Raw genomic sequence first — 144179 nt, 5'->3', positions numbered from 1 at the left:
AAATTTTTTTATTTATTCTTTCTGCAGCCACTTTAATCTCAAAATTGCTCTCATTTTCAATATCTTCACTTTGTACACCAACTCGTGTCTTCACCCTTTCCAAATCAACCTAGCCCCTCCTTCCTCAGCACTCCCACCCTAACATCCCTCTCACCTTTAACCTTTATCTCTCTTTTTTATGTGTATAATATATATATATATATATATATGTGTGTGTAAGTATATACTTACGCTATGTTTGGTTGAGAGATTTGTGAAGGGATTTGAAAAAAGAAAGAGAAAAAATGTGTGAAACTATGTGAAATTAAGGTATATTTTATTAACATTTCACTTACCTTTTCCTTTTTTGTTCCCAAATCATTTTCCAAATCCCACAGCGTTAGAGTTTTAAAGTAGACCATCATAGTGCAAAGAGGGCTGAGGGTGGAGAGGAAAGAAGGACAAGTAGTGGTTGATGATATTTTAATGTTAATATAGTTTTTTTAGGATGCACATCTCGACTAATCTCGGGGCCCTAAGCCGATTGTCAATATTAATATAGTTTTTGATAGGAAATAATTTTAAATTTGATTTATGAATATAATGCATTAACCACTTAGTATTTAAAGAAATTTTATGTAATATGTTACACATCTTAACATTGGGTATATCTATTAAAATTTTGTTAATATGTGTTCTTAGAACGTATATTAAAATATTTAAAATAATTGTATATATATTACAATTTTTATCTTTCTATTACCCATCTTTAAATATTTTTTTTTTTTTTGGATCAGTACTCATCTTTAATCTTTGAGCACTATTATAAACCATGAAAATATTTTCCTTAACTCTTCCTTCTCCTACAATTTCTCATGTGACAAAATAAGTCTCATTATTTTTAAACATAGTAGATTATATACATATACATAAATTTAATTGAATAAACACACTTAAAAGATGACAAAAAAAAAGGGGTGAAATAAGTTCAGTGACAAGTAACATTTATCTTAAACTTTTTAACTATTTCATCAATTTTAATTTTTAAGAGCTTCTCCAACCTTTACTCAGATTTTTCATCAAATTTAAATTTGATGAAACAGACTCATTTTTTCTTATGCAACGTTGGCATCGAACCCATATCAAATGAGGGAAAAACTAAAAATTTCGTCTAATGAATGGAGCCTTTTATCTTTCATTAAATTTAAATTGTTACCATTGGGCTGGACATTCTCTCGGATGTCCACTCAAGAGCACCTTTGATAGTTTTTTTTTTTCATGTCTGGAGGACATCCACCCAGACATCCTCTCGGACAACTGGGGATGTGAAAAAATCTGATGAAAATTCTAATTTAACGTTGGAGTGAACAGTATCAAATCAAACTTTTCATCAAATTTTTACTCAAATTTAAGGAAAATTTTGATTCAACGTTGGAGATGTTCGAATAAACTATCATATATTTTTCATTAATATCTTTATTCCCACTCTGTCCAACCGTAAGGAAAAATTTATTGTAACGGTAATACCACGTCATGATTGATACATGGTACTACCATCCAATCATAATCTACCTTATAAGTGTGTATTTTCATTCACTATGTATATGTGTCAGTTAGTAAGATAAAATGGATATCGAAGTTGAATTTAGCTAGGATAAATTACACTTTGCACCCTTACATTGTACCAAATCTCACTTTGGCCCCTATACATAAAATCATGATAGTTAACCTCTTGCACTTCTGGTCAAATCTCACTTTGGTCTCTACAGATGAAATTGTGACAGTCAACCCCCTGCACTTCGACTCAAATCCCACTTTGGTCCCAATACAAGTGTCAATGTCCCTCTCTTGTTACTTCATTTTTAAATCATTAACAAAATCTAGTCATGTGATAAAAATGTGACTATGAAATGAGGGTAAAATACAAAAATCATCCATATTTTTCATCAATACACATTATCCTACGTGATAAGCATATGAGAGTTATATAATACAATATATATATATATATATATATATATATATGTTCGTATAGTAAAAATTAAGATGAAAATGTAAGAAAATAGAGCTTTTGAAATAATTAAAAAAAATACGACAAAAAAATAAAAGAGAAAGAAAGATGAATGGACAAAAGATTGTGTTACTGTAAAAAATAGAGTTTCATGATTTCAATTTATGCAAAACCCTAATTCATTTTCTTAATTTCTCACAATCTACGTTTTGTTTTAACCTAATACAGTCATATTTTGATGTAAATTTTAGGATACAGTGTGCATTGGTGAAAAATGTATATGATTTTTTTTTTTTACTCCCATGTTGTAGTTACATTTTTATCACATGATTAGATTATATTAAAGATTTAAACAATTGAGTAACAAAGATGGGACACTGACACTTGTATAAGGATCAAAGTGAGATTTGATCAAAAGTAGAAAGGAATTGATTGTCACAATTTCATGTAGAGGGACCAAAGTCGGATTTGACTAGAAGTGTAAGGAGTTGACTGTAATGGTTTCATATGTAAGGGCCAAAGTGAGATTTAGTGCAAAATACAGGAGTGTAAAGTGTAATTTACCCATTTAGATAATACGATTCACTTTCTTATATGATGTAATCCATGTATCAATAACAATATGATATTACCGTTACATTAAAATTTTACTCTGTTATTATCGCTCCAATAAAATTTTGTAAAGTGTAATTGACCCATTAAAATTTTGTATGCCCTAGTGTGTTGAGAGTGGCCCATTTCATTCTCCTTTAATAAGAGACATTTTGTATATATTGTTTTTTTTTCTTCTCCAATCATTCTAGCATAGTGATTCCTTTCATATTTTCGATATTGAGAATTTTTTCAGTGGTAAATACTTTTAACAAAGTATTAAGTTTGTATAATGTCATAAGAATACTCATTTTCTTATAAACAAGTTGCTACTCATAGAAAAAATCATAGCCTTCTTCTTTACCCATTTTTTAAACTCTGGTTCAAACAGATTTTTTAATCGGTTGATTTCAAGTGTGACCTGCATAAAAAAAAAAAGTCCACAACAAAAATTAAGAAGATGTTAACAAAATATAGAAAGGTTCTTTGTAAAGGTGAAACCCTGAGAATATTAATACGACTTTCAATACTTTATTCTGGTTTGACAAAGTATAGGATCATGCATAAAGAAATTATGCTGAGCAAAGCTGTTTTTTGTTTTTATTTTTTTTTTTCAAAGGTATTGATAAGAGCAAGTTAGCAATGTTAACCAAAAAGAAAAAAGAAACGAAAAAGGAAGTTTGGAAAAAGTTCCAAAAATATTTGTAACCAATGAAAATGTACCATCAAATTTATTCAAAAAAGTGAAGTGTGGTATAGATTTAACTTAGTATTGAGGTTCTGAGAGGTCTCTTCTAATGTATTATAGATAAAAAATGATTCATTAAGTTTCAGTTCCTTTCATCATTGATTAAATTAATGAGAATGTTCTCATTTGTTAAAATTCATTAAGTTCCTATCTCTTTTATCATTGATTAAATGTATTGAGAATGTTCAGGCGTGGGGATATATAATCGAGAATGGTATTTTAGACCCATTGCTCGCAATACATTTTGTTTACTTTGTAGTTTTAACAAATTAACTAAAGGAGCAATTAAGAAATTCTATCTTTGTTTAAGAAATTGTCCTGTTTAATACAATTATAGTAAATCATATAATCCATGGTTGTGGTGCAGTTTTCAATGAGTTGAATATTAATAATCCGAAAATAAAAGAGTTAAAAAGCATCATTAACCAGCCATTATGTTGTGATGTTAACATATCTCGTGGTTGCTACTATTATTCAAACTACTGAACAAACACAAGACTCTTTTTATAGCACCAAGTCGAACTAGTTTCGTTTGTCTGACCATCTTTCGCAAACTAAAATCTCTGAAATATCTCATTATTTGTATCACTCAAGTTATATATCACTGGAAAGAAACATATGTGAATTTTTGATTGGAACAGACACTTTCACAAACATAAAAAAGTAATGGTTAATTGTTAAAGAATTAAGTGAATCTAAGTAATAAAAGGATGAATAGCCTAAAATAAAAAGATGAAATCTTACCTAACAGCTGTTCCAGAAGTGATGACATTTGTTTTCGTTTCTTTTTTTTTTTTTGTGTAGACTACAAATGCGACCCCAAATTTAGATGGCGAGGCAACGTCGGTGTTGCTTGGAACTTGCAAGTAGAGTCGTTTACTTGGTTTGGGGAAGAGATGACAATGAGCAATGTTTTCTTTTCTTCTTGGTTGCTTTCTGCAGCAATGTTTTCTTTTCTTTGTGATTGCTTCCCATTTGTAGTTGCAAGAGAGAAGCACTTACAAATGGATGTCATTTAGGGTAAACTAACACTAGATCCTAATCATTGTATTTCTCATTAAATTTTATTAAAAGTAAGTTTTAATAAATCGTCGTTAAAAATATTTTTTATGACAATTTTTTACATGTCACTAAAAATTGACAATTAGTGACTTTTTTTCGTTACTATTTTTATAAATTGTAACTAAAACTTATAATTAGTGACGTTTTTCTGTGATAATTTTTTTAAATTGTCTTTAAAAATTAAAAATTAGTGACTTTTTTGTGACGATTTTTTTAAACTGTCGCTAAAACTTATAATTAGTGACATTTTTTTGTGACAATTTTCAAATTATCACTGAAAATTAACAATTAGTGACCTTTTTTTAATATTGTTTAATAAAAACGCCATTAACTCTTACATAACCTATTGAACAATAAGTTCACCTATTAGGATCTACACATAAGTCCCCCATGCATTTATTCGGATGTGTCGTTCCCCGTGCTATGCCATTTTTTTTAAAAAAATTTTGCCAATATAGTAGAATGTTAGTTAATTGTTAGTAAAGTTTTTAAATTACAATTTAAGAGGTCATCGTTGTTCCATAAGCTCAAACTTCAAACCTTCCCCTCACCCTACCCTAAGATGTGGCTATAAGACTACAGAGCCAAAGCCCAAGTTCGTGCTATGCCATTTTGTTGGTGCATTTTGTTGAATGTCGGCTAATGAATTTTATTTATTTTTTATTTATAAAAGAAATAAACAATTGGTAAGGGTATTTTGGGGGAAAAAATTAGACAACTAAGTTGGCTTACGGGTAGCTCTAAATGCACCCCAAAAATTAAGTTGGGCATCCTTGTAGACACCCCATTTTTGACCGACCTTAAGACTTTGACATCATCGTTTGTGCAGGCGATGATTGTACATATTTGTGCTTGTTTCGAGCGCTCGAAGTTCTCAGCTGAGTGCCTTGTCTTTGAGCCTCTTAACACTTTGTGTTTTGGCCTTATTTTTGGGCCAAACCTTGTGCCTCTTGCCTGGAGAAGAGAAGGGCCTTGACAGCCACTTTTGGCTATTGTCAGCCACTTTTCTTTCTTGCTAGCCACTTGAAGTGGTCGGTCGGCTAGGGGAAGTGGCCGGCTGGCCACCTAAGGTGGCCGACGACCAATTTTCTCCTTTTTCAGATATTTTCAGATCTTTTGAGTCAGTTGTTGAGCACTGAGGCTCATCCTCCATACACGTGTATAGAGGGATGAAGCAAGCTTTTTGCTTGCTTGTTCTATATAAGGGAGGTCCCTTCCCCTATTTGGGGTTCTGAAATTTTAGAAGCAAAAATTTCACTCTTTCTAGAACTCTCTCTCTCTCTCTCTATATATATATATATATATTGCTTGAAAGTGAGTTTCCTTTGTATTTTTGCACATAATCCCCTTAGCCAAACACCACTACCTTGTTGCTGAGGTGCTTAAAGGTCTTGTTTGGGCTTTTGAAAGTTGGTTCTGGCTCAAAGGTTGCTTCCTTGCTGCTGTGCCTCAAGGGTAAGGCACTTACTCCTTTTAAGCTTATTTTTGTATACTAGTTTGGGCCACCGTTACATGTTGTTTTGGCCTAGTTGTTAACTACAAAAACCTTTATTTTTAAGTGTTAAAAATGGTTGCTTGAGGTCCTTTTGGAGTTAGGGGTGGTCCACCCTCTTTTGTGCTTTATTTGCTAAGCTTGGTGCCATTCTTTAAGGCTTTTAAAACATCCTTTGTTTGGCCTTTCTACCATTGAAACTCAGAGGCTTTTTCAGTGGTAGAAAGTTGGTTTTGAGGGCCAAAATAGGGGGGGTGGTCCCCCCTCCTCACATCTTGTTTGCATGTGTTAATAGCCTAGTAGTTGAGCAAGTTTTTGTTCTCAGCATGTTTTTAGCCTTATTTTAACATGTTACAACTCTATTTTGGGCTGGTTGGAGCACCTCTTGCTTGCTTCTTACACTTGTAGTATAATCATGCTTGCTAGCCTAGCTTACTTGATGTTATAACTTATCATTTTAGCATGTGTTGGCTCCACTCCAGTACATTTTTGCTCATATTTTAACATGTTTAAACTCTGTTTTGAGTGGTCTTGATACCTTGAGCATTGCTTTGTATAGCTATAGTGTAAATAGCCTTGACTAGCTTTAAGCTTCAAGGTCTTTAACATGCTTTGCTTGAGTTATTTGCATGCCATAACATCATTTCACACATGATTTCAGTGCATGTAACCTTATCACACCTCACATACTTCACTTCTTCATTGCTTTTGAGGGTTGTGTATTGTGCCTCGCTTATGAGCTAACATGTGTGCATGTTCTCCTAGTCTTTTGAGCTTCCATTACAACATGTTTAGGCCACTATTTTGGCATGTTTTAGATCTGTCCGTGGCTGGTTTGGTTATTTGAGCATTGTATTGCATGCCTCTAGTGTTGTGTCCTTCACTAGTTTCAATGTTTTTGGCTTTGAACATGTTGTGCATATGTAGATTGCATGATTTAGTGTCTTTAGCATGCCATATCAGCACTGAATTTCTACAATATTCCTCCATGCTTCACTTTTGAATTTGATTTTAAAGTGATCTTAAGCCCCTTTGTTGGCTTAAGCATGGAATCGAGGCTCTCATGCCTAATGGTTTTAGCCTTCTCTTGAGGGTTTCTACTAACTAAAAGCATGAGGCTTCTTTCATGCTTAAGGTGCTCATGGCTTAGGCCATCTTTCCCATTAGAGGACTTTCACATTGGACTTAATCGGTTAAAGGATTAATCGACAATTCAAAATGTGTAAACAAAATGAATCAAGTAAAACATGCAAGATAAGCATTTGTATTGCATTGCATGTGTTTGGATCAGACGTTAATCTAAACACAAGAAATGCGGGACGTTTCATACTCATAGTGATGAAACGTCTTGTATTTCTTGGTCGCCAACTCCCTTGATCATGAATGATAGGACGGAGGCACTTTGAGTCTTATGTACGCATTCACTAAGCTTGTGCAAGCTTGGTTTTCAGGCCATCATGCATTGAGATGCTTGGTTGGTGGCTTGAGAGCTGAGTACCACACTCCTTTGAGCTTGAGACATGATAAGGAGTGTGGTAGTGCATACATATTCTTGCAAATACATTGTTGTGCCTCTATTGTTCTCTGTTGCAGCAAAACCAGAAGTCTGGAGAAGCAGGTGGCCGACCGGCCATTTGAGGTAGCCGACCGACCACTTTTACTAGCCCGCCGGCCAGTTGAGGTGACCGGCAGCCATTTTTTGTGGCCGACCGGCCACCAGTCCATTTTGTGCAGAAAATGATTCTGTTTTGGAACAAAAACAGTATAGAGTTTGGTTCAATGTTCAAAAACCAATGTGAGTGCAAACAAAGGCAATTGATGGCAAAGCAATGGATTTTCGAGCGGACGACAACCAAGCATGCATGCCTCCTTCGCCTGCGGGGCCACTTTATCACTTTAATTAGTTAGTATAGCTAATTATTTGAGTGTTGTAATATTTTAATTAGTTTGTATAATTAGTTATTTCAATTGTGCTGTAATAATTAAATAGCTTAGCATAGTTAATTAGTTGGTTTGTAATAATTAGCTTAGCTTAGTGTAGCTAACTTATTTATTCGGACCCTCCTTCGAGAGGAGGCAATGTTGTAATAAGGGTTTGTGCGTGTGTGCATGTCTTCCAACCTCACTTTTTTCTCCCTTTTATTTAACCGCTTTTGATGGTTAGATTAGGGATCATTTTCGATCAGCATACCTTATGCTTGCATGTTTGCATCATTCATTTGTCTTGCATGCACCGGGCTCGATGCATCATTCAAACTGTATTGAAATTTCAAAACACTTACTTGAATACGTGTTTCAAAGCATGTTATCAAGTGTTGCATTCATATGCCATTTTAGATAGCCGAGCCTATTTTGGTTGCATTTTTTGCATGTGTTGCATTAGGCATCTTAACATAGTTAGGATCATGCATTGATTTCTAACTAGCTTCTGTTTTGGCTCGGAGTACACTGTAAGTGTTTATGCTTTAGCATACTTACATGAGTGTGAGTGTTGCCATGATAGCATGCTTGCCATGAGGCTATTTGCTTAATTACTAAACTGCATGAATGCCTGTGGATGAAGGCTTCATTGCTTGAATTGGAACAATTCATCGAATGTAGTTTTAAGCCCACTTTGCGAAGTGGCAAATCATCATGTTTTAAGCCCACTCGAAGTTGGAAAATCCACTCTTTAGCCCACTTGAGGGTGGCACTTTCAAACTATTTTTGAAAACAAACATGAATTGTTTTGTTCCAATTCTTGTAATTTAGCCTATACTTGTATGTTGTGCGCATCACATAGTAAGTTAGCTAATAACCGGAATAAAAATACATGTGTTTATGAAACAACATATCATGTTTAGTAGAGGCCGATCCTTTGATCGGGCGAGCGGGGGTGCTCATTTCAAGACCTTCCCCTCTCGTACCCAACTTCTCGAGCCCAGGCAACTTTGGTGATGACGGACACGTGGCCTTTGGCACGAGTCAGGGTTTCCTAAATTTCCCAAAAATAAAATATTTAGGTGCCGACTCTGTAATCTGGCAAAACAGTCTACGTTTGGCGCTTTTTTATTCAAAATTGATTTTTCAAAACCAATTGCCATATTTGGACTCTTTGGTGATTTATCAATCTTACATTGCACTTTGTGAGATTAGATTCAGAGCCATGACAAGAGTTTGAACTATAGGATGACCAATTCGCGCCTTCTTCGAAAGGGGGGGCGCGTAGAGAAAGTCGAGTGCTACAATCCCATTACATCGAAGACTCTAATTGAAAATTTAAATATTTATTTATTTATTTGGACACCTCAAATAATACCTATTATAACCTTAAAAATAAAAAAAAACCTTGGAAATTCTACTTTCTACACCACAAATCTAATAGCTTTTTCATCTAGACCTTATGTGCCAAACAAATTATATATATTTGAAAATTTAATTTTGAACGTATGAAGTTTCTTCGGATACTCAGTGAGAAACAAATTAAATATATTCAGATATTTAGTTTCGAACAATAGAAAATTGGTTATAGCATTTTCATTTGGATACTCAGTGCCAGACAAATTATATATGTCTGGATACTTAATTCTGAACCCATGAAATTTTTTCAAATACTCAGTTCCGAACAATAGAAAATTAGTTGTAGCATTTTCATTTGGATATTGTAACAATCCTGCACTGTGATTGGTCACTAAATCATGATTAAGAATGCCTAATAAGTAATTAAGAAAAAATTCTGAGTTAATTGCATGTGTATTGCGTTATTTGTGTTTATATCTATTTGACGTAGAAACATCTGTCTGTATTTCTTTTTCGGCATGCGAATTGAAAGCCTTATTGGCATCCGATCACGAAATCGCCTAGGTTAATGTGTAATTTGAAATTTTTGGAATGTTATGGTAAATTTAATTAGAATTCGATTCGGAACCAAATAATTAGAATAGAAGAAGGATAATTGATTAAGTTAAGCTAGGATTAATTTAACCCACTAATGAAGCCTATATAAGGCTAATTCTAGAGCTTGAGAATGTTTTACACATTCATTTCTCATCTTTGAGAGGTCAACGTAGGGAGAGAGGGAAAGAAGGAAGAAATTGAACTCAACAAGGGAATTGCTAGAAATTTAAAGGAAATTGAAGAGAATTTGGAAGATTAAGCTTCTACACTTGAGAGTTCAAGATTTAAGGTAGGAATTGTAACGCCCTCAAAATTAACCCATTATATATATCATTGACATGCATTATTTAAAGAAGACAATTTATTAATTCATTCATCAGAGTATTACTAAATAAAGCATTACATGTAACATCGCATAAAATGCCCTACAGGCTTATATCTTTCCAAGCTAGCACTTGGATTCAAAAATATGAGTTCTAATCTCAATACAAGAAAAGCCCTAGGCTTGAATGTTTACATGCAAAACTATTAACTAAAGGTAGTCTTCTTCAATCCAGAAGCCAAACCCTCCCAAGCTAAGTCCTTGGAGGTAGTTTATCACCTGAACCTGAAAATGATGTTCCCATAAAGGGTGAGCCACAGCCCAATAGAAATATACTAAACCACATATAAGAAATGAATAAAGCAATAGCATTCAACAGATGGTTAACCAAAATAATCAATTACTTCATTTTACAGTCTCATGACACTATTGCCAAAGATACGTTTTACTTTCCAATTTTATCAACATGGCTCAGAACCTGGCCAAACTTACAACAGTGAATCACATATATCATATTCACATCCTTCCAATATCAACAAACAAATGAGACTCAAGCTCAAATCAAACACTTCATACTTCCAAATTGATACACATTTTAGTGCTGTATCAATAAAACACTTCTATATAAATAAGCACACACAAAAGTGATGCTAATGGAGTCCATCCCCTATCTCCTCCCAAACAAAATCCGGTTTAGAGGTCCATCCCCTATCTTCCCCTAAACCGTGGAGTACATCCCCTATCTCCTCCCACACAAAACAATATATGCAAATGCCATGCTCAATCAATACACGTATTTTCTGTATTAATGCAATAGTCAAAATTAATGACTTAACCAATGTGATTAGTTTCAGTTATTCCTAATCCACATGCAATATCTACAACAATCACGACTATCCTCCACCGATAGCCCAAAACAGTTATTTCTAGACTGAAAATAAATATAACAACAATTCAATAGGTGAATGGTTTAAATTATCCAACTACACAATTTAATCAATGAATTCCTCAATTTCATGCATTTCACCAATTTCCCCAATTTCCTTAAATTAATTATACAAATTAATTTATTAATACAACTAGGATTTTTCCCAAAATTACCAAAGTACTCCCAACATATCAAAATACCAAAACTTAGAACAAAACTTATAGAATGGAGTAGGAAATCCCTACCTTGAAGTGAAGAACTCGAATGGATAAGATGAAGATGAAGACCCAAATTCCAAAGTGCTCCAAACCACCAAACGTTCAGATTAAATGGAAGCCCTCGACTCACTCTATCTTTTTAACAAAGGACTTAGGGTAGAAATACACTCTAAGTAGATCAAACCTAAGAGAGAAGGTGTGTAGGGAGAGGGAGAAGACGGTTCTAGGGTTTTAAAATCAAAAGGGAGATGAAAAAAATGATCCTGAAAGTCGGATCTCGGATTTTTATACCAGTCGCCCCGCTCGAGCGTGGAAACCCCCGCTCGAGCGCCACTCACAGACTCCCGCTCGAGCGGCCAAACTCCCGCTCGAGCGGCGAATGCACTCTCCCAGAAGTTTTTGCAGACAGGTCCACGCTCGAGCGCCCAACTCCCCGCTCGAGCGTCACTCACGACTTCCCGCTCGAGCGTCCAATCCCCCGCTCGAGCGGCCAACACTACACAGGACATACTGGATGGGTGTATTCCCCGCTCGAGCGGACAAGCCAAAATCTGGGCAACTATACTTGGTTCCTAAGCTCAACCAACCAGCGCCAAAACTTCCCAACACAGCCCAAGACTCAAAATAAGAAAATAATGAATGACAACAACAATTATACAATGACGGAATCTACGGAACCTAAGTCCGGATACAATAATCAAATGGGAAAAGACCGGGGTCGCTATAACCTCCCCCCCTTAAAAGAATTTCGTCCCCGAAATTAAGCATAAGTTTGTAAATAAAAACAAATTTTTCTCAATTCTCAAAGATATTGTATAACAACAATAAACATCTTGACCCAATACTGGTCACTTCATCTCTTTATCAAAGAGTATCTCACAATATATATAAAACAACATATATTTCAACATGTATCATTATTATGGATTATTCCTTTTAATGTTAACAATTCCCATATCATATTCAATCGCATGATATAAACAACACATTCAACGATGTACTCAATAGATGCAATGTTACACTAAACTTCTACAATGAAGCAAGTTTCAAGATACACCCATTTATCAAAACATACTCAATGTTTTACAACTTAAGACACATGTAAAGCTCTTAAGTTTAACAATATTACAAAATCTAAATACTAGATTACAAATCGACAAACATGTCCGGGTATTTTTCGCGGACTTCCAACTCACATTCCCAAGTGGCTTCCTCCACTCCGTGATGTTTCCACAAAACTTTGACCAAAGGGATGGTTTTGCCTCGCAAAACTTGATCCCGCCTATCCAAGACCCGAACCGGTCTCTCCTCATACGAAACATCCTCATCAACCACTAAATCGGTCCAATCCAACACATGTGATGGATCCGGCTCATACTTCCGAAGCATACTCACATGAAACACGTCATGTACTCCGGACAACTGCGGTGGCAAAGCTAGACGATAGGCAGCCTCGCCAATCCTCTCAAGGATCTCAAAAGGACCAATGAACCGAGGGGACAATTTCTCGCTCCTCCCAAATCTCATCAAACCCCGTCTAGGTGATATCTTCAGAAAGACATGATCACCCACCTCAAACACCAAAGGTCTTCTCTTACGGTCGGCATAAGATTTCTGACGACTCTGTGCTGTAACAAGTCTCTTACGGATAAGCTCAACTTTCTCCGTCGTTTCCCTCACCAACTCCGGACCCAACAGAGGTGCATCACCCACCTCGGCCCAACAAACAGGAGATCTACACAGTCGGCCGTACAAGGCCTCAAACGGTGCCATTCCGATACTAGACTGGAAGCTGTTGTTGTAGGCAAACTCCACTAATGGCAAGTGCCTCTCCCATGACCCGCTAAAGTCAAGAACACAACCCCGAAGCATATCTTCAAGGATCTGAATAGTACGCTCGGACTGCCCATCAGTCTGAGGATGATAAGCTGTGCTAAAGGTCAACTTAGTACCTAAGGCACTCTGCAAGCTCTGCCATAATCTGGCAGTAAAACGAGGGTCCCTATCGGAGACGATCGTCACTGGAACCCCGTGCAACCTCACTATGTCCCGAATATACAAGTCGGCAAGATGATCTACTGAATCTCTAACGCGCATAGGAATGAAGTGCGCCGACTTAGTCAGCCGGTCTACAACCACCCAAATAGCATCACTGCCCCGCTGAGTCCTCGGAAGACCTACAACGAAGTCCATAGTGACATGCTCCCACTTCCACTCGGCAATAGGCAAGGGTTGCAACAAACCCGCTGGCCTTTGATGTTCGGCCTTCACTTGCTGACAAGTAAGGCACTTAGATACGAAAGCTGCCACATCTCTCTTCATACCCCGCCACCAGAACTGGCGACCCAAATCCCGATACATCTTAGTGCCCCCCGGATGCACCGCAAGACGTGAATGATGAAACTCTCGGAGTACCTCCTCTCGGCAAGACTCTGGCACAAACAGACGGTCTCGGTATCTCACACTCAGGTCGGAATAAACCGTCAAACCCTTCTCAACCTTCCCACCGGAAATCTTCTCACGAAGAGATTCTACCTCAAGGTCACCTCTCTGAGCCTCTAACACTCGAGTCACAAGTGTAGGCCGTGCAATAACAAAAAACAAGGCCGCAGCCTCAACGGATTCGCCCAGAAGTAAATCAAACTCCCCAAGTGCACCCAACATCTCCCATTCTCGAATGGCTATACTAGCTATGACACCAACAGGTTTTCTGCTAAGGGCATCGGCCACCACATTGGCCTTTCCCGGATGATAATGCAACTCAAAGTCATAATCCTCTATGAACTCCATCCACCTCCTCTGCCTCAAGTTCAAATCTTTCTGTGTAAACAAATATTTCAGACTCTTATGATCCGAGAATACCTCAAATTTCTCACCATAAAGATAATGCCTCCAAATCTTCAAGGCAAATATCACAGCTGCTAACTCTAGATCATGCGTAGGGTAATTCTGCTCGTGAATTTTCAACTGACGTGAGCCATAAGCAACTACTTTCCCCTCTTGCATTAACACACAACCCAGACCCTCTTGTGAGGCGTCACAATAGACTGTATAACCCAACCCTCTCTCTGGAATAATCAATACTGGAGCGGTGGTCAGTCTAACTTTCAACTCCTGAAACGACTTTTCACAAGTCTCACTCCATACAAATTTGACTCCCTTCCGAGTCAATCTAGTCAAAGGCGAAGCTAATCTGGAGAAATCTTTCACAAACCGACGGTAATACCCAGCTAATCCCAGAAAACTGCGGATCTCAAATACACTCTTAGGCTGTGCCCAATCCTGCACTGCCTCCACCTTAGATGTATCAACAGACACTCCTTCCCCGGATACCACGTGGCCTAAGAATTTGACTTCCCTCAGCCAGAACTCACACTTCCCAAACTTGGCATACAGCCTATGGGCTCTAAGTAACTCAAGCACCACCCTCAAGTGTGACTCATGCTCCTCCTCAGAAGGCGAATAGATAAGGATGTCGTCCACAAAAACGACTACAAAACGATCTAAAAATTCCCGGAATATCCGGTTCATCAAATCCATAAATACTGCCGGTGCATTGGTGAGCCCAAATGGCATCACCAAAAACTCATAGTGGCCATACCTCGTACGGAATGCCGTCTTTGGAATATCCTCCTCCCTGACTCTCAACTGATGATAACCTGATCTCAAGTCTATCTTCGAGAAACAACGGGAACCTTTCAACTGATCGAACAGATCATCTATACGGGGCATAGGGTACTTATTCTTAACCGTAGCCCGATTCAATTTCCGGTAATCTATACAAAGTCTCAAAGCACCACCTTTCTTTTTAACAAAGAGGGCCGGTGCTCCCCAAGGCGAAACACTAGGACGTATAAAGCCTTTATCTAACAACTCCTGGAGTTGGACCTTCAACTCAACTAACTCAGCTGGGGCAAAACGATAAGGTGCCATAGAAATCGGCGCCGAGCCGGGCACTAGGTCAATAGAGAACTCAATCTCTCGATGCGGTGGCAAACCAACAAGATCCTCGGGAAAGACGTCCGAGTACTCACAAACCACCCTTGGCTACACAATCTGAGTCTCAACATCCTTACTAATCGAAAGGTTAGCAAGTAGACCACTAAGCTCACTCCGTCCTCGCGGAACATACCCCGGTGGCAACACATCACCAACCCGGTCCCCTAGAAAATGAAAATACTCTCCGCTCACGGTACAACAAGTGACCCTCTGGCGGTAGCAATCAATAACTGCCCGGTATGACGATAACCAGTCCATACCCAAAATAACATCGAAACCCCTCATAGGCATAACTACAAAGGAAAATGGGATTCTATGGTAATCAACCTCTATATCACAACCCCTAACACCGTGTTTCAAAATCAATTCACCCCCAAGAGGCGACACTACACAAATAGGAGATGCTAACTGTGCTAACTCCAACTCCAAAACAGATGCAAATGCAGCAGACACAAAGGAATGAGATGCACCCGTATCAATCAAAACATTAGCAACCGAGTTGCAAAACAAGAAAGTACCTCTCACAACTGATGGTGCCGGCACAAGATCCTGCGCGGTAACAGCATACACGCGCCCAGACGACCTCTGATCAACTTGCTCAACCCTAGGAGCATAAGATTGCTGCACCGACTGAGACGATGAAGCCCCTTCCTGATTGGCCTTCGAGGCCTGACCCGACTGAGCTGGCTGCTGACCCTGAATCGGCCTCAAACCAGATGCACCAGATGTGCCACCCAACTGCGGGCAATACCTCTTCATATGCCCTGGCTGACCACACTGATAACACGAGAGTGGCTGACCTCTACCCTGACTCTGGCTCTAAGATCGAGCTGAAGATGATGCTGCTCTCTGCACTCCTCCCCTCTGAGGACAAACTGGAGACTTGTGGCCCAGCTGGCCACACTTGAAACAGGTAATGTCTCCCTGACTGCCTTTTCCCGAACTAGCACTCGGCACAGGAAAAGTCGATCTAGAAAAGCTACCCTGAGACTGCTGAGGATTGAAACCCTTCTGTCTCCTACCATCACTCTGACCATCCTGACTCCTCTTGGAGCCCTTCTGTCCTTCCTCCTCCTCCTGCATCATAATTTCCATGTGGGCTGCAGCATCAACCATACGCCCATAATCCCAAATCATAGTTCCCCCAACTCTCAGCTTGAGGCCACGCCTCAACTTCCTCTCAAACTCAATACAACGGCGTTCCTCAGACGCCACCAATTCAGGTGCAAACCTGGACAAACTAGTAAATGCAGCCTCAAACTCGGCCACTGAAGAACTCGACTGCTTAAGCTGGCAAAACTGGTCTCTCAGCTTCTCCCTAACTGCTGGAGATAAGAACTTCTCCTGGAAAGCATTCACAAAAGCCTCCCATGTACCTCCTATACGCCCCTTAGTGAACTTCCACCACTGACCCGCATCCCCCTTCAACTGGAATGATGCCAAGGTCACCTTCAACCCCTCGTCTTCGATGCCAAGCATCTCAAACGTCTTCGTTGTCTGTTCGAGCCATTCATCTGCCTTAAGCGGCTCTTTAGGATCACCCACAAATTCATCCGGATTAGACCGGAAGAACTCCCTCTTCAGAAAGGAAGGTCCTGCATCCGCAATAACAGCCTGAGCTTGATTCTCAGCCCTAAGAATGCCTACTGACTCCCTGAATGCCCCTGCTATCTCTCGGGCTAAAGCGCCCATAGCCTGCTGGCCTACTGGCTCGGCCACATTGGCCTGGCCAATTCCCTCATGAACTGCCGGAATCTCCTCTGGCACCGGTACCTCCTGCCTACCCGGCCTACCACGCCTACCGCGTCCTCGTCCTCGTCCTGACATCCTAATAAAGGAAACAAATAAAGACGTTAGCACATTAATAAATGTGCCGAAACTAAACACTCGCGTCCTAATGCATTGGACAAAAAATAATTCATTTCACGTAAGCACATAATCACATAAGCACCTACGAATTTCATTCCCGGATAATGATAGTCCCAATGCGTTACTATAGTTCCGGTTGGAAGCAGCAGTGATCAAGTGCCTTTCCAACAAGACTACTAGAAACTCAAGGGTCCAATCAACATCCCAGAAACTACATTCCATACCCACATAATCACATAAACATGTTATCACATAAGCATATAACATTACACTAAGTCTCTATCAAACGAGACGAACCCATTGTGATGCTAATCACGTCCCACGTACCCAAAGTATTCAAACCCGGTACGCTCTGATACCAAGTTGTAACGCCCTCAAAATTAACCCATTATATATATCATTGACATGCATTATTTAAAGAAGACAATTTATTAATTCATTCATCAGAGTATTACTAAATAAAGCATTACATGTAACATCGCATAAAATGCCCTACAGGCTTACATCTTTCCAAGCCAGCACTTGGATTCAAAAATATGAGTTCTAATCTCAATACAAGAAAAGCCCTAGGCTTGAATGTTTACATGCAAAACTATTAACTAAAGGTAGTCTTCTTCAATCCAGAAGCCAAACCCTCCCAAGCTAAGTCCTTGGAGGTAGTTTATCACCTGAACCTGAAAATGATGTTCCCATAAAGGGTGAGCCACAGCCCAATAGAAATATACTAAACCACATATAAGCAATGAATAAAGCAATAGCATTCAACAGATGGTTAACCAAAATAATCAATTACTTCATTTTACAGTCTCATGACACTATTGCCAAAGATACGTTTTACTTTCCAATTTTATCAACATGGCTCAGAACCTGGCCAAACTTACAACAGTGAATCACATATATCATATTCACATCCTTCCAATATCAACAAACAAATGAGACTCAAGCTCAAATCAAACACTTCATACTTCCAAATTGATACACATTTTAGTGCTGTATCAATAAAACACTTCTATATAAATAAGCACACACAAAAGTGATGCTAATGGAGTCCATCCCCTATCTCCTCCCAAACAAAATCCGGTTTAGAGGTCCATCCCCTATCTTCCCCTAAACCGTGGAGTACATCCCCTATCTCCTCCCACACAAAACAATATATGCAAATGCCATGCTCAATCAATACACGTATTTTCTGTATTAATGCAATAGTCAAAATTAATGACTTAACCAATGTGATTAGTTTCAGTTATTCCTAATCCACATGCAATATCTACAACAATCACGACTATCCTCCACCGATAGCCCAAAACAGTTATTTCTAGACTGAAAATAAATATAACAACAATTCAATAGGTGAATGGTTTAAATTATCCAACTACACAATTTAATCAATGAATTCCTCAATTTCATGCATTTCACCAATTTCCCCAATTTCCTTAAATTAATTATACAAATTAATTTATTAATACAACTAGGATTTTTCCCAAAATTACCAAAGTACTCCCAACATATCAAAATACCAAAACTTAGAACAAAACTTATAGAATGGAGTAGGAAATCCCTACCTTGAAGTGAAGAACTCGAATGGATAAGATGAAGATGAAGACCCAAATTCCAAAGTGCTCCAAACCACCAAACGTTCAGATTAAATGGAAGCCCTCGACTCACTCTATCTTTTTAACAAAGGACTTAGGGTAGAAATACACTCTAAGTAGATCAAACCTAAGAGAGAAGGTGTGTAGGGAGAGGGAGAAGACGGTTCTAGGGTTTTAAAATCAAAAGGGAGATGAAAAAAATGATCCTGAAAGTCGGATCTCGGATTTTTATACCAGTCGCCCCGCTCGAGCGTGGAAACCCCCGCTCGAGCGCCACTCACAGACTCCCGCTCGAGCGGCCAAACTCCCGCTCGAGCGGCGAATGCACTCTCCCAGAAGTTTTTGCAGACAGGTCCACGCTCGAGCGCCCAACTCCCCGCTCGAGAGTCACTCACGACTTCCCGCTCGAGCATCCAATCCCCCGCTCGAGCGGCCAACACTACACAGGACATACTGGATGGGTGTATTCCCCGCTCGAGCGTCCAAATCCCCGCTCGAGCGGACAAGCCAAAATCTGGGCAACTATACTTGGTTCCTAAGCTCAACCAACCAGCTCCAAAACTTCCCAACACAACCCAAGACTCAAAATAAGAAAATAATGAATGACAACAACAATTATACAATGACGGAATCTACGGAACCTAAGTCCGGATACAATAATCAAATGGGAAAAGACCGGGGTCGCTATAGGAATTCACCCTTTTCATTGTGAAATAGAGTTGTTTAATGCATGAATTCAATGAAATTAGAGATTAAAGACATGAATTAAGCTAACGAGTAGACTTGAGAATCAATTCATACATACATGTGCATTTCATTGCATTTTGAGCATGTTTTCTAAGAAATTCTCTCATGCATGTAACAATTCTAACATAATTATGGGAATTCATCATGTTTTCTATCATTTTATTTAATCATGATTTGGAGGGTTTACATTCAAAGGATTACATGCATGTTCTATATGTGTACATCTCAAGTTTGACTTTAAACAATTCGCTTGCTTTTGGACCTTAATTTTGTGAAACGGCTTTCAGTTCATGATGTTATACAAGTTTAGACATGTTTTATCAAGTTTTGGGCCCAAAGGATGTGTTTTGATGCATTAGAATTGTGTTTTGAAGCTTGGAGAGCAATCTAAAAATTCTAGAATTTGCACTTTTCGCTCGAGCGGTGGAATCTGCACTCGAGTGAAGAATAGAGCTCCCAGTACTTTTGCAGAGTTGGGGGTTGGCTCGAGCGACAGAACTTGCACTCGAGCGACCACTCTTATTTTTTAGCCTTGGCTCACGCAACCGGAAGTTGAGCTCGAACGTAAAATGAGAGGTCCCAGAAGTTTTGTAGACCAATGGTTCCGCTCGAGTGACCAAAGTTGCGCTCGAGCGAATTGCCTTGTTTTTTAAAATTCAACTAAGTGTTTCAAAGTACATTTTGACATCGTCATTGCATCTTAGGCATTCCTAACCCTTAATTAAGATATAATAATGAGGGTAAGAATTAGAAACACACCAAGATTAAAAAAAAATGAGTTAAGTGTTTTTCTGAATGTGTGTTTTAATATATATCCGCTATATGTTTGTATAGGTCACGTGTCATAGATCGTCTGATCCATCTGTTCTGACTGTTCTACCACTGGAGCTATCTGTGAGTAATAACTCTATAAAGCTATATTTGACTTTAATTATTTTCTGATGATATGAAATGATCTGTTTTCTGAAATGTTATTTTCTGTATGAGTGAATGATTGTCTAGATTTCTGAAATGTATTCGTGGCATCCTTAGCATCATGTGATATCTATTACCCACTCTGTATACGTCTCATAATCATGAGTCAACTGTACATCCTATGTGATCATGGGTCAATTGGTATGGATTCTTATGAACGTCTCTGTGCACATGAGTCTACTATTTACGTCCCATATAAATTGGCCAACTATTCTGTTAGCGCTAATGGATGTACCACGTATGATTCCCTGTGAACTCTGAATATGAATCTGTTTCTGACTTTGAACTTTGATCTTTGAACTCTGATCTTTGAATCTATTACGGACATCATTTATTAAACCCTTTACTCTGTTATTATTCACTAGGCTCCAGCTCACTGTATTATTAATATATATAGGTGATCAGTCGCATGATCAGGCTCAATGATGATTGCCTGGAGATCAGTTTTGCGCCTCCTGGGGAGGTTCCCGAGTTAAAGTGTGGTCATTCAAACAAGTTTTAAGTTTTTGTTTTCTTCTAGTTGTCTGAATAGTTCTTGTAGACTCTGTATTCAAGGCTAAGTTCCTTTGACTGTATCTATGATGGTAATGTAAGACTAACGTAAATATGACGTCACATATATGTATATAAGTTTTAAATTTTTTGTTCCATGTATGTCTGCATAGCTCTATAAACTTTGTATATTTGCTTCCGTCAGCCCCTTCAATTTTGTTTAATCTGTTCAGAGGCTTTCGGTAATCTCAAGATTACTGGCCAATTATGATGCTAAACCTATAGGGACGTGTTTGGGTCGTGACAGATACTCAGTACCCAACAATTTATATATGTTTGGATACTTAATTCTGAGCCTATAAAGTTTCTTTGGATGCTCAACGCCGAACAAATGAAATATGTTTGGATACTCACTGTTGAACATATATTTTGTTTGGAAATAAGTTTCCGGATAAACATAATTTGTTCGGTATTGAATTTCCAAATCAATTTCATAAATCAAACAATGAAAAACAATAAACATCAAATGAAAATTTACTTTATCTATAGAAAACTGTTTGGAACTATCTTATATATTGTCCATTGGAGATTTCAATATGAAATAGAATGCAAGAATGATGGATTTAAGCAAATAGGGATACGTATGAAGATGCAAAGTGAAGCGAGTAAGAAGAGAAGAGAGATATAAGAAATATTGGGGCTGATGATGAATGGGGTGTCCAAAACATTTTGATTTACACTTTTTCCAATGTCAAATATTTTTGGTCATTTTAAATAGGGCGAATTACACTAACAGTCCCTATAGTTTAGGGATTGTGTCACTTTGGTCCCTGACTTTTCAATTGTGACCTATTTAACCCTGAATTTTAAATCTCGTTCCAAATAAGGACAATTGAAGATATCATTGCTCAATTTCAAGGGCAAAGTCATCAATTTGATAAAATATAAATTAATTTAACAAACATAAATGTCAAAAAAATATTTTTGAATTTTTAAAAATTACTTCTACCCACCAAAGATAAAATTATGTAAAATTGATAAATTTTTTACATATTTTTTTTAAACCAAATTAATTTTATTATATGTTTGGATGATGATCATGTAATGGGTGGTTGCTAGGCTTTTAATGTGTAATCGATATATTTAATATATGAAATGTTTTTAGTTTTAAATTTTTTGATTTAATAGATTGGTTTAATAATGATATCAAAGTTGTCGCCATATTTAACTTTTGAAAAAATAGAAACTAATTTAATGAAAATAAAAACAATCACCCATTACATAATCATTATCCAAATATATAATACGAATTAATTTGGTAGAAAAATAAATAAATAGATGTATAAAAGATTTATCAATTTTACATAATTTTATAAATAGTGGGTAGAAATAATTTTTAAAAATTTAAAAATATTTTTTGACATTTATTTTTGTCAAATTAGTTTATATTTTATCAAGTTGACGATTTTGCCCTTGAAATTGAGTAATGGTATATTCAATTGTCCTTATTTGAAACAAAAATCAAAATTCAGGGTCAAATGTGTCACAAATGAAAAGTCATTGACCAAAGTGATACAAACCCTAAACTATAGGGACCTTTAGTGTAATTCACCCTTTTAAATAAAGACTTAGTTGTAATAAAAAAGTTTCATTAAATTGGAGTGCTTAACCAAATATTTGGGGTGTAAGTAGACCCACTCTTAACTTCCACATCACCAAACTAACTCCTTGCATCCTCAAAATTTTAATTTTTTAATACAATTTTTATGATTATATTATATATTATTACTTTCATCCCTACCATCCACTCTTCTTCTTACACTAAAAACCTAAAAAAGCCTAACTTCTTCCACCATTACCTCCGACTACCGTCCTATTACCAATTATTGCCTCTTCGCCACCACCCTTCTCCATCACCCAGCCCCTCTTCACCTTACCCTTATTTTTCGCTACCGTCGTTTCCTTCTACCCAACCTCTCTTACCAACAGCCGCTACCCAATCTCTCACCATCAACTACAAATTTTATGAACTATTAGGGCTTAGTTCACCAAAAACATAACCTTTGTTCGGCTGTGGCTGCCAAACATACGAGGTGTTCCCTGTTGTGGGATCCTGAATATGATAGGTTTGTATGTTTGGCAATGGATGTAAGTGTGTTTTAATTTTGTTTGGTTTTTGTTGTCTATGCGCCTTGTATTTGTTCAGTAGTAGATTGTTTAGTTTCGTTTGGTTCTGGTGCACTGAGAAAAAATTAAAATTCATCTCTGACCATTGTGAGCCCTTTCCTCCATTGCGATGGCGGTGGGTGTAATAGGGAATGAAAATGGAGTGGTTACAGTGGTGGTGATGGTCAAGACGGTAGAACGATAGAGGAAGTAGTGGTTGTGGTGATGAGAGGCTGAGAAGGTGGTGGTCATGATGGTGGTGATGGTCGTGGTGGTGAGACAACAAAAAAGGAGTGGTGTCTGAGGCAGAATGGTGGTCGAAGGTGATGGTGGAAGAAGTTGAGGGTTTTTAGGTTTTGGGTGTAAGTAGAAGAGTGGAAGGTAGGGATGAGAGTAAGAATGCAATTATAGAAATTATAAAATAAAAAAATTAATTAAAATTTTAAGTATATAAGGAGTTAGTTTTGTGGTATAAATAGAATTATCCGTTTTTTTTTTATAAATACAAAGATATTCACTTGAATTCAATTTTTTTAATGTATACATGGCATTCAATGTGTTATCTCCAATAAAGAATTTAGAGGCATTTTTACATCGACTACAATATTATTCTACAAAGACGGTAGAGTATGTCCGGCAAAGAAAGGCGTCTCCTGGTCCTTCATGACACCAGAGTCAGATTACAGTTTGAAGTTTAGGAATTCTTGTTGGCCTAGGATAGAAGCACAAGTCCAACGGTGATGGGTTGTGTGTGCTCTATGCAGCATGTCAAATTGTCAAACACCATTAGAAAATGTTATTTGGCAGTTTTAAACAATTATCATGTGATGTCCCAATTCACATTTGGTTGGTTAGTAAGTAGAACTGATTATCATTTGAAAAATCTAGAAATCCCCTAGATATTGATTTGTGATTATGTATCAATTTTAAGTAGTAAATATCAATCTCAATCAAACAATCAAGACAAATCGACACAACGATTTTAACGTGAAAAAATCACAATTGGAGCGTCTCCAATTGTGATGAAAAACCACGAGCCAAAGCCACAAACAATCCACTAAGAAGACAAAAGGAATTACACAAGTGCACTCTCAATTACCTAACGAATCCACGCCCGAATTGAATCGACCCCTCTATATCTCTTCCACTATGGTCTTCACCTCGGAACTATCTTGCCCAATGTTGAATCCACAACGCTGATGTCGAATCACGACGATAAGCCACTTCGGAATCCACTAAAGCTTCAAGCCCGAATTCTCCAGAATCCACCGAAGAAGAACACTCTCTTTTGTATAGAACAAATAAACAATCCTTTGATGTATACTTCTTAAACTATGAGTTGAATACTCAATCAAACATCAAAGAAAACTAGCAAAATAGTCCCAAATATAAACCCTAATATCCAAGAAGAAGATCTGGAAGTTGTAATCCTAAAAACTGATGAAACCACATATTTATAGAAAATTGATCCGCGATCTCCGCTCGAGCGCAAGAATGGCCGCTCGAGCGGACCTCGCTCGAGCGTAGGAAAGATCGCTCGAGCGTAAAATCCCAACTTCCATTACTTTTGCTAACAGGTCAAACTTCTGGAACCGAACATTTTCCATTTGAGTGCACAAAGGGCCGCTCGAGCGGACAAGCAATTTCGAATGTATTTTTACATTTTGCTTCAGGGATGCTGCCCCTCGACGCCGTCTGGGAGCTGCCTCAAACCTGCCAAGGGGCGCTGCCTCCTGAACTCTCGCGAGCTGACCAGGCAGTTCGATCCGCGACATAGTCAGCGAAGTGGCAAACAAGAAAGAATAAACATCACAAACTTCTCTGCATAGGCACAATTCGGGTTGGATTCGCATCTAAAACTCATAGTCTCACTGAAATAAAAGACCGAATAAAATTACACTAAAAGGAGTTTTGTCAAACGTGATTGCCAAAAATAAAAACTAACATCATTGTTTTGATATTTTAAGAGATAATGTAACATTAAAACTAACAAATGATAATTGGTGTGAACTAATATACGGCATTTAATAATTTTTTGCAATTGAGAAGGAATGATACCCAAAGTTCAAACAATAAATAAATAAAATATATGTGGGAATTATAGATGTGACCATCAAACTCATATATCATTATGAGAAAAGTCTACAGACTAGAATTATAGGTTATGAATTGAATAAAAAAAAAAAATAGTGTGATTGAGATATATATTTTTTATAGTGTTGTTCATATATGAAATTAATTTCAATCATTGAATGTGTTTTTTAGGGATTTGTTTTTTCTAAGATTGTAGGACTGCTATATCATTCATTATAACACTAGAATAGTGAGTTTGGAATCAATCTAAAAAACTCAATTTTTTTTTTCTTATTTTGTTGTCTTTAGTAATTTTAAAAAAAGTTGTGTCAAAATTTTTACTTTCAGTATAGAACAATCCAAACATGAAATATTCGAAAAAAACTCTGAAGACAAAAAAAGGCAGAAAAGTCAAATTATTTTTTAATTCATATTTTTTTTAGTGGATTTTATTTTTAAATTATATAAAAAAAAATTACAAACAAAGACATGCATAAGTTAACCCATAACCAACATGTGGGACCAAGTTTCATCCTTTTTTTTAAAATCAATTGGTGATAAAGAAGAGTTTTACCTCATTCAAAAAAGATAAGAAGAGGTTCACTTGTGTCTTTTGTGACATATGACATCACGTTTTACTAACCTGTTTTAAAACAGTCGCAAGAAGCGACATTTTGTTAAAAAAAAAATATTATAATCTAAAAAATCAAGTATGAAAATTAACTAAAAATGAACTCATCGGATTATACAAATAAAAGAATTTTCCTTATTCATTTACACTTGTATGTGCACATAATATAATCAGACACAATTTTTTGTGCACACATATATTTAATAACAAAACAAATACAAAAACAAACAAATGGTATACTTGTTGTGGCATGGCAAGGCATGGCCTTAAAAAAACATGGTATATGATTTATTAGTGGCCTGGACCACTGGGGCTATCACCCGAAGGTAAGCGTTCGAGCCAAGTAGTCATGGCGAGCTTGGCTTTCTCGTAGTACATTGATGGGTATGTCGCAAGGTGGCTTTCACTTGCACCGCTCACAGACTCCGATGATGACGATGATGATGATGATGGTGGCGACTTCAACTCCCTCGTTGCTCCAACATGGGTGTTGGCGTGGCACAAAATGGTGACAAAGATCACAATCATGATGATCAAGAGTGTGTTTTGTCGCTGGAAATACATCTTCAATTGCCGGGAAATTGAAAAATCTTTGAGAGGGAGGTGTTTTTTTGGATGAGAGATTTGGGTAGTTGGAGATGTGTTTGATAAGAGGGGAATGGGTGGTTTGAAGTATTTATGGTAAGAAGTAGCATATGGATGTGTTGTTGGGGTCTACTACTTGGAAAAGGTGAAACACTTTGAATGAGAAAACTTGGAATAGTATTAGAGAAGAGCTTACGTGTTGACCAAAGCTCATTTTGATTCCTTGGGTGGTTGTTTGTTATCTCATACACGGGAAAAAAAGATACTGATAGATACCGAGAGTTTGAAAATTGTTTTTAATTATTTTTTTGCTTTTTTTTAGAATTAATTTTTGTGTGTGTGCGTGTGTGTGTGTTTAGTAATTGTTAAGAAATTCTTTATTAATGAAAAATTTGACTTTTTATGCAATTTTAAAAGAAAGTCCTTCCTGGTGTGTTTTGATTAGTGGGCGTTTGGGTGTTTTTTTTTTTTTTAAGTGATTTTGTTTTAAATGGACAAATTGCAATGATAGTCCCTGTATTATGGTTTTTATGTCATTTTTGCCTTTATAATTTTAATTAGTTTGATTTTGACCATAAATTTATGATTTTATTTCAATTTAGTTCAATTGCTTACAATTGTTAGTATTTTTTTAATGAAAAATATGCATACAAGTGACATATATATATTATTTTTTAGGGACAAAATTATAAATTTACTCAACTCAATGAGTTAACCTCAAGCCATTCAATGATCATTTTTCATCAAAAACATTAATAGTGTTATCAATTGGACCAAATTGACACAAAATCTAAAATTAAAAGTCAAAATAAAGTCAATTGAAAGTGTAGGGACTAAAATGATATAAGAAGCAAAATGTAAAGACCACTAATGTAATTCCTCCCAAAAAAATTGAAAAAATTTTAAGCTTTTTGGTTCCGTTCGATTAGACCGACTAGAAAAGTAATTTTTTTTAAAGTGGACCAAAAAAAATCCAAAAATATATATATATTTTTTTTTGTAAATTTTTTTTGACATAAGTTTAAAAAAAAAATCACTAAAAATAACTTTTAACCTGCTAAAAAAATAACTTTTACGCCCATGCCAAACAAGATTATTGTGAATGAGAGAGTAATTTAGTGCGTTAGGAGTATTAATTATATCATATTAAAACATCAAGTTAGTTATATGCTCCTCCAATGACATTGGTTATATGCCCGTATAATCCAATTTTTTCTCAAAATACTATTGATTAGGTACATAATTACGTTTGTTCAACCCTACGATGTGTTTCCTTACAAAAGTGCATCTACGTACTATAACAAGTAGCAATTTTTTCACCAAAATGAGTCGTTACATTTTTCATTATAAATAATTTATAACAATTACATCACATCATTCATAATATAACCACAATAAACTTTCACTAACACATAAATTTTTCCGTAAATTAAGAGGTTTTGTGGCAGGCTAATGAATATGGTTTATTAAGTTTGAATGTGTTAACAGTTAAGAATTTCAAATAACTGAATTCCAAGAATGCCCCTCTTGTTCATATGAAATTTTTTTAGATGAAAGGATAATTTTGGTATTTTGATATAAAAATATAGGAGAAAATTATGGGCGTTAGTTACTATATGTTTTGTGAGTCAAGGTTTGAAATTTTGAATTGACTCATTGCTCTCTGCTTTTCGGAAAAAAGTTCAGCTCACTGTTTTTGAATTTTTTTTTTTATTATAAATAAAACAGTGATATTACGATGTCATATAAAACTTAACTATTTTAATTGATTTTTTAATTATTTTATGAGATAGAAAAAAATTGTATTTGAAATGATTTGTGAACTTTTTGTAGTTAAATAGATGGTTGTGAAAGAAAAAATGATTAATAGATGGGTGAGATGTGACATTTTATTTTATTGATTATTTTAAGTCTTTTTTTTTTTTTTTTTTTTTTTGTCTTTATTGACTATTTTAAATATAAAAAAAATTATTCCCAAACATGGCCTCGTATATATGTGGCCAGATAGTTATATATAAAAAGTGGTAGTTGTTAATTGATTACCACGTCATCCATATTACTGTTACACTAAAATTTTCCTCATGCTTTTGAAGGGACCATGCAATAAAAATTGAAACTGATTCAAGCAAATGGGAGGTTTTACACTGGAATTTTGATTTTAAAATGCCATTCACAGCCATGTTTTATTGAATGAGGAAAGAATACTCAGAAAATTGAGCTTGGGTCATGCCCCCCAAAGTTTACCAGTCAGTCCCATATGTGTTTACTAACCAAATGTTAATTAAATTATATTTCTTAATATATATGCATTATGTAATAGTTAAAATTTCAAACTGTTTTACTGAAGAAAAAGAAAAACTGTTTTATTGAAATATGGTATATATACTAAAAATTAGTAATACATAATCAATGTTTAATCGGTACATTTTGAAATGTGACCGATATATTTGACATGCTTTCAAGTTTCTAATAATCTTTATAGATTGAGATCTTATTTGGGAATTTGAATTTTTGTTTAAAAAGTTTAAAGGTGATTAAAAAAAAAAAAAAAAAACCGAGTAACAACTAAAAAAATTAAATCATATACACAATGGCATGGTTTGGAAAATGGGTTGACTTTTTGACTTTTTAGTTTTTTTGGTTATTTAGCCTATGTTAAAAATCTTGGTTTAGGAAGAACTTTTAACTTTTTTGTGAGAAAAATAATGCAATAATTATGAGTTAGATGTGATATTTTGTTTTATTGAGCTAAAAAGCCTATTTGTTTTTTATGACTATTTTAGCCAAAAAAACCTCTAACCCAACTTTCCAAACCATGCCCATAGTTTGTTTTTAGAGTATAAACACAATAGTTATTCACATTTTTTTTTTAATACAATTTTGAAAGTTATTTATAAATACATTAACTTTTTTCTTTTACTAAAAAAAATAAAACCCCAAACAAGACCTAATACCTGTTAAAAAATATCATCTCTTTAAAAAAGAAAAAAAAAAAAAACTCTCTAACTTTATTTAACTATTTGGTTGGTTTGACAAGGGCTCATTGGGCTTTTTTGGCTCAATGAGCCATAAAAAACAGAATAGGCTCATGAGTCACAACAGACAAAACATCTCATCCAACCCCATAACTATTACACTCTTCTCTCACAAAAAAATCAAAAAAGTCAAAAAGTCAAAAGCCTTTTCCAAACTAAGCTTTTGAGCCCAGGCTCATATAATCAAAAAAGGCCAAAAAATCAAAAAACTAACCCACTTTCCAAACGGAGGCTAAAAAAATCTCAACGACTCATTTATTTCTCCCAAAAAATTTCCAGCATCATCATGAATCACTTTTTAAAATTAAAAGTCCTTAGTTAATTTATAATTTCGCTTCAGAGAGATCATCCATTCTATAACAATTGATAAATTTGAAAATTATCTTTTAAAATAACAAATTAATTATATTTGCACAAGTATTATGTATGCACTCATCATTACTGTATATATATAAGCATACACTTCGTATCTCTACATCGAATAAAAATTTGTTATTGTTGATGCAAGAAATTGCTCAATTTGATTTCCAATCAACTATTAACATTAGTTCTTGGTCCACACTAATAAAAGCTATCCAAGGGACACCAATGCGATGTTGGTCCACCCCTCCAAGGTAGGGGTGTATTTTAGATGGTTTCAATTTGAGGAACTCGAGTTTGCGTCTAATTTTTTTTATAGTTTGGATAAAATATTTTTGAATTTGATACAGAATTTAGACAAAAATTTATAAACTCAAAATAAATTTGGACGGTTTAGATAAAGATATCAAACAACCCAAAATCCAAATTATATATGGATATATAAAAATATTAAATATACATAAATCACTAGTCATTACATGTTATTAAAGTAATTTAGATCATTAAATCATATTGAATATAAATTATATAAACTAGTAACATAATATAGAATCTTACATTTTTTTTTATTTTCACTCATAAATTGTAAATACTACAAATTATTTGTTTTGATATTATTAATGATTTCCTAACAAAATGCAAATAAAGTTTAATTTTGACAAATTAATAATTTAGCTACACACACACCAAAAAAAAAAAAAAAAACTAAATTTATTTGCAATTCAGACAATTCAAATAATTCAGATTTAACTCGAGTCGGATTTCGACAAACACCTTGAGTTACAATGCAAGCTTAAATATGTCCCAATATAACTTAAGCAGAGTTTTAATAACTTTTCAACCCATCCAAATCCAATTCTACTTTCTTATTTTTGTATTTTTTTGTTTGTAATGAATTTTTTTAATATTTTTTTTAATTTTTAGATATACCTAACATAAATATAACTAAAAAGTAAAACACTTATGAAAAAAACCTTTTAAAAATTCACTAAATACTAAAAAAACAAAAAAAAAATATGAGAATTCAGTACATTTTTTAATATTTTTATGTATTTATTAATTTTTTAAAATACTTTTTTATAAATTTTTTACTTTTTAGATACATCTAAGTAAGGTGCATCTGAAAAACTAAAAAAAATGTTTAAAATTTTAAAAATATTCACTAAAAACAAAAAAAACATGAAAAACAAAAAATTCAATTTTCAAAAAATTTCATCCAGAAAACTCAAACCAATTTTTTACTAATCTAGAAAACTCAAAAAAGAGTACTAATTTTTTTTTTTTTTTTGGAACTATTTACTTACCAAAAAATTTAGCTAAATTTCACTTTGTATCCCTATGTTTGACATTGAATTTAATTTTAATTTTTTATTTTTCGATTATAATGGTTAACTATTATACTTTTTGTCAAGTTATAACTTTATTTCAGTTTGGTGTTAATAAAAATTGATCGGATTTATCCTATGAGCAGTACGTGATATTTTTCTCATCTCATTAACATCCTACACTTATACCAAAGTTTCATTTTGGCCCTTCAATTTTTAATTAATGATAGATAGATAAAAAGACGATATTGCAATTTGAATTAAAATATGAAGAACTGATTGGCATAGGATTTGTTTGGAAAGTGAGTTAACTTTTTGACTTTTTAAATTTTAACTTGGATTTAAAAAGTTTCGTTTAGAAAAAGTTTTTTTTTTTTACTTTTTTGACTTTTTATAAGAAAAAAAATATAATTATTATAGATTAAATGTGAAATTTTGTCTTATTAGATTAAAAAACCTATTTTACCTTTTTATGATTAAAATAGCCTCATACCCAATCCAACATTTCTTTCCAAATAGAGGCACAATTTAAAATAAAAGAACCAAAATAAACTTTTTGTGTAAGTACAAGAATGCTAAGAGTAATTAATTAAAAATAATTAGAGAAAAAATTTAATTTTTTTTATAACTAGTGTCCAGGCTAGCCCTGCTTCGGGGTGTCGCACCTCAACTAATTTTGGAATCCTGAGCTAATCAATGTGAAAATTTCATTTTAACTTCCAAACTTTCCCTCGATGATCAATTACACACCCAAACTTTAAATAATTTCAATTTTACTCCTAAAATTTTTAAAGCCATATCAATTTACTCTTTATCATCATATTAAAAAAAATTAAAAAAAAAAAAGAGATTATATTTTGATTCCAAATTTCAAATCATAGATTCAAACTCACTATTTTCTATTCAAACTCATCCTCTCTCCTCTACACCTCTACAACTTTGCCTGTCCCTACTGTCGGCGGCTAGGCTTCCTCTTCTGTCCGCCACTGCAAAAACAAGTGTACCTTAACAACAAAAACCACTTCTCTTCCCCATTTTTTTTTTGCCATACACACTGTAGAGCAAAAAAATAAAAAAATAAAAAAAAATTGGCAGACACTGTATGAGGAGGGTTCAAGAACGTCGTTGCAAAATTCGAAGATCCTTGAAGAACAATTTCGAATTCTCTAGAAGATGATGAGAGGCTTAGATTCTTCAATAGTCTCAACTCAAGAACACATGAGTAAAGGAGATGATGGAGATAAAAGATTGGGTGAAGAAGAAGGCAAAATGGCTAGAGAGAGAATAATGACAAGGCTCTCCCATGGATCTCCCACTTTCACTCTCAAGGTTGATAATGGAGAAGGGAAATTAGTTCTTTCCCAAGAGTTAATTCTCTAAAATCCATCCCCTTGTAAAGCTATGGGTGGGTGCTATTTACAGGCACCTCATGATGTAGGATGGAGCCCATGTGCAAGGCACATGGGGAATATTCTCTCTAACCACCTTATCCAATGAGGTGACCTCTCCGAGGATGAAGAAAACCCCGAAGAGGAGATCAACCCCTTGGCAAACCCTTCTTCTTAGCCACACCTAACCAATGATCCCCAATCATCCTAAAGGGTCAGGGGTAGTCCCAGAGGACGTCCTGCCGCATAAGGGTTAGGGGTAGTTCAAGAGAACGCCCTGCCGCAAACATTGTCGAGTCTCAGGGACCCCCTAGATCGTGCCACCTCGACTCGGGTATAGGCTAGTTTAACCGAAGAGTGAATTTATCTCCACTCACCGTCCTCGGGATTGGGTCCTTTGTTCGGACTCCATTACGCCCATGGTTCTGGTCCGCAGATCCCGGAAAGCTTCGAACCCGCAAGTGTTCTGAGACTCATTAACGGAGCGACTTCTAGATTGGGTCTGAATCCGTTCGAAGCCAAGTGCTTCGGATCTCTAGGTTCGTGGATCCGAACCCTTTCGAGTCCGAGTGCCTCGGATCTCTAGGCTTGTTCAATACCCTTTCGAGTCCGGGCCCGAGTAAGTCTCTAAGTCTCTAAGTTCATGGATCCGAACCCCTTCGAGGTTTAGAGGGATTCAGCCCATTTGATGGCGATAAATCGGGACCCACCAATCTTGGACTATTGGACCTAATTAATTTAATGGGCTCAAATTAGCTCCTCTTACATTTGCCCCTTGTGTGTATGAGAAATTGTAGTTTTCTCAGACATGCATAATTTTACCTTATCAGCCATGCTTCACATTACGTCTTCAGGAATATTTGGTCTTGACAGAGTCTAAGGATAAAGCTGAGGATTCACCGTAATTTACAGATAAAATCGACAAATAATATTAAAAATAAATAAATAAATAAATAAATTTTTCTTTTCTTTTTTTTAAGTCAACTTTAATTAATTATTAATTTTTTTTTTTCAACAGCATGCATGACTCCAAATCTTTTTATTTCTTTAGAACATCAAAAGGTCACTTTTTTCATTCCAAGTCAAAGAACAATAAAGCACCCATTTTTTATTCTTAAATAAAAAAGATCCAAACACTATTTTTTTTGGGGAAATTGCTTTGGAGCTCTAAAAATGTAGCTCTAAATAGACATTAAATTATCTTTTTTTTATTTTATTTTTATTTTTAAAGGGGTTGCCAACTTAGTAGAGCTGCTAGTGTAGCTCTAAACTGGCATTAAATTATCTTTTCCTTCTCTTTTTTTTTTTTTTTTTTTTTTTGTCTTTTAAGAGGTTGCCAGCTTAGTAGAGCTGCTATTAGAGCAGCTCTACTAGAGATCTCAATCACTGCCCCTTTTTTTGCTTAGAAAACGGCAGGCACATTATATATATATATATATATGAACTATTTGAAGGAATATTCCAGGGATTATGCTACTCTTTTTGCTTATTTAAATAAAAGGACAACAACCCTAACAAATACATTCCCTTTCTTTTTGCCCACAGCCGCCGAGACCACTTGACCTTTTTTGAAAAAAAAAAACCTGATTCTCAGCCGTCTCTCTCTTTAAAACAGAGACCAACCCAGGCTTTTTCTTTTCAGAAGGCTTTGTTTGTTCAACACCAGAAGCCACTGTCGTGCTCTCCTTCAATAAACTAGAGGCTGCTGCAATTTACACTGACCTCCATCGCGACTTCAAGCAACGCCGCCAATTTGCCCCAACGTCGCGACGCAACCACTGTTCTGTTTCAGCGTCATGACTGCCGCAGACGTGCGATCCAAGCTGTTACTCACCATCGTTGCTTCACTTCAGCCTAGTGAGATCAGACATTCGGGCATGCCGGATCTTGGTTTCGCTCCTACAGCCGCTAAAGTCCCCCTCTGCTTACGTATCGATTGTCGTCTCAACCCTCCGACTGCTGCTTTCAGCTTACGTGAGAACCAATCCTGGCGTTATCTTGCACGCGACCACCTCAACTCGCGTGGCTTGTGCGTCTCATGCCCAGCTCTTGCACCGTTGCTTCATTCGTCGACCGTTGTTGATCAGTGATGACCACGCCGCCCACTCAACGCGACGTCAGTCTGTTGATATTCTTTCTCGCCCACTGCCCGTGCTGTTACTGATTTGTTCTGGCTGTCCCTGGCACTGGTTGTACCAATTTATGACCCGTCTTCTCCTTCATGCTTCGACTCTAGCGTAGACATGCTCTACCCATGCTGGTCTTGGCTCCTTCTGGTATTTGTCTTGGGCTCATTTCTTGCTTCAACAGTGTTGTCTCTATTCATTTTATCAACCCTTCTTACATTCTTCTATACTGCTTCTATAAGTTTATGGGTAAGCACTTTAAATCTTTTCTTGATTCAGAGATCTATTGGTGAACTTGACTTGAATATGGCTTGTTGGCATTTATCATTGAAAAAAAAGGCACGATGGGACTATGTTGAATATTGAGCTTTATTTTTTTTAGGCACTTGTGTTGACCATTCTGATATTAATAGAATACTTGATGCTTGCATGAGTTATTGATGTTGAGAAAGAACATGTAATCCATGTGAGTGTTGTTCTAGTTTTACTTGAATGGGACGAATAAAATAAATGTTGTTATTGTTGATGAAACCCGAGGGAATGAGGCCCTCATATTGTGTATATATCTAATTGTTGAATGATTGATTGTCGTGGCTCTGAGAATTGTGAGACCCGATATTGAGCTTTATATACTTGATGAATGAATTCTCGGTCTCCAAATTCGGTGAATGTATCGCTTGGAAGAATAAACTGATGTAACAAAGAATAAGACCATATATCGTTGTGTGTTGATCTTGTGGACACCCGAGAAAATAAATAGTTGTAGCATAAGTTGCTCATTACTATTGTTGATGTTGAATCTATTTCGATAATGTTTGAACCATAATCTGAAATTGATATTGCTAGTCTTGTTTGTCAGCTTTGCTATTTCAGGCAAATGAATTCATGTAAGAACTTCACGGCCTCGGGGCCCTTAGAACCCGCACTAATAAGAGCAAGGGCTATTCCTCGGAAGTCCGAACGGAAGCAAGACTGTCCCACGAGAGTCCGAAAGTAGCATACACCCTACTTTGGCAAGAAAGATTCCTTTAGAAGGTAACCAAGTCTACCAAGCTTGCACCAACGGAAGTAAAGATTGTCTTTCGGAAGTCTGAGCAGAAGCAAGGCTGTTGCTCAGAAGTTCGAGGCTGTCCCTCAGGAGTCTGAATAGTGACACACACCCTACTTCGGCAAGAAAGATCCCTCTAAGGCAACCGAGTCTAACAAGTTTGCACCAACAGAAGTAAAGATTGTCTCTCAGAAGTCCAAGCAGAAGCAAGGCTGTCCTTCAGAAGTTCGAGCGGAAACAAAGCTCTCCCTTAGAAGTTCGAGCAGAAATAAGGCTGTCCCTCGGAAGTCCGAGTGGATGTGTACTTCTACTTTGGCAGCTAATGGAAGCAAAGGCTATCTGTAGACACCCCCATTTTTGACCGTCCTCAAGACTTGGACGTCATCGTTTGAACACTCGGTGGTCATCCATGTTCGTGTTCATTTTGAGATCCCAAAGGACTCAGCTACGCGCCTTGCATTAGAATCTTTTGACTTGACTGTTTTATGCTTGGTTGTGGACCAAGGACTTGTGGTTTTTGCACTTGAGGGTAGGAAGTGGCTTGTTAGCCATCCCTTAAACCCACCGGCCGTGGCATGAAGCCACCAGCCTTGCTTTCTGTCTACCGACCAATTATTTGGTCGGTCGGCACAGATATTTGGTCGGTTGGCCATTTATTTGTCCAGTTGTCTCTTTTTCTTGCCGGTGCCTCCTTTTTGCCTCTTTTAGGCATTGTGCATTCCAGCTGTGGCAGCTGGAGTGCACAAACTTGTCCTCTGTACACGTGTATGGAGGATTTGCACCCTTTTGCTCTGCGCTTCTTGAAGAAGCTTAGACCCTTTGTCTTAGTTTCCTCCACAAGGTTGAACATTTTGTCTTAGCTTCCCCAAGAAGCTTGGACCTTTGGTCTAGCTTCTTAAGGAAGTTTGACCCATTTGCCTTAGCTTCTCTAGGAAGCTTTGCTCCTTATTTTGTTCTATAAAATGAGGCCTCTCCTTCCATTAGAGAGGTTCAGCAAATCAGAGATATATATGATATATATATTACTCTCTCTCTCTATATATCTCCCTCTCTCTCTGCATTTGTGTGGGTTAGAGTGTCCAAAAGGGTGTTTTGTTCTTAGTTTTGCACTAAAACACCTAGTGTTACACCATATTTCGGTTTTGGAGGTGTTGAGAGTTTGTTCTTGGAGTTTTGAGTGGGTTTTGATCAGAAGGAAGGGGTTGGAGTTACTGTTCTTGAAGTGTTCTTTAAGAGTGAGCAACATTGCTTTATATTCCCATTCTTGCACTAACTTTTAACATATCTTGCATGTTGTTATAGGATTAGTGTATAACTAATAAAAGTTCTGATTTTTCATGTTTAAGAAGTTTCATTAAGGTCATTTTTGTGTTTGGTGTCGACCTCCCCCTCTTAGGCCTTGTTTGGCCCTTTTGTGCCTTTTTTGTTTGAGCTTTGAGAACTTTTGTGTATTGGCCTTCTCACCACTGAAATCCAGAGAATTTTCAATGGTGGTGAAGGGGTTTTGAGGTCTTGCATAGGGGAGGGACACCCCTCTCCTCTTTTGTCTCATTTGCTTGTGTTTTTTGCTCATAAAGGTAGCATGCATGCCTAGCTTTGTTTGGCTTTATTTCAGAGGTTATTTGGTGTTTATCTAGCTTGTTTTACCTCTGTTCCATATTGATTCGTCGACCCCTTGCATGCACCATACACTTGCCTTGCATTCCTTTATTTTGCCTAGAGATGCATCTTGCATTTGGATCACCATGCTTGCATGTTTTGGCTTAGCTTTGTGAAGTTTTTAGTCATGTTTTATCATGTTCAAGCTCTGTTGGGTGTTGATTTGGTCATGCTTTCCATACTTTGTATAGCCTCTTTGCATTTTAGCTTGTTGGCTTCGGGTGTGTGAGTCTTTAGCATGCATTACTTAGGCTATTTCAGCGATTTTGGAATCACTTATCATGCCATTTCAGTTCATGTTTTATGCTTACATGCTTGCATTTGATTACCCTTTCAATGCCTTGAAGAGTTGTGGTCCTATGCTCCATGTTTGAGTCCTTGGTGTATGCCTTTTGTTTAAATCCTTGGGCCGCCATATCAGTGGGTTTTGGGGTGTATTTTGACACATTGAAACTCTGTTTTTGGTTGCATAATCCATGCCATGTGTGGTCATGATAGTTGTAGTGGAATGCTCCCTTTTATGCCTTAGTTTTAGGCCCATTGGTGTACATGTTTGCATGAGCATTTGTCCATCATTTCCATCACTTTTGGCCATTGTTTATGGCAAGGCTGAGGTCTGCTCTTTGCGGTTTAAGTCCACCATTGTATGTTCGTCACATGTTGGTTGCATATTTGGCTCATTTTGTGTTGTCACATGCTAGTTCCATTGCATATTTTTTCATGTTTGCCACATTGCATTTTGCATGCTTGGCATATTGCACATTTGCATGTTTAGTTTGCATTACATTTGGCATGCTTTGCTAACTTAGGCTCATGTTGCATACTTGAGCCATGTTATATATTTGAGCCATATCGCATGCTTACATTGCATTGTGTTTGGATTGGAGTGTCAAGCCAAACATGAGGGATGAGATGCGTTCGTACTTAAAGTGACGAAACATGTCTCACTCCTCGGTCGCCGATGCCCTTGATCTCAACATGATAGGGCGTGAAGCATCCATTTGTTTTGTTGCATGTATTTACATTGATTTGCAAACTCGGTACCTTTGGCCATCATACATCGAAATGCGTAGTTGGTGGCCCGAAGATTGAGGGCCACACTCCCTTAAAATCATAGCATGATAGGGAGGGTGGCTATGCACACACTGTCTTGAAAATTCCATGTCATACACTGTCTGTCCTCTGTTGGAGCAAAACCAGTATTCTGCAGGAAGAAACGGCCAGTTGGCCACTCTTGCTGCCGACCGACCATCAAAGTCTAGCCGGTGGTCCTACTTTTGGTCGATGATAATTTTTCCATGGTCGGTGGACCTACATCCAGGCCGGTGACATCCCACCACACTCAGGGAGTGATTCAGAAGGGTTCTGGAAACTTTCAAAACTTTCAGAGAAACAAGGCAGTGTAAACAGAGGCAACAGTGGCATGGCAACGGGTTTGCGGGCGAGGCGAATCGGGCATGCATCATCCCATCATTCCGAGGCAGGGCTGCGGCCACCTCCCTTCTGATTTTAATTTGTTAATTAATTAGAATGTTTTGTAATATTTAATTAGCTAAGGCAGGTAATTATTTATTCGGGTTTGTATTATTTATTCGGACCCTCCGAGCGAGGGCAATTGTGTAATAAGTGTGCGTGAGTGTATGTACGTCTTCCAACCCCACGTCTTTCTCCCTTTTATTTAATCGCTTCCAATGGTTAGTTTTAGGGCATGTTTCAATTAGCATACTTATGATAGCACGTTTGCATTCATTCATCTGTCTTGCATGCACCGAGCTCGGCGCATCATACTAACTGCATTGGATTTCAATTCCGAGTTGAATACTTGTTAGTTGTAGCATTTCACATGCCATCTTTAGAATAGTCGAGCTTATTGTAGTTGCATTCCTGCAGGTGTTGCATTAGTCATTCCAGCATAGTTAGGATCATGCATGGATTTCTGACATAGCTTCTGTTTTGGCTCGGAGTACTCGGTGAGTGTTTATGCTTTAGCATCCTTGCATGTGTGTGAGTGACTGCCATGATAGCATGCTTACCATGAGGTTATTTGCTTATGTGATATAACTGCTTGAATGCTTATAGGTGAAGGTTGGGTTATTTGAATTGGAACAATTCACCGATTACGAGTTTTAAAGCCCACTTGAGAGTGGCAAAATCATATTTTCTAAGCTCACCCGAGGGTGAAAAATCCACGTCTTAGCCTACTTACGGATAGCACCATCAAACCATTTTCAAATAAACAAACATAAAATGTTTTGTTCCAATTCAGGCGATTCAATCTATACTTGTATGCTGTGTACATCACGTTGTAAATCTAGGCTAATAACTAGAATAAGAGCACATAATATTTTCAAAACTCGATATCATGCTTAGTAGTGGCCGATCTTTGATCAGGCGAGTGGGGGTGCTCACGAAGTGACCTTCCCCAATCGTACCCAAGTTCTCGAACCGAGGCAACTTTGATAATGATGGACACGTGGCCTTAGGCAAACGAGTCAGGGTTTCCTAAATTCTCCAAAATAAAATATTTAGGTGGCGACTCTGTACCTGGCAAAGCAGTCCATGTTTGACACTTCTTTCTAAAAATCAGTTTTTCAAAACAATTTGTCGGATTTGGACTCTTTGATGATTCATCGGTCTTGCATTACAATCTGCGAGATTAGATACAGGACCGTAACTATTTGAGTCCGAGCTGTAGCATGAGGCCCACGAGCGCGTCTATACTATCCTTCGGGAGTTCGAGTAGGAGTCCACTCTACTTCAACAAGAAAGATCCTCGAAGCTCGCACTGATGGAAACGAGGTCTGTTCTTCAAAAGTCTGAGTGGGAGCATACACTCTACTTCAACAAGAAAGATCCTTGAAGCTCACACTGATGGAAACAAGGTCTGTTCTTCGAAAGTCTGAGTGGGAGCATACACTCTACTTCAGCAAGAAAGATCCTTGAGGCTCACACTGATGGAAGCAAGGTCTATTCTTCGAAAGTCTGAGTGGGAGCACACACTCTACTTCAACAAGAAAGTTCATCAAAGCTCGCACTGATAGAAACGAGATTTGCTCTTCGAAAGTCTGAGTGGGAGCACACACTCTACTTTAACGAGAGAGATCCTCGCAGCGCGCACTGATAGAAACGAGATTTGATCTTCGAAAGTCTGAGGTGGAGCACACACTCTACTTCAACAAGAGAAATCCTCGAAGCTCGCACTGATGGAAGTGAGGTCCGTTCCTTGGAAGTCCAAATGGAAGCAAGGGCTATCCCTCAGAAATCCGGGTGGAAGCACACTCTTTTCTTTGGCAAAAAGATCCCTTGAAGCTCATACTGATGGAAGCAGGAGATATTATTCGGAAGTCCGAGTGGGAACACACACTCTGCTTCAACAAGAAAGACCCTTGAAGCCTACATTGATGGAAGTAAGGGCTATTCTTCGGAAGTCCGAGTGGGAGCACACACTCTACTTCCGCAAGAAAGACCCGCAAAGCTTGCATTGATGGAAGCAATGACTATTCTTCGGAGATCCGAGTGGGTGCAACACTCTACTTTAGCAAGAAAGACCCTCGAAGCTTGCATTGAAGGAAACAATGACTATTCTTCGTAGGCCCGAGTGGGTGTAACACTCTACTTTAGTAAGAAAGACCCTCGACTGCTCTTTGGAGGTCTGAATGGGAGCACACACTATTTTGGCAACTAATTGAAGCAAAGGTTGTCCCTCTCTGAGTGGGAGTACACTTCTACTGTGTCAAGAAAAGTCCCTTTAGGTTGGTAACTGAGTCTACTATTCCTCTTTCTTCTTCGAGGGGCAATAAAGATTGAAAACTGTTTCAAGCAACATAACACAATGAAGATATTCAATGTAGAGAAAATAACTTCTAATGGAGATACATAATATAGAGGAAATAACTTTCTTTATAACATAAGAAAGAAAGATAGAAAATTCTTAAACAATGTAGTAAATACAAATTGTAAATGTCATACATAGTCTTCTTTTACGGAATGTCGAAATTTGCCCCTAGAGTTGCAAGATCATTTGGAAAGCTTTCACCAGCTGCTCGGGTTGTGGCCATCATGCACCATCATAGCCATGTCTTCTAAGATATCCCGGGGCTCCTGTTCTCTGAACTCTATCTCATGTGCTTCGACTTTCTTTCTAAAGATCTTCTTAAGCACCTGGCACTTTTCTGTAGGATGCCCTAGTGATCGGTGGAAAACACAATAATTAGGACCCTCGCGGTCCTTCTTCGACAAAAGCTCTTCGACATGAGGCAACTTCAGTTCTCCGTCTGCCACACATTCTTTAACTAAGGCCTTCACCTCCTCAACACTACATGGAAAATGAGTGTCATCTTCGCAGTTTTTCCTCTTCTGACCTTTGAATTCGTCCCCCTGTGACTTTCGGGTAGAAGACACAGAAACCGCAGTGATAGAAGGTCTTCGAGATAACTTGAAGCTGGTTTTATAACTAGTCTCGAACCCGATCTCCCGAGATTGAGGTATGTTGATGTTTCGAGATGCTTCAATTAGTGCCGAGAAGGTGGGTAACTTGTGATTAACAAGAAGCATCTTGTACCCATTCAATGCCCCTTCAACACAGATTTGGACCAAGTAGCTTTCCTCCACAGCCTCATGACAATCCACGGCTTTGTCTTGGAATCTCTTCACATATTCAGGAATGTCTTCACCTTCCCGCTGCTTTTCCTTACGCAGGGTAAGTATGGTCACTTTCTCGACCACCTGAAAGAATTTGGTATGGAATTTGTTGACCATCTCTTCCCAACTTCGAACAGAGTTTAGGGCCAAATTAATGTACCAACTATATGCTCGGTCGGTGAGGGACTTGGAGAATTCTCTCAGTCGGAGAACATGATGTGAACCATGAATTCCCAAAGTCACAATGAACCGAACAACATGTTCTCGAGCATTTCCTTGCTTACCATTGAATTTGATGAATTTCGGCACCGTGTACCCCTCTGGGTATGGATAACTCAACATCTTGATAGAGTATGGTGGCTTGACATCCGAATCAGGCAAAGAGGGTAAAGTCCTCTTGCCCCGTTCGAGATCAAACATGGCTTGCACATCGGCGAGAGTAAGAAATTGTTGAGGGAGAGAACTTGGCTATGATGGTGTATGATGGCCACAACCCGAGCAGGTGGTGAAAGCTTTCCAAATGACCTTGCGGCTCTAAGGGCAAATGTCAACATTCCGTAGAAGAAGTCTATCCATGACATTTACAATTTGTATTTACTGCATTGTCTAAGAATTTTTTATCTTTCTTTCTTATGTTATAAAGAAAGTTATTTCCTCCATATTATGTATCTCCATTAGAAGGTATTTTCTCTACATTGTATATCTTCATTGTGCTGTGTTGCTTGAAACAGTTTGCAATTTTTATTACCCCTCGAAGAAGAAAGAGGAATAGTAGACTCAGTTACCATCCTGAAGGGATTTTTCTTGACGTAGTAGAAGTATACTCCCACTTAGAGAGGGACAACTTTTGCTTTCATTAGTTGCCAAAATAGTGTGTGCTCCCACTCGGGCCTCCAAAGAGCAGCCATTGCTTCCTTCAATGCAAGTTTCGAGGGTCTTTCTTTCTAAAGTAAAGTGTTACACCCACTCGGACCTCCGAAGAACAGTCATTGCTTCCATCAATGCAAGCTTTGAGGGTTTTTCTTGCTGAAGTAGAGTGTCTGCTCCCACTCGGACTTCCGAAGAATAGCCCTTACTTCCATCAATGCAAGCTTCGAGGGTCTTTCTTGTTGAAGCAGAGTGTGTGTTCCCATTCGGACTTCCGAAGAATAGCCCTTGGTTCCATCAGCCATTGCTTCCTTCAATGCAAGCTTCGAGGGTCTTTCTTGCTATAGTAGAGTGTTGCACCCACTTGGACCTCCGAAAAACAGTCATTGCTTCTATCAATGCAAGCTTTGAGGGTTTTCCTTGCTGAAGTAGAGTGTGTGCTCCTACTCGGATTTCTGAAGAATAGCCCTTACTTCCATCAATGTAAGCTTCGAGGGTCTTTCTTGTTGAAGCAGAGTGTGTGTTCCCACTCGGACTTCCGAAGAATAGCCCTTGCTTCCATCAATGCGAGCTTCAAGGAATAGCATTTGCTTCCATTGATTGCCGAAGAAATAAGTGTACATCCACTTGGATTTTCGAGGAACAACTTTTTCTCTGCTCGGATTTCTAGGGAACAATCTTTACTTCCGTTAGTACAAGCTTGATAAATTCGGTTGCCAGCCAGGAGGGATCTTTTTTGCAGTTACCAGTTAGAAGGGATCTTTTTTTGCCAAAGAAAAAAATGTGCTTCCACCCGAACTTTCGAGGGACAGCCCTTACTTCCATTTGGACTTCCAAGGAACAAACCTCGTTTCCATCAGTGCGAGCTTCGAGGATCTCTCTTGTTGAAGTAGAGTGTGTTCTCCCACTCAGACTTTCGAAGAACAACCCTCGAGACTCGGTGGCCTTCCAGAGGGATCTTTCTTGCCGAAGTAGGGTGTATGCTACTCGAACTCCCGAGAGATAGCCTTTGCTTCCATTAGCTGCCGAAGTAGAAGTGCGCATCCACTCGGACTTCCGAGGGACAGCCTCATTTCTGCTTGAACTTCTGAGGGAGAGCCTTGTTTCCGCCCGAACTTTTGGAGGACAGCCTTGCTTCTGCTTAGACTTCCGAGAGACAATCTTTACTTCTGTTGGTGCAAGCTTGCTAGACTCGGTTGCCTTCCAGAGGGATCTTTCTTGCCGAAGTAGGGTGTATGCTACTTTCGGGCTCCTGAAGGACAGTTTTGCTCTTGTTCAGACTTCCGAAGGACAGCCCTTGCTCTCATTAGTACAGGTTCTGAGGACCCCGGGGTCGTAGATTTCACACAAAAATTTATTTTCCTGAAATAGTAAAGCCGGCAAACGAGATAAACAATAGCGAGTTTAGATTATGATTCAGGTATTATCGGAATGGGGCAACATCAACAAATAATAATGATCTACTTAAGCTACAACAATTCTATTTCCCCGAGCAAGTTCATGAAAATGTAACAATTAAGTTTTTGTCTTTCTAGACTGGTTCCTCTCAAGTCGACGTAAAGCTACAACAGTCACACAAAATTTTGGTATCAACTATATATTTCCCAAGCATCCACAAGATCAACAAAACGATAATCAATCATTCAACAACAAGATTTATATACAATATGAGAGCCTCATTTCCTTGAGTTTCATCGATAACAACAACATTTATTTTATTCATCCCATTCAAGCAAAGCTAGCGACAATACCAACACGACTCAAAGGATTCAACTTATCTCTTTCCACACTAATGAATCTTTGCAACTTTAATACTCCATTTGCGTCAGATTTATCAACACAAGGTTAAGCTTCAAAACATGAATTTCAAGATTACATTTCTCATGAAAATCAAGATTCAATAGAAGCTTCAGCTATCTCAAGTTCAAAATTGGTATACAACAATGCCCACAAATCTCAAAGGCCCAAATCAAATTTCTAGTAAGGCTAAGAAATTCAGATTTCGTCAAAATAAGAGGATCGAGAGTGGGTTTCGATAAAATACTTACAGATCTGAAGGCCACGCCCATGAGAGAGAGTGGCCAAGAGCAGTACAAATCGAGATCGTGAGGAAGTGGCGCCGAAGTGAGCAAATATTGAAGTTGAATGGGAGACGGCTAGGGTCGCGGTGTTGGCGTGTCCGGAGCAAATATAACCAGTGAACAACAACGCAGCAAAGTACAGTAGCACAGGTTACGGCGGCTGCTGCGACACCTAAGGTTGCTGCAACAAGCAACACACAAATAGTTGTGGTCTTCGGTGGAGCAAGACTAAGCTCTGGTGTGTTCAGAGTTTTGATAAGTCGCGTTGCTGGGCCGAAATGAAGCATCGACGATGAGGTAGAACTGGCGTTGGTGTGAGTTAGCAGCAACTCGGGTCATGGCGTCTACAGTAGTCGAAGCTGTGGCGACAAGAGCAGCGCTGAAGGGCAAAGACGCAATAGCTACGACGACGTTGAGTGATGATAGTGCCGGGCGCTATGCCGTGAACAAGCGACAAAGTAGCTGGGCAGACCGACGCCACGTTGAAAAGGCGGCGTGGTCGGCGTTGGCCAGATCACGGCTGAAGGCAGTGGTGAAGCTGCGATGGAGGTCAGTGAGCCAGTAGTGGCCTCTGGTATTCTAGAAACAGAGCTTTCTTGAAGAATAAGCTTGGTCTCTCAGTTTAGTGAGAGAAAGTGTACTGCCGAAAGGGAGTTCAGATCCTCTCCTTGCAAGACTTACGAGCATGCGTCCTTGCAACGGCTGAGATCAGCCATTGCACATCCAACGGCTGAGATTAAAAAAAAAAAAAATTCCAATTTCTATTCGTTCCCGCCCAAAACAAAACATAGAGTTGGTCTGCACTCTTCGTGGGAAAACACACACTCATTCAACACAGTCAGTGGTTCTTGTCCGAACGGCAACTGAACGGTGACCCAATACCGGCGGCGACCCAGTGTACCCAGTCTCCACGCCGTTGCAAGGACCGACGACGCCACAGGTCAGTTCCCCTTTGCCTCTGTAAATCAGAAATTAATGTATATGAAGCTTAATACTGTACTACTCTCCAGACTTACTCTCTCCAGACTGCTGCGTTTTTTCCTTATGAAGCTTAATCTTATCTGTATTTGAAGATTTTAATCTTATCTATATTTGAAGCTTGCAATCAGTTTCTGTATGTGAAGATATATATATATACAGACTGAATATTGATCAAGAAGAACCTTATAAATACAGATTTTATCTGTATTTGAAGATTTTAATCTTATGTGTATTTGAAGCTTTCAATCAGTTTCTGTATTTTAAGATTTTAATCAGTTTCAAAATCTATTTAATTAGTTTCAGTATTTGAAGATTACTTTTAATGGACAAATGTGTTAATTTATTTTGTGTTAAACCACAGATTTTGAAATCACAGATTTTACTTTTAATTCAAAATCTGTGTTAATGAAATCAATAGGGTATGTTACCACGTGGTTATGTAATCAACATTTAAAATTTGTGAGTATGCTAGTAGCAGATCCTCATCAAAATTCCTTATTTTTAATTCAACATTCAAAAATTGTGAGTATGCTAGCAGCAAATCCTCACTCATTCATTGTTATGTAATCAATAGGGTTTTTAAATATGTCCAAAATTAATTCAACATCTGCACTATCTGCACTCTATTTTATTTCTAACACAGATTTTGAAATATAATTGATCTGCACTCTATAAAGTAAATATGTTGAATTGATTTCATTGGTCTAACACAGATTTTGAAGATTACTCTATTTAATCAGTTTCACTCTATTTAATCAGTTTTAGTATTTAATCAGAGGTTTGCCAAATGATTTTGTAACATTAGTTATTTAATCAGTCATGTGAACAGATAAGGTGTTTACTGGAATGTGATGAATTTTTTATTTATGTAGCTAAGATTTTATTTATATGGGTTTTCAGTTGCATTTTCATATGGATATGGAACCTGAGAATGATTGTGCTTGGAAGCCAAAACAGGGAATGACATTCGATTCTGAACAATGTGTGTATGATTTTTATAATACATATGGAGGAAGAATGGGGTTTAGCATAAGAAGGGATTTCTGTAGGAAGAACAAGATCAATAACCAACTTATTTGTAGACTTTTGGTTTGCAACAAGGAGGGATTTCGAAAGGGTGACAAACGAGACCCATTGTCAAAAAACCCAAGAGCTGAAACTAGGACCGGTTGTGAGGCTCGACTTTATGTCAAATTAGATGAGGGTACTGGGAAATATGTTGTCACTGATTTCAAAGAAAAACACAACCATGATCTTGTATCACCCGAGTGTGCCCACATGTTGCCGTCACAAAGAAAGATATTGACTACCCAAGCAATTGAGTTAGATTTGGCGGCACAATCTGGTCTTCGTTTAGGCCAGTCTTTTGAACTCATGGGTAGGGAAGCTGGTGGAAGGTAATGTCTTGGGTTTACAAAATTAGATCAGAAAAATTATTTGAGAACCAAAAGACAACAAAGTTTAGCATATGGGGAAGTAGGCAATGTATTGCAATACTTTAAAGAAAAATCTTTGCAGAATCCTTCCTTCTTTTATGCTTTCCAGTTAGATAATGAAGAGCAAATAACGAATATGTTTTGGGCTGATGCACAAATGATCATGGATTATGCCCAATTTGGTGATGTTGTCACTTTTGATACTACTTACAAGTTAAACAAAGAACATAGACCCTTCGCGTCTTTTGTGGGATTCAACCATCATAGGGAAACAGTTATATTTGGTGCAGCCTTGTTGTATGATGAGACCGGCGAATCGTTTGTATGGTTGTTTCAAAATTTTCTAGAGACTATGTCAGGAAAGGCACCAAAAACGTTGTTCACTGATCAAGATGCTGCAATGGCTAAAGCCATACCCATCGTTATGTCGGGCACAAGTCACCGTTTGTGTACTTGGCATTTGATGCAAAATGCATTCAAACATGTTAATTGTTTGTTCCAAGATAAGGGGGTAAAGGGTGTACTAAATAAGTTCTTCTTTGACATTGAAGATGCAAATCAATGGAAGTTAGAGTGGGCGGAAATGCTTGATAAATATGATGCGCATGAAAACCATTGGTTAAAATTGACATTTGCGGTGAAAGAAAAATGGGGTTGGCCATATGTTAGATCAACATGGGCTGCGGGAATGAGTACCACACAACTTAGTGAATCTTTTAATGCTTTTTTGAAGGATTACATTCGTTCTGATTTTAACTTAAATGAATTCTTCATGCATTTCGAAAGGGTACTTTACGAGAAGCGATACAAGGAGTTAGAAGCAGGATATGCTTTGTGCCAAAGGTTGCCAAAGGTGAAAGCAACAATAAGAATGTTAATTCAAATGGGTAATGTTTACACAAAAAACATATTTGAAGAATTTCAAAATGAGTACTTTCGATCCATTGAATCGGACATAGAAGCAATTGAATATGGCGAGGCTAGTACCATTTACACAGTTGTTGATGTTGGTAACAAACATGCACGGAAAGTGAAGATGGAGAGGGATGGGTCATTGGGTTGTAATTATACAAAGTTTGAAAGGGAAGGAATCTTGTGCTATCACTCATTGAAGGTTATTAGAGACATATTGAAGATGAAAGAGGTTCCTCCACAATACATTCTAAAGAGGTGGACGAAACAAGCAAGATCCGAAACTGTGAAGGACATTAAGGGGAATGACATTCAAGTGGATGTGAAATTCCAACAAGCCTCGCGGTATAAGACATTGATGACCGCATTTAGAGCACTAGCAAGTAGAGCTGCTGAAACTGAAGAAACTTATGATTTTTGTGTTGCACACCTTGCTACATTAGGTGCAAATATTGAAGGCAAGTTAGGTGCTCTTTTTGGTGCTGGAAATGAAGTAAGTAATGATCATGACACCCAAAGCTTTGAAGTCGATTGCGAAGATGTGAATCATGTTGTGCAACCAAAAGGATTTAAGAAAAAACTGGCAACTAGTAAGGGCAAAAGGAGGGTAAAAGGTGGATTCGAAGTGGCGTTGATAGCGAACTCCAAAAAAAAATCCCGTGCTAACAGCTTCGTTTCGTCACAATCTATTGCAAGTCCAACAGTTGCACCTTCTACATTACCTGTTGGAGGAGAGATCTATGTTCGTCAAGATGTTCCTCCTCTTCAACCTCTTCCTCCCCGTCGTCATTTTCCTCCATCTTTGCCCATGGGTGGTAATTCTATTCCTCCGTCATTGATGAATCCCACATATCATGTAAGTGTTAGTACCATATATGTATTTTTTTTTATGGATATAATATGTGACTCAACCCGTAATTGCGAAGCGTAATATATGACATTGTTCTTTGCCAATTTGCAGGACATGTACGTAGTGCATAATTCAGTGCCAAATTTAATGCCGCAACGGTATCCTGCTGAACCAACATTCCAGTCACTACTTCAAGGTTCATATGGATATGACATTGGGTTTCGATATTCTCAAGAATCAAACAGTCTAATGTGGAGTCAGGTTTGTCGTTGATGTCTTTTGAATTTGTAGTTGCCTAAAAATCTGGATTTTGTGTTGCTGAAATTTGTATTTGAAGTAGCTTTTTTTTGAAATTTTTTTTTTCCAATTAAATTTTGTGTTTCTCCATTTCAGGCCATGGACAAGCACAAAGACAAGCAAACTGAAGATGAAAATGGCATGCAAAGTGAAGTGATACCATCTCAAATTGTGAAGCAAACTCATGCTGAATTGGTGCACAAATTTTGATGTTGCTCAGAAGTGATGTTGAAATTGCTGTTCAAACTCCACTCCAATGTCTGTTGAAATTGTGTTAAACATGTGTGTTCAAACTACTGTTGTATGTGTGTTGAAATTCTGATTTAGTTTAATGAGAATGCTTGTGTTAAAATTCTGATGGTATGTTCATGGCTTGTTGACTGCTGGGAATGGTATGCTAATGATAGAACCAAAATGTGCCATAACATGTGTTGCATCTCAAATTGTGAAGCAAACTATTGTGTTTTCAAATAGTAACAGATAGGTTCATTGATAACATTAATTGATAACAGATAATAACAGATAAGAGAGGTTCTGCTATGTTCTAGTCTGGTCTGGTCTGGTTTCGTCTGGTCTGGTCTGGTCTGATCTGCTTCTGTTCTGAATCTGCACTCAACAATGCTGTATTGGTTTGTGATTGTGTTTTGAAATAGTAACAGATAGGTTCATTGATAACCTTAATTGATAACAGATAATAACAGATAAGAGAGGTTCTGGTATGTTCTAGTCTGGTCTGGTCTGGTTTGGTCTGGCCTGGTTCTGGTCTAGTCTGGTCTGCATCTGCTAGTCTGGTCTGCTTCTGGTCTGCATGTGCTAGTCTGGACTGGTCTGGTCTGTTGTGGTCTGCATCTGCTGGTCTGGTCTGCATCTTCTACTCTGGTCTGGTTCTGGTCTGGTCTGGTCTGCATGTGCTAGTCTGGTCTGGTCTGGTCTGCATTTGCTACTCTGGACTGGTCTGGTCTGAATCTGCTATAGTTCAACACAACCCTTGATAGAATTCAAAATAGTATTACATAGCATAAATAATGGTTTTGTTACATAACAAAATAGTATCAGATAGCAACAATACTGTTTTGGCACTAAATAATATCAGATAGCATAAATAATGGTCTGCTTTGGTCTGCTGGGAATGGACTGCTCTGGTCTGAATCTGCACTCAACAATGCTGTATTGGTTTGTGATTGTGGTCTGTTCTGGTCTGCATCTGTTTTGGTCTGCATTTGCTACTCTGCATCTGTTCTGGTCTGCATCTGTTCTGGTCTGCATTTGCTACTCTGCATCTGTTGTGGTCTGCATCTGTTGTGGTCTGCATTTGCTACTCTACATCTATTCTGGTCTGCATCTGCTGGTCTGGTCTGCATCACTGTTCTGGTTCTGGTCTGCTTCTGGTCTGGTCTGGTCTGCATCATCTACAGATAATAACAGATAAGAGAGGTTCATGGTTTTGGTACAAGTTCATTGATAACATTCATTGATAACAGATAACAGTAATGGTTCAAATGCCATACATGGTTGGTAACAGAGCTGTCTTGGTTCCATCATTCATTGATAACAGATAACAGTAATGGTTCAAATGCCATACATGGTTGGTAACAGAGCTGTTTTGGTTCCATCATTCATTGATAACAGATAACAGTAATGGTTCAAAATGCCATACATGGTTGGTAACAGAGCTGTCTTGGTTCCATCATTCATTGATAACAGATAACATTCCATCATTCATAACAGATAATATGGTACATTCATTGATAACAGATAACATTCCATCATTGGTTCCATCATTCATAACAGATAATATGGTACATTCATTGATAACAGATAACATTCCATCATTGGTTCCATCATTCATTAATAACAGATAACATTCCATCATTCATTCATTCCAAAATATGCCATACTTCATTCAGCAGCTAATAGATAATTCATTCATTCATTCGAAAATGTACCATACTTCATTCCAAAATTCATTCCATTCATTCATTCAAAAGTTGAGGCCACAAGTTGAGGAAAATAGATAATAGATAACAAGCTAACAACTTCATGTACATACAAGCCAAAATGCTACAAACTTCCAAGTTACATCATAAAGTAGAAAATGGTAGCAAATACAATGAAGTACACCATCGCTTTGATATTCCTTTCCATCATTTGAAGCCTTCGACCATAGTTCGTTTCCATGTAATGAAGCCTCGTCCTAACATCGTTAAAGTCTTGTACTGTTATACCATCACAAGCTGTATAGGTCGTACGGATTCTGGACGTAACGTCTTCATCATCTTCATCCACGAACTTGAAGTAATTGCAATGGGGAGTGGGAGTCTTACTCTGCAATGCATGAGAATAAGTTAGTCGAAGAAGACAAATATTAATTTGACTACTAAACGAAGAAAACAGCTAGAATTACAAACTTACATATCTTGATGGGCAAACAAAGAACAAACGTCCTTCATTTCCATTCTCATTGGTTTTTACAATACGTATGGCAGCGGTTCTTCCACAATTGCACACCCTCAGTTGTAGTCTTATGTTGCTAATGTTAGAGAAAGATGCCATTTTTCAAAATCTGCATACATGACAAATATTTGAACCATGGTAGTTCCATAGAGAGAAAAGGGACATTTCAGCTTTGAAATGGTAGTTCAAAAAAAGCCATACTCCGACTTTTGAAATGGTAGTTCAAAAAAAACCATAGTTTAGGTAACCCTTTTAAAATTTGGCAATCTATATAAGACTAATCCAAAATATCTATATTTGTGATTCATTTTCAATTACTCTCTCAACACTTCCTGATTTATGCTCCTATCTTTGTGATTCACTATTTGCAAAATATCTATATTTCTATGAATAAATGAGTATTTACTTGTGATTACTTGAACACGAGAGTCTAGTGGTGGGATGCAACAAGTTGAACTTCCTATCTACTTGCATAGCACTTCAAACCAAGAGGAATTCTTTATCTTTCTTTCTTTTTATTTTATTTTATTTTTAATGTTTTTTGGGTATGCTGGTGAAGCTCCTTATCCTCTTCAATGTTGAAAAATTACATATAATTCTTTTATTTTCTTAATGTACTCTAGTTCAGTTCTCATTCTTCCTCTAAACCTATGTGTTTAGCTTTCACACAACTTTTTCTTCAAATGCATAAAAACATTAGTAATACCCATCCATCTAATGCAAAAACAGCCATAAAGCCATTATATAACTGTCCCTCTCAAACTAACCCAAGTTTGGTTGAGCATACAAAGGAGATGACATAAAAAAGCAAAAAAATTCATAAAGACTTGCTTAATATATTCCTTCACCCACTTGATAGGTAACTGAATATTACTTTCCTCCTATCTAACTGAATATTGTTACAATGTATGATTTTAAGTAATAGTTCAGCTAAACCAAAATGTGCCATACTTAGATAATTACTTCAACTATCATATTGCCATAATCAGATAATTAGTTCAACTATCATTTCATACACAGAACAAACTAATTAACACTGAAAGCAAATACTCAGATAATTAGTTCAACTATCATTTCATACACAGAACAAACTCATTAACACTGAAAGCAAAATCAAAGCCCAAATGAACACTGATTTTTATTATTCATGTCAATGTTTCAGAGATTTGAAATCAAAGCCCTAATTTCTCAATCCCAAATCAAAGCCCTATTCAGAGATTTGAAATCAAAGCCCTAATTTCTCAATCCCAAATCAAAGCCCAAATCAAAGCCCTATTTTCTGTTCGAATCCCCATTCGAATCAAAGCCAAATCAAAGCCCTATTTTCTGTTCGAATCCCTATTCGAATCAAAGCCAAATCAAACCAGTTTTTTCTGTTCGAATCTGACATCGAAGCCCCTAATTTTCAAATTTAAAAGATATTTTCTCAATCTCAATCACACAATCCTAACATCTTCAGTTCAGAGTTTCGAATACTAACCTGGTTCCTCTATGGTCTCAGAACCCACGTTCCTGGAAGTGGGTCGCCGGTGCCGCCGTCTGGGGGACTGGTCGCCGGTGAGAGTAGATTCAGTGGAGAGGGATGAGTGAGTGGGAGGAGTGCAAGGCTGAGTGAAACTGAGGAGTGAGAGTGATTCTCATATGAATGTATAATACTAACTATAGCGACGGGCGGGAACGAATAGAAATTGAATTTTTTTTTTTTTTTTTTTTAATCTCAACCGTTGGATGTGCAACGGCTGATCTCAGCCGTTGCAAGGACGCATGCTCGTAAGTCCTGCAAGGAGAGGATCTGAACTCGCCGAAAGGGGCCTTGCCAAAACAGAGAAGAAGTAAGGTTTCTTTTGTCCTTATCCCCAAAAGAAAAAATATATATAAAAGAGAAAGGGCAAAGTTTGATTCTGATCACCTACAAAAGTGCTAAGGCTAATGTTGTTTATATAGATAATGAGACTTCGCATATTCTGGAAATATGTGGATTTGAAAATTGTATAAGGTTAAGTTTGGCTAAATTAAAAAAAGTGTATTTATTTCATCTTTTTATCTTTTTTGGATCACGTTAATTAACATTTTTTCTTTACTTTTTTTACACATAATACAAAAAAAAAAATAAAAAGTACACTTATTTAGTCTTCCCAAACTTAGGCCAAGTTTGGGAAGACTAAATAAGTGCACTTTTTGACTTTTTATGAAATATGGGTTGGGTTTGGGTTGAGTTTGAAATGATGTGTTAGAGAAGTAATGTGACTTAAATAAGATGATGTGATTTAAATAGGATAGTGACTTTTTAACTTTTTAAATTTTTTAAGAGTTGTCAAACTTGACCTTAGCGTAAGTTGATTGAAAAAAAAAGTAAAGTCTAGTTTATAAAAAAAGTGGGCCTTATATATTCAAAAATAACAATGATGATGATGGGTTGTTTATTTTATTCTAGAGTGGAGAAATATTTTTCAGATGTTGAAAGAAAAAAAAAATCTTAGAAAAAAAAGACGATGACTTTCAAAAAAAAAAAAAAAAAGACATTGGCCTTGTTTGGTTTATGTTTCTCAAAAAATTAAAAATTTTTTTTTTACAAATAAGTTTTTAAAACTAATCAAACTAAACAAATTTTTCTAAAATAATTTTTCAAAATTTGTTTGGTTTACAAGTTTTTCAAATAAATCTCTCTCTCATACACATCAAATCAATCACTTTTTCCAAAACTCTCTCTCAAAATAATTTTTCAAAATATCTTTTAAAAAAAACTAAACCAAACAACTATTCATACTTTTTATCTCTAAAACTCATATCCCAAACATAAACCAAACATACCCACATTACCTGGAAAAGCCTCTCTCACCTTCTCTCCTCATTCATCGACACGTTCGTTGACTTCTCAGTCAGTGGCCTCTTCATACCTCTAAACCCTAACTCTAACCCCTCACCTTCATTACAGACCACATACTTTTCGCTGGGCCACCTCATCACCATCGGCGATATACACGGCGACCTCCAAAAATTCAAAAAAGCCCCTTGACTCGCCGGTCTCATCGACCTCTCCGACCGCTGGATCGGTGGCTCCGCCACCTTCGTCCAGGTCTATGATATCATCGATCGTGACGGCGACGAAAATCAAGATCTACTTTCTCGAGAAACTCAACCGCGAGGCTGCGAAAGTCGGTGGGAAAATCGTCACCATGAATGCAAATCACAAAATCATGAATGTCGACGGCGATTTCAGGTTCATTAGTAAGACCCTTCTCGATAAATTTAGGGTTTGGGCTGATTGGTACTGGGTTGGTAATTCAATGAAGAGTCTTTGTGATGGGTTGGGAAAACCCTAGGATTTGTATCGTGGGTTGCTTTTGGCTTTCCCTAATTTGAAACAAGAAATTAGTGATGGAGTTAGGGCTAGGGTTGCTGCATTGAGACGTGAAGGTCCGATTTGGAGTCGATTTCTAGCAAATAATTTGACTATTGTTGTTGGTGACTCTGTGTTTGTTCATGGATGGCTTTTATCAAACCATGTTGATTACGGGTTGGATCGAATTAACGAAGAGGTTATGGATTGGATTAGCATTGAAAGAGAGTGTTTCAAAGAAGTTGATTACGGGGAGGAACTCGGTTGTTTGGTTGAGGAAATTATCTCATGAATTGGCTCAACATTGCGATTGTTCGACTCTTGAACATTTTCTTGCCACCATTCCTGGTGCAAAGAGGATTGATTGATTGTAGTAGTAATTTTTGTTGATAAGGTACACTTGCTTTTGCAGTGGTGGGCAGTGGCGGAGGGAGGAGGAGGGCTAGCTGCCGCATAAGGATCTAGAGTGAAATCCTACAATGATCTGGTAGAGTGAATTGGTGAGGGTGCGACACTTATCCCATTAATAGAATGAAGGGCTAGGATCGCTTCCTCACCAAAACCACATTGTTTTGGTGATGAAAACCCAAAAAACAAAAAGAAAAAAGAATAAGAAGAAAGAGAAGAGCAGCAACAACATGAACCTAAGTGAAACCGCCGGCCATCTATCAAAAAAGAAAGTCCTATTTCTACCCCTTCAAAGTAATGAATCAATATATATATATATATATATTATAATCATATGAAAACAATAAATTTAATTTTTATACTGAAAATTGATGATAATTTATGATGATACAATACCCAATAAGAAATCCAAATAGCTTGAATGAAGTGATTAACAGAGAGAGAGAGATTACCAGAAAGAAACCCAAATAGCCTGAATGAAGTGAAGAGTCTCTTGAAGCATAAATTCTTTATTATTAGTAGAAAACTTTTATTTTCTTTTTTATTTTCAATTAATTACCTCATCAAATCCTTATAAACAATAATAAATTTTAGCACTTCCAATCAACATTTTTTTCCCCGAAATATTTACAAGTTTAATAGAAATGTTTTTGAAAATAAAGATACGCAAGGAAAGGTTATGATTGAAGGTGAATTTTGGAGGGAGAAAAATAAGCTAAATCAGTGAAGAAATCCCAAGACAAAATTTCAAGCATTGAAACCTTCTGGACTTTCAAGTGCATAGAGAGACAGAGACAGGGAGAGAGAATCCTAGATCTTGCACGATGGTCCAAGAGGAGGAGCGGCTGGCAGCGACGGGAGTCGGCAAGCGGCAGGGCGTCCGAGGCAGAGTCGTCTCTCTCTTCTTCTCTCTTTTTCTATATCTACTGTGTGTATAGGTAGCTGGAGGAAATTTTGAAATCTGAATTATTTTTTTTTTTTTTCAAATTACTCATCAAAATGACGTCGTTTTGGTGAGGTTGCATCTCAGCCCTTCGAAACTAAGTGGTACACGTGTCAGCCATCCATGCATCACTGTAGGAGATCATTGTAGGATTTCACTCTAGAGAATCCTTACGCTTAGCTGCCGGCAGTAGTAGTCGGCGAAGTTGTAGAGGTGCAGAAAAGAGGGATGGGAGTTTGAATCTATAATTTGAAATTTGATGTCAAAATGTAGGCCTTGTTTGGTTTGGTTTTGGGAAAAAGATTTTGAAGAAAAATTTTAGAAATTTTGTTTGGTTTGTAATTTTTCTCAACAAATTTTCAAAATCACTTTCTCTATTTTATACATCAATCAATCACTTTTACTCTTGTCTCTCTCCTTTTCAATCACTTTTTCTCTCCCATATATCTACTAAATTACAACAAAATCATCTCAAATTTCAAAACTCCAAAATTATTTTCAAAATATACAACCAAATAAATTACAAAAATTTTTAAACTCTCTTTCCAAAATATTTTTTGAAAACTTATCTCTCAAAATCAAACCAAACCAGACCGTAATTTTTTTTTTTATTTTTATTTTTTCTGTTTAGATGTGATAGTAAGGGACAAATTGATACGATTTTAAAAATTTTAAGATAAAATTAAAATGATTTAAAGTCCGGGGATGTAGTTGATCGAAGGCAAAGTTTGGGGGTTAAATTGAAATGTTCTCAAATAATTAACTAAAAAATATGTGATTTCACTTACACCACTATTTACCTTTTACACCCTCTATCTCATTACACCACTAAAAAAAATGTAGGGGTGAATTACACTAATAGTCCCTATAGTTTGGGGCTTGTATCACTTTGATCCCTGACTTTTTAATTGTGACATATTTGACCATGAATTTTGAATCTTGTTCCGAATAAAGACAATTGAAGATATCATTAGATTTTTCAAGGGTAAAATCATCAATTTGATAAAATATAAACTAATTTGACAAAAATAAATGTCAAACAAATATTTTTGAATTTTTAAAAATTATTTCTATCCACTAAAAATAAAATTATGTAAAATTGATAAATCTTTTAGACATTTATTTATTTATTTTACTAAATTAATTTTTATTATGTGTTTGGATGATGATAATAGCCCTGTTTGGTAGAGCTGTGGGAAAGTGCTTATAACTTATGCCTAAACAACTTATAGCTTATGACTTTCAGCTTAAGCTGATTTTCAACTTATTCTTAAAGCATCTCCTGCCCCACTCAAAGAATAAGCTAATTTCTGACTTCCACAAAGCTATAAGCTATAAGCTATAAGCTAAACCAAACACATCAAAATAGCTTAAATTAAGCTGAAAGCTGAAATAAGCTGTAAATAATTTCTGCCAAACAGGCACAATGTAAAATTAATTTTTAAAAATTAATCGTGTAATTTTTATTAATTTTACATAATTTTATCATTGGTGGATAAAAATAATTTTTAAAAAATTAAAAATATTTTTTTCATATTTATTTTTGCCAAATTAGTTTATATTTTATTAAATTAACAATTTTTCCCTTAAAATTAAACGATGATATCTTCAATTATCCTTATTTGGAACAAGATTTAAAATTTAGGGTCAAATGTGTCACAATTGAAAACTCAAGGACCAAAGTGACACGAGTCCCAAACTATAGGGACTGTTAGTGTAATTTGCCCAAAATGTAATTCTCATTACACCTTCAATATATTATTAAAATTAACCCTAAATTAACTATTTCATCTGTTTACATCACTAATTTTTGTAACACGATACTAAACAATTTATATTATTCTAGTGTTATGTTGCCGAAAAAAATAGATCTCTCAAGTATTTTGTTGCTATACATTTATAGAGACACTTTTTTCCAAACAATGATTTTTTAATTTATGGTTGGCATGTTCATTAATATAATGGTAATTAACTTGAATTACTCTAGTGCCATATTACCGGATAATATTTTTTTTCCCAACATTATGTTGTCGTCCAATTAGATGATAATAAGAAATTAATTTGGGTCACTTGTGAAATGCATGTTCAATGATACATTGTTATACAAATGAGATTACTCTAGTGTCATGTTGCCAAACTACAATAGAGTTGTCTAGGCCTTCGTAGTTGTATATTGAAAAATTTACTTTTTCCTTAAAACATCCATAAAAAAATTCATAAATCAATCGTGCATCCATAAAATCATACATAAAAAATATCCATAAAATTATCCATAAAAACATCAAGTGTACGAATATCCATAAAGTATCCATAAAATCTGTCATTATTGGCATCTATCAATCAAACATGTCATCACAATTCGTCTTGGTAATTTGTAGGTAATTTTTCTCCCCTTAATAGAAATAGACATCTACATTTTTTAGAATCTGTCAACCTCAATCGTTCCCAATTGATCTTTCTGTTGTCTCTATAGTAACCACTTCTTTTACAAAGAAGTGTAAATCTTGATTTTCTACCATTGCCTCCCGCATTTGATATATTTATAACAATGACAAATCCAGTCTTCTTCCCAACGTCAGAAACTCATTTAATTAATGCTTCACGACTACGAAAAATCTAAAGATAATAAATATATTTATACATCAAATTATTAATAAAACTCAATACAAATTGTTAGGACCCTTTGTTGTCAAATTCCATGAAAAAACCAAGGTTGTAATCAACTTGTAAGTTTCCTATTTTTTAGTTTTTTGTCTTCTTGCTCGAGCGGAGAAAGTGACGCTCGAGCGGGGTTTGCACTCTCACAGCATCTCTACTATGTCTGCAAAAATACTAGATATTGTGATTCTACGCTCGAGCGTGGGATCTTCCGCTCGAGCGTGAACCCTGTATGAATCACAGAATATGAAGTCTCCGCTCGAGCAGGCATTCCCACGCTCGAGCAGACCGCGCGATCTCAGATACTATATATTCGTGTGTTGGTTAAATTTTAGGGTTACTTTTCCTAGATCTTGTTTAAGGATCTTAGGGTTTTGTTTGAGGTTTTCATCTGAGGTTTTTGTTGAGTTTTCCTTAATATACTTGAGAGGTTATCTAAGATACATACATCAAGGAGTTTGGTTCTTCATAATTAAGAGAGTTCTTCTTCGGTGGATTCCGAAGATCCAAACGTGGAGTTTCAAAGGAGTTTGATTCTGCACGTAGTCGTTTATTCGACAAGTGAAGTTGTGGATTCAACTTCAGATTAATCAGTTCTGAGACGAAGGCCTGGTGAAAGAGTTACAGAAGGTTTGAAGACAAATTGGATGAGTTGGGTAATTTGTTTTTTATTTTTGTAATCTTTCTTTCTTCAGTGGGGGATTGATTAGTGGCGTTTCGCCCGTGGTTTTTTATTACAACTGAAGGTTCTTCAATTGTGGTTTTTCCACGTAAAAATCGTTTGTGTCGATTTATTGTTTATTTCGAAAACAACAATCTAAATCACTTTCATAAGTGCTTGATGATTTGGATTGTGTGTTTTGAATGATTGGGAATTAAAATACTTTAATCTTGATCTATTCACGAATCACTTAGGATTTTCAATTAGTATCAGAGCAGGTCACTCTTTGTTTTTATCAAAACTATAGGAGTGTGATTTTGTGTGATTAAGTGATATAGATTCAATTTGTGAAGGTAACTCAACCCATAGACCTCCTTTACTCGATGGTACAAACTATTCTTATTGGAAGGCTCGTATGAGAGCGTTTTTAAAATCCATCGATGAGAAAGTTTGGCACTGCCTGATCTATGGGTGGAGTGAACCTATTGTCACCATTGATGGTATTGATATTCCTAAACCCCTTGATAAATGGGACACAACCGATTACCAAAACTCGAGTTGGAACAGTAAGGCTCTCAATTCCCTTTTCTGCTCCGTCACACTTGAAGAGTTTCGTTGCATTTGCACGTGTGAGGTAGCAAAAGAGGCTTGGGACATTCTTGAAACAATTCACGAAGGTACTACTTCTGTCAAAGGGTCAAAACTTCAACGTCTGACATCTGCCTTTGAAACCCTTTTTATGCGAGATGATGAGACGTTTGATGATTTCTATGCAAAACTTAGTGACATCGTGAATTCCTGTTTCACACTCGGTGAAAAAGTCCCTGAAGCTAAAGTTGTTGAAAAAATTTTGAGGTCTTTACCCAAGAGGTTCCAATAAAAAATGACAGCCATTGAGGAGGCTCAGAATGTTGATACCCTCAAGCTTGATCAGTTGGTTGGAAACTTGCAGACTTATGAAGCCCACCAGATTTCTAAGAAAAAACAAAAAGATAGTGTGGCTTTCACTAGTGCTCATGAGACTGCAAGAACTCCGGAGACTAAGTTTGATTTAGAGTCTGAGATAGCGTCTATGTTTACTAAACAGTTTTAAAAAATTTGAAGAAAAAGAAGCCTAATTTCAGAGACCTTAATTCAAAAGACAAGAGTAATGAAAAACCCAAACTTTTCCACCAAAACTTGCTCCAAAACCTGAAAAGAAGATTGTAAAGGGGCAAGGGTTCAAGTTCTATGAATGTCAAAGGTTTGGCCATATTGCCCTTGAATGTCCTTCGAAAAAGAATCGAAAAAAAGAATTGAAAAAAAGTCTACACTGTGACTTGGGATGATGAAAGTGGGTCGAAGCAAGAACCCGAAGAACCTGAATCCGGCGAAGACGATGATAGTGCTTTCATGGCATTTTGATCCACTTTCACTCAACCTCTTCCAAAGCCAGCGGAATTAGCTCGTGGTCAAAACCTCCATCATGCTCCCACCATTGATGGGAGTAACTACTTGTACTGGAAGATCAGAATGAGGGTGTTTCTAAGAGCTTTTTTGACCCAGAAGGCTGACAAACCATTGAAGAAGATACAGAAAGTGCTGACAATCTGAGCTATCAGAGAGCCCTGATCACTATTCATGGAGCAATTTCTGATGAAGAACAGCAACGGGTTGTTCACTGCACGAAGGCTAAAGATGCATGGGAAATTCTGAGCCAATTCATGAAAGAGCAGATTCACCTTCACCACTATCTAGTAACTTTCCTACCTTAGTTGCTAGATTGGATGAGATCAAGGAGAATGAAGAGCAAAAAGAGGATGATGAAACATCAGAAGACAATGATGAGATTAATGGTGATGAACTACAACATGCTTACGAAAATCTTTACGAGGAATCTCTGAATTTGTCCAAAATCAAAGACAAACTCTCTCTCATGCTCAAAGCATGTGAAAGAGAGAATGTCAAGCTAAAAGGAGAACTTGTAGTAGCAAAGCAGAATGTCATCAAGATCTCAAGTGACAGGCAAGACCTATATGGAAAACTCCTATCTTGTGAAACTGAAAGGAATGAACTTCTAAAAGTGTATTCCACATTTGAAAAGAAGCTTGAAAGCTTTGAGATGTCACAAGCTACATTGGAGGAAGTAGTTTGTGAGAAAGATGAAGAACTACGAATTGCTAGAGCCACAATTGCCATGTGGAACAAAGGTTCCAAATCATTAGAAGACATCCTCAGGTCTCAACAAATGGGTTGTGACAAAAGTGGGCTAGGCTATGGTGCGACAGCTCACAAGGAACAGGCCTCTACTTCACATGACCTGAAGACTCAAGCAAAGGGAAAGTTGAAGGTAGATCAAGGTGACCCCTCTCTTCATCTAACTAAAGGGGGTAAGATCAACAAAAGGGAGGTAAAACCTGTTTTTATCTGTCATCAGTGCGGTAGGTATGGCCACATTTGTCCTTATTGCTTTGAACTGTTTGGTAAGGTGTCTCAAAAGGGTAGAAATTCGAATACTTTTTGGGTTAGGAGACAACCTTACATGTCTAGGCGGAATACCAAGATTCATCAGGGTGTTCACAACGCCAAGACATTTACCAAGACCAAAAAGATTTGGATGAGAAAAGATGATTTAACTTGTTTACTTGTTCACACTGCTCTAAAAGCACGTGACTCACACATGTGGTATCTTGATAGTGGGTGCTCTCGTCACATGTCTGGTAACAAATCCTACTTCACCTCCCTTGAAAAATATGAAGGAGGAATTGTTACCTTTGGAGATGGCGGCACTTCTAGAGTCATTGGTAAGGGTTCTATAAGTGTTGCTGGTCTTCCCAAGCTGGAAAATGCTTTATTTGTTGATGGTCTTAAAGCAAATCTTTTAAGCATTAGTCAAATGTGCGATTCCCACCATGAAGTATTGTTTTCAAAAAATATATGTGAAATTTTATATAAAAAGGGAAATACTGTCTTGCACGGGGTTCGCACATCTGATAACTGCTATGAGATTGTTACTACTAATGATCTCACTTGTCACTCTGCCATCATAAGTGACATTGATTTGTGGCATCAAAGATTAGGTCACATGAATTTCAAAGATCTAATTAAGATAGCCAACAAAGAGCTTGTGAGAGGAGTACCTAAATTGGGTAAGAATCTGAACCATGTGTGTGGACCATGTCAACTTGGAAAGCAAACCCGAGCCCCTCATAAAAAGGTGAACAACTTTATAACCAAACGTCCTCTTGAATTGGTTCACATGGACTTAATGGGACCTACTCGCACTGAAAGCATCGGAGGTAAAAGATACATTTTTTTAATTGTTGATGATTTTACTCGTTTTTCGTGGGTAAATTTTTTAAGGGAAAAATCTGATACGTTTGATGCTTTCCAGGCCTTAGTTTTTAAAATCCAAAATGAACAGGGTGTTTCCATTGCGCGTATCATAAGAATCCGAATTGATCATGGTCGTGAGTTTGAAAATAGTTCGTTTTCGAATTTTTGTGATATGCATGGAATTAAGCATGAATTTTCTGCACCTATCACTCCACAACAAAATGGAGTTATTGAGAGAAAGAATAGGGTTGTTCAAGAGATGGCTAAGGTCATACTCCTTAATAAGAAACTTCCTCCAAAGTTTTGGGCTGAAGCCCTAAATACTGTTGTTTATGTCATAAATCGCGTGTATTTAAGGCCCGACACTTTAAAAACTCCATATGAATTGTGGAAGGGATTGAAACCTAATGTAAAATACTTCAAAACTTTTGGGAGTAAGTGTTACATCTTCAAAGATAGAGAGCCTTTGAGCAAATTTGACTCCCGAAGTGATGAAGGTATTTTTCTAGGGTATTCAACCACCAGTAGGGCTTTTCGAGTCTATAACCTGCGAACTTTTTGCTTAATGGAATCAATCAATGTGGTTATAGATGACACAGGTTCACCTACTCCAGCAACAAATGAGGATGACAATGGTGAGTCTCCAATCTTGGATACTGAACCACAAAGTCAAAGAGAAGCTGAGGTCCAAGCACAAGAAGTTGAGACAGCACCATCCTCACAGGTAAGTCAAAGTCCAAAGAGTGCATAAAGAGACATCACTCCTGACGCTTCTGTCACCGCAAGTCCTGAGTTCAAACCATCAGCAAGGATGAAACTGAATCATCCAGCTCAACAGGTGATTGGAAGTGTATCGGATCAAATGAAAACCCAAAGACAGATTCGAGATGAGGTATCACATATGTGTTATGTTTCATTAATTAAACCTAAGAATTTTAAAGAGGCCTTGCTAGATGATAGTTGGGTCAATGTTATGCATGAAGAATTAGGTAAATTTGAACGTAACAATGTTTGGACTCTAGTTCCCAGACCTAGAGACATGAATGTGATAGGTACCAAGTGGATCTTTAAAAATAAATCTGATGAGAATGGTACGGTGGTTAGGAATAAAGCCAGGTTGGTTGCTCAAGGCTACACACAAGTAGAGGGTGTTGACTACGATGAGACGTTTGCTCCAGTTGCACGTCTTGAATCTATTCGTATTTTACTTGGTGTTGCATGTTTTCTTGGTTTCAAATTGTTTCAAATGGATGTGAAAAGTGCCTTTCTGAATGGGTACTTGAAAGAAGAGGCTTATGTTGAGCAACCAAAAGGGTTTGAGGACCCTAAATGTCCAAATCATGTCTACAAGTTAGACAAGGCTTTGTATGGGTTGAAACATGCCCCTCGGGCTTGGTATGATAGACTTACTACCTTTCTTCTTGATAATGATTTTCAAAGGGGTAGTGTGGATAAGACCTTATTTGTGAAACATCCTAAGTCTCATATTCTTGTTGCTCAGATTTATGTTAATGATATTGTGTTTGGATCCACTGCTGATCATCGTGTGAAATATTTTTCAGATTGCATGACACATGAGTTTGAGATGAGCATGGCGGGAGAGTTGTCTTATTTTTTAGGTCTTCAAATTAAACAGTCTCCTTCAGGTATGTTTGTTTCTCAGTCTAAGTATGCCAAAAATCTTGTGTCAAAGTTTGGTCTTGAGTCAGCCAAACATGCACGCACTCCCATGAGCACCAATCTTCACCTTTCCAAACATTCCTCTAGTACTGATGTTAATCCTACCCTGTATAGGAGTATGATAGGGAGTCTTCTTTGCCTCACAGCCAGTCGTCCTGATATTGCCTTTAGTGTAGGTGTTTGTGCCCGTTACCAAGCCAGTCCTAAAGAGTCTCATCTTCTTACTGTCAAACACATCATTAAATATGTTAATGGGACATTGGGGTATGGGGTTTGGTTTTCTACTAATACTACAGCTGAAATTACTGGTTTTTCTGATGCCGATTAGGCAGGGTGTGCTGATAATAGGAAGAGTACATCCAGGGGGTGTTTTTACCTTGGGAATAATTTGGTTTCCTGGCATAGTAAAAAACAAAATGCCATCTCCCTCTCGACTGCTGAGGTTGAGTACATTGCTGCAGGGAGTTGTTGTGCACAAATGCTGTGGATGAAGCAAATGCTTCATGACTATGGGATAGAACAGAACACTCTCACTCTTTTCTGTGATAACACAAGTGCCATAAACATTTCAAAAAATCTTGTCCAACACTTTTGCACCAAACACATTGCCATCCGTCATCATTTTATTCGAGAGTTAGTGGAAGAAGGCCTTGTTGTTTTGGAACATGTACCCACTGAGCATCAAAAAGCTGATATTTTTACAAAACCCCTTGATTTTCTTCGATTTGAGTTTCTTAGAAAGACCTTGGGTGTAGTGCTCAGTAATTAGGTTGTTTCCTATTTTTTAAAGTGAATGTGAGTGGTTGGCTTATTGTACTTGGATGTGATAATCTCATTGTCATTGAGTCCTGATATCTTTGCATCAAAAATTTATATGAGCACTGCTCATGTTGCTTACAAGATCTCATTCTTCTTTGTTCATAGCTCATTCTGAATGCCCATACTCATTTACTTCATGATCTCATTCTGTACACATCCTTGAGATAAACTGTTGCAGGGGTTTCCGCACAAGTGATCAAAGTTCTCTATGGACCACTAACAGTGTTTCTTGTACTTTTTCAGAGGAATTGACCTATACTAGTATATCATGGGTGATGTTGAGTCTCTTAACCATCTACCATATTTTTTCACTTCCATGGTTTCTCTATCAGTTCATTGAAATCCAGGCATTTGGAAAAGGTTACCTCAGAGGCACCAACCAGGCCATCTTTTTTTATTTCATTCTTCTCTGGTTTGGTCTCCATACTCTTGAGCGTGCATGCCACCAGTGAATGCCCACAAGAAAGTAAAGTTCAATAGCATAAAAAAGAGGGAACCATTGATTGAGGGGGAGCCTCCACGTTTACTCAACAAATACCCCATGATTTCTAGTGGTTTGACTTTTCTTTGTGATGGTCCGTTACTCTTGTCAGAGGTCCAGTCATCCGATCACTACGAGGATTAACTCTAGCTTTGTGGCTCTCAAGGATTGCACACACACACATTCTGTTTGTGAGCTCTCATGTGTGTTTTTGAGGTATGCATTCTTATGCTGTTTATGTCATTGATTAAATTCTATCTATTTTTTTCATGACCTTGTGTCTCAATATTTTTTTTTTGTACAAGGTTACAGAATTCATAATTGATGGACTATTTTATCCTTGTGGTATAGTCTTCCAATTGGACTAGGACATCTTCGTTGTTTTTGTTTTTTTGTTTTTTTTTTTTAAAAAAAAAAAAAAAATAAAAATAATAATAATAATAATAATAATAATTGTTGTTTTTGTCCCTGCTCGAGCGGAAATTCCCACGCTCGAGCGTGGTTTTGAGTCTTGTAGCATTTTGCACTTAGCTTTACAGTTCTGCGAGGTTTGAATAGGCGCTCGAGCGTCCATTTTTGCGCTCGAGCGAGTCTCTGCGTGTTTTGTCTCACGCTCGAGGGACTTGTTTTGTTTAAATTCTTCCCCCCTGTCTCTTCAGTTCATTTTACCCCTCATTTCCTTCTCTCCTAGGGTTTTTTGGCGATTCGCTGCTATGTCTTCCTTGGTCTGAGCATTGTTGAGTTGTGTTCTTCTCTTCCACCTCAGGTATACCATTTTAAGTTTCCACTTTGTTTTTCATCCTTATTTTCGTAATTGCATTTGCATTTTTTCATCAGTGTTTTGTTTTAATCTACTGTCTCATCCCTCACTTATGTTCTTAGTTTGTTGGGTATTAGTAAGTTGTCTGCATCTTGCTGTTTTTTCTTGTGTCTTTGGCCTATTCTGATGGATTACAGTCTTTTACTATCCTATATGTCTTGGTTTCTTAAGTGTTTTTTTTTTTTTTTTTTTTTTGTTCTGTTTTTTTGTTGGGGTTATGGCTGTTTTATTCATAATATTTCATATCAGTTGCATTGGCTCTTTGGGGATTACTTAGCCTGAACTATATTGCTTCATAGTTTTTTGTTCTTGACTCTTGTTGCCATACTAACCAATGCTACTAATGACTTGTTTCTATATTTGTTTTGGTTTATTTTGGTCTTGGGTTGGGGGTTATCTGTGTTGTTTTTTTTGTCTCTTTGTCTTGGTTTAGTCATGTCCACCTTCAAAAGACGAAAGTCTACTGCCCCTCGTCCTACTTATAACACTGACCGCTTTCCCTCGGCTGAGAAAGCCAGGTTGTACCGCGAGTCTTATCCAGCCCGCACCATTCATCTTGAACGTAATGTTCAACCCAACACATTCGAGTCTATCCTTATTCGTTCACTGTTTGATCCCTTGGGTGGGGATAATGTCCTTTTATTTTCTGGTTCTCAAAACCTAACTTGGGTGCGAGAATTCTATTGTGACATGGATAGTCTTGACAATATTGGGCCATCCTTTAAGACTTGGGTCAGGTCTAAATCCATTACTGTTACCACCGACCTTATTTGAGAGCTGTTAGGGATTTGTGAAAGATTTCCCATCTTCTATCCTTTTCTAGTGCGCCCTACTTGTGACTTCGATGAGGTAGCCCATGCCTTATGTGGTTTCCCTCGTTCTTGGCCCTTCGGTTTCTTGATCAAACAAAATGAGCTTCTCCCACAGTTTAGGTTGCTTAACCTCATTGTGTGTGCCAATGTTATAGTCACCACCCATAGCTCCGAAATCAACTAGGACCAAGGGTTTGTCCTCTAGTGTATCGCTCAAAATCGCTCCATTGATCTTGCCACATTGATCATCCAAAAGATGGTTGCCGCTTTTGAGCGCAACAATCTTGGTTTACCCTATGGGTGCCTCATAAACAGGCTTCTCGCGAAGTTTGAGGTCCCTTCTTTCGATGAGGATGAGTTTGCTTCCCCTACCCGGCCTTTTACCAAAAAGACTGTCTCCCAGAGTCAGTCTCACATTCGGGGGGTTTCTACTGGCACGGGTCGATCTGGTGCAGGTACTAGTGATGCTGCTGCCATGGTAGAAAAGGCTGAGTATGATGCTGCTGCTGCTGCTGGTGATATAGGTGAGGGGAAGCAGCCCCCTCCATTTCGTACAGTTCATGGCCAGCTTCAGTCTTTTGAGCGGTCTGTTATCTCCCGGTTTGACTAACTCGAGGGACGGATGGATATCTTTGAGGCCCGGCTCACAGATCTTGAGACCACTACTGATGCTCGATTCAGTGCCTTGGAGGCTTCTTCACAGCGCATTGAAGCGTCCGTGGCCCAGTCTTCTTGTCATCTGGCTCAGATCCTCTCCATGCTTCAGATGTCGTCACAGCCCCCTGCTCTATGATCAATGTTGTCTAGTCCTTTCTCTTGTTTTTTTTTTATCCCTCCCGGACAAAAAAGGGGGAGTGGTTTTGGTTTTTATATTGGTGCAATTTATATTGGTGGTACAGTACAGTTTATATTGGTGGTACAGTACAGTTGTTTTGACAGTAGTTTTACTTTTGTTTATATCCTTCCTTGGTACAGTTGATAGTTATTTGGTATAGTTGGATATATATATATATATATATTTATGGATGGATTTATAGATATATATATAATTTTTTTTGATGGATGGATTTATATTGTGTTATTTAATACAGTTCCACAGATTTTGGTTGGCTTGTGTGGTTGTTTTTTCTCTCAGGGTGATTGTTTACGAGCATGGATCTCAGTTTTTCTTGGTTGGTTGTTTGTGTTTGCTCAAGGTTATTGGTGTTAGTTTTTTTTTTTTTTTTTTGGGTGATTTTGCTAGGAACATTGTTTTAGAATGGTTTTGTCCGGGATTTGACAAAAGGGGAGATTGTTAGGACCCTTTGTTGTCAAATTCCATGGAAAAACCAATGTTGTAATCAACTTGTAAGTTTCCAATTTTTCAGTTTTTTGTCTTCTCGCTTGAGCGGGGAAAGTGACGCTCGAGTAGGGTTTGCACTCTCACAACATCTCTACTTTGTCTGCAAAAATACTGGATGTTGTGATTCTACGCTCGAGCATGGGATCTTCCGCTCGAGTGTGAACCCTGTATGAATCACGGAATATGAAGTCTCTGCTCGAGCGGGCATTCCCATCCTCGAGGGGATCGCGCGATCTCAAATACTATATATTCGTGTGTTGGTTAAATTCTAGGGTTACTTTTCCTAGATCTTGTTTAAGGATCTTAGGGTTTTGTTTGAGGTTTTCATCTGAGGTTTTTGTTGAGTTTTCCTTGATATACTTGAGAGGGTTTGTAACCTATGATCTAAGATACATACATCAAGGAGTTTGGTTCTTCATAATTAAGAGAGTTCTTCTTCGGTGGATTCCGAAGATCCAAACGTGGAGTTTCATAGGAGTTTGATTCTGTACGTAGTCGTTTATTCGACAAGTGAAGTTGTGGATTCAACTTCAGATTAATCAGTTCCGAGACGAAGGCTTGGTGAAAGAGTTACAGAAGGTTTGAAGACAAATTGGATGAGTTGGGTAATTTGTTTGTTATTTTTGTAATCTTTCTTTCGTCAGTAGTGGATTGATTAGTGGCGTTTCGCCTGTGGTTTTTTATTACAATTGAAGGTTCTTCAATTGTGATTTTTCTACGTAAAAATCGTTTGTGTTGAGTTATTGTTTATTTCGAAAACAACAATCTAAATCACTTTCGTAAGTGCTTGATGATTTGGTTTGTGTGTTTTGAATGATTGGGAATTAAAATACTTTAATCTTGATCTAATCACGAATCACATAGGATTTTCAATTGGTATCAGAGCAAGTCACTCTTTGTTTTTATCAAAACTATAGGAGTGTGATTTTGTGTGATTAAGTGATATGGATTCAATTTGTGAAGGTAACTCAACCCATAGACCTCCTTTACTCAATGGTACAAACTATTCTTATTGGAAAGCTCGTATGAGAGCATTTTTAAAATCCATCGATGAGAAAGTTTGGCACTGCGTGATCTATGGACGGAGTGAACCTATTGTAACCATTGATGGTATTGATATTCCTAAACCCCTTGATAAATGGGACACAACCGATTACCAAAACTCGAGTTAGAACAGTAAGGCTCTCAATTCCTTTTTTTGCTCCGTCACACCTGAAGAGTTTCGTCGTATTTGCACGTGTGAGGTAGCAAAAGAGGCTTGGGACATTCTTGAAATAATTCACGAAGGTACTACTTCTGTCAAAAGGTCAAAACTTCAACGTCTCACATCTGCCTTTGAAAGCCTTGGCTTTCTTTAATGATCAAAATATTATGATTTTCACTTTTTGAAAAGAGATGTGTAAGAGAAAAGAAAAATTAAGAAAAAAGAGGAGTAGGGATTAAAGATCAAGGGGTGTAAGGAGATAACAAAATATATTTAATTTTAGTATTTTGTTTTTAAAGGTAATTTTACACATGGATAAAATTGGGGGGGAAAAATTCATATAAAAAGTATAAAGAGGAAAAGTAATGGTATAAGTAGAATCACCAAAAAAATTAATGCTTGTTTATGTGTTACCAGTCTAGTCTTACATAATTTGTTAGATTGTTTGACAAATTCATCCACGTGAGTGAGCACCAAGAGAAAAGCTTCAACTATGAAGATTTATGTGAAAATGTAGTTCTATATAGGTGGATTACCTTGAATGTTTGACAAATTGGTCCAATTGTTGAAGGGCAAATTACAACAATGGTCCTTATAATTTATCTGTGATTTCATTTTGGTCCATGTACTGCTAATTGCATCAATTTTGCCCCTACAGTTTGGTTTTTGGCTCTATGTGGTCCAATAGTTAATAGCCGTTGACTTTTTGGACAGAAGCCCACGCGTGCCTTGCACGCACAGGGCTTGCAAGGGCAAGGTTGTCATTTCAAAAATTTAGTATATTTTTCATATTTTTGTGTATTTATTAAATTTTAAAATATTTTTTATAAATATTTTACTTTTTAGATACATCTAAATAAAATACATTTAAAAAAGTAAAAGATTGCAAATTTTTTTAAAAAATATTCATTAAAAAAAATATAAAAAAAAACCCTCAATTTCCAAAAAATTAAATTCAGAAGATTAAAACCACAATTTTATACTCATAGTTCATCATAAACCATTAAGCCTTGAGTTGAATAACAAAGAATTCCCAATGTTTTACTCAACTTTCTCTCTATGTGTGTCTGTGTGTGTGTGTGGATTGAAAAAGAAAAAAAAAATCAAATTTCCTTTGTTTTGGGTTTCTTTTCAAGTTGTTACTGGCTAGAGTTAGAGTTAGAGTTAGAGAGAGAGAGAGAGAGAGAGAGAGAGAGAGAAGGGATAAGAGACGGAGAGAAGAGGAGAAGAAGAGAAGGACATCATTGTTGAATGACTGAAACAAAGGGAAATTTGTATATTTTCCCAACAAGATAGAAGTAGAGAACATATTAATCAATCATCAAACATGGCCAAATTACAAATGATAATAATTTTCTCCAACTAGTAAACAAAACCCACCATCCAAATCCATCAAACAGAGATCCTAATTACAAATTTAAACACATATTACTCCTAATATCTAAAACATTGATATCTAAAACCCTCAATCTCCTTCCACAGCACCTCTCTAGCCAAGTTCTTCAACCTCGCATTGCAAAGCTTGATCATGCTGCAGTCAGCTGCCAAGGAGCGAAGATCAACAGTGGTGGCCACAGAGAACCCATAATCCTTAGTCAACTTGTCAACATCGGTGTGAATACCCACACCCACGAAAGTGTAGATAGGGTTGTTGAGGAAGTTGAAGAGGGATTGGGGGATTTGGGAGGAGTAGATGAGTTGGAAGATGAGGCATCGGCGGCCAACGCAGAGTTGGAGAGTGGCGGCAGGGTTATCGTGGAAATGGTTGTTAGGTCGCCACTCGATGTCAAGGCCGACAATGTGGCGATGGAGAAAGGGATGATAGATGGCTGTGATTTCGCAGATCCAAGAGTCAACGAGGAAAGGAAAGCAAGTGACAAGGGTATGGATTTGATTGGTGAAGAAGGTTATGTCGTGGGTGTCGTTGGGTAATTGGTAGTCGACAATACCGAGATTTGTAGGAGAGAAGGGTTTGATTCAGATAGAGAGAGTGGAGGAACTAAAAAGAAATAAATCAAAGAAATGGAGGGGAGAGAGAAAGAGAGAGAAAAGACCTTTCCCTGGTGGTTTCATTTACGGATTGACCGGTTTCATCTCGCGCATGCAAGGCACGTGTGGGTTTTCATCCAAAAAGCCAACGACTGTTAATTATTGGACCACATAGAGCCAAAAACCAAACTGTAAGGGAAAAATTGATGCAATTAGAAGTACAAGAACCAAAATGAAACTACGAGTAAACTATAGGGACCATTGATGTAATTTCCCCATTGTTGAAACACAATGCAAGGGAATTATGGTAAGTTAAGCAGACTAAAGCAATATCTAGGCAGGGTGTTTCCATTTACTTTACGTCACAAATTTTTTATTTTTTTTTTCATTACACATCTTATTTTTTAGGAAAAATTATCAGAAAATTCCATATAGGAATCAATTACTCCAATCAGTCTCATGAATTTTCTAATACATTCATAGGTCCTGTTTGTTTTGACAATATTACCGTGAGATCCTATTTTAAATTTTAGTATAATTTGGTGGACGTTTCCACCCCTCCTTGAATGTAAAACTCAAATGTGAAACTTCAAAAAAAGCTCTTTAGTGTAGTTTTCTCAAACGTATCATACTAAAAAATTTCTCTAATAACGTAACACCCTAATGTAACACTCAAAAAATGTAACACACCAAAAAACTTATAGTGCACTTTTTCAAAATGTAACACTCCAACGTAACTCTCCAAATGTAGCACTCTAATGTGGCGGGCAAATGAGCCATTACATATCCAAAAAGACTAAATGGATCACAAGTCTATAATATGAGACTTATTGGTTAATCTCATTATTTTTATTGGAAAAATTGCAAATCAATGGTATTATTACAAAATATTTATAAATTTATGAAAAAGCATATACTTTTATTATTAAGATTGATAAACTTTTACATTAATTTACATTTTTTTTTTTGAAAACTTGCACTGAAGTGCAATTTTTCCTTTTCTATTTTTGTTATAATTTTATCCTACATAACATTCAATTCCTCAGATCTCAAAATTTGAAAATATGAATTTCCCTACCCACCCAATTCGAGTCCGGATTCTCTGCCATGGTTTCCTGCAGCGGTTCAAAACGACGTTGTTTTGAACCTTTTGTTTTTTTTATTTTTTTCTCTTCTTATTTTGCTTTTTAGCCTCTTTTTCATTTGTCTCTTGTTTGAACCCTAACCCCTCTAAGAGAGACGAACAGAGAGGGTGACGTGGGTAGGCAACGTCACTCCTACAGTAAGGCAACGGAGGCGAGGTGAGAAGAGGCAACGGTGAGGCGAAGGGAGAGGCCACGAACAGAGAGGGCGACGCAGGTGACCGACATGACTTCTGCAGCGAAGCGGGGGAAGGTGGCGGCGACAAGGTTCGTTTCATCCGTTTCATCTTCATTCTCATTTTTGTTACTTATATATATATATATATATATGATTTGTTTCCATGGTTTGATTTGTTGTTTATTTGTTAAATGCGTTTGATAAGTGGTTTGATTTATTGAGTTTGATAGGTTTGATGATTTAGGTTTTGTTGTGGAAACAGATTTGTTGTGGATTTGATTTTTTTTTTCCAATTTTTTTTTTTCATCAGCATTTGATTTTTTTTTTCTCTAAGATTGAGCTTGCTTGCATTCTCTCTCTAGTCCGTGTCTTATATTCATTAGCATTTGATTTCTTGTTGTGGATTGAGCTTGCTTACAGTTTATATCCTTTTGTTGATCTTGAGATTAAAACAAAACAAATTTGAAATCCTCAACAAATGGGAGGAAGGGGGAAATATGTATCTATGTAGGTTTTTTACTTTAGTTCAGATTAGAGGAGGGGTACATGTAGGTTTGAAATCCACAATAGAAGATTCTCAATTTTTTGTGTAGAAAAAATAAAATAAAATTATAGTGTCTGTAATTTGTAGTGTATGTTTAGATTACAATGTCTATTTAGATTGTCAATTTTTTGTTTGAACTTAAACATGTGAAGTAATTCAAGACTTAAGCATCTTGGTTATGAGAAATTAAGGGACTATACATGCACCACTCTCGGAAAAGCACTTTAGTAAGATCTTCCACTCTCATCTTTGCGATTTAAAGTCTAACAGTAGTGTTTTAAGTTTAGAGAAAAGTGTTTTCAAAATTCAAAAGGTATAAACATTTGTACTATACATCTATTTTTTGTTTGTTACTAACTAAACTTTGACCAAGTGAGTTTTTGATCTATGACTTGGAGCCCTAGTTCTATTCAAATTTTAGAACACAACACAATTCTTGTTAATTTGTGTTAAGACCCTATTTATTGCCAATTCTGCGAACAAGCTTCGGTTAATCGAGTTGTATCTTTTCTTTTGTCTTTGGTCTTCTCGCTCGAGCATGAAAGTTGCGCTCGAGCGGAGTTTTCACCTTTCTAGTACTTTGGCTTGTCTACAAAAATATTGTGAGGTGTGATTTTATGCTCGAGTGTAGATTCCTACGCTCGAGTGTGAATCTTGGTTTGGAACACGCATTTTAGCGTCCCCGCTCGAGCATCCATTCCTACGCTTGAGCGGAAATCGCGATTTCAGTAGCTATAAAACTGCAGGTTGCTCCAAATCTGGGGCACGACTTCCAGATCTTCTTTGAGGGTTTTAGGGTTTTCTTCTGGGACTATTTTGCTAGTTTTCTTTGATGTTTGATTGAGTATTAAACTCATGTTTTGACAAGAACACAACAAAGAGTTTGATTATTCATCTTCAAGAGTGTTTTTCTTCAGTGGAGGTCGGAGATTCAAGGGTGGAGTATTTGAAGGAGTTTGATGTTATGCCCAGTCATTGATTCGACAATGGATGTTGTGAATTCAACATCAATTTGATCAATTTCGAGACGAAGGTTGCGGTAAAAGAGATATAGATTGTTAAAGATAAATTTACAGCGTTCGGGTAATTTGTTTGGTAAATTTGTATTCTTTCTTCCTTTCATAGTGGATTGATTTGTGGTGTTTCGTCCATGGTTTTTTTAATCACAATTGGAGGTGCTCCAATTGTGATTTTTCTACGTAAAAATCGTTTGTGTCGATTTTTTTTTTTTAAGTAACAATTTAAATCACTTTCGTATGTACTTGATGATTTAGATTGTTTGTTTTAATCATTTAGGAATTGGTACAATTAATCTTGATCTAATCACGAATCACGTAGGTTTTTCAATTGGTATTAGAGTCAGTCACTCTTTGTTTTTATCAAAACTATAGAGTGTGATTTTGTGTGATTGGTGATATGGATTCAATTCGTGAAAGTAACTCGACCTATAGACCTTCGTTACTTGATGGTACAAACCATTCTTATTGGAAAGCTCGTATGGGAGTGTTTTTAAAATCTATCGATAAGAAAGTTTGGCACTATATGATCTATGGGTGGAGTGAACCTGTTGTCACCATTGATTGTGTTGATAACCCCAAACCTCTTGATAAATGGGAGGTATTTGACTATCAAAACTCGAGTTGGAAAAGTAAGGCTCTCAATTCTCTTTTTTGCTCTATCACACCTGAAGAGTTTTGTCATATTTGCATGAGTGAGGTAACAAAAGAGGCTTGAGACATTCTTGAAACTATTCACGAGGGTACTACTTTTGTTAAAAGGTCAAAACTTCAACGTCTTACCTCATCTTTTAAAACTTTTTTTATGCATGATGATGAGACGTTTGATGATTTTTATGCTAAACTTAGTGACATCGTGAATTCCTATTTCACACTCGGTGAAAAAATCCCTGAAGCTAAGGTTGTACGAAATATTTTGAGGTCTTTACCCGAGAGGTTCCAATCAAAAGTCACAGCTATTGAGGAGGCTCAGGATGTTGATACCCTCAAGCTTAATCAATTGGTTAGAAACTTGCAGACTTATGAAGCCCACCAGATTTCTAAGAAAAAATAAAAAGATAGTGTGGCTTTTACTAGTGCTCATGAGACTGCTAAGATCCCTGAGATGGAGTTTGATCTAGAGTCTAAAATGACAGCTATGTTTACCAAATAGTTCAAAAAAAAATTTAAAGAAAAAGAAGCCTAATTTCAAAGGCCCTAGTTCAAAAGATAAGGGTAATGAAAAACCCAAAATTTTTCCACCAAAAGTTGTTCAAAAAACTGAAAAGAAGACTGTGAAGGGGCAAGGTGTCAAGTGCTACGAATGTCAAGGGTTTGGTCATATTGCTCTTGAATGTCCGTCGAAAAAGAACCAGAAGAAAGTCTATACAGTGACTTGGGATGATGATAGCGGGTCAGAACAAGAACCCGAAGAAACCGAATCCGGCGAAGACGGAGATAGTACTTACATGGCGTTTTGATCTACTGTCACTCAACCTCCTCCAAAGCCAGTAGAGTTTGCTCGTGGTCAAAATCTGCACCGTGCTTCTACCTTTGATGGTAGTAACTACTTATTTTGGAAGATCTGAATGAGGATGTTTCTTAGAGCTCATGACTCTGAAGGTTGGAAAGCCATTGAAGAGGATGTTGAAAGTGCTGACAATCCAATCGATCAAAGAGTTCTGATTGTCATCCATGAAGTAATTTCTGAATAAGAACAATGATTGATTCCTCACTGCACAAAGGCCAAAGATGCAAGGGACATTCTGAGTCAATTCCATGAAAGAGGAGAGTCATCGTTACCACCATCCACCAACTTTCATGCCTTGGTTGCTTGACTGGATGAGGTCAAAAAAAAAGAGGAGCAAAAAGAAGATGAAGATGATGAAACCTTGGAAGATAATGATTATATCGATGGGGATGATCTACAACAAGCTTATGAAAAGCTTTACAATGAATCTCTGAACTTGTCCAAGATCAATGACAAATTGACTTTCAAGATCAAAGCATGTGAAAGCGAGAATGTCAAGCTAAAGGGAGAGATTGCAACAGCAAAGTAGGATGTCATCAAGGCTTCTAATGACAAGCAAGACCTATGTGGAAAACTTCTATCTTGTGAGACCGAAAGAAATGAACTTCTGAAAATATATGCCACATATGAAGAGATGGTTGGTCAGAAAGATAAAGAACTCAGAGACGCTAGAGCCACAATTGCTATGTGAAACAAGGGGTCAAAGACATTGAAAGACATCTTTGGGTCTCAACAAATGAGTTGTGACAAAAGTGGGCTAGGCTATGGTAATGGAACAGTTCACAAGGGACAGGCCTCTACATCACATAACATCAAGACTCAAACAAAGGGACAGTTAAAGGTTCAACAGGGTGATTCCTCTCTTCATCTACCTAATGGGAGTAAGATCAACAAAAGGAAGGTAAAACCTGTTTTTGTTTGTCATCATTGTGGTAGGTATTGTTGGAAATGGTGGAAAAATTCTGGGTAAAACCAGAATTTTTTCTCAAGTTTGGTCTATTTTTTAGGTGGGCCCCGAGCATCGATTTACTCGAGTCAAAGTGGTAACGCGTTCTATGCCGCGTTGTGATTCACGTGGTATATTTGGTTGCTCAAAACCATTACCGAGTGAATGGGAAATTGAAGCCAAAGTGTGCTCCATGGAAATGGAGTTATGGTGGAAATTCCTTAAAGTTGTAAATTGGCTTGTCCCACATTGATTTGGTGGGAAGTTTTGAAAGGGTTTATAAGGCTTAGGGTGAGATACTTGGGGTGTGCCCCAAGGGGTACCCAAGTGTTTTTAGAGGGAGAGGTTATGAGCAAAATGGGCTAGACCCATTGGACCCAAAAATCACCACACACGCGCGCCGCCGTCCGTCTGGTCGGGCGGGCTGGGCCTGGCTTGGGTGCGGGTGCGTGGTGTATGGTTGGATTGGGCTTCTAATCTTTTTGGGCCAAAAACATTTGAATTTTATTTTATTTTTTATTAAAATAAAATCCAGAATTTAAATTAAACTGGTTTGGATTTATTGTTCATCCAAACAGGGCCCTTCCCGTTTTCAAACAGAATTAAACTGTTTTGGATTTATTGCTCATCCAAACAGAGCCCTTCCCGTTTTCAAACAGAATTAAACTGTTTTGGATTTATTGCTCATCAAAACAGAGCCCTTCCCGTTTTCAAACAGAATTAAACTGTTTTAGATTTATTGCTCATCCAAACAGAGCCCTTCCCGTTTCTATCTGTTTGAATAAACAGATTCAAATCTGTTTAAATTTGAATCTAACAAGTTTCATACCTGTTTAATTCAAAACCAAAAGCCACCTTTACATCTATAAATAGACTAGCCTCCCATTTGGATTTTACTCAAATTTTTCGTACTCCATCCTCTGCAAATTATATTCTTCATCTTGCTGCATTTTATTTCCGAATGAAAGAGTGTAAACACTTAGTGTGTTCGTAAGGCAAATAATTTGTAGTGCTGCTATTGTTTATGGTAAGATCATTTTATCTTGGGAGATAGACATCCAAATTCTGAAAGCACCGTGGAGAGGACGAATCTGTCTTAAGGACACAGTGTTAAACACTGGACTTGATCAGAAAAGTTATTCAAATAAATTAACCAAGTAAGTTGTTTAATTTTATTCTGTTTTTTATTATGTTTATTTAATCAGATTTTATTTTTGTTTTTGTAACAAAATAAAATCTGTGGTTTTATTTATTTATTTTTATTTTGAGTTTGATTTTTGTAATCAAACAAATTCTCTCCTTTTCTCTATTTCTTTTATTCTTGTTGTTGTTTTGTACACAACAGAATTTAATCTTTTTAAATACAGTGAAGATTGTCCAACAATCTTAAGACAGAACCTTTTTGGGTATCTTCATTGTATTTAATTTTCTGTGTTTTCAAATTAATATTCTGATTGGAAAAACAAATAGTGATTTATGCTATTTGACAGATAGTAGTAATATACTGTCTCTTTTCTTTGACAACAACTAGTAGTACGATACTGGTGTCATTAACAATTCAGAATATTATTTGGTATTACAGAAAATTCTTGTAATATTTTATTTTTCTAGTTTTAGTAACAAGGAAAATAAAATTATTTTGTTGTTATAATTTATTTTCTGGTTTTAGTAACTAGAAAATTAATTTGTGTTTTAATTTTTTCTGATTTTTGTAATCAGAGATTATGGCTACTACAACTGAAACTGCATCTGGCAGTGGTACTCCTATTGTTACACCTACATCGGTCCCTATCCAGAACCATGTTCATGTACTAATCAATCATGGAGAAAAACCGGAAAAATTTAACAGTACCGAGTTTAAGAGATGGCAGCAGAAGATGTTGTTCTATCTTACAACTCTTAATTTGGCCCGGTTTCTCCATGAAGAGGCTCCAGCACTTAAAGAGGGTAAAAGTAATCGGCAAGTTGTTGCCGTTGTAGATGCTTGGAAACATTCAGATTTCTTGTGCAGAAACTACATCCTAAATGGCCTTGACAATATGCTGTATAATGTATACAGTCCTCTGAAAACAGCAAAAGAATTGTGGGATTCTTTGGAGAAGAAATACAAGACAGAAGATACCGGCACGAAGAAATTTGTCGTCGGTAAATTTCTGGACTTTGTTATGGTAGACTCCCAAACGGTAATACCTCAAGTTCAAAGTTTTCAAATAATTTTGCATGATATTCATTCAGAAGGTATGTCTCTTAGCGAGTCATTCCAAGTCGCTGCTTTAGTGGAAAAGTTACCACCGGCTTGGAAAGATTTCAAAAATTATTTAAAACATAAACGTAAAGAGATGACTATGAATGAATTGATTGTAAGATTAAGAATTGAAGAAGATAACCAAAAGGCTGAAAAGAGGAATGGGAAAAATCTCATTGAGTCCAAGGCTAATGTGGTTGAACAAGTTCATAAACCACATAACAAAAAGAGGAAGTTTACTGGAGATGGTCCTAAACAAGGCGATAGTAGCAAGAAGTTCAAAGGAAAATGCTATAACTATGGCAAAACTGGACATCGAGCTTCTGACTGCCGCCGCCCTAAGAAGGATCATGGAAGTACAAGTAAGAAGACCACCAATCAGGCCAATGTAACAGAATTGGATTACATATCTGACGGAGTGAATGACATCAACCTCTCTGTTGTGGTGTCTGAGGCTAACTTGGTTGGAAATCCCAAAGAGTGGTGGGTTGACACTGGAGCAACTCGTCACATTTGTGCGGACAAGAAGATGTTCACTACCTACAATGAGGCTGCAAATGGTGAACAACTTTTCATGGGAAATTCTTCTACTTCTACTGTGGCTGGACAAGGGAAAGTGATCTTGAAGATGACATCAGGGAAAGAACTGACCCTCAACAACGTACTGCATGTACCTGACATCCGGAAGAATTTAGTTTCTGGGTCTTTGTTAAGTAAAAATGGTTTTAGGCTTGTATTTGAGTCTGATAAATTTGTATTAACAAAGAGTGGTATGTATGTTGGTAAGGGATACATGAGTGATGGTCTCTTTAAGTTGAATGTAATGACAGTTGTACCGAAAGTTGCTATGAATAAGAATAACACATCTTTTGTTTATATTCTTGAGTCAAATTTATGGCATGGTAGATTAGGACATGTGAATTTTGATGCTTTGCGTAGATTAATTGGTTTAGATCATATACCAAAGTTTGAAATTAATCCTAATCATAAATGTGAAATTTGTGTAGAAGCGAAACTAACTAAGGCTCCATTTAAATCGGTTGAAAGAAAAACCGAACCTCTAGAATTAATTCATACTGATGTATGTGATTTAAAATTTATTCAAACTAGAGGAGGCAAAAAGTATTTCATAACATTTATCGATGATTGCACAAGATATTGTTATGTTTATTTACTTAGAAGTAAAGATGAAGCCTTAGAAATGTTTAAACTCTACAAAACAGAAGTTGAAAATCAACTTGGTAAAACCATTAAAATGGTTAGAAGTGATAGGGGTGGTGAATATGATGCACCATTAAATGAATTTTGTGCACAACATGGCATTATTCACCAAACTACAGCCCCTTATTCTCCACAGCAAAATGGAATTACTGAAAGGAAGAATAGAACCCTAAAAGAAATGATGAATGCCATGTTACTAAGTTCAAGCTTACCACAGAACTTGTGGGGGGGAAGCAATATTGTCTGCTAATTTTGTTCTTAATAGAATACCCCACAAGAAAACCAACAGCACTCCTTATGAATTGTGGAAAGGTCGATCGCCTTCCTACAAATACTTAAAAGTGTGGGGGTGTTTGGAAAAAGTTGAAGTTCCTGTTCCTAAAAAGACTAAGATTGGACCAAAAACAATAGACTGTGTGTTTATTGGTTATGCTCAGAATAGTAGTGCATATCGGTTTCTGACTTATAAATCAGAAATACCTGATATAAATGTGAACACTATTATAGAGTCAAGGAATGCTGTGTTTTTTGAACATGTCTTTCCTTACAAGAAATGACAGGAATTAAGTTCACAGAAAAGAACTTATGATTGTACACAAAGTCAAGAGACTAATGACAATCAAACACAAGAGACTAGTAGTAGTCTCGACCAACAAGATTTAACTAATGATGAACCTAGGCGAAGTAAGAGAGCAAGAACATCAAAATCCTTTGGTCCAGATTTTCTGACATACTTGTTAGAAAATGAACCTCAAAGCTTTAAGGCAGCTATGACAGGTCCTGAAGCACCTTTGTGGAAAGAGGCTGTTAATAATGAAATTGAATCCATTATGCAGAATCATACTTGGAAATTGGTGGATCTTCCACCAGGTTCTAAACCTCTTGGATATAAATGGATATTCAAGAGAAAAATGAAAGTTGATGGTTCAATTGACAAGTATAAAGCAAGACTTGTTGTTAAAGGTTACAGACAAAAGGAAGGTCTGGACTATTTTGACACATATTCCCTTGTGACAAGAATAACATCCATTCGCATGCTTATTTCTATAGCAGCGTTGTTTAATTTAGAAATACATCAAATGGATGTTAAGACAGCTTTCTTAAACGGTGATCTAAATGAAGAGATCTATATGGAACAACCCGAAGGGTTTGTAGTATCAGGGCAAGAAAAGAAAGTTTGTCGACTTGTAAAATCCCTTTATGGATTAAAACAAGCACCTAAGCAATGGCATGAAAAATTTGATCATGCAATGCTTACTAATGGGTTTAAGATAAACGAATGTGACAAATGCGTCTATGTTAAAAACACTGACCAAGGATATGTCCTAGTTTGTCTTTATGTGGATGACATGCTTATCATTGGAAGCAGTCAAAACATGATCAAATCAACTAAGCAGATGCTTAACAAAAGATTTGATATGAAAGATATGGGGGTCGCAGATGTTATATTAGGAATGAAAATTACTAAAACATCTGACGGATATGCATTATCTCAATCTCATTATATTGAGAAAATTCTTGATAAATTTATCAAGGATGATTTGAATTTAGCTAGAACACCTATAGACATCAGTCTTTATTTATCAAAAAATAAAGGTGATGCAGTGTCTCAGTTAAAATACTCCCAAATCATTGGAAGCCTAATGTACCTAATGAATTGTACTCGTCCTGATATAGCTTATGCTATCAGTAAATTGAGTAGGTACACTAGTAATCCCGGAGAAGACCATTGGAAAGCGATCATTCGGGTTCTTAGATATCTAAGATTCACCCGTGATTATGGTTTGAACTTTACTCGATATCCAGCAGTACTTGAAGGTTATTGTGATGCAAATTGGATATCGGATACTAAAGATTCAAAATCCACTAGTGGATATGTCTTTACTTTAGGAGGCGCTGCTGTTTCTTGGAAATCCACCAAACAAACATGCATCGCACGATCCACAATGGAATTCGAGTTCATTGCTTTGGACAAAGCAGGAGAAGAAGCAGAATGGCTTCGTCACTTCTTAGAAGACATTCCAATGTGGCCAAAACCTGTGTCAGCTATTTGCATTCATTGTGATAGTCAATCTGCAATAGGCAGGGCACAGAATCATATGTATAATGGTAAGTCACGACATATTCGTCGTCGACGTAATACCGTAAGACAATTGTTGTCAAACGGAATAATCTCAATAGATTATATAAAATCTAAAGAGAATATTGCAGATCCGTTAACAAAAGGTTTGACAAAAGAGCTAGTGTATAGTTCATCGAAGGGGATGGGATTAAAGCCTATTACATAAGAGTCGTCATAATGGTAACCCTACTTATATGACTAGAGATCCCAAGAACTAAGTTCAAAGGGACAACTAAGTTATGTATGGCTCACCAGAAATCACCAAGGGATTAAAAATTCCCTACTCATTCCTATGGTGAGAGTGATATCTGCAACATATGTTGTATGCAGGGGTATAAGGATAAGCTTTGCTTTTAATGATTACTTATATCTTGATTAAGGTATAAAATCAAGACGAGTATAAGGAGATACTCACAATAAGAATCACCTATATGAGTGTCGAACTGGAGCCGGTTCTATGAGAATGAAGAGGCTAAATTTTCTAGACACACTTATGAAAACCAGGAGCGTTCAAGGCCAAAATGAACACAACAGTGAGAACCACGATGTGTTAGAAGATATTTTGTGTGAAATCTATTGTCTTGGCTTACACAAACGGCTGAACAATTCAAGGCATCGCGTCCATTGGTTAGCCAGTAAGTCCGATAGGTTATCACTAGGGAAGGTTCAAGGCCGAAAACTACCTATCCTGATGCAAGATATTTTCGACTTATACTCTTTCGTTAAAATCTGCATATTGTTGCATTTCCGTTGTCATCAAATTCCATTCATGTGGGGGATTGTTGGAAATGGTGGAAAAATTCTAGGTAAAACCAGAATTTTTTCTCAAGTTTGGTCTATTTTTTAGGTGGGCCCCGAGCATCGATTTACTCGGGTCAAAGTGGTAACGCGTTCTATGCCGCGTTGTGATTCACGTGGTATATTTGGTTGCTCAAAACCATTACCGAGTGAATGGGAAATTGAAGCCAAAGTGTGCTCCATGGAAATGGAGTTATGGTGGAAATTCCTTAAAGTTGTAAATTGGCTTGTCCCACATTGATTTGGTGGGAAGTTTTGAAAGGGTTTATAAGGCTTAGGGTGAGATACTTGGGGTATGCCCCAAGGGGTACCCAAGTGTTTTAGAGGGAGAGGTTATGGGCAAAATGGGCTAGACCCATTGGACTAAAAAATCACCACACACGCGCGCGCCGCCGCCGCCGTCCGTCCGATCGTTCGGGCTGGGCTGGGCCTGGGCTTGGGCGCGGGTGCGTGGTGTATGGTTGGGTTGGGCTTCTAATCTTTTTGGGCCAAAAACATTTGAATTTAATTTTATTTTTTATTAAAATAAAATCCAGAATTTAAATTAAACTGGTTTGGATTTATTGTTCATCCAAATAGGGCCCTTCCCGTTTTCAAACAGAATTAAACTGTTTTGGATTTATTGCTCATCCAAACAGAGCCCTTCCCGTTTTCAAAAAGAATTAAACTATTTTGGATTTATTGCTCATCCAAACAGAGCCCTTCCCGTTTCTATCTGTTTGAATAAACAGATTCAAATCTGTTTAAATTTGAATCTAACAGGTTTCATACCTGTTCAATTCAAAACCAAAAGCCACCTTTACATCTATAAATAGACTAGCCTCCCATTTGGATTTTACTCAAATTTTTCGTACTCCATCCTCTGCAAATTATATTCTTCATCTTGCTGCATTTTATTTCCGAAAGAAAGAGTGTAAACACTTAGTGTGTTCGTAAGGCAAACAATTTGTAGTGCTGCTATTGTTTGTGGTAAGATCATTTCATCCTGGGAGATAGACGTCCAAATTCTGAAAGCACCGTGGAGAGGACGAATCTGTCTTAAGGACACAGTGTTAAACACTGGACTTGATCAGAAAAGTTATTCAAATAAATTAACCAAGTAAGTTGTTTAATTTTATTCTGTTTTTTATTATGTTTATTTAATCAGATTTTATTTTTGTTTTTGTAACAAAATAAAATATGTGGTTTTATTTATTTATTTTTATTTCGAGTTTGATTTTTGTAATCAAACAAATTCTCTCATTTTCTCTATTTCTTTTATTCTTGTTGTTGTTTTGTACAAAACAGAATTTAATCTTTTTAAATACAGTGAAGATTGTCCAACAGGTATGCCTACATTAGTCTTTATTGTTTTGAGTTGTTTGGTAAGGTGTCTCAAAAGGATAGAAATTCTAATACTTTTTGGGTTATGAGACAACCTTACATGTCTCGGCGGAACACCAAAATTCATGAGGGTGTTCACAACGCTAAGACATTTACCAGGACTATCAGTCCTGATTTTTGTTAAGACTAAAAAGATATGGGTGAGAAAAGGGTGACTTGACTTGTTTTGTTGTTCACACTGCTCTGAAAGCACGTGACTCACGCATGTGATATCTTGATAGTGGGTGCTCTCGTCACATGTTTGGTGACAAATCCTACTTCACTTCTCTTGAAAAATATGGAGTAATTGTTGCTTTTGGAGATGGTGGCACTTCTAGAGTCATTGGTAAGGGCTCTATAAGTGTGGCCGGTCTTTCCAAGCTCGAAAATGCATTACTTGTTGATGGCCTTAAAGAAAATCTTTTGAGCATCAATCAAATGTGTAATTCCCACCATGAAGTGTTATTTTCAAAAAATAAATGTGAAATTTTAGATAAGAAGGGAAATACTGTCATGCATGGGATTCGCACATCTGATAACTGCTATGGGATTGTTACCACTAATGATCTCACTTGCCACTCAGTCATCATAAGTAATATTGATTTGTGGTATCAAAGATTAGGTCACATGAATTTCAAATACTTAACTAAGATAGCCAACAAAGAGCTTGTGAGAGGAGTACCAAAAATGGATAAGAATGTGAACCATGTGTGTGGGCCATGTCAACTTGGGAAACAAACTCATGCTCCTCTTAAAACGGTGAATAACTTCACAACCAAACGTCCTCACTACAAAAAAATTTAGGTTTTAGAGACCAAAATTTAGGGACAAAATTATTTTTTAGGGACCAAATAATTTTGTTGCAAAAAGTGTCGTAATTATATTTTTAGCAACAAAAATTAGACATTAGTGATGAATTATTATCTTTTTGGGACCAAATTGTTTGTCTCAAAAAATAAATCATTTTGTGACCAAATTATTTTTTCCCTAAAAGTCTATTTATTAGTGACATTTTCAAAATTTTGTCGCTAAAAGCCTTGTTTTTGACTTTTTAGAACGACCTTTTAGCGACTATCCTCATGGCAATGCAAATTGGTCCCTAAATGTCTTTTGCAACAAAATTTTCACTTTTAAAGACCAAAACATTTGGTCTCTAAAACTCTTATATGTTGTAGTGCCTCTTGAACTAGTTCATATGGATCTTATGGGACCCATTCGCACTGAAAGCATTGGAGGTAAAAGATACATTTTTTTAACTGTAGATGATTACACTCATTTTTCATGGGTTAATTGTTTAAGAGAAAAATCTGATACATTTGATGCTTTCCAGACATTAGTCCTTAAAATCCAAAATGAACAGGGTGTTTCTATTGGGTGTATCATCAGAATCCAAACTGATCATGGTCGTGAGTTTGAAAATAGTTCGTTTTCAAATTTTTGTGATATGTATGGAATTAAGCATGAATTTTTTGCTCCTATTACTCCACAGCAAAATGGAGTTGTTGAGATGAAAAACAAAGTTGTTCAAGAGATGGTTAGGGTCATGCTTCTTAGCAAGAAAGTTCCTCCATAGTTTTGGGCTGAAGCCTTAAATATCGTTGTTTATGTTGTGAATCATGTGTTTTTAAGGCCCAGCACTTTACAAACTCCATATGAATTGTGGAAGGGATTGAAATCTAATGTAAAATACTTCAAAACTTTTGGGAGTAAATGTTACATTTTCAAAGATAGAGAGCCCTTGGGCAAATTTGACTTTCGAAGCGATGAAGGTATTTTTCTAGGGTGTTCAACCACTAGTAGAGATTTTTGTGTCTATAACCTACGTACTTTATCTCTAATGGAATCAATTAATGTGGTTATAGATGACATAGATTCTCGTACTCCAACAATACATGAGAAAGAAAATGATGAGTCTCCAATCTTGGATACTGAACCACATAGTCAAGGAGAAGCAAAGGGTCAAGCTCAGGAAAGTGAGTCAGTACAAACTTCAATGGTAAGTCAGAGTCCAAAGAGTGCACAAAGAGACACCACTTCCGATGCTCCTGTCATAACTAGTTTAGGTTTAAAACCTTTAGCAATGGTAAAACTGAACCATCTAGTTCAATAGGTAATTGGCAATGTTTTAGACCGAATGAAAACCCAAAAACAAGTTTGGGAAGAGGTAACTCACATGTGCTATGTTTCATTAATTGAACCTAAAAATATAAAAGAGGCCTTACTAGATGATAGTTAGGTGAATGCTATGCATGATGAATTAGGTCAATTTGAACGTAACAAAGTTTGGACTCTTCTCCCCAGACCTAGAGACATGAATGTGATAGGTACCAAGTGGATCTTTAAAAATAAATCTGATAAGAATGGTATTGTGGTTAGAAACAAAGCGAGATTGGTTTCTCAAGGGTATACTCAAGTAGAGGGTATTGATTATGATAAGATGTTTTCCCCTGTTGCATGTCTCGAATCTATTCGCATTTTACTGAGTGTTGCATGCTTTCTTGGGTTCAAATTGTTCCAAATGGATGTGAAAGTGCCTTTCTGAATGGGTACTTGAAAGAAGAGGCTTATGTTGAGCAACCAAAAGAGTTTGAGGACCCAAAATGTCCACACCATGCCTACAAGTTAGACAAGGCGTTATATGAGTTGAAATAAGCCCCTTGAGCTTGGTATGATAGACTTACTACCTTTCTGCTTGATAACGATTTTCAAATGGGTAGTGTGGACATGACCTTATTTGTGAAACATACTAAGTCTCATATACTTGTTGCTTAAATTTATGTTGATGATATTGTGTTTGGATCTACTACTGATTTTCTTGTGAAATACTTCTCGGATTGCATGACACATGAGTTTGAAATGAGCATGATGGGGGAGTTGTCTTACTTCTTGGGTCTTCAAATTAAACAGTCTCCTTCAGGTATGTTTGTTTCTCAGACCAAGTATGCCAAAAATCTTGGCCTAAGTTCAGTCTTGAGTCAGCCAAACATGCTCGCACTCCCATGAGCACTAGCCTTCGCCTATCCAAAGATTCCTTTAGTACTGATGTTGATTCTACCCTTTATGGTAGTATGATAGGGAGTCTCTTGTACCACACCGCCAGTGATCCTGACATTGCATTTAGTGTGGGTGTTTGTGCCCGTTACCAAGCCTGTCCTGAAGAGCCTCATTTGCTTGCAGTTAAACACATCGTTAAGTATGTAAATGGGACATTGGGGTATGGGATTTGGTTCACAACCGACACTACCGCTAAAATCACTGGTTTCTCTAATGCCGACTGGGTAGGGTGTGCTGATGATCGTAAGAGCACATCTGGAGGGTGTTTTTACTTTGGGAATAATTTGGTGACCTGGCATAGCAAAAAGTAGAATGCCATATCTCTTTCGACTGTTGAGGCTGAGTACATTGCGGCAGGGAGTTGTTGTGCACAAATGTTGTGGATAAACCAAATGCTTTATGACTATGGTATAGACCAAAATACTCTCACTCTTTTCTATAATAACAAAAGTGCCATTAACATTTCTAAAAATCCTGTCCAACACTCTTGCACCAAACGCATTGACATTCGTCATCATTTCATTTGAGACTTAGTGGAATAGGGCCTTATTGTTCTTGAACATGTACCCACTGAGCATAAAAAATATGATATTTTTTCAAAAACCCTTGATCTTCTTGGGTTTGAGTTCCTTAGAAAGACCTTGGGTGTAGTGCTCAGTCACTAAGGTATGACCTGCTACTTGAGTGGGTGAGAATGATTGGCTTTATGTGTACTTGGATGTTGTAATCTCATTGTCATTGATTCTTGTCATCTCTGCATTTAAAATTCTTATGTACACCTCTCATGCTGCTAGTAAGATTTCATTCATCTTTATTCATAGCTCATTCTGCATGCTCATAGTCATTGATTTCATGATCTCATTCTGTACACGTCCTTGAGATAAATTGTTGCAGGGGTTTCCGCACAAGTGATCAAAGTTCTCCACGGACCTCTAACAGTGTCTCTTATACATTTTTTTTTTTTTTTTGAAGAATTGACTGACACTGGCATATCATGTGTGATGTTGGGTCTCTTAACCATCTACCATTTTTTTTCACTTTCACGGCTCCTCCCCCAGTTCTTTGAAGTTCGGGCATTAGGAAAAGGTACCTCAAAGGCACCAACCAAGCCATCATTATTGTTTTCATGCTTCTCTGGTTTGGTCTCTATACTCTTGAGCGTGCATGCCACCTGTGAGTGCCCACAAGCAAAAAAAGTCAAAAATCAAATAAATAAATAAAACTCATTGATTGAGAGGGAGTCTCCGCCTTTACTCAACAAATACCCCATGATTACTAGTGGTTTGACTTTTCTCAGTGATGTTTAGTTACTCTTGTCGGAGATCCAGCCATCCGATCACTACGAGAATTAAATTTAGCTCTGTGGCCTCTCAAGGATTTCACACACACACATTCATTATGTGAACTCTCATGTTTGTCTGTGAGTTGTGTATTCTCATGTAGTTTATGCCCATTGATCAATGTTTACCTGATTTGCTCATGAAACTGTGTTTCATATTGTCAAAATTGTGAGTTTACGGGTCTCATGGTTTGTGGATTATATCATCTTAGTATCCCATTCTTGCTACTATGCTCATCTCCTTTTGTTTCAGGTCTCCCTTGACAGTGTGAGTTGGTTTTACCTGCTCAAAAGGGTGCCTTTTTGCCTTTGTTTTTTTCTTCCACGCTTGAGCGGAAACTTTGGCGCTTTAGCGGATATTCCACTCATCCAGCACTTTTGCAAAGGCAACCAACTTTTGAGCGATTGTTTTTTGCCCTCGAGCGCATGAATCTTGGCTCAAGCGAAGCCTCGCGCGTAAGTTTTCATGCTTAAGCGTTAAAACCCTCGCTTGAGCGAACTGCAATGCTTTAAAAACCCAGCCTTCATCTTTTCAGTTCATTCTTTCCCAAAATTTATTCTTCTCTCTCTCCTAGGGCTCCGCTTGTGTTCTCACTCTTTCATCTTCTTTCTTGGTTTGGTTGGTTCATGGGTTATCTTACCCTCACTCATGTTCTCCATCATCTGCTCAGGTTTGTCTCTTTCCTTGTTCTTTTTGTTTTATGTCTTTGTTTTTCTATTGTTTTTATTTTATTTATCTATTTATGTAATGGTTAATGGTGTGTCTAGGGTTCACTTGTGTCTGGTGTGTATGTTTTGTGGTGGCTTATTTCTCGCTTCTTTCACGCATTCACACACATTCACAGAGGGTTGACCATGTTGAGTGTTTTTGTTTTGTGATTTGGGTGTTTGTGCCTTGGGTAACCCGTTTGTCACAGTGTTTGAGTGTCCTTGTTACTTTGGCCTTTGTTTTTTAAAATTTGTGATTTTTGACTATTGAACTTGTATTTGGCCTTATACTAATTTGAGATTTGCGTATCTAGTTGCTTTTGGTTTGTATCTTGTTCTTACTAGTTTTTGCATTAATTGGTCTTATTATTTTGTTACTAATTCTATTTAATGTCTAATGGTTTTGGTGTTTCTTGGCTTGGGTTGGGGGGGTGTGGTTGTCATTGGTTTTGTCCTTTGGTTTAGCCATGTCCACTTCCAAACACCGTAAGTCCAACGCCAACCACCTCGCTTATAACTCTGACTGTTTCCCTCAACTGACAAAGCCAAGTCTTTTCGAGAATCGTACATCTCTAGGACTGTCCACTTAGAGCACAATGTCCAGCCAAACACCTTTGAGTCCATACCCATTCGACCTTTGTTTGATCTTTTGGGGGGAGACTTGGTCTTTTCTTTCTCCAGCCGTCAAAACCTTGACTGGGTCTGGGAATTTTATTGTAATATTGAGGAGATTGACGATATTGGCCCTACTTTCAAGACCTGGATCAGGTCTAAGTCCATCACCATTACCCCTGAACTTATTCGTGAGCTATTAGGCATTGGCCAATTCTTTCTATGTCACTATCCTTTCCCTATCCGACCCACATGTGATTTCAACAAGGTGGCCACTGCATTTTGTGGTACGCCCCGTACTTGGATCAAGGGTGCCTTGATCAAATAGCAAGAGCTTCTTCTCCAGTTTCGTTTGCTAAATCTCATTGTCTGTGCCAACATTATAGTCACCACTCATAGCTCTGAAATCAATTAAGAACAAGGCTTTGTTCTATTTTGCATTAATCAACACCGTTCTATCAATCTTGCCACCCCCATTATTCAAAAAAATGTTAACCATTTTTGAGCAAAACAACTTAGGTCTTCCTTACGATTGCCTTATTAACCATCTTCTCACCAAATTTGAGGTTCCTTATTTTGGCGAGGATGAATTTGCCTTTCCTACCCGCCCATTCACCAAAAAGACTGTCTTCCAGAGTCAGTCTCATGTCAAAGGGGGTTCTTCTAGGGTGGGTGTTTCTAGTACAGGTGATGATCCTCTAGTCGAGGAGATGAGTATGACGCTGCTGCTGCAGGTGAGGCTACAGGTGAGTGGGAACATCTTCCTCCGGCTTGTTCTATCAGAGGCTAACTGCGTCAGTTTGAGCAGGCCATGGTTTCCCGTTTTGATCGCTTGGAGGGAAAGATGGATATCTTTGATGCTCGGCTTACTGATCTTGAGACCACCACCGATGCCCGGCTCACTGCTTTAGAGGCCTCTTCTAGTCGCATTAAGGAGTCTGTTGTTTAGTCTTCCCGCCATATTGCTCAGATCTTGACTATGCATCAACTCCAGCAGTCTTCACCACTGCTGACTCAGTGATACTTGTTTCTCTCTCTCTCTCTGTCTCCTTAGATAGTGTATTTTTTATACACAGCTTCTTTTTTGTTGTTTTTCAGTTATTTTTCTTATGTGTTTTGTCTTTGTTTTGTTGTTTTTTGTGCTTGTCTCTCGGGCAAAAAGGGGGAGTAGTTATTTGGGGATTATATGGTTGGGTTTTGTGGGAATGTACATGAATATTGGGATATGATGGAATTTTTGGCATAGATAGATTTGGTTATACATATGTGGATATGTTGCTTATTCCTTTCTATTTATCTTCGTTATCTTATTTCGTCCCACAGTTTTGGTTGGTGTGGTATTTTGATATTTTCCACAGGTGGTTTGTTCAAAAGTGTTCGAAGTGTTCTTCAATCAAATCGGCTTGTGTGGTTTTGCAATTGTTGTTTTGTGTTTGGTCGGGGCTTTTGTTTATGTTTATGTTTATGTTTGTTAGTCTAGTGCGTGTGTTTGTTAGGAACAATTGTTAGAAAAGTTTTGTCCAGGAATTGACAAAAAGGAAGATCATTAGGACGCTATTTATTGTGAACAAGCTTGGGTTAATCGAGTTGTATATTTTCTTTTGTTTTTGGTCTTCCCACTCGAGTGGGGAAAGTTGCACTCTAGTGGAGTTTCCACCTTTCCAGTACTTTGGCTCATCTGCAAAAATACTGTGAGGTGTGATTTTACGCTCGAGCGTAAGTTCCTATGCTCGAGCTTGAATCCTAGTTTGGAACACCGATTTTACCGTCCCTGCTCGAGCGGACATTCCTACGCCCGAGCGGACATCATGATTTCAGCAGCTATAAAACTGCAAGTTGCTCCAAATCTAGGGCATGGCTTTCAGATCTTCTTTGAGGGTTTTAGGGTTTTCTTCTGGGGCTATTTTGCTTGTTTTCTTTGATGTTTGATTGAGTATTAAACTCATGTTTTGACAAGCACACATCAAAAAGTTTGATTATTCATCTTTAAGAGTGTTTTTCTTCGGTGGAGTCTAGAGATTCAAGCGTGGAGTATTCGAAAGAGTTTGATGTTGTGCCCAGTCGTTGATTCGACAATGGATGTTGTGGATTCAACATCAATCTGATCAATTCCGAGACGAAGGTTGTGGTGAAAGAGATACAAATTGTTGAAGATAAATTGACAGAGTTTGGGTAATTTGTTTGATAAATTTGTATTCTTTCTTCTTTTCATAGTGGATTGATTTGTGGCGTTTTGCCTGTGGTTTTTTTAATTACATTGGAGGTGCTCCAATTGTGGTTTTTTCACGTAAAAATCGTTTGTATCGATTTTTTTTTTAAGCAACAATCTAAATCACTTTCATATGTGCTAGATGATTTAGATTGTTTGTTTTAATAATTTGGGAATTGGTACAATTAATCTTAATCTAATCACGAATTACGTAGGTTTTTCAATTTGCATAACTACATCTTTGTTTGCACAACACAACAAATTTTGTTTGTTGCAGATGTATGGACTAAACAAAATTACATCTTTGTTTGAATTTTGTGTTTTCTTGTAATAAACTAATTGTGTCATTAAATGCTCTTATTAGGATTAACATATTAATGGGTTCAAACAACGAAGCTAGATATTTTCAAAATAAAAGATGCAAATGTGGAAAAAAAAAAAAAACAACATTGTACATATCAGAATAAAAAAAAAATCCAGGGAGACTATATTTCAAGTGTGCAAATAAGATGTGTGAGTACTTTGCGTAGGAAGTGGCTCCTACTAGGAATGCATCAAATATCCTGTCACGACCCAAACCAGCCCCTATAGGTTTAGCATCATGACCGGCCAATAATCCTAAGACTTACATGAGACAGAAAATATTTAAACTTTTTTTTATACATATATTATCACATCATTTATGTGTCATTATATATATATATATATATATACAGATGAGACAAAAGGGACTTAACCCTATATACAGAATAAATAAAAACATAAACTTTAATCATATAGCCTCGGCACTTGACATATTCGGAATCTCCATGGGAGGCGCATAGGTTAGCTGACAAAAACAGATTCCAGGCAAACACCTCGAAGTCTGGTCATGCGCTGGATCACCTACATACTGTAACATGCCCGGGGGGTACCTGCGTGGGTTAAACAGTTTGGCCCCTCGACTTCTTTGATCTAGTCTCACGAGTGCAATGTGAAACATAAACGAGAGTCCAAATTTGGCAACTTTTTATAGAAAATCCATTTTATTGCAAAACCTTTACTAGAAATGGACTGCATCACCAGATCTTAGAGTCGCCACCTAATGTTTTGGAAAAAATTAGGAAACCCGTGACTCGTGCCAAGGCCACTGTTCGTCGTCACCAAAGATGCTTGGCTCGGAACCTAAAGTATGAGAGGGGAACATCATTATTGAGCACCCCTGCTCACTCGATCAAAAGATCGACCTCTACTAAATCATAATATGAGTTTTATTTACTGTATATGTTCATGTTCTGATTATATAATAAATTCTAAAAATTACTATGTGAAGTATACAAGTATAGACTATGCCATTCATTTTGGAACAAATTGATTTCATGTGTTTTGAAAGAAGAATTTTGAAGATGTACAACTCATAAAATAGAGTTTACAAAAATAAAAATCAACATCATTACTAATTAAGACACAACCTCCATCCACTAGCATTCATACAGTTTTATCAAATAAGCACTTAGCCTCATGGTAGGATGCTAAACATAGTAAGAAAATGATGTACAAGCGGGATGCTAAAGCATAACAACTTACATATTTACCGACATCCCGCGAATAGCTACAAAACAAAGTTAGTAAAATATGTGTGATTCTATATATAAAATGCTAATGCAATACATAAACAAGAATGTTTATAAAGATTCGGTTTTTAAAACATGACATGCGAAACATTGCAAAATATGCGATAGCGCACAAAATCATGTAATAATCAATTAAAGCACAAAGATGCAAATTTAGCCAGATCTAGGCATGAATCATGTATGCAAAAGTATGGATATGTATCGCATGCAAGATATATACATATTACAAAGCAAGGGAAAGTGATTAAGGAATGGGATAGATAAGAAGTGGGGATGAGGAATTATTACAACACTTTAAATATTACAAATCTGAGGGAGATGAATAAATATTACAACATAATATAGAAATCCTCACAAACACTCAAAATAAAATAAACATAAGAAAATAGCAACTTCAAGTGCCTCAAAGACCATCGGAGGTTGATCTTCTCAACGTCAAAAGGCTACCCGATTTTGCCTAGACGTCGCGAGCACGATCGTGAAGGTTACGGGTGCAATGGTATACTTTTAGGTGACTACCTGGCCAATTAACGGGCGGGATAGCCCAGTAGGCTCGGCCAAATTCTGTTTCCTTAGATTTCCACGACAAAAACAAAACTTCCAAGGAAAGGATGAACTCCTTAGTTCACAAACTCCCTCTTGATCACCCTCAAGTGTAGGAAGTGTATTCTCAAATCCTCAATTTGAAATTATGGAGTTTATGGTATGGAAAGTGGCTAACTCTCTAGTTTTTCTCACTTTCGATCACTAAACACTCTTCCTTATGATCAAAGTAATTGATCTTTGGCTATATCAAAATTTTTGGTGTGGTTTTGGTGTATGGAAATGAGAAAATTCAGTAGCTATGGAAGTTGGAAGTGTTTTGGCTCAAGATTGCACTTTAGACAATTTTTCCTCTTTTGCTCTCTTCTCTCTCTCTCTCTCTCTCTCTAATCATTTTTCTCTACTTTTCATTCCATCCTCCCCCTCTTCAATATATCATCTGAATGTATAAGCCATGAAGGAATAAAACAATTCAAGGAATGGGGGACAAGATGGAAGACAAAGGTGATGGAGATGACAAGGATGATAGTGATGATTAAGACTTTGTTGCTTTTGATTCATCATTTATGACAAGGCTAATGGAGGGTGAGTGGAGATAATGGATAATGAGTGGATGCACTTAAATGGATCAAAAAATGGGTCAATGGGGTGTCCCAACCGAACCAAAACAAAAAATAAAAATAAAAATAAAACGGGTCTGCTACTGTCTTAGGTTGGGTCAATAAAATCTACTCTTAAGCCCAACTTCAAACGGCCATATCTCCTTTATCCGAACTCGGTTTTAGGTGATTCTTGAGTCTAAATTGAAGCCCCAAAAGTCTACTTTCCAATGATAGAGGCCTCACATCTAAATTCCAGGTGTAAAAATAGATATGCCTAATTTAGTGAAGGCTATTCATTTTTTTCTTAATGATTTAATGCTCATCCTTTTCCTAAACCAATTTTCTTCCATCCCCTTCTATTTCCTTCAATTCTAAACCTATAAAGAATATTTTTTAAAAATATTTTTCAAAGATTTCACCTCCCTTCCATTTATTTCCACTTTGTCCTTATTCAGTTTACTGAAAAGTGTAATATTTTAATTGAAATGGGAGCCTCGGAACATCGTAGAAACATTTGAAAAAAATATTTTGAAAAGAGGGTTTTAAGGTCTAAAATAGTCTGGACAAAATGGGGTGTAAGGTTTTTGAGAGAAAACCAAATTCCATTTTTCTTGTTGAGGATTTTGTGAGAAACACTTTTTTGTTATTCATCATAAGGTGATCAAAAGAAAGCGCCCAAGTCTTAAGGCCAGTCAAAATGGGGTGTCTACACATACATATATACAATGAGCTAGAGCCCAGTGAATAACAACAGTGTAAACAGGTTGTGAATGATATCCTTACAGTATTTAAAATAGTATTTTCATCAGCAAATTAGTTTCGCATTTTAGAACCATATTGTAATCATAGCAGATATACATGGTACATCCAATAGCAGAACAGTAAATTAGGTCATAAAGACTGAATAGTTAGAATTGATGGCCATGCCATCAATACAGTAAACAGAAGTTTCAAGAATTTGAACTAATAGATATCTCTATAAAAGTAACAATAAACAGTAGCAGTAACAGATACTATGGATGCCATGAATACAGTTCATAAAACAAGACAATCATTCAATCAGCTAGAAAGTATCATTTCAGAAACAAAACATTTTATAATTCAAAAAATACTTATAATTCAAACATATCGTTACAAGATTGTTACTCACAAATAGGTCCAGAGACAGATCAGATAGACCGTAGTTTGTGACCTACACAAACACATAACAGATACATATTGAAACACAATATCACTTCCTTGATCAAACTTGACTTTTCTTATCTTTTTGCTATTTAAGTAATCGAAGTTCTACTACGCTTACTATTTCTTCATTCAAATGTATCGGATTCTCATTTCACATATATTCTTTCATTACCAAATCCTTCTTTTCCAGATAGACTGATTTCTTACTCGGCTTCTTAATCAATTACTACTAAATCAATGATTTCAAAATTTTTCTTCTTTTGTTTTATAAAACATAAAATTAAAGCTATAAAGCTCTTAGGAAAATATTTGCATGTATGAAATTTAATTCAAAATCAAACCAATTTTTTATTCTCAAATTCTAAATTTATCCAAATTTAGATGTAATTCATTTTTTTCATATCAAACCCAATTACCCACAAATTCTAAAACATGAATTAAGCTTTCAAAATATAATTCCAAAACTTGGATTCATACATGACTTATCTAAAAATATGCAAACTCTTAAATAATCAAGAAAACATGATCAATTTTAAATCATTTACATCATAACTCCTTTAATTTAAAAATTAAGCTCATTTATTCATAAACTCATAATTTTTCTAAAATTTTGCTCTTCTTATTTCAAAATATGAAATCAATTCTTAGAACTCCATGGTACAATTAGAGTATCAAAATTTGTAGAATTTGTTTATGCATGTAGGAATTGGACTCACACTTATGTAAGATATTCAAAATCAAATCCAAAATAATTACATGTAACCCATTTCATGTTCAAAACCCAATTTCTTTCTAATTCCGTGAATATAATCTCAAATCCTTCTCAATCTCAAATATTATAAGATGATTCTACAAAATTAAACCAAAAATAATTAATTTCTAAGTTTATTTCTATAAACCATGAATCTAGCTTAATTTTCTTATTCAAACCCATTTCGTTACAAATTCCATAAAAATAATTCCCTAACTTTATTAATCTCAAGTATTATATAAAGTTTCTTCATGGATTGAACATAGATTCCTTATCTTAAACTTTAATTTCAGAAACTTTAACTGAAGCCCTTCTAATTCTTTTTGTTCTTCCTCAAAAACTTGAGCTTCCCTTTCAATTTCTCTTCTTTCCTGCAAATCTTGGATCTTCTCTCTCTTGAAGTTGAGTTCTCCTCTTCCTAAACTTGCTCCAGCATAAAGTTAAGCCAATGCTCAAGAAATACCCACTTCTCTCTCTCTCTCTCTCTCTCTCTCTCTCTCTCTCTCTCACTTTTTTTTTTTTTTTTTGAGTTGCTTTTCAACACTTCCAGCACCCATGAACACACACACACACACACATATATATATATATATATATATCACACACACACACACACACACACACATATATATATATATATATATATATCACTTGCTGCCTCCATAATTCTAGAACACTCCATCACCTCATCTTGTATTCTAATTTGACTTGGAATAACTTAGAACATTAATTACATTTTAGTTTCATTAAACACCACTTAATTTTAATAAATCTTGATTAGTACATAATTTAATTAATCATAACTAATCATAAATCTCACATAATTTAATTAATCTAATTTGACTTCTATCAATATCCAATTAATTATATTTAAATTTATCAATCTGAATCAGATTTTTAATCAAACTCTCAAAAGTTCCAAATATCAAATTAAACTTCTTACCATCATCAATTTTGGTTTCTCAAATCTCTAAGGCCTCCAATTTCATATCAAACTCAAAATTTCCACCAATAAATTGCATACTCGAATTAGACATCTCAAAAATAAATTTAATTCATAAAAATTACAATTATTAATCCTCATAATCACATTAGCTTCATTTATTCAAATTTGGACCCAATTAATCAAATCTTAATTTTTTTAAACTAAATCAAAACTGAATCGAATATTTAATTAAACTCTCATATGGTCCAATACTTGAAATTAAACTGATTTAACTTATCAATTTCACTTCCTTAGGCTATTTGGACGTTCAATTTCTAATTCCAAAATAAATCATTAATAAAACCATTTACGAATTAGACTCAATAATTCTCATAAATCCCAAATTAAATCAGAATAATGGACAATTAAAATTCAAATCTCCTTAATTAATTACATGTTAATTATTATACGTAATGTGGTCGTCACATATCCAAAGGAGAAATAAAGCTATTCATACGAAGAATGTAGATGAGAGAGAGTATGGTTATGATTTTGAGAGAAACAATGAAGTTACGAATAGATTGGAATGACTTGAGGCAAACCAGGAGCTCTGAAATTGATTATGTTTACAACCATAGTGTTGGTCAGTTTTACCATGCTAATGGTGCTGCTCAAGCGAATGCAACTATTGCTTCTGTGATGTACTTGGGTTGTGAATTTAGTAAAGCTTAAACTATGAGTTTTGATATGTACATGTAATTTCGTACTATGCTTAATGAAATTACCTATGCTATGTCAATTGTGTTGATTCTATAACTCAGCTATTTGAGAATTGTAATTCTCCTTCTCATGTTTCATCATTTCCTGGATGTCTACTACTAGAGTCCAACATATTGGACCATTTTGGCATGCTGTGTTGGGTCGGTGGACCCTGATAAGTACTGTTCACACAACCCTACTGTTTACCCAAACACTAGGTCCAATGGGGGGCTTGGGTACTTTCGTAATTCTCATGTGCTTCCGTGTAACCCTAATTCTATACTTATAAATAGATGAGGGGGCGCCTCTTTTAGGTTAAAAAAGAGTTGTATTTTTTTAATCATAGTGAAAACCACAGTAGTCGTGGATGTAACCCTATTTTAAGGTGAACTACGTAAATCCTTATGTTCTTGTGTGTATGATTTGTTTCATTCGTTAATTTTTTTCTTGTTTGTTGTTTTGTGTCTCACCGATCTTGGTTAAGAAGGGTCGATTCCTAACAACTGGTATCAGAGCATTGGTTCAAGTGGGAGCTATGGCTGTGGACGAAAATGTTAGAATCGATAAATTTAATGGCACAGATTTTGGCTTTTGGAAGATGCAGATTGAAGACTATCTGTATCAGAAAAAACTCTATTAGCCCCTTTCAAGGATGAAACCAAAAAAGATAAAGGATGATGTGTGGACTATTTTTGATCGCCAAGCGCTAGGTGTTATTCGGCTAACGTTGTCTCGTAACGTTGCGTTTAACATAGCAAAGGAGAATACTACAGAGCGGGTGTCATGGTGACACCCTCAAACATGTATGAAAAACCCCCTCCCTCAAATAAAGTTTATTTGATGCATAGATTATTTAATCTGAGGATAACATAAGGTGCTTTGGTGGATGAGCATTTGAACGAAATCAATATTGTGGTAACAAAATTGAGTTCCGTATCTATCGAATTTGATGATGAGGTTAGGGTTTTGAGATTCTTCTATCTAGTTTGCCAGGAAGTTGGAATCGTATAGTAACAGCAGTATGTAATTCTTTGGAAGAAGAAAAGTTGAATTACAGTGATATTCGAGATTTAATTCTAAGTGAAGAAATTCACAGGAGGAAATTAGGGGAAACATCAGGTTCTGCCCTGAATACAAAAGCCAAAGGAAGATCAGTAGGAAAAAACCCAAACCGCAACAGATCAAAATCCAAACATAGAAGCAAGTTAAGAACTGGAGAGGGATGGAGTTGCTGGAACTGTGGAAAGAAGGGACATCTGAAGGGAGATCGCCCGACATTGAATAAGAACAAAGGTGATCAAAATCAGAAGTCTGCTAATGCTGCAACGGATGAGATTTATGATGCTTTGATCTTAAGTATTGACAACCCTCTTGAATCATGAATTTTAGTTTCTAGGGCATCATTTCATTCTACATCACAGAGGGAAATCATAGACAATTACATTGGTGGTGATTTCGGGAAGGTTTATCTAGCTGATGATAAACTTTTAAAGATTGTGAGTAAAGGGGATGTAACAATCAGGTTACCAAACGGATCTGTTTGGAAGATACAGAATGTCAGACATGTGCCTGGTTTGAAAAGAAACTTGATTTCTGTTGGACAACTTGATGATGAAGGTCATGTTGTAACCTTCATGGGTGGTTTGTGGAAAATCACCAAAGAAGCCGTGGTTATTGCTCGTGGTAAAAAAGAAGGAACCCTTTACACGACTACGAACAATAGGGATGTAGTAGCAGTTGTTGATAAGAAGGAAGACTCAAATTTATGGCACCAAAGGCTTGGGCATATGAGTTAAAAAGGGATGAATGTACTTACATCTAAGGGGAAACTATCAGATTTGAAATCGATGGACATTGACTTTTGTGAGGATTACATCTTCGGAAAACAAAAGAGGGTCAGTTTTTCAAAGGATGGCATGAAACCGAAGTCAGAAAAATTGGAGTTGGTTCATACAGATGTGTGGGGACCTGCACCAGTTTCATCTCTTGGAGGATCATCATACTATGTTACCTTTATCGATGACTCAACGAAAAAGATATGTGTTTATTTTCTAAAACATAAATTTGAAGTTTATACTACTTTTAAGAAGTGGAAAGCCTTGGTGGAGACTGAAATAGGTTTGAAAATTAAGTGCTTGAGATTAGATAATGAAGGGGAATATGAGGACAATGAGTTTAAGAAATATTGTACAGAAAGTGGAATTAGAATGGAGAAGACTATTCGAAAGACACCTCAACAGAATGGCATTGTAGAATGCATGAATAGAACTCTAAATGAACGTGCTAGAAGTATGAGGATATAGGCTGGATTACCAAAGATGTTTTCGGAAGATGCAATTAACGTTATAGCATATTTGATTAACCGTGGTCCATCTGTTCCATTGAATGGAGAGTTACCAGAAGAAGCTTGGAGCGGTTGAAGGTATTTGGCTGTGTTTCATATGTGCATATAGATTCTGCTGATAGAAGTAAACTTGATCTGAAATCTGTTAAATGTACTTTTATTGGGTATGGCATTGATCAATTTGGTTATCGATTTTTGGATAATAAAAATCTGAAAATAATCAAAAGTAGAGATGTCATATTTAATAAGAAAGTAATGTATAAAGATAGGGATAAGTCTACATGTGAATCTGAATTTGAATCTGTTACTTGTCATGAGCATGTTGAGTTAGAGGAGATTAGTGAGAGTGATTTGAATAGTAGGATTCAGAATAATCCTAAAAAACTTATTCCACAAACTGAGCCACATACTCCTACTCCTAAGTTAAGACAATTAGAAAGAGAGTCTAAACTTACACAACGTTGGTCTCCATCTTTACATTATTTGTTGTTGTCTGATGAGGGTGAACCTGAAAGTTATGATGAGGCTTTGTTGGTTGATGATTCAATTAAGTGGGAGTCAGCTATGCAAGATGAAATGGATTCACTCATGGAAAACTAGACACAGGAGTTGACTGAATTACCAGTGGGTAAGAAAGCTTTGCACAACAAGTGGGTTTATAGGGTCAAACACAAACATGGTGGGAGTAAACGCTGCAAGGCCAGATTGGTTGCAAAGGGATTTTAGCAAAATGAAGGGGTAGACTACACTGAAATTTTCTCTCCAGTTGTGAAGTTGACTACTATCAAATTGGTGCTAGGAATTATGGTTGTTGAAGATTTGCATCTTAAGCAGATGGATGTAAATACAGCTTTTCTCCATAGTGATTTAGAGAAGGAAATTTACATGAAGCAAACATAAGGTTTCTTAGCACGTGGCAAAGAGGAGTTTGTATGCAAACTTTGAAAAAGCTTGTATGGTTTGAAACAAGCCCCAAGGCAGTGGTACCAGAAGTTTGATAGGTTTATGTGTAACAATGATTTTATAAGATGTCAAGCAGATCATTGTTGTTATTTCAAGAGGTTTGAGAAAAGTTAAATTATTTTGCTCTTATATGTTGATGATGTGCTTATCGCATGATCTAGCATTAAAGAGATAAAAAGATTGAAGAAACTTTTGTCCAACCAATTTGAGATGAAGGATCTTGGAGTTACAAACAAAATCCTTGGTATGAGGATTCACAAGGACAAGTCAAATGGTACTTTGAAGTTGTCACAAGCTGAGTATGTCAAGAAAGTTCTCAAGAGGTTTAGCATGGATGGTGCAAAACCAGTGAGCACTCCATTGGCTAGCCACTTCAGACTTACCAAAGAGCAGTCTCTGAAGACCAAAGAAGAGCAGGCTTACATGGAATGTGTTCCATATACTTCAGCTATTGGTAGCATAATGTATGCTATGGTTTGTACTAGACCAAACATTGCACATGCAGTAGGAGTGGTTAGTAGGTACATGAGTAAATCAGGCAAGCAACATTGGGAGGCAGTGAAGTGAATCCTTAGATACTTGAGTGGTACTACAGACATGGCACTTTGTTTCAGATGAACCGACATCGAGTTACATGGTTATGTTGATGCAGACTTGGCTGGTGATATGGATAACAGAAAGAGTACTACTAGTTATGTTTACGTATTAGGTGGTACAGCAGTGAGTTGGATTTCACAGTTACAGAAGATTGTGGCCCTTTCTACAACAGAGGCTGAGTATGTTGCTATTACTGAATTTGGGAAGGAGCTAACTTGGTTACAAAATTTCCTAGCATAGTTGGGAAAGACGCAAGAGATAAGTATTTTGCATAGTGACAGTCAAAGTGCTATTCATCTTGCAAAGAAGCCGTCTTTTTATTCTAGAACGAAACACATTCAGCTACGATACCATTTCATTTATTCACTTGTAGATGATGGAGTCTTGTCTCTTGAGAAGATCCAAGGCTGTAACAATCCAGCTAACATGTTGACCAAGACAGTTACCATTGATAAAGTTGGCCTTCAAGATTGATGAAGAAAGATCAAGTTGTTGCGACATTCCTCTATGTGATGAAGATGATGGAGAGGTTGTGTTATCAGGTTCCAAGTGGGACGTTGTTGGGTCGGTGGACCCTAATAAGTATTGTTCACTCAACCCTACTATTCACTCAAACACTGGGTCCAATGGGGGGTTTGGGTACTTTCATAATTCCCATGTGCTTCCGCGTAACCCTAATTCTATACTGATAAATAGATGAGGGGGCGTCTCTTTTAGGTTAAGAGAGAGTTGTATTTTTCTGATCATAGTGAAAACTGCAGCAGCCGTGAACATAACTCTATTCTGGGGTGAACCACGTAAATCCTTGTGTTCTTGTGTGTTATTTGTCTGATTCGTTAATTTCTTTCTTGTTTGTTATTTCGTGTCTCACCAATCTTGGTTAGGAAGAATCAATTGGCATCGAGTTACATGGTTATGTTGATGCAGACTTGGCTGGTGCTATGGATAACAGAAAAAGTACTACTGGTTATAATTACACATTAGGTGGTATAGCAGTGAGTTGGATTTCAAAGTTACAGAAGATTGTGGCCCTTTCTACAACATAGGATGAGTATGTTGCTATTACTGAAGCTGGGAAGGAGATGACTTGGTTACAGAATTTCCTAGCAGAGTTGGGTAAGACGCAAGAGATGAGCATTTTGCATAGTGACAGTCAAAGTGCTATTCATCTTATAAAGAATCCGATTTGTCATTCTAGGACGAAACACATTCAGTTGCGATACCATTTCATTCGTTCACTTGTAAATAATGGAGTCTTGTCTCTTGAGAAGATCCAAGGCAGTAAGAATCCAGTAGACATATTGACCAAGACAGTCACCACTGACAAACTGAAGTTGTGTACAATTTCAGTTGGCCTTCAAGATTAATGAAGGAAGATCATGTTGTTGCGACGTTCCTCTATGTGATGAAGATGATGGACAGCTTGTGTCATTAGGTTCCAAGTGAGAGATTGTTAGGTTGGTGGACCCTAATAAGTACTGTTCACTCAAACATTGGGTCCAATTGAGGGTTTGGGTACTTTCGTAATTCTCATGTACTTCCGTATAACCCTAATTCTATACTTATAAATAGATGAGGGGGCACCTCTTTTAGGTTAAAAGAGAGTTGTATTTTTTTGATCATAGTGAAAACCACAGTAGCCGTGGACGTAACCCTATTCTAGGGTGAACCGCGTAAATCCTTGTGTTCTTGTGTGTGTGATTTGTTTGATTCGTTAATTTGTTTCTTGTTTGTTATTTTGTGTCTCACCGATCTTGGTTAGGAAGGGTCAATTCCTAACACGTTGCCCTGTAAACACATCCATCTAAATTTCTTTCTCATCCCTTGGATAATAGTGATATGCTTCTTTTTTGTTTATGTTTCTCAAAGTTCTACAGCTTTGAATTTGCTTTTTGATTCATTCTTTTGTAATGTATGATCTCCAATTACAATAACTGTGACCACCTCATATATAGAGAATAACATATCTTTGTAAAGTAACAAACAAGATCAGACACGAGACATTCATTCTAGAGAATCAATACTGACTGCTAGTTTATTCATGGGTTTCAATTGCATAATAATTCAAAAGGTGTTTTATCATCTCTTCCTCACTTGCTGCACACAGACACACACACACATACACAGTCTTGAATTAATGTTCAAAGGGATATGAGGCAACAACATGTGCCATCTTGAGAGGACTAGTTGAGGTATATAAATTGAACAACCTGATGCCAATAAACTTCCTGAAGCAATCAAAACCAAACTAAGATGCCTTATCATTTAATTAGTTGAGTTGGCTCAAATTTAAATTCCAAAATCAAATTCCAAATCCACACAATCAAACACACCTTTTAATAGAATTTCAGTGACTACATTGTTATTTCCACAAGCTAAATCCACCTAATGAAGAACTTTTAAGATAAACAAGAACTTCAAAGATAAAAATCTTAATCCATAGCACAAAATTGCTAGGTGACATTACATAAAAATCTTAAAACATTATCACTATGATCTCCAAATAAACATCTTAAAACTTAAGCATCACACCCTTTCTTGTAGAAAACAAAAAATGACAAAACAATTGACATTCACAAAAGAAAAATAGTTACATTGCATATTAATTAGAATAGATCTCGCCAAAACAAATTTAGGACAAAAGGGCTCCAAATCTTTTTGTCTCTTCAATCTCAAGTAATTTTTTTGGTCTAATTTCACGAAGCCAAGTGATGCTCTTCCACCAGATTCCCTACCAAATAGCTCATAAACAGACCTAAGAGAAATTCCAAATTCTAAAGCTAATTCTACTTCAATTGCTTGGGTGGTAGATAATTTTTTTTTTTTTTTGTGGGGAGGGGGGGGGATGGCAACATATGAATGCATTCTTGAGGCACAAAGTCATGATTATGATGTTCAACAAAATCACATGCAACATGTTTTTCTAAAATTCTATCTAACTTGATACTAAATTGGGCACCACAACCACATCTTACCTTTTGTTTCGGATTTTTTACTAGTGGATCTCGCTTGTCAATACCCCGACTTCCCTTTTTGTAACATACAAATGTTCATGAAGTTAATTCCTTGGTATGTTTGTTCTTGTTTGCATAGGCCTTCCTAATACTGAAGCCCATCTTTCCTCCATAGGTATTGTAAAAATCATATGTAGCTTGTTCACAGTCAAATGACATCCCCAATTTCGACTTCCAACCACAATTGGCCAACTCATCAACAACATTATTTTCTTCCATTACTTGCAATTCAGTATCATACAAATAAATAAATAAATAAAAAGAAAAAAGAAAAACATAAACAAAAATTCTAATTTGTTTTTTTTATGCCAATTCCAGAAACACAGGTCAAACCAAATCTGGGCCAATCATCTAATATTGGGTCAATGGAGGGAATTTAGCATCTTAAATTTATTACACAAATTAACAAATGTTGCAAAAACACATTCACTTTAGTGACCCAAATTATTCAAACAAATAAGTTCTCCAATCCCAAGCATATAAAAAAGCAGAGAGAACTCTGAAACAAGGTTGGCATCTCATTTCATCTCAAATCAAAACAAGACTAAGAGTATGAAAGCAACTGAAGAGTTCTCCGGACCATTATATCAAAATCATCAACATTTAGAAATTTATAAAATAGCAACAAATGAGAACCATCATGAAAGAATGAAGCCTTTATTTCTTGCTAAATCAACAAAAATATTGCAAAAACACATTCACTCCAGTGACCCTAATTATGCAAACAAATACGTTCTCCAACCCCAAGCATACAAAAAATCAAAGAGAAATCTAAAACCAGTTTGACATCTCATTTCATCTAAAATCAAAACAAGACTAAGAGTATGAAAGCAACCCATTTCATCAAACCCATTTATCATACCCATTTCTCATCAAACCCATTTATCATCAACAAATCTATATTTTCTTTCATTTATCTAACAGAAAATTGAAGAACCAAATCGAATAGAAATCTGAATAATATATATATATATATATAACAACAACAAATCTAACGGAAAATCAAACTCATTTCATTTATATTTTCTTCAATTTATCATCAAACCCATTTCAAAAATCAACAACAAATCTAACCCAAGGATCATATACATATACATATACAACAACAACAAATGACAATGATGATGAAATGGACCTCGTCATCGCCGCAATCTCGCCTTGTCGTTGTCGCATTGCTGCTAGACTCATCGTTGCCCGCCATCCTTTGCGTTTCTCTTTCGTCGTCGTGTCACTCCACCATCTCTTAGTTCGTTTCTCTCTCCGTTCGTGTTCGTCTTTCTGTCTCTCTCTCAGTTTGTCACTCCGCCTCTCAATCGCGTTGCGTCTCTATCTCTCCATTAGGGTTGAGTGAAATAGATGATACAGAAAAGAAAAGAGAGGGAAAAGAGAATTTTGAATTTTTAAAAAAAATACTAAACAAAACGACGTCGTTTTGGCGAGGACTGTAGGAACCACTGCAAGAAACTATGGAAAAGAATCTGAACTCCACCCAATCCTTTCTCACCACCAGCGAGCTATTGTTTTCATCTCCGCAATTGTCGCCATCCCCTCCAAATTAAAATTTTTTATTTATTTTTTCTACAGTCACTTTAATCTCAAAATTGCTCTAATTTTCAACATCTTCACTTTGTACACCCACTCGTGTCTTCACCCTCTCCGAATCAACCTAGGCCCTCCTACCCTCACCACTCCCGCCCTAACATCCCTCTCGCCTTTAACCTTTATCTCTCTTTTTTATGTGTATAATATATATATATATAAGCATACTTACGCTATGTTTGGTTGAGAGATTTGGGAAGGGATTTGAAAACAGAAAGAGAAAAATGGTGTGAAATTATGTGAAATGTAGGTATATTTTATTTACATTACACATACATTTTCCCTTTTCGTTCCCAAATCATTTTCCAAATCCCACAGCGTTAGAGTTTTAAAGTAGACCATCATAGTGCAAAGAGGGCTAAGGGTGGCGAGAAAGGAAGGACAAGTGGTGGTTGATGATATTTTAATATTAATATAGTTTTTTTAGGACACGCACTTTGACTAATCTTGGGGCCTTGAGCCGATTGACAATATTAATATAGTTTTTGATAGGAAATAATTTTAAATTTGATTTGTGAATACAATGCATTAACCGCTTAGTATTTAAAGAAATTTTATGTAATATGTTACACATCTTAAAATTGGGTATATATATATTAAAATTTTGTTAATATGTGTCCTTAAAACGTATGCTAAAATATTTAAAATAATTGTATATATATTACAATTTTTATCTTTTTATTACCCATCTTTACTTTTTTTTATTTTTTTTATTTTTTTATCAGTACTCATCTTTAATCTTTGAGTACTATTATAAACCATGAAAATATTTTTCCTTAACTCTTCCTTCTCCTGTAATTTCTCATGTGACAAAATAAGTCTCATTATTTTTAAACATAGCAGATTATATACATACACATAAATTTAATTGAATAAACACACTTAAAAGATGACAAAAAGTGGTGAAATAAGTTCAGTGACAAGTAACAATTATCTTAAATTTTTAACTATTTCATCAATTTTAATTTTTAAGAGCGTCTCCAACCTTTACTCAAATTTTTCATCAAATTTAAATTTGATGAAGCAGACTCACTTTTTCTTATGCAACATTGGCATCAAACCCATATCAACTCAGGGAAAAACTAAAAATTTCATCAAATGAATGGAGCCTTTTATCTTTCATTAAATTTAAATTGTTACCATTGGGCTAGACATTCTCTCGGATGTCCACCCAAGAGCAACTTTGATAGCTTTTTTTTTCATGTCTGAATGACCTCTAGGACATCCGCCTAGACATCCTCTTGGACAACCGGGGATATGAAAAAATCTGATGAAAATTCTAATTTAACATTGGAGTGAACAGCATCAAATCAAACTTTTCATCAAATTTTTACTCAAATTTAAGGAAAATTTTGATTCAACATTGGAGATGTTCCAATAAACTATCATATATTTTTTTCATTAAAATCCTTAATCCCACTCTATCCGGCCGCAAGGAAAAATTTATTGTAACAATAATACCATGTCATAATTGATACATGGTACTACCATCCAATCATAATCTACCATATAAGTGTTTATTTTAATTCATTATGTATATGTGTCAGTTAGTAAGATAAAATGGATATGGAAGTTAAATTTAGATAGGATAAATTACACTTTGCACCCTTACATTGTACCAAATCTCACTTTGACTCCTACATATAAAATCATGATAGTTAACCCCTCGCACTTCTGGTCAAATCTCACTTTGGTCTCTATAGATGAAATCGTGACAGCCAACCCCCTGCACTTTTACTCAAATCCCACTTTGGTCCCTACACAAGTGTCAATGTCCCTCTCTTGTTACTTCATTTTTAAATCTTGAACAAAATTCAATCATGTGACAAAAATGTGACTACAAAATGAGGGTAAAAGACAAAAATCATCCATAGTTTTCACCAATACAATTTGTCCTACGTGATAAATATATGAGAGTTATATAATACAATATATATATATATATATATATATATATATATGTTTGTATGGTAAAATTAAGATGACAAGGTAAGAAAATAGAGCTTTTGAAATAATTAAAAAATACGATAAAAAAATCAAAGAAAAAGAAAGATGAATAGGTAGAAGATTGTGTTACTGTAAAAAATAGAGTTTCATGATTTCAATTTATGCAAAACCCCAATTCATTTTCTTAATTTCTCGCAATCTGTGTTTTGTTTTAACCTAATACAGTCATATTTTAATGTAAATTTTAGGATATAGTGTGCATTGATTAAAAATATAGATGATTTTTCTTTTTTACTCTCATGTTGTAGTCACATTTTTATCACATGATTAGATTATATTAAAGATTTAAACAATTGAGTAACAAAGATGGGACACTAACACTTGTATAAAGACCAAAGTGAGATTTGATCAAAAGTACAAAGGGTTTGATTGTCACAATTTCATGTAGAGGGACTAAAGTGGAATTTGACTAGAAGTATGGAGAGTTGACTGTCATGATTTTATATGTAAGGGCCAAAGTGAGATTTAGCGCAAAATGAAAGGGTGTAAAGTGTAAGTTACCCATTTAGATAATACGATTCACTTTCTTATATGATGTAATCTATGTATCAATAATAATATGATATTACCGTTACATTAAAATTTTACTTTGCTATTACTGCTCCAATAAAATTTTGTAAAGTGTAATTTACCCATTAAGATTTTGTATGTCCTAGTGTGTTGAGAGTGGCCCATTTCATTCTCTTTTAATCAGAGACATTTTGTATATATTGTTTTTTTTCTTCCGCAATCATTCTAGTATAGCGATTCCTTTTATACTTTCGATATTGGGAATTTTTTCAGCTATAAATAGTTTAACAAAGTATTAAGTTTATATAATGTCAGAAGAATACTAATTTTCTTATAAACAAGTTGCTACTTATAGAAAAAAAACCTAACTGTACGAGAAAGAAAAAAACCTTCTCGTATAATCCTGTTGATCAAGTCTGCACTCCTCCAAACGTCGTCGCTTTACTTCCTGGAAACACAAACGTGAGCTAGCCGGCGGGTGTGTGCCGGAAACCCCTTCGATGCCTAAGTCAGAAAAATGGACAAAGACAAAAGCTCTGTGTATTCAAGAATCAAAGTTGTGTGTTACCTCTCCATAGGTGATGTTTGTGAGCTTTTATAGGTTCTGTGTGGCACAATTCAAGTAGGACTCTTACTCCTCCATGTAGAGTCCTCCTAGGATTTATACTCCTGAAAGATAATGATTATCCTTCAACACCCTCCTCACTGCTTAAACCAAGTGAGATGGTTTTACCATGGTCGGATTCCACTATGACCGAGGTAAGCATGGCTTATGCTAAGCCGCAGACTAGACCGAGCTAACTTTAGTTCGGCTCTTCCATTCATTGCTCTTACCCAGGTTTCTCCTAGTGCCAACCATGGTGTGATCAGACCGAGCTATCAAACAGCAAGGTTCTGGCCAAGATAATCTTAATAAGCCAAGACCGGGCTAACTTTGAGTACGACAACCGGGCTATGTTCAAAGCTTCCTTTAGACCGAAGTAACCTCAAGAATCGTTCGGACCGGAGTAACTTTATACCTCTCTTGGGTCGGAGTAACTTTACACCTCTCTTAGGCCGGAGTAACTTCATGGCCTTTTTACTCAATCCTTCGCAACGTGGCCCATAACGGCCCATTACCCAGCTCGGCCCAATTTATAAGTATAATTTACCCTCTCAATTGCCCCTTAATTCCATCTGCGTAGCATGATAGGGATTACCTGTTACCAGCCGAGCTAAAAAATTCCAGAATTCCAACCGAGCTAAAATCATTTAGCCTTTCCAGCCGGGTAAAAAACCCTTTTAGCCTTTCCAGCCAAGCTAAATTCACACCGGGTTGTACCTGTCCGGTCAAAACGTCTCTTCAATCACAGCAACTGAAACGCTTCTTATTTCATGGACACGTGGCATGCTCTTATTGGCTGAAGGCAACTGTCACGCCACCCTCGTACCTCGTGTTTTTTGAACAGTTCCCGTCTTTTCGTCCTTTCATCTACACAAAACAAACCCTTGCTATTTCGAATCACTACTCATCTCCTTTTCTAACCTCCACTGTCCTTCAACCTTGCAACTGTGAAGCTCGTGTTTTGCTGCTGCCGTGTGTTTCCATTCTCTAGGCTGTTCGATCTTCATCAGGTAAGCATTATAAATCTGTTTTATTTTTCTTGTTTTCGTATTTGTTCAATCCACTGTATCTTGTTTTGTGTGTTTTTGCAAAACACACTCTTTCTTTCTACTTGATTTGTATGTTTCTGGAAAAACTTAGCAATAGAACACTCGAATACATGTAATACCCTGTATAACACTGGTTTTCAATCCAAAATCATAATGCAACCGAACTAGGATACTGTTTATGCTATGTGTAAGTAGCCAGACCATTCAACCGAACCAACACTTGTACCAGTAGTTTTAACAAGTCAAAAAAACCATCTTTTGATTTATCTTAGCCGAGATAACAAACCAAACTAAGTCTGCACTTAGTGTGTTTTGAAGGCCTTAATTCCGACCGAACTATCTTGGGGCTAAACCAGCACTCTTAGTTCAGACCGAACTAAGAAAGTTGCCCCTAGAATTTCAATTGATCTAACAAATCACTTGCTCCAACCGAGCTACCAAGCACCTTGCTGAAACCGAGATAGGACCAGCAACATTTCACAAAGCCGAAGTAGGACTTAACTTATTTTTACTTTGTAATGCAGTCTAAAGATCTGTGCTTAACACTTCTGTTTTTTCACTTTGCAGACTTAGGTTGCCCAGGCACTCCTTTTGATCGCTCAACCGAGCTACACAGCAACATTTTCCGACCGAGCTAGCACCAAGCATAATTTATACATAACTTAGGAGTAAATGGGTAAATATAGGTTTTTAGTAGAAACACCAGGTGGCATGGCCGAATTCCGAAGGGATTATAACATCCCTGACGATGTCCACCTAACCTTAGCCAAAAAAGTTATACCTTGGGAAAACCAGGGCTTTGTACCCTTTACCCTTTTATCAATAATAGAAACCGGACTAAGATTTCCAGTCCAACCCTTAATTTGTGAATTCCTTAGGCAAACGAGAATATGCCCAACCCAGCTTTCCACCAACTCACACCGCATAATAATAGGCATAGCCGAGCTAAACTGTCGAGCTGGCATTAACCTCATCTTAGCCGAAATCTTCCACCAATACTCCATAGGGTCGAAAGAAGACGGCTGGGTTTACTATCTTAGAATACGCTGCCGCTGAGAAAAAATAATAAAAGACACACCGGACAAAGACTTGAATGATGATGACTTTTTCTGGGTGTCTGGCAATTTTGAAGACTAGCAAGCCCAGATCCCTGGCCGAAGTATAAACTGGAATAAAGGAGAACCTGGTATAATTACTTCGGTTTGTTGGCATGCTTTGCTTTATTTCGGTTACCTGCTCCTGAACCGAACTACCAGTTTGTTTTCTTTATGCAGATTCAGCCCATCTTCAATCCTTGTACAGTTACCCCAACCTGAACACTATCCGCGCCGCACTACGTTTTCCAGAAAGAAGTTGGGCCAAACTTCTAAATTTCGAACCGACATACAGATACAGCGGCCGCCGAAAAGCTAGAGTAACTGACTTTTTGTTAGAGGGTGCCCCCAAACCGGACCCAACCTTGCCACAAATTAACTTAATCCCACTGACTGCTGAATAAGAAATGGCCAAGAGAAACAGAGTCAGGGCCCTTTTGACCGAGACAAACAGGGCCGAGGTACCACCACCAAACCAAACACAAGAAACCGTGGTGGCCCTACCATCACAACAACCCTCCTCATCACGCCGAACTAAGCGTGCCCGTACTACCCAGACCAAACAATGCTTAGTTGATGAAGACGAAACCACTCTGCCACCAAGCCCTCCACCGAGCTCTCAACCGGAGCACACCGATCGAGCCAGCTCTTCCAAATAGGCACCCAAATTGACTTTCTAGAACCGTGATATTCAGGACACTGATTCAGTTGTCGCTGAAAAAGACCATCTGATGGCTTTCAACCTTGCTAAGAGTGTGTGCCTCCCAGCCGACATGGAACACCATAAGAACTTGACCGAGCTAAAGGCCATCCGCTCGGCCACGAAATCAATGATCCTGGTAAGTTGTTCTTCTTGTCTCTCTAAATATCACCACTTTTTGTTCGGTTTTGTCATTAGTTTTTTTTTTTGTCAAGCCGTGCAAAAGGGCCAAATTGCGCATAAAAAGGTGTTGGAGCTCAAGAGCACAACGAGGCAAGCTATGGCAAAGGTTGAAACAAAAACAACCGAACTGAAGGAGTCCTACCAGAAAACGGCCAAGCTAAAGGCCGAGGTAGCTCGTCTGACCGGACTAGTTACCTCGGCCGATGCAGACAAATAGAAGCCCTGGCTGTGATGAAGGATAAGTACCTTCGTGAGCTAGTCAAGCTCGAAGGTAAGAAGGACGCCGAGATAACGGAGCTAAAGAAGAAGGCAAAAGACGCCAAGCTCCGGGGTTTCAAGGAGGGCGAAGCCCTTTATATCAAACAATGTGAAGCTGCCAAGGATCTCTTCTTCAAATGCGGTTGGAGGGCGGCTGTAGAGCAGCTCGGTCACGGTCTAAGGACCAAGGTCTTCAACGCTCCAGCATACTTCATTCCGGGCTCCATGGCTTAATATGCTGCTTCTCTTCAGCAATAGTTTCTTGAGGACTCAGATGATGATGAAGAAGAAGCTGCGCCAAAGGATACTACGGTTGTCAGTGACCCTGATGAACAATTAGTTCGGTTGGAGCCATTGGTGGAAGGCCTGACCGGCGAGTTGCCTACTGAAACCGTACCTCCAGCTGACACCGAGCTCTCAACCGAGGCCATGCCACCGTCCGAAACCGGGCTTCGTGTTGATATTGATGTTGATCTTGACACCGAAATAGATGATCTTTTTAACTGATTTTGTATCTTCTTTTTTCTTTTTTGCTTTTGTAACCGGGCTGTGGCCCCTCCTTTGTACTTGTTTTGAATTTAATCAATGAAAATCATCTTTTGTATTCAATACTTATTCCGGTTTGATCTGTATGCTTGCACTTGTAATGAGTTTTTCAATAAATTCTTTTGTTCCAACTGTTATCTCGGTTTGCTTTCCTGTTTGTGCTTGCTTTCTAACTGCAACTTGAACGAAACACAATATTTTTCGGCCGAGATACTTTATTCTGATCTTAGATGAGCAATCTGACTGAGCTTACTAGCCAACCACTCTTTTAGCCGATGTCTAAAGAGTACTAAGAGTTGGTTTAATCCAGCCAACCACTCTTTAGCCGATGTCCTTACTTCGGATAAAGAGTACCAAGAGTTGGTTTAATCCAGCCAACCACTCTTTAGCCGATGTACTTACTTCGGCTAAAGAGTACTAAGAGTTGGTTTAATCCAGCCAACCACTCTTTAGCCGATGTCCTTACTTCGGCTAAAGAGTACTAAAAGTTGGTTTAATCCAGCCAACCACTCTTTTAGCTGATGTCCTTACTTCGGCTAAAGAGTACCAAGAGTTGGTTTAATCCAGCCAACCACTCTTTAGCCGATGTCCTTACTTCGGCTAAAGAGTACTAAGAGTTGGTTTAATCCAGCCAACCACTCTTTAGCCGATGTCCTTACTTCGGCTAAAGAGTACTAGGTGTTGGTTTAGTCCAGCCAACCACTCTTTAGCCGATGTCCTTACTTCGGCTAAAGAGTACCAAGAGTTGGTTTAATCCAGCCAACCATTCTTTAGCCGATGTCCTTACTTCAGCTAAAGAGTACTAAGAGTTGGTTTAATCTAGCCAACCACTCTTTAGCCGATGTCCTTACTTCGACTAAAGAGTACTAGGTGTTGGTTTAGTCCAGCCAACCACTCTTTAGCCGATGTCCTTACTTCGGCTAAAGAGTACCAAGAGTTGGTTTAATCTAGCCAACCACTCTTTAGCCGATGTCCTTACTTCGGCTAAAGAGTACTAGTTGTTGGTTTAGTCCATCCAACCACTCTTTTAGCCGATGTCCTTACTTCGGCTAAAGAGTACCAAGAGTTGGTTTAATCCAGCCAACCATTTTTTAGCCGATGTCCTTACTTCGGCTAAAGAGTACTAAGAGTTGGTTTAATCCATCCAACCACTCTTTTAGCCGATGTCCTTACTTCGGCTAAAGAGTACCAAGTGTTGGTTTAATCCAGCCAACCTCTAGATTGGTTTTTCCAGCCAACCTAAAGTAAAGTGTTTAGTTATTCCTACCAAACGTCCTGCAGCCTGGATCCTTATCCTGGGCTTAGGAAGGGTGTTGGTTTTTCCAGCCAACCTTTAGATTGGTTTTTTCAGCCAACCTAAAGTGAAGTGTTTGGTTATTCCGACCAAACGTCCTGCGGCCTGGATCCTTATCCTGGGCTTAGGAAGGGTGTTGGTTTTTCCAGCCAACCTTTAGATTGGTTTTTCCAGCCAACCTAAAGTAAAGTGTTTGGTTATTCCGACCAAACGTCCTGCAGCCTGGATCCTTATCCTGGGCTTAGGAAGGGTGTTGGTTTAATCCAGCCAACCTCTAAGTTGGTTTTTCCAGCCAGCTTAGAATAAAATGTTTGCAATGTTCCTAACTTCACTAAAACTAACTTCTACAGAAAACAACTATGCTGAAAAGAATCGACTTGTTTTATTGAGGAAAGAAAAAAAATTACACATGTTTGAAAGGAGAAAGCTAAAAATAAAATAACTTGGCGGTGTTCCATGGCCTAGGGATTTCTTTGTCGTCCTTGTCTTCTAGGTGGTATGCCCCTTTGCCTACTAACCCAACCACTTTGTAAGGACCTTCCCAATTAGGCCCTAGCTTGCCATCTCCTGGCACCAGGGTGTTTCCCATCACTTTGCGCAGCACCCAATCTCCGATCTTGAATTGCCTTGGATGCACTGTTTTGTTGTATTTCCTGGATAACTCTTGTTGATATGAGGCCATGTGGACTAGTGCTCTTTCTCTTCTTTCTTCGATGAGGTCGAGCTCTAATGCTATGGCTTCTCCATTCAATTCTGGATCAAAATTTTCGCTTCTAATTGTGGGAAGGCCAACTTCCAGTGGGATTATTGCTTCCATGCTGTAGGCTAAGGAGAATGGTGTTTCTCCTGTTGATCGTCGAGGTGTGGTGCGGTAAGCCCATAAAACATGAGGAAGTTCCTCTGCCCACTTGCCTTTTGCCTTCTCTAACCTTTTCTTCAGGCCATCCAAGACAACCTTATTTGATACTTCTGCTTGGCCATTTGCTTGAGGATATGCTGGTGTAGAATTGTAGAATTCTATCTTGTATTCTTCACAAAAGCCTCTAAAGATTCTGCCGTCAAACTGGGTACCGTTGTCTGATATTAAGGCTTTAGGTATGCCGAATCGAGTAATGATATTCTGCCAGACGAACTTTTTCACATCTTTTTCTTTGATTGATGCCAATGCTTCTGCTTCCATCCACTTTGTGAAGTAGTCTGTTGCTGCGAGAAAGAACTTTCTGTTTTCGGGTGCTGTTGGAAGTGGTCCTACTATGTCCAAGCCCCACATTGCAAAGGGCCATGGGCTGGTCAATGATAGGAGTTCTCTGGCCGGCTGATGTATTTGATGTGCAAACTTCTGACATTTCTCGCACTTCTTCACATACTTCTCTGAGTCAGCTTGCATGTATGGCCACCAGTATCCTTGCAAAATGGCCCTGTAAGCTAACGATCTTCCTCCTTGGTGGCTTCCGCACACCCCTTCATGTATTTCGAACAAAAATGCTTCTACTTTACTGGGGTGGACACACTTTAGATAAGGTCCTGAGAATGACTTTTTGTATAATGCCATAGATGGGGAGAGCCAAAATCGCTGCGACTTTGCTCTAATTTTGTTGGCTTCTTTCTTGTCTTCCGGTAAGACGCCGTTTTTTAAGAACAGTATGATGGGATCCATCCATGAGGGGCCTAATTCGGTGCAACATACCTCTTCTACTTCGGGGTCCTCAATGCTTGGTCTTGGTAGGTAGTCAATTAGTAGTGGGTGAGGAATGGATGTATCTGCCATGGACGCAAAGCCTACTAGTTCGTCTGCTCTGCTGTTTTCCTCCCTGCCAATCTGTTCTATCCTTACTACTTCAAATTTCTTGATCTCTGTTCTGACCAATTCTTGGTACTTGGCCATCCTGTCATCCTTTGCTTCATAGTCGCCAGAAATTTGGTTTACCACCAGCTGTGAGTCGCTATAGATCATTAATTCGGTGGCCTTCATGTAGAACACTGATTTGAGTCCTGTAAGAAGTGCTTCATACTCCGCTTCGTTGTTTGATGTTGGGAAGCCAAGGTTGATTGCTTGCTCCACAACCAGGCCGTCTGGTGAGATGAGGACTATGCCAAGTCCTGCACCATGCCGGTTGGATGCTCCATCCACAAAGAGCTTCCACATCTCACCAACGAACAACTTCCAGCAAGTGGAGGGGTCAGATGATGTCATGGGGTCAAGAATGTTGCTGGTGTTCTCTTCAAGGTCCATGCTTGCTGTCTGCCCCTCGCTATCTGATTGTACCAAGTCTTTATTTGTTGGTGAGTCTTGGCTCGGTGTAGCTTGGTTCGCTTCTTCCTTGTTGTCTTTATTCTGGTATGCCTTGGGGTCTGACTGAATATCCTGCACCAGGGGTTGCGCTATTCCGACGTCAACTTTTATCCCTGGTTTGGTTGTATCAGTCAGGTCGACTGGGCAGATATGATGGCTTCCTAGGGTGAATTCTGTAACAAAGTCTGCCAAAGCTTGGGCCTTTATCGCGGTTCTGGGTTGGAACTTAATGTCGAATTGTCCCAACTCTACCGCCCACTTCAAGATTCTCCAAGAAAAGTTTGCCCTTTCAAACAAAGCTTTTAATGGGAAAACTGTGAGGACAACTATGGTGTGGGCGTGAAAGTAGTGCGACAACTTCCTTGAGGCCATCATCAAGACCAATGCCAGTTTTTCCAGTGGCAAATACCTTGTTTCGGCACCCAGCAATGTCTTGCTGACATAATAGATGGGCAGATGTTGAATTCCTTCCGCACGGACCAACACTGCGCTAATTGCGTGCTGAAAGACTGCCAGGTACAGGAAGAGTTCTTCTCTAGGTATTGGGGTGACCAGCAATGGTGGAGAGGACATGTATTCTTTCAAGCTTTCCAGAGCACGGTCGCATTCTTCGTCCCATTCAAACTTGGTTTTTAATGCTTGAAAGAATGGTCGTAGTCTATCTGACGACCGGCTAATGAATCGGTTGAGTGCAGCTGCCATGCCGGTGAGATGCTGCACTTCTTTTACTGAGTTAGGCCTCTCTAGATTCTGAATAGCTTTGATCTGGGAGGGGTCTGCCTCAATACCCCGGTTGGTCACTAGGAAGCCCAGGAATTTACCAGATCTTACACCAAACGCGCACTTAGATGCATTAAGGCGTAACTTGTGCTTCTTCAGAATCTGGAACATGTCACCTAGGTCCCTTAGATGGTCATTCTCATCCTTGCTCTTGACCACCATGTCATCGATGTAAGCCTCCATTGTTCTGCCTAGCAACGGCTCAAACATCTTGGTGACCATTCTCTGGAATGTTGCCCCTGCGTTCTTTAGGCCAAAGGGCATGACCTTATAGCAATACAGTCCTCTTGGAGTGGTAAAGGATGTGACCTCCTGGCCTGGTTCGTACATGGCAATCTGATGGTAGCCTCTGTACGCATCCAGAAAGCTAAGTCAGTTGTGCCCCGCCGTCAGGTCTACCAATTGATTTATCCGTGATAGGGGGAAGCTGTCCTTTGGGCATGCTTTGTTGACTGTCTTATAGTCGACGTAGACACGCCATTTGCCATTCTTCTTTGGTACCACGACTGTGTTAGAAATCCATCTGGGGTAGTGCACTTCTCTGATGGCTCCTGCCTCTAGCAGATTTCCCACCTCTTCCGCCACTATCTCGGCGTAGTGGAGTGCCGATCTGCGAGTGCGCTGAATGATTGGTCTGGCAGATGGGTGGACATTGAGTTGGTGACAGATGAAGTTTGGATCAATGCCTAGCATGTCGTAGGGTGTCCAGGCGAACACTTCGATGTTAGAGGTCAAGAATTCCAAGACCTCCAATCTCTCAGTGCTGGACAATGACGAACCGAGCAAAAAGAACTTATCCGGGTTCTCTTCATCTATTCTTACCTCTACCAAATTTTCTACCGCTTTTTGATCAGCTGCTCTGCCGACATCTGCGAACAGTTCATTACTCTCAGGTTCTTCCACCGAATGAACATATCCCTTGGCAGCGCAGCTGCCATTAGCTGTGACAAAACATTGCTTAAACATAATCTGGTCTCCAAAGACCTCTTCAATTACTCCAGTTCCATTGGGGAACCGCATTACTTGATGGTAGGATGATGCTACTGATTTCATGGCATGGAGCCATGTTCTTCCCAAGATTATGTTGTAAGTGGAAGGGACTTTCAATACCCAAAATTCCACTTGTTTTGTCACTCTTCCTGCCCTGACTGGCAGGATAATTTTGCCGACTGGCCATTCTGGCATTGAGTTGAATCCGATTAGGGGGGATACAGCTGGTGCCAGGTCTTTGTCCTCCAATTTCAGTTGTTTGATGGTGTCGTAATACATTATCTCACACGAGCTGCCTTGGTCTATCAGAATTCGTTTGACGTCATAATCCTTGACGCGGAGGGTGACGACCAGTGCATCGTTGTGAAGGCAATATATTCTTTCCAAGTCCTTGTCCGAAAAAGACATGACGTTCGTGGCCTCTGTTCTCCCCTTTTTGATGGTAGGTTGGGCACTTAGTACCTCCCTCAAGTGCTCAGCCTTCTTGATTGACCCTCTAAGCTCGCATACACGCTCAGGTTCGAATACTCCATGTATCACATTGATCACACCTTGAGGTGGGGCATCAATTGGCATTCCATTGGGGTTATTGTGATCCTGGGGGACTGGTTGCGTCCCTCCTTCAATGTATTTATCCAAGTGACCGTCTGCCACCAACTCCTCCAGATACTGTCTCAATGGCATACAATTTTCAGTGCGGTGCCCCTTTTCTTTGTGAAAGGTGCATCGTAATCTTTCGTCATAGTCTTTCTGTGCTTCTCCTAGCTTAGCTGGCCATCTGACGAAAGGCTCATCGCGTATTTCACTTAGAATCCGATAGATCGGTTTCTTGAATACCGTGGTTATGGCAGTACGAATTCTCAACCATCTTTTATCCTGGTCTTCTCCGTTGTCTCACCTGCCTTGTCCGTTTTTGTTCGGACGCTCTACCATGTTGATCTTTGCTGTGGTCTTTTTATCTGGTATTGCGGTTGTGCCAAATTTTGTTTTTGCACAGGCGCCATCCTCTTCTACCCTGATGTGCTGATGCACTCTTTCCATCAAGGCCTCCATGGTGAGGGGCGGTGTCATGGTGATTAAGTCCCTTAGTCTGTTTTTGGCTGGAAGGCCTCTTTTGTATTGTGCAATGGCAAGATTGGTGGGACAGTCCCCAATCTGGTTGAATGTCTCCCAGTAGCGACTATTGTAGGATCTTAGTGTCTCCTTTTCACCCATGTCGATGGAGAGTAACTGGTCAATCTCCACCGGGGTTTTGGTGTTCGTTCTGAACCTCGTGACGAATGCCTCTGCCAATTGTGCCCAGGAGGCTATGCTTCCTTCTGGAAGTTTTTCGAACCAAGTTAAACCTAGATCACCAAGGCTTAATGGGAAGAGGATGCACATCAAAGCCTCGTTTCGCCGATATACCGCCATAACCTGGCGGAAGTGGCTTAGGTGTATATAGGGGTCCGTCTTCCCCTCGTACGTGGTGAATTTGGGCTGAAGGAAGCCTGAAGGTAAGGGTGAGTTTTCTATTACCGGAACGAACGGCAAGGTCTGCAGCCTTGCTAATGCTTTGTCCGTTAGTTCGTAGGCAGGGTGCGGTAATGGCATTCCAACCTCGACGCTTCCATGCGTCCGAGGAGCCAACCGCTGAAGGGCAGATACCCTACGAGGGTCACGCGCCCTAGTATCTTCCTTCAATCATGCCCTTTTTTCCATCATGATCCACAAATCGGATGTTTTGGGCAACTCCGTTTTCCTGGATGATGTCTGGTGTGAGCGCGAGGGTCGATAGGTACTTCCCTCTGTGTAAGGCCTCAATGATCTCGTTCTCTCAAACCTGGAGAAATGAGTTCTAGAGGTTCTGGATTGAGTATCGCCTGTCCTGAGGCTTTTACTCTCTGCTTGTGACGGTGTGGAATGCCTTCCACGGTCTTCCGAGCGGTGAGGGGGCGTCTTGCTTTTGCGCCCCTCTCCTGTCGCTGCTCCTTTTCCCTTCATCTGGCGCTTTAAGGCCTCCATGTCCGCCGCCATCTTCCTTATTAATTCATCTTGCTCCTTCACGCGGTCCTCCAGAACTTGAGGATCAATCCTCCTCCTTTGTCTGTCAGGACTTCGTGAATGAGAGTGACGGGGGCTGTTAGTTCGCTTTCTCCCCCTTGTATCCCTTTTGAGATTTTGTCGCTATGGCTCCAAATCCGCCGTGGGAGGGACAGAAGGTAGGCCTTCGCGCCTTGCACCCCCCTCTGGTGTTTGTCCGTCGATGGCGGACTACGGCAAATCTTCGTTGTGCGCCACTGCTTCTTAAAAGGAGAAGCTGGATCAAGAGGTTTTGTTCTTGTCTGAATTCCCACAGACGGCGCCAATTGTATGGGAAAGAAATAAACCTTCTCGTATAATCCTGTTGATCAAGTCTGCGCTCCTCCAAACGTCGTCGCTTTACTTCCTGAAAACACAAACATGAGCTAGCCGGCGGGTGTGTGCCGGAAACCCCTCCGATGCCTAAGTCAGAAAAATGGACAAAGACAAAAGCTCTGTGTATTCAAGAATCAAAGTTGTGTGTTACCTCTCCATAGGTGATGTTGGTGAGCTTTTATAGGTTTCGTGTGGCACAATCCAAGTAGGACTCTTACTCCTCCATGTAGAGTCCTCCTAGGATTCATACTCCTGAAAGATAATGCTTATCCTTCAACACCCTCCTCACTGCTTAAACCAAGTAAGATGGTTTTACCATGGTCGGATTCCACTATGATCGAGGTAAGCATGGCTTATGCTAAACCGCAGACTAGACCGAGCTAACTTTAGTTCGGCTCTTCCATTCATTGCTCTTACCCAGGTTTCTCCTAGTGCCAACCATGGTGTGATCAAACCGAGCTATCAAACAGCAAGGTTCTGACTGAGATAATCTTAATAAGCCAAGACCAAGCTAACTTTGAGTACGACAACCGGGCTATGTTCAAAGCTTCCTTTAGACCGAAGTAACCTCAAGAATTGTTCGGACCGGAGTAACTTTATACCTCTCTTGGGCCGAAGTAACTTTACACCTCTCTTAGGCCGGAGTAACTTCATGGCCTTTTTACTCAGTCCTTCGCAACGTGGCTCATAACGGCCCATTACCCAGCTCGACCCAATTTATAAGTATAATTTACCCTCTCACTAACCTTCTTCTTTACTCATTTTTTAAACTCTTGTTCAAACAGATTTTTTATTCGGTTGATTTCAAGTGTGGCCTGCATTAAAAAAGAAAAAGAAAAAAGTCAACAAAATATGGAAAGGTTCTTTGTAAAGATGTAACCCTGAGAATATTAATACAACTTTCAATACTTTATTCTGGTTTGACAAAGTATTGGATCATACATAAAGAAATTATACTAAGTAAGGGTATTTTTTGTTTTTTGTTTTAAAAAAATTTTTCAAAGGTATTGATAAGAGCAAGTTAGCCGTGTTAAAAAAATTTAAAAAAAAAAAAAAAAAAAAACCGACAACAACAACAACAAAAATGGAATAAGTTTGGAAGAAGTTCGACAAATATTTATAACCAATGAAAATGTACCATCAAATTTATTCAAAAAAGTGAAGTGTGGTATAGATTTAACTTAGTATTGAGGTTCTGAGAGGTCTCTTCTTATGTATTATAGATAAAAAATGATTCATTAAGTTTCAGTTCCTTTCATCATTGATTAAATTATTGAGAATGTTCTCATTTGTTAAAATGCATTAAGTTCCAATCTCTTTTATCATTGATTAAATGTATTGAGAATGTTCAGGCATGGAGATATATAATCCAGAATGGTATTTTAGGCCCATTGCTCGGAATACATTTTGTTTACTTTGTAGTTTTAACAAATTAACTAAAGGAGCAATTAAGAAATTCTATCTTTGTTTAAGAAATTGTCCTGTTTAATACAATTATAGTAAATCATATAATCCATGGTTGTGGTGCCGTTTTCAATTAATTGAATATTAATAATCAGAAAATAGAAGAGTTAAAAAACATCATTAATCGGCCATTATGTGGTGATGTTAACACGTCTCGTGGTTGCTACTAATATTCAAACTACTGAACAGACACAAGACTCTTTTTATAGCACCAAGTCGAACTAGTTTCGTTTGTCTGACCCTTGGTTTTGACAGTGCCATCAGCATTTAGACCTCTAGTCAACCATCTTCCACAAACTAAAATCTCTGAAATATCTCATTATTTGTATCACTCAAGTTATATTTCACCGGAAGGAAACATATGAGAATTTTAGATTGGAACAGACACTTTTACAAACATAAAGAAGTAATGGTTAATTGTTAAAGAATTAAGTGAATCAAAGTAATAAAAGGATGAAGAGCCTAAAATAAAAAGATGAAATCTTACGGGTAGCTCTAAATGCACCCCAAAAATTAAGTTGGGCGCCCCATTACTTCGAAGCCTCTAATTGAAAATTTAAATATTTATTTATTTATTTGGACACCTCAAATAATACCTATCATAACCTTAAAAATAAAAAACCTTGGAAATTCTACTTTCTACACCACAAATCTAATAGCTTTTTTGTCACGACTCCATTCCACCCCTAGTAGAATGGTGCCGTGATGGCCAGTAATCCGAGGTTACCAAAGGCCAGCTTACAAAAAAATTCACACACAATAAGAGTATACATATGGGGCCTACGTGTGCGGAAGCAATATATATAAGTCTAAGTAGTCCATAAGAGCTGTGCATAGATCAAATGAAATGACATACATCTTAACATGGTTTTACAACTTGGATACAAATAAAATAAAGTACATATGACATCTTGATCAAAAGGCTTCTCAAGCCGACATATACAAAAGACATGTGACACAGTGCTAAGAAGCATAATCTTCAAGATGATACAAAACATGAGTAAATCAAAACACAAAACACGCAGCGGATAAAATGTTTGGATCATACCTTCTTGATGATAGAACCTCGTGGATAAATCACGTGCTTCCAGAAACTGATAAACCAACCCAGCAGTGAAGTGATATCACAGATTGAATATCACCCACACAAATCACAGTGCAAAGGACTTGATTATTGTTTTTTGGGAGAGAGACAGTATATGGGTAGAAACAGATCATACGTTGTTTCTCTCTTAATCACCCATAACCATATATTAGATATATAATATATTATTATTATCTATCCATATCAGTTAAAACTGATAATATCTGTATCCTGAGTGGTTATCCTAAATAGGTTTGAATTCAATTTCAAAACCTATTTGGATAAGGTTCAAATTCAAATTCAAATGGTCATGCCACATGGGCGCCCATTACTAACATCTCACACTCGCACATGAGTTGGCATGACACTGCCACATCTCTATCTCAATCTCCCCAAAAATGAACAATCTCATACTAGCCAATGCACCGTGCGACCGCTGAGAACACCTGCATGTGGGAGCTCTATACTAGAAACTCAATATGAGTCAGCATAGAGACATCAACCCAAAAAGAACAAAAATAGTGTCTCATGTACCCAGACCCATCTAGCTACATCAGTCCAAAAACATCTCTAATCCCTCAAAGAGCATGTTTGACTCTCCTAGGTCCCGCATTATATTCACACCCAATCAGCATCCTATAAAGAGCGATGTGAGTTGTCGACAGTGAATATAGAGTAGAGATGTAGAACTAGATGATCTTCCCTTCACCCTCATATCATTCAATTTAAAATTGACTGCTTTCCCAGTAGTGTCCCTTAAAGCCGAATCATACATGACCGCAGGCAACATACCAAAGTAGCTGAACATCAACTCCTCATCTTATGACATAGTCAAAGGTCACAAAAGGCACAATATGAAGTCATTTAGGAAAAAATGACTTTTGGGACTCACACGGAGAAGAAGTAGGGATCCATTCTTTCACCTCGCTAACGGGTCGATAAGCACATGCAGTATGAATGCATGTTATAGTGGAGTTACTCTTCCAAAGAGTGGTGTTAAACTCACATACCATACAGATCTTAGTCTAGTCGCTCTTAAGCGCACGAGTCGCTCTTAAGCGCACGAGTCGCTTCCTAGCGTCTAACTCGAATGCTCTATTTGCTCGCCTCTCAGGCATCAAATGAGATCTCGCATCTGGCTATCCATAACAGACATATCATGGAAAAGTGGGTACTCTCATATCCATGGTCGGTAAGTAGACTTACGCTCATCTAGGTCTCCTCCCCAGTCAGCATCACAATAGCCAACTAGATGTAGATCTGAACTCTGGTAGCAAAGTGTGTAATCTGCAGTTCCTTTAAGATATCGTAATATCCTCTTAACTGCTTTCCAATGAGCTGGTCCTGGGTTGGATTGGTAACGACTCATGAATCCGACTGCATAACAAATGTCAAGACGTGTATACATCATAGCATACATCAAGCTTCCAACAGCATTTGCATAGGGAACACGGGCCATCTTTTCATTTTCTTCTTGAGTCTTAGGACCCATATCAAGGCTTAGGCTCTCGCCTTTTGCAACAGGAGTGTCAATGGGTTTGCAGCTCTGCATCTGGAACCGCTCTAGAATAGTCTTAATGTAAGTCTCTTGAGACAAACCAAGAAGTCTCCTAGAGCGATCCCTAAGGATCTTAACACCGAGCACATAGCTCGCCTCACCCATGTCCTTCATTTCAAATGTAGAGAACAACCACATTTTAGTGGCGACAATCATCTCCTTGTCATTTCCAGCCAATAATATGTCATCTACATATAATGACAATATCAGAAAAATGTCCTTGGACCGCTTAACGTACACACAGTGATCTTCATCAATCATCGTAAACTCATTCGAAACAATGGCTCGATGAAATCTCAGATTCCACTGTCTGGATGATTGCTTTAAGCCATAAATAGATCGTTGAAGCTTGCAAACTTTGCGCTCTTGACCTACTGTCACAAAGCCTTCTGGTTGATCCATATAGATCTCTTCATCCAATTCTCCATTGAGAAATGCAGTTTTAACGTCCATCTAATATAGCTCTAAGTCCAACTGAGCTACTATGGCCAGGATTAGGCGAATAGAGGCAAACCTTACAACTGGTGAAAAAGTTTCCTCATAGTCCACACCCTCTCGTTGGGTGTAACCTTTCACCACTAGGCGAGCCTTATACCTTTCTATGGAACCATCCGCCTTGCGCTTGATTTTGAGAACCCATTTGTTCCCAATAGTCTTGCGCCCTAGCGGCAAATCAACCAAGTCCCAGACATGATTTTTCTTCATAGACTCTATTTCTTCATCCATTGCAGTACTCCATTCTTTACTAGCAGGGGATGAGAGAGCCTCTTTGAGATTCTTAGGCTCCATCTCATCACTCGGAGCAATCATGAATGCTTCCCCTTCAATCTCAAAACGACGACGGGGTATAGCTCCACGTTTGCTTCTACGTAGCTGAGAATCCTAAGAATCCTCATTCATTGGATCTAATCCATGGGTAGGTAGATCGCTCCCACTGTCCCTAGGAGCTTGAGGAATTATTTCCTCATTCTCTACTAAGCTACTAGGTGCGCCTTCAAGTGGATCCGCCATCTCGTAGAATTCTACTTCTCTAGTTACCTCACCTCTGCTAGGGAAATCCTCCTCTTGGAAATCCACATCTCGTGACTCAATTTCAGTCACACTTCCATCCGGATGCTCCTCAATAAACACATAGCCCTTAGAATGCTCACTATAGCGAATGAAAATACACTTCTTTCCTCTAGGGCCCAACTTCCCAAACTTATGAGAAGCGTTGTGTATGTAAGCTGCCGAACCCCAAGGCCGCAAATTGCCTAAGTCAGGCTTTTTGCCAGTCCACATCTCATATGGGGTGGAAGGAACTGATTTGGAGGGCACACGGTTAAGGACGTAGGCAGCAGTCAACAAAGTATCTCCCCAATAAGAAATTGGAAGATTAGCTTGCGCCATCATTGATCTAACCATGTCAAGCAATGTGCGATTCCTTCTCTCCGCTACACCATTTTGTTGCGGAGTCCTAGGAATTGTCAATTGCCTGATAACTCCTTTTTCCTCACAGAGCACTTTAAATTGCTCAGATAGATACTCACGTCCTCGGTCAGTCCTTAGAGCTTTAATGCTCTTGTCTAATTGATTCTCAACCTCATTAACATACCGTCTAAAGCAATCCAATGCTTCTGACTTGTGAGAAATCAGATAGACATGACCAAAACGCGTGCAATCATCTATAAATGTGATGAAATAAGGGGCTCCATGCCTTGCCCTCACATTCATTGGTCCACATATATCAGAATGAATAAGTTGCAATGGGATAGATGCCCTTATGGCTTTCCCAAATGGTTTCCTTGTTGCCTTTCCAACAAGACAGTGCTCACAAGTAGGCAAAGTGACTCTAGCGAGTGGGCCTAAAAGACCTTCTCTAGCCAATCTAGTCATCCTGTCTTGCCCTATGTGGCCTAATCTAGCATGCCATCTCATAGAAACATTATCACAAAAAGATGCAATATTAGAAACAGAGCCATTGGCATTTTTATTAATACTAGAATCATCCACATCCAAAACTAAAAAACCATCTGAAAGATAACCAAAACCATAAAAAATTGTTCCCAAATAAATGCTAACACCATTATTCTCAAAACTAAAACTAAAACCAAGGCTCATCATGCTAATAACTGAAACTAAGTTTCGCCGAATATCCGGAGCATAAAGAACATCATGAAGATACAAGGTGCGCCCTCATCGCATTTCCAGCTTGAATGTGCCAATGCCAAGCACCTCCACACTGGACTCGTTCCCCATGTAAACTTTTCTGCTCCCAGCAGGTACTCGGCGATACTCAACGAACCCTACTCTGTCCCTCGCGATGTGGTCTGTTTCTCCGGAGTCTACAACCCAAAAATGAGGAGAATGAGCAATTAATGCTTGACTAGACACAAAGCATTGAATGCGATAAATTAAGTAAGGGAGTACCTTCTTCTATTCAGGGCAATCCCGAGCGAAGTGTCCTTCTTTGTTACAGTTAAAGCATGTCAATTTAGTCTTTGCCTTCTTACCACCTCTCTTGCCCCTACGCTTGAAATTTCTAGCGCCATTGGGCTTAAGCGCAGCCGCTGCTTGCTTCTTAGGGGCACCTTTTGCTTTTCCACGTTTGAACTGAGAAGTCCTACGTGAGCTTGACTCAACCACCATAGCAGAACCATCAGACTTAGCCGCCTCAAGGCGCTCAGCCTCTAGCTCCAAATGACGCGATATGTCTTCGAATGTTTTCACACTCTCATTATGCATCATGTTCTGCTTCATCTGCTCCCAAGAATTTAGCAGAGAGCGTATCACGGCCTGTACTTGCTGCTCTTGAGTCAAATTATGCCCAGCAGCCGCAAGCTCACGTATCATGGCTGACATGACTCTCAAATGCTGCTTCATCGAGTGATGTGCCCTTTTCTGATATGAGTCAAACTTCATAGTCAGCCTACGTAGCTTTGCCAAAGAGGTAATACCAAACTTTTGCTTGAGAGCTTCCCACATCTCAAATGCAGTTGGGCAATGCTCAAACTCACTAATCAAGTCGTTGTGCATGCTGCTCAACATAGTAAAGCGCGCACATCGATCTTTGTTACGCCAAGTCTGAAAGGCTTCAAGATCACGACGATGTTAAGCTGTATTGCCCTGCTCTGGCTCAACCATCACTTGTTCAAGTGTGGTCAACACTTCTTGCTCATTGAGGAGGTATTGGATCTTACGGCGCCATATATCATAATTGTCGCCATCCAATTTCTCTCCCTTAGTTAAGTCTGCCACCACTGTCTTAGCAGCCATTTCTACATACAGAGTAAATAAATGCGCAGGGGATATTAATGATAGCAACACAAAACAAAATATTTTGCAGCAAAAAGAATCTAAATTAAATAATGATAATTTTACACATGTCTCAAGATCGAAAATTTGCTATGCTCGTAATCATCTCTTGCGCTTCTAGTGATAATTATCAAAATTTAATTTCATTCCATGCGCAAAAAACAATCAAACAATCTCCCACTACCTATGACATATACAAAGCATAATAAATTCCATACAATAGCATCTCAATATAAATTTACAAACAACTCATGCTATATTTATTTAATGATGGAATTCAAATAAATAAATAAATAAATAATCATGCTTCTTTAATTGCAACATATTAAAAATCCAAAAAAAAAAATATGTTGTATTCAATATTCAGATTATGCCATAATTAAAGTGTACATCATTTTTGAAATTTTCTGGAATTTTCTGAAATTTTCTGGAATTTTAAATAACTAATAAACACACATAAAATTAGAAATAAAAAATCCAGAAACTGATAAACAGAAACAATATTCAGATTATGCCATAATTAAAATGTACATCATTCTGAAATATTCTGAAATTTTTCTGAAATATTCTGGAATTTTAAATGACTAATAAATACACATAAAATTAGAAATAAAAAAATTCAGAAACTGATAAAATGAGACAATATTACCAGTAAATAATAAAAGCTTTCAGAAGACTACAATAAATATTTCAACCCCAGAAAATTATTTATGCAATACCAGAAGCATTTTAAAGCATAAAACATGAATTATTAACACAGAAAAAATATTTTATATTTTCTGAAAATTTTCAAAATTTTATAGAATGTAGAAAAATTAATTCTGAGTTTAACAGTACAAGCCACGCATAAAACAAATATGTAATGAATTAATTATGACCATTTAACGCGATTCAGAATTAAAAACAAAACAAACAGTGCCTAACACGCCAGCAGCCAAGCCAGCCGAGCCGGCGGAGGAAAACGGCGCGGCTCAGCACGCGGCTCGGCGAGCGGCCCAGATCACGGCTCGGCGCGCGGCTCAGAGCGCGGCGCGCGTGCGTGGCCAGCGCAGCTGACGCGCGCGTGATGGCGCGTGCAGGCGCGTCGGTAGAGCATCTGGCGCGTGGGAGCGCGTGGCTGCGCGTGAGAGCGCGTGGAAACGGCGCACGGCGTCGGGTGGCGCGTGCAGACCACGCGCCGCCTTTCAGGGTGTTTTCTGGTCCGATTTTTGTACTGCCGGACTCCTTTTTTCAAAATAAAACTATTTATGGTATGAAAAAAGACATTAATGAACATAAAAAATTTATTTATGCTCCTAATCTGATAAAAAAAAATTTTTTTTTTCTCCTCTACAAATATTCATGTGTATAATGTATACATATACATATAAAAGTATACACATGATTAAAGGAAACACGAAAATATCCATTAACTATGCTCTGATACCAATGTAAATCAAAACACAAAACACGCAGCGGATAAAATGTTTAGATCATACCTTCTTGATGATATAAATCACGTGCTTCCAGAAACTGATAAACCAACCCAACAGTGAAGTGATATCACAGATTGAATATCACTCACACAAATCACAGTGCAAAGGACTTGATTATTGTTTTTTGGGAGAGAGACAGTATATGGGTAGAAACAGATCATACGTTGTTTCTCTCTTAATCACCCATAACCATATATCAGATATATAATATATTATTATTATCTATCCATATCAGTTAAAACTGATAATATCTGTATCCTGAGTGGTTATCCTAAATAGGTTTGAATTCAATTTCAAAACCTATTTGGATAAGGTTCAAATTCAAATTCAAATGGTCATGCCACATGGGCGCCCATTACTAACAACATGAATCCAAAACATCTTGCTAAACACATCTAGGCGTCACCGCCTTCTTGCTCGTCACCTACATATATATAAGGAGAGGGTGAGCTTGGATACTCAGTGAATGATATTAGAAATAAAGGTTTAAATGAATGATATCCGAGATCTTTATCAAACAATACATATCGTAGCTTGTACAAAATCAAGGGATGAATCAAGTTCATCTATCAAGTCTTTCAAAGCTTCAAGGGATGCTTATTAGCATCAACATAATACAAGGGATGACATTCCTGACAAATCAAGGAAATAATCGACCCGGAATCGATTAGAGAAACCCACCCGCACAAGGCCGTCGGTGGCAAGGGAGATATCTCGAACAAGGGTACTAGTCGAATTATAGTCCCCTAGCACTAAGGACTTTCCAAGAATGTCATCAAAACAAGATAATACTTGATACAAAACTAGGGATAATCATTCATACTTGAACAAACATTTTTCCAAAACAAAGCAAAGCTTTATCAAAACTTTATAACATAGCTTTATTAAAAATACCACTCACATAGCTCTTCGGGTGTGGGGATTACAAGCAAGGATCCAAGGCCTACAAGTACATAATAAATCCCATTGAATGCTTTTCAAGAAGACAAGAAGAGATGCTCAAAGATGGATATGAAATGCATTCCTAAAACAAGCTTTGCATGAGTGTAAATGATCTCGGCATTTCTTTCAAAACTAAGTCAAGACAAAGCAAAACACGTGCTGGGAGTTAAAACACTGTTTCTCATCTCGGGAAAACATGCTAGGTACCAACCAGGTCTTGGCCGAGGTCCCACACCTCTTGGCTGAGCTGTGATCCCGATGACCACATTCAGGGAAACGGAGTCTGGAAATTCTGGGTTTCTTTTTTTGAAGAACATGAAGAACATGAATGCTAGAATCATAACTTCTTTATTCAAAATTTGAGATTTCATGAGATGAGTTCGAAAACATGGACGTGGGTACCCATACTTCAAGATCTTATGAAAACAAACACAAAAAGATGGAACTTGTTACAAACTTTCGGATCAAAACATGGTTTTATTTCAAGGACACAAGAACATCATTTTCTCTTTCTAAAACAAGCTTTAAATCAATACATGGCTCATGATTCGTGCAAGATCATGCAATATGATCGGATTAACGTAAAGGACAACAAGAGTAGATCAAGAATCTGACCTCAAGATGCAAATCTAACGGTTCAAACTCTAAGGATCAAGCTTGGAATCTAGCTCTCTCACTCTAAGAACTTATTCCTCCTCCTAGAGCTTCTCTCTCTTCAAAGGCAAGGATATGACAAAATGATATGTTTTCTCTCTCTGCCGGCTGAGTTAACCCTCAGCTGGGACACGTGGCAATGACTGGTTGGCTCTCCTCAAAAGGTGACAGAATGACAAGACAAGAGTATGACAAAGTGTATACAACAAGTAAGGTGACATGGGTACTCTAACAAGGCAATGACCTCGGATCGAGACATAAGCTTCGGCAAGTAAGGTCTCAATGATCTCGGCTAGGAAGGATAACATTTGGCCCAGCTGTGCCACACCTCGGCCTAGATGTGCCACACCTCGGTCTAGGTCATACCAGTCCCGGAACAAGATCACTAGGTGCAAGAGTCAAAGATCTAGGATGTCTAAATGATAACATCTCAGCCTCGGCCAATATGATACACATCTCGGCCAATATGCCAGGGTGAAGGTAGAAGTCAACCAAAGTGGTTTCAAGATTGTCCTAGGTGTAAGAGGTTCAAAGGCGTGACCTAGGCTTAAGATTACCTTGGCTTAACACACACCAAGCAAGAAACAAAGCATGCAAGTAACACTTAGACAAAACAAATCAAGGTCCACAAAAATGCAAGTTTAAGCAAGACAAAGATCATGCAAATGCACATGAGCATGACTAAGACAAAGTGAGGATTGTTACATCCTACCCCCTTTAAGGAAGTTTGGTCCCCAAACTTGAGTTACCTCGTCCCACAAACAACTCCGAATATCGAATTTTCATTTCCTCTTCCATTTCCCATGTAATATCCCTGCCATAATACTCTTTCCATTCAACTTTCGCCATCGGTATCGACTTGTTCCTCAACTGTTTCACTTGCCTATCAAGAATCCGTATCGGCTTCTCCTCATAACCCAAATCTTCATGAATCACAATCCTGAAATGATCAATCACATGCAATGGATCCCGAATATACTTCCTCAACATCGAAATATGAAACACATTGTGGACTTGACTTAGTTCTGGCGGCAAAGCAAGTCTATACGCAACGGGGTTAACTTTCTCAAGAATTTCAAATGGTCTAATATAACGAGGTGCTAATTTACCTTTCTTCCCAAATCTTGAAACTCCTTTCATCGGCAAAATCTTCAGGAATACATGATCCCCATCTTCAAATTCTAACTCTCTTCTCCTCTGATCGGCGTAACTCTTCTGCCGACTCTAGGTAGTTCTAATTCTTTGCTGGATAAGTTTGATCTTCTCAGTTGTCACTTGGACCGGTTCAGGACCAATCAAAGCTTTGTCTCCCACCTCGGTCCAACATATCGGCGATCTGCACTTCCTTCCATATAAAGCTTCATGCGGCGCCATGCCAATGCTAGCTTGATAACTGTTGTTATAGGCAAATTCCACTAATGGAAAATGCACTTCCCAACTTCTCTTGAAGTCCAATACACATAGCCTAAACATGTCTTCAAGTGTCTGAATTGTTCTCTCTGTTTGCCCATCGGTCTAGGGATGAAAAGTTGTGCTAAACCTCAACTCGGCTCCCAAAGCTCTTTGTAGACTCTGCCAAAATCTAGAAACAAATTTCGGATCTCGATCTGACACAATGGACATCGGCACTCCATGAAGTCTAACAATCTCATTCATACACAACAAAGCAAGTCGATCAGCATTAAAGGTAGTCTTAACAGGCAAGAAATGTGCTGACTTAAATCTATCAACTATAACCCAAATTGAATCCATACCCTTTTATGTCCTTGGCAATCCAACCACAAAATCCATGGAGATGTGTTCCCATTTCGACTCAGGAATCGACAAGGGTTGAAGAAGTCCTGCTGGCCTCTGATGCTCCACTTTCACTTGTTGACAATATAGACACTGAGATACGAACTTGGCTATCTCTCTTTTCATATTTGGCCACCAGAAAGTTTGCTTCACATCTTGGTACATCTTGGTATTTCCTGGGTGAACGGAAAATCTAGAACCATGGGTTTCCTGCAAAATTCTCCTTTTCAACTCCGGGACGTCGGCCACACACAACCTTCCTTCAAACTTAAGTACCTAATTCTCAATGGTGTACCCTGACCTCGGCTCGGTGACAAACTCATCAATTACCTTCTTGAAGAATTCATCCTCCCTCTATCTTCTCTTTACCTCCTCAATAATAGTCGGCTCCACCGAAATCATTGCTAAACATGCCAAATTCCCAACTAACTTCCTGCTCAACACGTCGGCCACTAAGTTTGCTTTACCCGGATGGTACTAAATCTGCATATCATAGTCTTTCAATAACTCAAGCCATCTTCTCTACCTCATAGTCAATTCTTTCTGAGTGAACAAGTACTTCAGACTCTAGTGGTCGGTGAAAACTTGGCAAGAAGCTCCATACAAGTAATGGCGCCAAATTTTCAAGGCAAACACTACGGCTGCTAGTTCTAAATCACGAGTAGGATAATTCTTTTCATGGGGCTTTAACTGGTGAGATGTATATGCTATAACCTTACCCCCTTACATCAATGCACAACCTAAACCCTTATGTGAAGCATCACTATAAATCTGAAATTCCTCATTACCTGATGGTAGTACAAGAACTGGTGTTGTCACTAACCTCGTCTTAAGTTCTTGGAAGGCTGATTCTCTACCCTCGGTCCACTCATATGTCACTCCCTTCTGAGTCAATTATGTCAATGGTACTGCAATCTTCGAGAAGTCTTTCACAAACTTTCTGTAATAACCTGCCAAATCCAAAAAACTACGAACGTCGGACACATTCGCCGGTGTCGGCCAATTCACAATGGCTTCAATTTCGCTAGGATCAACCGAAATACCTTCTTCATTAATCACATGTCCTAAAAATGAAATGCTGGAAATCCAAAACTCACACTTGCTAAGCTTAGCATACAACTTTCTGTCTCTCAAAATCTGTAAGGCAAGTCTCAGATGTTTCTCATGCTCAACTTCACTCCTGGAATAGGTCAATATATCGTCGATGAAAATAACCACAAACTCATCTAGGTATGGCTTAAAGACTCTATTCATCAAATCCATGAATGTTGCAGGAGCATTAGTCACCCCAAAAGGCATTACCAAAAATTCGTAGTGGCCATATCTTGTCCGAAAAGCAATCTTCTCAACATCCTCGGCTTTAACCTTGAGCTAATGGTAGCTCGACTTGAGATCAATTTTAAAAAAGACTCGTTCTCCTTGTAATTGGTCAAGCAAATCATCAATCCTCGGCAATGGATACTTATTCTTAATGGTTACCTTGTTCAATTCTCGATAATCAATACAAAGACGAAGTGCGCCATCTTTTTTCTTAACAAATAGAACTGGTGCTCCCCAAGGTTAAATGCTCGGCCTAATAAAACCCTTAGCTAACAACTCTTGTAATTGCAGTTTCAATTCCTTAAGCTCGGCTGGGGCCATTCTATAGGGTGTTTTGGAGATAGGCTGGGTTCCCGACATGACGTCAACAATAAATTCTATTTCTCTATCGACTAAGCGGCCAGGCAAATCATTTGGGAAAACGTCGGGGAATTCATTAACAACTCGGATATCGGCCAATTCAACGTTTCCATTCAGATTACTTAGTACACTACACAAATAACCTTGACACCCTTTTTGGATCAACTTATAAGCCTTCATGGACGAAATCAAGTAAGGTGGGGATACTACTCCTTTACCCTGAAACGTAACCTCGGCTTGGTTTGGGGGTTTCAATGTGACACTTTTGGAAACACAATTAATGGATGCATAATTAATTACCAACCAATCCATTCCCAATATAGCATCAAAATAAGTCATATTCAACAGCATCAAATCAACTAATAATTCAATATCCTCTATCATAACAACACACGCCCTACAGATGGAGGCAACAGTCATAGTTCTCCCAGATGGAGTGGATACAGATAACACATAACCAAGGGGTTCTAGTTCCTTATTTAACTTCTTGGCAAATTTAGCAGATACAAATGAATGTGTAGAACGCGAAACAATCAATATATATGCATCTTGAGAGCAAATTGGAAGGGTACATGACACTACTGTCTCGGCGCTCTGAGTGTCTCTTGGCACCAATGCAAAGACTCTGCCCTGCCTTATCTGTCCTTTGCCGACGTTGTTTTTCTGTGCAGCACCTGAAGTACTCCCATTTTTCCTACTATCATTAGCCTTTTTCTTGAGACAATCCTTGACACGATGACCCATCTCACCGCATTCAAAGCAAGCTCCAGTCGCCCAACGACAAACCCTGAAATGTGGCTTTCCACAACTTGAACATGTCGGCTTAGTATCACCTTCCTGATTCGAGTTGCTGGAACTGCCCATATTCGTCTTCTTCTTGGCACCAAACGGTACTCGGCGATTGTCACAATTCTACCTCTTTCTCTGGCTCTCCTCTGAACTCTGATATCTGTTTAAATTGGCTTCTTCCAGGATGGCTTTATCCAATACTCCGGCGTAAGTTGGCATGTTGAGCATATTCACACGATCTTGTATGGGTCCACGAAGTCCACTCTCAAATTTCCTAGCTTTTCTATATTCACTATTGACCATGTGGGGTGCATACCTTGCTAACTCAGTGAAAGCACGATCGTATTCAGCCACGGTTTTGCTGCCCTGTGTCAAGGTCTGGAATTCGGTGGTCTTGCGATCTCGGACACTGAGGGAAAAGTGCTTGTCATAAAACAATTCTAAAAATCTGGCCCAAGTCAAACCTAGATTACCTTCTCGGATCATCATCCACCATCTTCGAGCGTCGTCGTCCAATGTGAATGCTGCCAATGACACCTTCTGAGCGTCGATGCTGCGAAAAATCTCAAACAACTTCTCCATTTCCAAGACCCACGCTTCGGTTTTTATCGGCTCTACACCCCCTTGGAATCTCGACAAGTTCATCTTCTTGAACTCTTTGGTCAAAGTTATCGTGTCGTCCCCATATAAAGCTAGCTGTGGAGGCACTTGCGGCACTGAAGGAGGTGGAGGTGGAACTACATTTCGGTCGTTTGTCTGCTCAGCCTGAGTAGAGGTGGTACTAGTGTCTTGTGACCTAGGTTGTCTCAACTCACGGACCAAACCTTCGACCAACCTTTCTAATCTGTCCAATCTGTCCTTGGAATGATCTCGGCCAACTGGAGGTCTACCCCTTCTCATGATGCTAAGAGTATGTAGAATATGACTTTAAAACAAAATGAACAAATAGACATGTGTGCAAGTAACAAATAATCATACCGGGATGATGCACATCTATTCAAGTAGCAAGCAATATGATGCAATCCTAGGATCATTCTAAGGGAGATCCTATGCTCTTTACGACTCAAGTGTGTGTGAATAACGTACCATACGGAACCGGTGCTCTGATACCAATCTGTCACGACCGCATTCTGCCCCTAGTAGAATGGTGCCGTAATGGCCAGTAATCCGAGGTTACCAAAGGCCAGCTTATAAAAAAATTCACACACAATAAGAGTATACATATGGGGCCTACGTGTGCAGAAGCAATATATATAAGTCGAAGTAGTCCATAAGAGCTGTGCATAGATCAAATGAAATGACATACATCTTAACATGGTTTTACAACTTGGATACAAATAAAATAAAGTACATATTACATTTTGATCAAAATGCTTCTCAAGCCGACATATACAAAAGACATGTGACACAGAGCTAAGAAGCATAATCTTCAAGATGATACAAAATATGAATCCAAAACATCTTGTAAAACACATCTAGGCGTCACCGCCTTCTAGCTCATTACCTACATATATATAAGGAGAGGGTGAGCTTGGATACTCAGTGAATGATATTAGAAATAAAGGTTTAAATTAATGATATCCGAGATCTTTATCAAACAATACATATCGTAGCTTGTACAAAATCAAGGGATGAATCAAGTTCATCTATCAAGTCTTTCAAAGCATCAAGGGATGCTTATTAGCATCAACATAATACAAGGGATGACATTCCTGACAAATCAAAGAAATAATCGACCCGGAATCGATTACGCAAACCCACCCGCACAAGGCCGTCGGTGGCAAGAGAGATATCTCGAACAAGGGTACTAGTTGCATTATAGTCCCCTAGCACTAAGGACTTTCCAAGAATGTCATCAAAACAAGATAATACTTGATACAAAACTAGGGATAATCATTTATACTTGAACAAACATTTTTCCAAAACAAAGCAAAGCTTTATCAAAACTTTATAACATAGCTTTATTAAAAATACCACTCACATAGCTCTTCGGGTGTGGGGATTACAAGCAAGGATCCAAGGCCTACAAGTACATAATAAATCCCATTGAATGCTTTTCAAGAAGACAAGAAGAGATGCTCAAAGATGGATATGAAATGCATTCCTAAAACAAGCTTTGCATGAGTGTAAATGATCTCGGCATTTCTTTCAAAACTAAGTCAAGACAAAGCAAAACACGTGCTGGGAGTTAAAACACTATTTCTCATCTCGGGAAAACATGCTGGGTACCAACCAGGTCTTGGCCGAGGTCCCACACCTCTTGGCCGAGGTGTGGTCTCGATGACCACATTCAGGGAAACGGAGTCTGGAAATTCTGGGTTTCTTTTTTTGAAGAACATGAAGAACATGAATGCTAGAATCATAACTTCTTTATTCAAAATCTGAGATTTCATGAGATGAGTTCGAAAAAATGGACCTGGGTATCCATACTTGAAGATCTTATGAAAACAAACACAAAAAGATGGAATTTGTTACAAACTTTCGGATCAAAACATGGTTTTATTTCAAGGACACAAGAACATCATTTTCTCTTTCTAAAACAAGCTTTAAATCAATACATGGCTCATGATTCGTGCTAGATCATGCAATGTGATCGGATTAACGTAAAGGACAACAAGAGTAGATCAAGAATCTGACCTCAAGATGCAAATCTAACGGTTCAAACTCTAAGGATCAAGCTTGGAATTTAACTCTCTCACTCTAAGAACTTATTCCTCCTCCTAGAGCTTCTCTCTCTTCAAAGGCAAGGATATGACAAAATGATATGTTTTTTCTCTCTGTCGGCTGAGTTAACCCTCAGCTGGGACACGTGGCAACGACTGGTTGGCTCTCCTTAAAAGGTGACAGAATGACAAGACAAGAGTATAACAAAGTGTATACAACAAGTAAGGTGACATGGGTACTCTAACAAGGCAATGACCTCGGATCGAGACATAAGCTTCGACAAGTAAGGTCTCAATGATCTTGGCTAGGAAGGATAACACTTGGCCCAGTTGTGCCACACCTCGGCCTAGATGTACCACACCTCGGTCTTGGTCATATCAGTCCCAGAACAAGATCACTAGGTGCAAGGGTCAAAGATCTAGGATGTCTAGATGATAACATCTCGGCCTAGATGATACACATCTCGGCCAATATGCCAGGGTGAAGGTGGAGGTCAACCAAAGTGGTTTCAAGATGGTCCTAGGTGTAAGAGGTTCAAAGGCGTGAACTAGGCTTAAGATTACCTTGGCTTAACACACACCAAGCAAGAAACAAAGCATGCAAGTAACACTTAGACAAAACAAATCAAGGTCCGCAAAAATGCAAGTTTAAGCAAGACAAAGATCATGCAAATGCAGGTGAGCATGACTAAGACAAAGTGAGGGTTGTTACATTTTTCATCTAGACATTATGTGCCAAACAAATTATAAATGTTCGAAAATTTAATTTTGAACGTATGAAGTTTCTTCGGATACTCAATGCTAAACAAATTAAATATATCCTGATACTTAGTTCCGAACAATAGAAAATTGGTTACAACATTTTCATTTGGATACTCAGTGCCGGACAAATTATATATGTCTGGATACTTAATTCTGAACTCATGAGATTTTTTTGAATACTCAATTTCGAACAATAGAAAATTAATTGTAGCATTTTCATTTGGATATTGTAACAACCCTGAACTATGATTGGTCACTAAACCATGATTAAGAATGCCTAATAAGTAATTAAGAGGAAATTCTGAGTTAATTGCATGTGTATTGTGTTATTTGTGTTTATATCTGTTTGATATAGAAATATATGTCTGTATTTCTGTTTCAGTATGCGAATTGAAAGTTTTATCGGCATCTGATCACAAAATTGCATAGGTTAATGTGTAATTTGAAATTTTTGGAATGTTAAGGTAAATTTAATTAGAATTCAATTCGGAACCAAATAATTAGAATAGAATAAGGATAATTGATTAAGTTAAGATAGGATTAATTTAGCCCCACTATTCAAGCCTATATAAGGCTAATTCTAGAGCTTGAGACTGTTTTACAAATTCATTTCTCATCTTTACGAGGCCAATGCAGGGAGAGAGGGAAAGAAGGAAGAAATTGAACTCAATAAGAGAATTGCTAGAAATTTAGAGGGAATTGAAGAGAACTTGGAAGATTAAGTTTCTACACTTGAGAGTTCAAGACTTAAGGTAGGAATTCACCCTTTTCATTGTGAAATAGAGTTGTTTAATGCATGAATTCAAGGAAATTAGAGATTAAAGACATGAACTAAGCTAATGAGTAGACTTGAGAATTAATTCATACATGCATGTGCATTTCATTACATTTTGAGCATGTTTTCTAAGAAATTCTCTCATGCATGTAACAATTCTAACTTAGTTTTGGGAATTCTTCATGTTTTCTATCATTTTACTTTATTTGATCATGATTTGGAGGGTTTACATTCAAAGGATTACATGCATGTTCTATATGTGTACATTTCAAGTTTGACTTTGAACAATTTGCTTGCTTTTGGACCTTGATTTTGCGAAACGGCTTTCAATTCATGATGTTATACAAGTTTAGACATGTTTTCTCAAGTTTTGGGCCCAAAGGATGTGTTTTGATGCGTTAGAATTGTGTTTTGAAGCTTGGAGAGCAACCTGAAAATTCTAGAATTTACATTCTTCGCTCAAGCAGTGGAATCTGCACTCAAGCGAAGAATGCGAACTCCTAGTACTTTTGCAGAGTTGGGTGTTGGCTCGAGCGACAGAACCTGCGCTCAAGTAACCACTCTTATTTTTTAGCCTTGGCTTGAGTGACTAGAAGTTGAGTTCGAACATAAAACGAGAGCTCCTAGAAGTTTTGCAGACTAATGGTTCCGCGCAAGCGACCAAAGTTGTACTCGAGCGAACTGCCCGATATTTGAAAATTCGACTAAGTGTTTCAAAGTACATTTTGACATCCTCATTGCATCTTAAGCATTCCTAAGCCTTAATTAAGATATAATAATAAGGGTAAGGATTAGAAACAAACTAAGATAAATTTAAAAAAAAAAAATGAGTTAAGTGTTTTCCGAGCATGTGTTTTAATATGTATCCACTATGTGTTTGTGTAGGTCACGCACCATAGATCGTCTGATCCATCTGTTCTGACTGTTCTGCCATTGGAGCTATCTGTGAGTAATAACTTTGTAAAGCTATATTTGACTTTAATTATTTTCTGATGATATGAAATGATCTGTTTTCTGAAATGCTATTTTCTATATGAGTGAATGATTGTCCAGATTTCTAAAATGTATTCATGGCATCCTTAGCATCATGTGATATTTATTACCTACTCTGTATACATCTCATGTAATCATTAATCAACTGAACGTTTCATGTAATCATGAGTCAACTGTATGTCTTATGTGATCATGGGTCAATTGGTATAGATCCTTATGAACGTCTCTGTGCACATGAGCCAACTGTTTACGTCCCATATAAATGGGTCAACTGTTCTATTAGCGTTAATGGATGTACCACGTATGATTCTCTATGAACTATGAATATGAATCTGTTTCTGACTCTAAACTCTGATCTCTAAATCTGTTACGAACATCATTCATTAAACCCTTTACTCTGTTATTATTCACTAGGGTCTAGCTCACTGTATTATTAATGTATATAGGTGATCAGGCTCGTGATCAGGCTCGTGACCAGGCTCAGTGATGATTGCTTGGAGATCAGTTTTGTTAGCCAACCACAACGCCTCCTAGGGAGGTTCCTGAGTTAAAGTGTGGTCATGATTCTGCAAACAAGTTTTAAGTTTTTGTTTTCTTCTATTTGTCTGAACAGTTCAGTTCTTGTAAACCCTGTATTCAAGGCTAAATTCCTTTGACTGTATCTGTGATGGTAACGTAAGACTAACATAAATATGACGTCACACACACATAGATATATATATATATATATATATATAAGTTTTAAATTTTCTGTCTCATGTATGTCTGCATAGCTCTATAAACGTTGTATTTGATATTTGCTTCCGCTAGCCCTTTTAATTTTGTTTAATCTATTCAGAGGCCTTCAGTAATCCCAATATTACTGGCCAGTTATGATGCTAAACCTATAGGGGTGGATTTGGGTCGTGACAGATACTCAATACCAAACAAATTATATATATTTGGATACCTAATTCTGAACCTATGAAGTTTCTTCAGATGCTCAATGCCGAACAAATGAAATATGTTTGGATACTCACTGTTGAATATATGAATTTTGTTTGGAAATAAGTTTCCGAACAAACATAATTTGTTCGGTATTGAATTTCCAATCAATTTCGTAAATCAAACAACGAAAAACAATAAACATTAAATGAAAATTTACTTTATTTATAGAAAATTGTTTGGAAATATCTTATATATTGTCCATTGTTGATTTCAATATGAAATATAATGCAAGAATGATGGATTTAAGCAAATAGGGATAGGTATGAAGATGCAAAGTGAAGCAAGTAAGAAGACAAGAGAGAAATAAGAAATATTGGGGCCGATGATGAATGGGGTGTCCAAAACATTTTGATTTACACTTTTTCCAATGT

At 37.7% G+C, this 144179-nt stretch overlaps 1 pseudogene; it reads left to right on the top strand.

The window, feature by feature from the left end:
- Nucleotides 1-54637: 54637 nt before the first annotated feature.
- On the top strand, nucleotides 54638-56069 carry LOC114319861 (shewanella-like protein phosphatase 2 pseudogene; annotated as a pseudogene).
- Nucleotides 56070-144179: the final 88110 nt, after the last annotated feature.

Source organism: Camellia sinensis, chromosome 1, assembly GCF_055761805.1.
Source record: "Camellia sinensis isolate YWXY chromosome 1, ASM5576180v1, whole genome shotgun sequence".
NCBI lineage: Eukaryota > Viridiplantae > Streptophyta > Magnoliopsida > Ericales > Theaceae > Camellia > Camellia sinensis.
This window is presented reverse-complemented; position numbering and strand designations above follow the sequence as displayed.